This window comes from Musa acuminata, chromosome BXJ3-8 (assembly GCF_036884655.1).
Source record: "Musa acuminata AAA Group cultivar baxijiao chromosome BXJ3-8, Cavendish_Baxijiao_AAA, whole genome shotgun sequence".
NCBI classification, from domain to species: Eukaryota; Viridiplantae; Streptophyta; class Magnoliopsida; order Zingiberales; family Musaceae; genus Musa; species Musa acuminata.
This window is the reverse complement of record NC_088356.1, coordinates 22,904,071-23,048,249: the sequence shown is the minus strand read 5'-3', so window position 1 is coordinate 23,048,249 and position 144,179 is coordinate 22,904,071. Positions and strand designations below refer to the sequence as shown.

The 144,179-nt window shown below is 39.9% G+C and overlaps 2 protein-coding genes across 2 annotated transcripts; both read left to right on the top strand.

Annotated features, from left to right (window-relative positions):
- Nucleotides 1-59,803: 59,803 nt before the first annotated feature.
- On the top strand, nucleotides 59,804-103,646 carry LOC103994882 (glycosyltransferase BC10-like). Its single transcript, XM_009415334.3, has 2 exons — nucleotides 59,804-60,431; nucleotides 102,496-103,646. Exons 1-2 carry the CDS (start codon nucleotides 59,892-59,894, stop codon nucleotides 103,162-103,164), a joined length of 1,209 nt encoding a protein of 402 aa, XP_009413609.2. The 5' UTR covers nucleotides 59,804-59,891; the 3' UTR covers nucleotides 103,165-103,646.
- Nucleotides 103,647-103,928: 282 nt separating this feature from the next.
- On the top strand, nucleotides 103,929-106,495 carry LOC103994877 (probable leucine-rich repeat receptor-like protein kinase At1g68400). Its single transcript, XM_009415329.3, has 2 exons — nucleotides 103,929-105,515; nucleotides 105,622-106,495. Exons 1-2 carry the CDS (start codon nucleotides 104,114-104,116, stop codon nucleotides 106,269-106,271), a joined length of 2,052 nt encoding a protein of 683 aa, XP_009413604.1. The 5' UTR covers nucleotides 103,929-104,113; the 3' UTR covers nucleotides 106,272-106,495.
- Nucleotides 106,496-144,179: the final 37,684 nt, after the last annotated feature.

Here is a 144,179-nt window from a genome sequence, read left to right as displayed (position 1 = left end):
ATACCAGTATGGATTGTTATATAACAAATAATCACTTTTTGTATAATAGATCAGCCCATCTTTTATTTTGAAAGTATTGGACATGATTTATCTCCTTGTCTAATGTATCCCAAGATGATTTGCCCGAATTATCTCCAAAACGTGACTTTACTTTTGATTTGATCTTTGGGACAATCCCAATATCTAAGCCTCTCTACAGAATGACATCATTTGAGTACGTGGAATTAGAAAAGCAACTACAAAGATTATTAAATGAGGATTTTATTTGGCTTAATATTTTATCATGGGGTGCTCCGGTGTTAGTTAAAAATATGGATGGAACATTGAGACCTTACATTAATTTTAGACAATTGGATCAGATGACCATCAAAAAACGAGTATACTCTAAAGTGACGACTTGTTTGATTAACTGCAAGGTGCACAGGTATTTTCAAAGATTGATTGAAGGTCGGGTTACCATCTATTGAGGATCAAGGAGGAGAATATTTCAATCACTCTTGGATAATTGTGTAATTGTATTGTATTGATGAAACTATTTGAGAGCAGGAGGAGGAAATAAAGAAATCATAATCATCATCTTTTCATCGATTGAGCTATGACCAAATTAGAGGACTAAATTTTCTTTTAAGGGGGGAGAGTGTAATATCCCTCATTTTTAAAAATTATTAATAAAGATTTATTTATAAATTAGAGGACCTATATGTAAATATAAAAATTTCAAGGACTAAACTGTTAAGTTGCAAAAAGAAAAAAAAATAAAGAAAATCAAAAATTTCGATTTTATCCCATCGCCTCCCACGCTGGAACAGAGAGAGGAGCTGTGGGGCGTGGGAAGAAGAAGAAGAGTAGTTGAGGGAGAAGAGAAGAAAAGAAGAAGAAGAGGGAAAAGAAGAGAGGAGGAAGAAGAGGGAGAAAAGAAGAAAAGAAGAAGAAGAAGAAGAGAGGGAAGATGGAGAGGAGAGAGAGAGGCAGCTGCAGCAGCTAGGGCTGCAACACCTCTGTTTCCCGCATGTGGAAACAGAGGAGAGGATGTGTGGGGCGTTGGGGAGGAGAAGGTAAGAAGAAGAAGAAGAAGAAGAAGAAGAAGAAGAGAGGAGGATAGCTGCGGCAAGGCTGCAGCGAGGAGGTTTGTGGCGTTGGGGAGGAAAAGGGAAGAGGAGAAGAAGAGAAGGAGAAGAAGAGGAAAATGAGAGGGAAGACGGAGAGGAGTGAGAGGTGGCAGCAGCTAGGGCTGCAGCACCTCTGTTTCCTGCAGGTGGAAACAGAGGAAAGGTTTGGGGTGTCAGGCAGGAGAAGTGGAGAAGAGGAAGAGAAGAAGAAGAGGAAGCAGGAGAAGAGGTTGTGATACCTTTGTTTCCTGCAGAGGAAACAGAGGAGAGGGTGTGTGTGACGCCGGGGAGGAGAAGGGAAGAAGAAAGGAAGGAGAAGGAAGAGGAGAAGGGAAAGAAGCAGGGAAAGAGGAAGAGGAAGGAAGAAGGGAAGGAGAGGAAGAAGAGAAGGGGAAGAAGGGGCGGCTGCGGCGATGGCAACTGCAGCTGGAAGAGAAGAAGGGGAGGATGAAGAGTCTGCGGTTGTGGTGGCTATGGCCATGGCTGCGATTGCGGCTACGGCTGCGACGTTGGCTGCGGTAGCTGCGGTAGCGGTGGTGGCTGCAGTAGCTGCTTTTGGGAAATAGAAAGAAAGGAAAGGGGAAAAAAAAGAAGGGGCTGCGGTCGGGATTGCGGCCGCGGCGGCAGCGACTGCGTATGCAGCAGTTGTGTCTACGAAAGAAGGGGAGGAAGAAGACAGTGCAGGGGAAGGGGCTGCGGTTGTGACAATAGCTGTGGTCGTGGCTGCGACTGTGGCAGCGGCAACGGCGGTGGCTATGGTAGCTGCATTTGGGAAAGAAAAAGAAGGAATGAGAGTAAGAGAGAGCAGGTGACTGTGCCTTGATGTTCGACACGTGGTGTAGTTGCGAAGAAAGAAAGAAAACGAGTGCACAAAACAAACAGGGAGGGGATGAAGGAAAAGTAGAAAAAGGATTCGAGCGTACACCTTCTTCGAATCTTTGGATCAAAACCTTCAAAAGGTAAGTTTCCCGATCGTTTCTCCTGTAATTGTTCTAATTTTTCTTATTGCAAGTATTATGATCTTCCTCATGCAAGTGTTCTTATCTTTCCTATTGCATTTCCTTTTTGCAAGTGTTCTAACCCTTTCTATTGCAAGCTTTCTAATCTTTTCTCTTGCAAGTGTTCCGATCCTTCCTATTGCAAGCTTTCTAATCTTTCCTAATGCAAGTGTCCTGATCTTTCCTTATTATAATTTTATCTCTACATTTGCTTTGAATATGAGGAACTTTGAATTGTTCTAGCCTTGTATTTGATATATCTCCTATTTAGACGTAACGATTCGAATCTATGCAACTTTTGAGATTCTGACCTTTCTACTCTATTAGGGTTATAACTTCCTGTATTGACCTCTGATTTGGACAAAACTTATTTGATCAGAATATAGACTCATAAACCTTTCTTTTGATAGCTTATTTTAAGAATTCAGAGTAAGTTTGCTTGCCCATACTTCTGTTTCAAATGAGCCTACAGATTCTGCAAAACAAGGATCGTAATTTTTGACCTTTTGATACTGAACTGCTTATAAGTCCCTCTTGCAAATGTTGATTTATTCAAAGCTTATTTCATTGGAAACTAGACTCATAGATCTTTCTTTGATACCTGGATTGAAAGATTTAGAGTCCAAAAGCCTGCCCAGTTTTCTATTGAAACCGACCCTATGAATTCTGTAAAATTGAGATTTGTTCTTTGATCTTGGGTTACTAAATCTATTGTAACTCTTTGTTAGAAATTTTGATTCATACGAGACTTGTTTTATCTGAAAATAGATGGAAATATCTTTCCACAATAGCTTTCTTGAGTATATTGGAGCACAATTGATGGTTTGAATCATTTGTTCAATGTGCCTCTTGAATTCTGTCAGAAATCAAGCTTTGGTCGATTTTGCATATTCTGGGTTCATTCCTTTGGAAGTTGATATCCTTTAGCTTTCTTATTCAATTGAGCTTTATATTACTACTTTGAATTCTTATATGCTCTTCTCCTTAAAATTATTTGCATTCTTGAAAACTATTGTGTAACGTTTATGCTATATCGTATTGATTCATATAGGCATATGTATATCCCATTGTTCCGCATTTGCTTTCGATATGTGCCTATTCCAGTTTCATTCCTTTGGACATTGAATTCATCTAACCTTCTTATTTGAATTGAGTTATATGTGATTGCTTGGAATCCTTGAATGCTCTTGCTTTCATTTCCTTTCAAATCTGAATACAATTGTGAAAGATTATTGCTTACTTCTTATTGACTCGTAAAGGCACATGTACGTTTTGTTGTTCCGCGTGTGCTTCTAATATATGCTATTTATTGTTCATACTACCCTTTTATACTCTGGTGTTTGTGGGATTTGTGAACCTTTGCTAGAAACGGTAAAGGGAGTTATGCATAGAGCCTGCGATGCTCTACCGGCCCCCTCTGACTTCACCTAGATGTGGGTGGATAGAGCTCAAAGATGTGGGAGACCTCCCAAACGTGGGAGACTTCTGTCTGGTGGTCATTCAGAAATGGATGAATCACATTCTGTCTGTGGTCCCACTACACCTTTTGTATATTTGATATGATATCCAGAACTTTGGTTATGTGTTTTTGTACATGCTTTGGATAAGAATGATATGAATGTAACGTCAAATACGACGTTTGAGCTTCTATTTGGTATTTGTTATTAATATGTTCTGAAATGTTTCATTTGTTATTGATATGCTCTGAGACATTTCATACCCCAGTGATATGCTCCGAAATGTTTCATCTATTATTGTTACGCTTCGAGATGTTTCATGTCATTGATATGCTCCGGAACATTTCATACGCCATTGATATGCTCCGAAATGCTTCATCTGCTACTGTCTCAAATTATTGTTCACAATACCCTTTTGTACTCTAGTGTTTGTGGGATTATTTGGACCTTTGCTAGAAATGGTAAAGGGTATGTGCTTAGAGCCTGCGATGCTATAGATTATGTTTGGTGGTTATTCAGAAATGGATGGACCATATTATGTTTGGAATCTCACTTCACCTTCTATCTGTTTCATCTGTTATTGTTACGCTTCGAAATGTTCCATATGTCATTGATATACTCCAGAACATTTCATACGCTATTGATATGCTTCAATTACTCGGTGCTCCATTTGCTATGACCTGATATGTTCTGAAATGTCCTATTTGCCATTGATATGCTCCGGAACATCTCGTACGCTATTGATATGCTCCAATTACTCTGTGCTCCATTTGTTATGAACCAAATATATTTTGAATGACATGACACATATGATTTTGTATCTAATGAGATGGTATCCTTGAGAATTCTTGTATTCTGCCTTACATTATGATATCTTACTTGTTTGAAACTGTTCCTTTTGTTCTGAATATGCTTTGTCACTTGTTGAGCTGTTTTTAGCTCACTCCATTGTTATATAAATCTTTCAGGTCAAGTTGTCACTCTTTCAGATGTTTTGAATTGGGCTGAGGCAGTGGAGAGCTATTCAGAATTATGGGCAAATCTTGTTGGTTATTATGTTATTGTTGTATAAGCATATTTTGTATGTAATGAAATATTGTCGATGAATCGAAATGGATATACTGTGTAAAAGTGTTAGAAGATCTCTCTTATTTGGAATTTCGGAATGTTAAGTCTAGTTTATGATGATATGAACTTGTGCTGAATAGTTGGAGTTCTGATTGTATAATTTATTTAGCTTGTGGATTTATAAATGTTGTTCATGTTTGTCAAGTTGGCTTGGCTTGCCATAAATGTGAATTATCGAGTGATGTGATATATGATTATAAATTACACAGGTTTTATAGATGTGAATTTGATAGAATGTTTTTCAGTGTCCTTAAATGTTAGTTTGGATCCTGGATTGGTTTGTGATGAGAATTTTAATAATATCATGGATTTTTTGAGGGGCGTGATACTACCGATCTTCCTTTAATAGGCGAAGATCAACCTCCTTCTTAGACCCCTCTTCTCCTTTTACTGGGTTTAGGAGACAACCCTTACAAGCACACACACTCCTCTCTAAACAAAATTCTAAAGTTAGATCTAGAGGAGGGATTTCTCATATAATTTCTACAGCGTTTTCTCACTTTAAAACTCTCTATGCTTGTGTTTTTTAACCAGGGATGAGAGGGGTATTTATAGACTTTAAGTTGATTCAAACTTAGAGCGTAAAAAGGTCTCATCCCAGGTTTCCTAGGTATTGGCGGTGCCACTGCCATTCCTAGGTGGTACTACCACCATAAGATCTGCTATTGGGTGGTAACCATCGCCGAACAGGGGCGTGTTAGGATCGAGAGCACTAAGAGGGGGGGGTGAATTAGTGCAGCGGATATCTTTTAGCGATTAAAAACAAAAGCTGCGTTCGTTCGATAAAAATCAGTTTTGAAGCAAAAGCCGACTCAAAGATAACTTATGACTAAGTGCAGTTTACGTCTAAACGTAGTTTACGTCTAAACACAATTTACGTTTAAATGCAGTTTGCGTCTAAACGCAGTTTTACGTCTAAACGCAAATTTACGTCTAAACGCAGATTTACGTCTAAACGCAGATTTACGTCCAAACTCAGTTTACGTCTAAAACGCAGTTTTACGTTTAAACGTAGTTTACGTCTAAACGCAGTTTTACGTCTAAAACACAGATTTACGTCTAAACGCAGATTTACGTCTAAACGCAGATTTACGTCTAAATGCAGTTTGCGTCTAAGTGCAGTTTGCGTCTAAACACAGTTTGCGTCTAAGCGCAGTTTACGTCTAAACGCAGTTTGCGTCTAAACGCAGTTTGCGTCTAAGCGCAGTTTACGTCTAAACGCAGTTTGCGTCTAAACGCAGTTTGCGTCTAAACGCAGATGACAGTTTGCAGTTCTAAATGAAATCAAGACGTAAACGTAAACTGCACAGAACCTTGTTCGTAAAAGCGCAGAAGACAGTTTGCAGTTGTAAATGAAATCAAGACGTGAACGTAAACTGCACAGAACCTTGTCCGTAAAAAAAGCGTAGAAGATAGTTTGCAGTTGTAAGTGAAATCAAGACGTAAACGTAAACTGCACAGAACTCATTCGTAAAAGCGCAGAGAGACAGTTTGCAGTTTGTAGATGGAATCAAGACGTAAACGTAAACTGCACAGAATTCGTTCGTAAAAGCGCAGAGAGCAGTTTGCAGTTTGTAAATGGAATTAAGACGTGAACGTAAACTGCACAGAACTCGTTCGTAAAAGCGCAGAGAGCAGTAGCTATGTAGGAGGTTTGCAGTAATGATAAAGTGCTCAAAATAAACGCAAACCAGAGATTTAGAGTGGTTCGGTCAGTCTTGACCTACTCCACTTTTGGCTTCCTCCACCGATGAGGTTACCGACGTCAACTAGAGGCCTTCCTTCAATAGGCGAAGGCCAACTACCCTCTTACAGATTCACTCCTTTTGACGGGCTTAGGAGACAACCCTTACAAATGTTTTCTCTCCTCACTTTACAACTCAAACTTGAAGAACAGAAGGAGGAGGAAAACTAGCAGTTTTGAGCTCTAAGAACCACTGAAAAGATCAAGATTTCGGCTTGAGTTCTTTCTATCTCAGTGCTGAATGGGTGGGGTATTTATAGGCCCCAACCCAATTCAAATTTGGAGCTCAAAACGATCAAATCCCGAAATTCCGGGATCAGGCGGTTGCACCTCCTGACTGGAGAGGTTGCACCGCCTGGCAGAGCTCGAAGACCGAGCTCAGGCGGTGCCACCTCTCTGCCAGGGAGGTTGCACCGCCCAGTCTTGCTCGAAGACTGAGCTCAGGCGGTGCCACCTCTCTGTCAGGGAGGTTGCACCGCCCAGTCTTGCTCGAAGACTGAGCTCAGGCGGTGCCACCTCCCGGCTGGAGAGGTTGCACCGCCCAGTCTCGCTGGGAGGCTTAGCCCAGGCAGTGCCACCTCCTGGCCTAGGCGGTTGCACCTCCTGGCACTATTCCAGATCACTGGTTGGGCTCCAAACTTGGCCCAAACCAGTCCGAATTCGGGCCCAATTGGCCCAAGATTAAGTTAATGGGATCACCTCCCATTTTCCAACTTAATCAACGTGCTAACTACGATTAGATCTAAGACAATTTCTGCAGCTTTGCTTCGGTGCGTCAATCGCTTCTTCCGGCGAGTTTCCGGCGAACTTCCGTCGATCATCCGATGAACCCTCGGTGATGCTCCTGCGGACTTCCGGCAAACTCCTGGACTTTGCGACGATCCACTTGGCAAGTTCCGACGAGCTTCGCTTGGCAAGCTTCTGGACTTCTCGGATCTGTTCTCGCAGAACCTCCGACGACCGTCCGAACTTCCGTCGAACTCTCGAACTCCCACTGTGATCATGAACTTGACTCCGGCGCAACTCCTGCTGCTTGTCTAACTTTCATCGTAGTTAATCCTGCACACTTAAAACAAAAACTTCGATCGAGACAATTAATCCTAAGCAATTAACCAAGTTGTCTGGCATGTCATTGGTCCCTCGACGCTTCGTCCGATTCTTCGGCGCATCATCCTTTCCTGCAGCCTATTGCCCAATCGGCCTGTTGGCTCCGCAACTCCGATATCCTTGGCACAATACCCGCTCTTCTTGGCCCGATGCCCGAGTCCACGACCCGAAGCCTTCTGTCGATACGTCGACCGATCCACCGGCCCGACGTCCAATCTTCTGACATGTTCCTCCGGCACAACATGATGTTCCTGCTTTAATTGTCTCATCTTGATCAAAGCATCCTGCGTCACTCAAAATGCATATTAAATCATAAACATATATTAAGTAGTTTCATCATCAAAATACGAGATTCAACAATCTCCCCCTTTTTGATGATGACAACTACTTGATGACGGAGTTAACCTTAACTCCCGGAGTTTAAACAAACTCCCCCTATCAATATGCCATATTGATAGAACCTTGAATTCGAACTGAATTCAAGTCATTGCAATATTCATCATGAATACTTGCAACACGTCAACATGAACATATGCATAAACTTATGCATCACATGTCATGTCATCAACATACTTTCATCAACATACTTCTCCCCCTTTGTCATCAACAAAAAGGAGAAGTATCACAATCAAGTGTTTGTGATATTGGTTTAACTTATTGCATGAAAAACATATTATCAAGTTTTATCATCATGCAGTTTTGAAGCCAAAAAATTTAGCAAATGTTACATCATGCTTAGAATATTCAGGCTATCAAGTTTCAGATATGCAAGTTCTACAGTATGCAAGATATCACTTTTAGATCATGCAAGCTAGCAATTTAGAGATGTTCAAGAAAGCAACTCTTGCTTCTTGAGATATGCAAATTTGTCAAGTTTTGCTAGATGTGCAAGTTAGCATTTTTGCCTCTTGAGATAGGCAAGATAGCACATTTGCTTCTTTTGAGATAGCAACTTTTCGCTTCTCTTTAGACTACAAGCTAGCAATTTTTTTACGATATACAAGTTAGCAAAAACTTCGAAAGCAAATGCAAGATAACTTTCTTGTGTAGGCTCATGATTATTGCTTCCTATTGTAATGTGCAGGTTGCAAATCTTGCTTCTTGAGATATTCAAGATGGTGATGTTCAAGAAGACAACTTTTGCTTCTTGAAATAAGCAAGTTAGCAATCTTTGCTACTTAAGATAGGCAAGCTAGCAATCAAGTTTTTGCATCTTCTTGACTTGTGCAAGCTAGCTATCTGCCCCTTTGTCATTGTCAAAAAGAAAGGAAGAATACAGTTTTGTAGTTCTTTTTCCTTTTACAACGATTTCAAAATCATGACAAAGGATGAATAATCAAGTTATGAATGTCAAGACAATTTTTCATCATGAATATTTTATCATTGCATTATCATAAGTTGAAGTATTATATGCATAATATCATATCATCATTCATAATTACATTAATGTTTCAATATAGCAATTTCTTCTCAAAATGTGTAACTTAGCACTCATAGCATTTTAAATCATGATTTACATCATATGCAACACATCACATCATAATTAGAAAGCACAGGTATTGCATGCATAATTGCACATCATAAATATTTCATATCATGATGGTATCAATTTTGTCAAATTATATCCTACCATGCATGATCAATAACTCCTCATTTGTATTTCATGTATTATTTCATTTCATCTCATAAGGAATATCAAGAAAAGTTATTGGATGAGGAGATAAATATTTTATGAATACACGGAATTGTATAAAAATCATATCATAAGTGTTTCGTGTATTCATATTATCACATGAAGCATATTATCATTTTTGAGATTCATAACATGAATAACGTTATTACTATTTCATCAAAATCAATTTCGAGATTCACACAATATCATGAAATCATTAATCTCGATAAGATGGGAAAAGCATTTTCTTTTTAAGTGATTCTTTTAACGCATCATAAAAAAAAAAAACTCATTCATAATTCAAGTGATTTACAAGATATCATAAATGAATTTATCACTTGTATTTCATCAAAATCGAGAACTCTAGAGATAGAAAATGATTGAAGCATTTAACATGATTGATGCATGATTCATATTTAAAGTGTATCTTATGTCGTAAATACGAATCAAGCATTTGTCAAATCTGAAATCATCCTCAAAATTACATTCAATAAATTCATGTATGACAAGCATAGATTTATTGAAAAATCAATAAGATAGAGGATTACATTTCAAGTGTTCATCAATTGTAGCATTTCATCATATAGTAAGATATCAATGCGTAAAACTGTGAAGCAAGATTTTGTTTGATATCTTGATACAGGGCATGATGTACACATTTCGAATATTTTGGCAAGTGTAGCATTGCATCACATGGTAAGATATCAGCTCGTATGATGCAAATTTTTGTTTGATATCTTGATACAGGGCATATAGCAATGATAGCAATCATATATTTCTTGGTGATGCAAGCATGGGATAATCATAGCATAGTGTTTATAGCATCAATTCATATATTTCTCCCCTTTTTTAAGTGTTTCATCTTAAGTGATCGATTTCATGTTAGCATGCCTTTTCATTTATGTCAAATGAAAACATGCATCAACGTTTAGGATCGTAAAATGAATTTCATCATAAAACCATCAATCACAAAAATCATCATGTATATCTCATGCATGAAATTATCAATTGAAATATTTAATTTCATCATTATGCATTTCTTCAAATCAAACATGATCTTTAATCAAAATCGAGAAATAACAATGAAAATCAACGTAATGCACATTATTACTTCTTAACCATGATTTCATATTTTCAATCAAGATCATTTTATTTGTTTTTCATAAAATATGCAATATTATCATTTTCGAAATTACTTAGTATGATCATAATAATTTTTGAACATGTAATTTTTAAGAAAATTAATTCTAAACTAAAAGAGAAAAATATATCATGAAAGCATCAAGTAATTTCAAAATAAATTAGGGGGATTTCGATTACCTCATCATTGTGGGCTGTTAAGGCGTAGTTTGCCGCCTTGCTTTTGTTGACTTTCTCTTCTTCGAAGGAGCTCGATTCATCCCAATTTTTGTTCTTCTTGCGTTTAAAGCAAGTAGTTTGATTCTTTTTGCTTTTTAATTTTCGTTTCATTTGTAGTTTAAGTTCACCATCACTTGAGCTTATGCTCGAGTGGTCTTCAAATGTTCTATGTCCCAAATCCTTCCTGTTCTTTGGAAGGTTGTTTTGTTCATCATTGTCCTTATCACTTGAGTCATCGCTCAAGTGGCATTCATTTGTCCAGAGTTCCAAATCCTTCCTGTTCTTTGGAAGGTAGTTCTCAAGTTCTTCACGTGCATTGCACGTCATTTCATATGTGATCAATGAACCAATTAGTTCTTCAAGTGGAAATTGGTTCAAGTTTTTCGATTCTTGAATAGCAGTTACTTTAGAATCCCAAGTTTTAGAAAGTGAGCGCAAAACTTTGTTAACGAATTCAAAATCCGAAAAGCTTTTACCAAGTGATTTTAAACCATTGACGACATCCGTAAAACGGGTGTACATGTCAACAACGGTTTCGCTTGGTTTCATATGAAAAAGCTCGAAATCATGCAGTAAAATATTAACTTTCGAGTCTTTGACTCTACTAGTTCCCTCGTGTGTGATTTCAAGAGCACGCCAAATATCGAAAGCCATTTCGCACAAAGAAACCCGATTGAACTCATTTTTGTCCAAAGCGCAAAATAAGGCATTCATAGCCTTTGCGTTTAAAGAAAAATACTTCTTCTCTAAATCCAACCAATCGTTCATCGGTTTAGAGGGAAGTTGAAAACCGTTTTCAACGATATTCCATAAATCCAGATTTAGAAAAATCAAGAAAACTCTCATTCGAGTTTTCCAATAAGTATAGTCCAATCCGTTAAAGAACGGTGGACGAAAGATCGAAAAGCCCTCTTGAAGAGCCATTTCTCTCGGGTGTAAATCCGAAATGAGAAATACCCCGCTCTGATACCAATTGTTAGGATCGAGAGCACTAAGAGGGGGGGGTGAATTAGTGCAGCGGATATCTTTTAGCGATTAAAAACAAAAGCTGCGTTCGTTCGATAAAAATCAGTTTTGAAGCAAAAGCCGACTCAAAGATAACTTATGACTAAGTGCAGTTTACGTCTAAACGTAGTTTACGTCTAAACACAATTTACGTTTAAATGCAGTTTGCGTCTAAACGCAATTTTACGTCTAAACGCAGATTTACGTCTAAACGCAGATTTACGTCCAAACTCAGTTTACGTCTAAAACGCAGTTTTACGTTTAAACGTAGTTTACGTCTAAACGCAGTTTTACGTCTAAAACACAGATTTACGTCTAAACGCAGATTTACGTCTAAACGCAGATTTACGTCTAAACGCAGTTTGCGTCTAAGCGCAGTTTGCGTCTAAACACAGTTTGCGTCTAAGCGCAGTTTACGTCTAAACGCAGTTTACGTCTAAACGCAGTTTGCGTCTAAACGCAGTTTGCGTCTAAGCGCAGTTTACGTCTAAACGCAGTTTGCGTCTAAACGCAGTTTGCGTCTAAATGCAGATGACAGTTTGCAGTTCTAAATGAAATCAAGACGTAAACGTAAACTGCACAGAACCTTGTTCGTAAAAGCGCAGAAGACAGTTTGCAGTTGTAAATGAAATCAAGACGTGAACGTAAACTGCACAGAACCTTGTCCGTAAAAAAAGCGCAGAAGATAGTTTGCAGTTGTAAGTGAAATCAAGACGTAAACGTAAACTGCACAGAACTCATTCGTAAAAGCGCAGAGAGACAGTTTGCAGTTTGTAGATGGAATCAAGACGTAAACGTAAACTGCACAGAATTCGTTCGTAAAAGCGCAGAGAGCAGTTTGCAGTTTGTAAATGGAATTAAGACGTGAACGTAAACTGCACAGAACTCGTTCGTAAAAGCGCAGAGAGCAGTAGCTATGTAGGAGGTTTGCAGTAATGATAAAGTGCTCAAAATAAACGCAAACTAGAGATTTAGAGTGGTTCGGTCAGTCTTGACCTACTCCACTTTTGGCTTCCTCCACCGATGAGGTTACCGACGTCAACTAGAGGCCTTCCTTCAATAGGCGAAGGCCAACTACCCTCTTACAGATTCACTCCTTTTGACGGGCTTAGGAGACAACCCTTACAAATGTTTTCTCTCCTCACTTTACAACTCAAACTTGAAGAACAGAAGGAGGAGGAAAACTAGCAGTTTTGAGCTCTAAGAACCACTGAAAAGATCAAGATTTCGGCTTGAGTTCTTTCTGTCTCAGTGCTGAATGGGTGGGGTATTTATAGGCCCCAACCCAATTCAAATTTGGAGCTCAAAACGATCAAATCCCGGAATTCCGGGATCAGGCGGTTGCACCTCCTGACTGGAGAGGTTGCACCGCCTGGCAGAGCTCAAAGACCGAGCTCAGGCGGTGCCACCTCTCTGCCAGGGAGGTTGCACCGCCCAGTCTTGCTCGAAGACTGAGCTCAGGCGGTGCCACCTCTCTGTCAGGGAGGTTGCACCGCCCAGTCTTGCTCGAAGACTGAGCTCAGGCGGTGCCACCTCCCGGCTGGAGAGGTTACACCGCCTAGTCTCGCTGGGAGGCTTAGCCCAGGCGGTGCCACCTCCTGGCCTAGGCGGTTGCACCTCCTGGCACTATTCCAGATCACTGGTTGGGCTCTAAACTTGGCCTAAACCAGTCCGAATTCGGGCCCAATTGGCCCAAGATTAAGTTAATGCGATCACCTCCCATTTTCCAACTTAATCAACGTGCTAACTACGATTAGATCTAAGACAATTTCTGCAGCTTTGCTTCGGTGCGTCAATCGCTTCTTCCGGCGAGTTTCCGGCGAACTTCCGTCGATCATCCGATGAACCCTCGGTGATGCTCCTGCGGACTTCCGGCAAACTCCTGGACTTTGCGACGATCCACTTGGCAAGTTCCGATGAGCTTCGCTTGGCAAGCTTCTGGACTTCTCGGATCTGTTCTCGCAGAACCTCCGACGACCGTCTGAACTTCCGTCGAACTCTCGAACTCCCACTGTGATCATGAACTTGACTCCGGCGCAACTCCTGCTGCTTGTCTAACTTTCATCGTAGTTAATCCTGCACACTTAAAACAAAAACTTCGATCGAGACAATTAATCCTAAGCAATTAACCAAGTTGTCCGGCATGTCATTGGTCCCTCGACGCTTCGTCCGATTCTTCGGCGCATCGTCCTTTCCTGCAGCCTATTGCCCAATCGGCCTGTTGGCTCCGCAACTCCGATATCCTTGGCACAATACCCGCTCTTCTTGCCCCGATGCCCGAGTCCACGACCCGAAGCCTTCTGTCGATACGTCGACCGATCCACCGGCCCGACGTCCAATCTTCTGACATGTTCCTCCGGCACAACATGATGTTCCTGCTTTAATTGTCTCATCTTGATCAAAGCATCCTGCGTTACTCAAAACGCATATTAAATCATAAACATATATTAAGTAGTTTCATCATCAAAATACGAGATTCAACAGGGCGGTACCACCGTTGGCAGCATTGCTGCCGGCGGTACCACTGCCCATCTTGGGTGGTACCACTGCCTAGATTTCCTGGGGTGATGTTCCCTAGGCGATGCCACCGCCGGCCAAGGTTTCAGCACCTTGGTTGGGCCTTGAATCCAGCCCAAACCAACCCAACTTTGAGCCCAGTTGGCCCTTAACAGAGTTAATGTGATTACCTCCCAATTACAACTCTAATTATGTGTTAACTATGATTCCTAAGACAATCTAAGCAAGATAAGTCTGGTTTCTTCCAGCGATCTTCCGATGAACTTCCGACGATCTCTTGGCAATGTTCCGGTGGACTCCCGGCAAGCTCCTAACTTCACGAGGATCTTCTTGGTGAGTTCTGACGAGCTTCTTTAGCAAGCTCCAGGACTTCTCAGCCAATTCCGATAGAACTTCTGACGAATATCTGGATTTTCGACGAACTCTCAAACTCCCAACGAAATCACGTTCTTGACTCCGGGACTTCATTTTATTTTATGCCTTGCTATCGTAGTTAATCCTGTGCACATAAAAATACACTTTGATCTAGACAATTATTACTAAGCATGAATCATGTCGTCTGACTTGTCATTGGTATATCAACGCTTCATTCGATTCTTTGGTGCATCATCCTCTCTTGCAGCCTATTGCCCAATCGGTCAATTGACCTCCGCAACTCCGATATCCTTGGTGCAATATATGCTCTTCTTGGCCCGATGCCCAAATCTACTACCCGAAGCCTTCTGTTGATATATCGACTGATCATTCGGCCCGACATCCAATCTTCTAACATGTTTCTCCGACTCAACATGATTCTTCCTATTTTAATTGTCTCTCCCTGATCAAAGCACCCTGCGTCACTCAAAACATAGATTAAATCATAAACACTATCAATTGGTTTCATCATCAAAATTCGAGATTCAACAGTAAGTACTTTAATAAATATAAATGATAAGTTTGTGTTAAATGGTAGAGTTGAAAAACAAAAAAGCAGTACAGAAGTTGAATTGGATGGTCAATTTATCTCACACATTCTAACCCTAGGGAGCAACACTTTAGAGTAACAAGGAGAGTTCCTAGAAATATTAAAGGAACCCTCAATTATGATATATATTGTGTGCTGAATCTCAGATTTTGATGATAAAATTAATTGGTAAATTATTTGATCAAATCTATATGTTGAGAAAAGTGTACAGGATTAACTATAATAGCAATCAAGGCATAAAGCAAAATAAAGTACTAGAGTCAAGATCGAGATTTCTTTGGGAGTTTGAGAGTTCGTCGGAAGTCTGGACGTTTGTCGAAAGTTCTGTTGGAATTGACCGAGAAGTCCAGGAGCTTGCCAAAGAAGCTTGTCGGAACTCGCCAAGAAGATCATTATGAAGTCTAGGAGCTTGCCAAGAGCTAGCCGGAACATTGCCGAGAGATCATCAGAAGTTTACCGAAAGATCGCCGGAAGAAACCTAGACTAATCAGACTTGATTTGCTTAGTGTATACCTTAAGAATCGTAATTAGCACGTAATTAGGGTTAGATTTGAGAGGTAATCCCACTAACTCTGTTAGGGGCCAATTGGGCCCATAATTGGACTAGTTTGGGTTGGACTTAAGACCCAACCAGGTTGCTGGACCCTGTCTAGCAATGGCACCGCCAGACTAGGGTAGTGGAACTGCCTAGGGAATAGTCTCCCAGGTGGTCTGGGCAATGGTACCGCTAGTACCCCGAAAACCGAGGATATGACACTTTTTAGCTCCAATTTCTGAAGTAATTGGGGCCTATAAATACCCCACCCTTTTCTACATGAAGAGGCATGAAAGTGTGAACAATATCTTGAAGTCTTAGGGTATTAAAAGTGTTGTAAAAGTTCTAAGAGTCCTCTTCCTCCCTTTATAAATCTTATGATCATTCAAGAGAGGTGTGAGCCTTGCAAGAGTTGTCTCCTAAACCCATGAAAAGGAGAAAGTGCTGTAAAGAGGGTGGATGGTCTTCACCCATTGAAGGAAGACCATTAGTGGATGCAGGTGGCCCCAACAAGGAGGAATCAAGAGTGGATGTACGTCACGATGACTGAACCACTATAAATCCGATGTGCTCATTTCCATTATGCTTTTTTACTACTATTACTTTCTAAGTTAATTGCTAGTTCATTTACTCTAAAGTCAATCAAGAGGGTCATTCTATTACATGTCCTCCCATATTCAGTGGGACGAATTATACGTATTAGAAAACTAGGATGAAGATCTTCTTAATTTCTATAGACTTTGAGTTATGGAATATCGTTGAAAATAGATTTCAAAAGTCTTCTCTTCCAATAAATAAATGGAATGACTTAGAGAAGAAGACTTTCTCTTTGAACGCTAAAGATATGAATGTCTTATTTTGTGCTTTGGATAAAAATGAATTCAATTGAGTTTCTATTTGCGAAATGACTTATAACATTTGGCATACACTTGAAATCACACACGAAGGTATAAGTAGGGTTAAGAAGTCAAAAATCAATCTTTTAGTTTATAGTTATGAATTGTTCCACATGAAACCAAGTGAGACCATTGGAGACATGTGCACTCGGTTTACGGATGTCATCAATAGTCTAAAAGCCCTTGGTAAAAGTTTTTCTAATGTTAAACTTGTTAATAAGATACTAAGATCTTTTTCAAAGAGTTGGGATCCTAAAGTAACCGCAATTCAAGAAGCAAAAGATTTCAATAAATTTCCACTCGAAGAACTTATCGGGTCCTTGATAACCTACGAAATGACTTGCAACGCACATGAAGAACATGAGAATAACCTTCCAAAGAACATGAAGGATTTGACATTTAGAACTCAAGAAGATCACTTGAGAGAAAACTCAAGTGATGATGGTGTTAGGATCGGAGCGGCACTAAGAGGGGGGGGTGAATTAGTGCAGCGGTGAAGTGCGATAAACTTTTCACGATTTAAACACTTTTCGAAAACTTCGTACGATAAAAGCAACGTTTTCGTTTAAAAACGTTTCAATTGTGTTTTAACTTGAAGAGATAAGTAAGACGGAGACAAAGCAGTATAGCATTAAAGTGCAAATGGTTTGCAGTAATATAAATGACAATAAGTAAATGCAAACCAGAGATTACGCCGATTTTACAGTGGTTCGGTCAAATGACCTACATCCACTTGCGAAGCCCCTCTTCGATGAGGCTCCCACCTTCCACTAGCAAATCTCTTGAAAGGGAAGGGTAAATACCCCTCTTACAACTTTTACAAGCGGTTCACTCTCTTACAGATTTTCAACAAGAAAGAAGGAGGTGAACACTAGCAAATTGAAAACAAGACTAGCAAAGACTCTTCTAAGACTTTTCTCTCAATCACTTGCTGCTCAAAAAGTTGTGTTCTCAGCTGAGACTTGAGGGGTATTTATAGGCCTCTAGAGGATTCAAATTTGGGCTCCAAAAATTTGAATTCTCTTATGTTCCCGATGTTGGCGGTGCCACCACCCAGCCAAGAGGTGCCACCGCCCAATGCTCGGGTGCTGGGCGGTGCAACCGCCCAACCCAGGAGGTGTCACCGCCCAGCTCTCGGGTGCTGGGCGGTGCCACCACTCAGCCTAGGCGGTGCCACCGCCTAGGCCAATTCAGCTCACTGGTTGGGCTCCAAACTTGGCCCAAACCAGTCAGAACTCGGGCCCAATTGGCCCCTACTTGGATTATAAGATTAACACCTAATCCTAACCCTAATTAACATGCTAACTACAAATTTAAAGACATTTTCTAAGCTATTACAAAGTCCGTAAGTCAAGACTTTTTCCGGCGAGCTTCCGGCGAACTTCCGACGGTTTTCCGATAAACTCTCGGAAACCATTCTACGGACTCCCGGCAAGCTCCTAGACTTCACGATTTGATCTTGACGAGTTCCAACGAGCTTCTTCGGCAAGCTCCGATCTTTCTCGGCGAGCTCCGTGAACTTCCAACGAACCTTCCGGCGAGCTTCCGAAAAACCCTTCGGCAAGCTCCCTACTCATTCTCGGCTAGTTCCGGCAGCATTCCCGACGAACCTTCGGACTTTCGTCGAACTCTTGAACTCGCAATGAATCCTTCGTGCTTGACTCCGACACTTTGTTTTACTTTATGTCTTCGTCGTTATCGTAGTTAATCCTGCACACACAAGCTAAAACTCTACTCTGATCTAGACAATTATTACAACGTGAATTGACATTCTGTTGCCCGACACGTCATTGGTTGGCGCTTCGTTCGATTCTTTGGTGCATCGTCCTCTCTTGCAGCTTGTTGCCCAATCGGCGGTTGACCTCCGCAACCCCGATATCCTTGGCTTAATTTCGCTCTCCTTGGCCCGATGCCCGACGTCCGAAGCCTTCTGTCGTCCAATATCTTGATGTGATCTCCTCCGGCGCAACGTCAATTCCTCCTGTGTTAACTGTCTAATCCTGATCGAGTAGACCTGCATCACTCAAAATGCAGTTAAACATAAACATAATTATCAATTGGTTTCATCATCAAAATATGAGATTCAACAATCTCCCCCTTTTTGATGATGACAACCAATTGATGACGGAGTTAAACTTGACTCCCGGAGTTTAAACAAGCTTCCCCTATCAATATGCCATATTGATAGAACCTTGAATTCAAACTGAATTCAAGTCATTGCAATATTCATCATTAATACTTGCAACACGTCATTATGAACTCATGCATAGACTTATGCATATCATGTCATCAACTTACTTCTCCCCCTTTGTCATCAACAAAAAGGAGAAGTACAACTATTCTTTGTGTTTGTAATATAAGTTCAACTCATTGCATGAGAAACATAATATTAAGTTTTATTATCATGCAGTTTTGAAGCTAGAAAATTTAGCAAGTAATGCATCATGCTTAGGACATTCAAGCTATCAAGTTTTAGATATGCAAGTTTTACAGCATACAAGATAGCACTTTTGGTAATGTTCAAGATAGTAAGTTCTACATCATGCAAGCTAGCAATATTGAGATGTTCAAGAAAGCAACTCTTGCTTCTTGAAATATGCAAATTTGTCAAGTTTTACTAGATGTGCAAGTTAGCATTTTTGCCTCTTAAGATAGGCAAGATAGCACTTTTGCAATTTTTGTTTCTTAAGATAGGCAAGCTTGTGATGTTCAAAATAACAAGCTCTTTCCTCTAGAAGTGTCATTTTTGCTTTCTTTGCAAAGTGTAAGCTAGCAAAATGTTTGAAAAAGTGATCAAGTTTTGCAACATACAAGCTAGCAAAAATGCCAAACTAGCAAGAGATAATATTTTACATGAGGCAAGCAAATAATTTGGTAAATGTTACATTTGCATCTTCTCTTTTGAGAAGTGCAATTTTTGCTTTCATCTTGAATTGTGCAAGCTAGTTAGTTTGCCTCTTTTCATGATGTCCACGCTAGAAATTCTTGCTCCCCCTTTGTCATTGTCAAAAAGAAGGGAAGACCCTTATATCAATTTTCATATTATGACAAAGGTAAGTATCATTCTTATTTGTGCATCATTATATATTCAAATTAAAACATACACAATTTCAATAACCTTATTTTTCATGTACGATACCGAAAAATAAATCAATCATCATTAATAAGCATATCATACACGATACTCAAACATTAAAATTTTTAAGCATTTATCAACATGTTGATCATGATACCAAACATTCATCATTTAAAGCATTCATGATACACATCATATGCAATAAATACATCATGTACATCATTATCATAAGTATTGTATACATCATTTTAACTTTATGAATATTTCATCATTGCATGCATTATACCAAAACATTTCAAGCCATGCAAGCCATAAATACAAAGAAATCATGTCATGAAGGATAAAATCATTTGAATACCAAAAGACATGATTCATATAGTAAATATCTTCTTTAAATAAAATATCAAGAAAAATCATAGGAGTACAGAGAAGAGATCTTGTTTTAAAAGAAAAATCAAGTAATAACTCCAAGAACTCACAAGGAAAAATCATGATTCATTTAGAAAATCTCCTCTCAAGAGAATATCAAGTAAAATCGTAGAAGATCGATTAATGAGAAATTTTGATTTATAATAAAATCTCATGTATCGAATGTCAAAAAATCAAAATGATGATTTATATAAAAAATATCACAAGTTATATTCAAGAGAAAAATCATCATTCATTTTCAACTTATTCAATTTGTCACATCAATATTTCTTAGATATGCATGATACCAAAACAATATTTTAAATCTTTAACATATAACATGCATAAATTGAAAGGAGAAGGGAAGAATTCAAACGTACAAAGATTTCAACCATCTCATAAACAAATGTAAGACCAAGTCATGAATCCAAAATTCCATGAATCAAAATGATCATCAAAGGTAATCTCATGTTATTCCAAGAAATCAATATCATGATTTTGATAAAACTCATTTCAAATTTAAATCATCAAAATCATCAAAATATCAACATTACTTTCAAGAGATTCAAAATGGTATACATAGATTTATCATGATAAACATCAAGATCAATAGGATAGAGAAAAATAATTTTTCAAGGAAAAAATATTTTCCTCTTTTTAGTTGTTTCAATTCATATGATTTTATTTCACTTATACCAAATAAAAACATGTATAATGTTTAAAACCGAAAGTGTAAGATTTATTACAACAAAGATTAATAAGGCACTTTCATTATGCTAAAAATCAATAATCCATAAATCACAAGATTCATATGCATAATTTCGAAATTTATTAAGCATGATCATTATGCATGACACTAAAACATGGTTTCAAAATGTTTAATATTTTCATTACATCATTATGCAATGGTTTCATTGAACATAATTTTGAATGATTCTTATAGATAACTAAAACTTCTTTAGTTTTAATTTATGTGATTGACTTTATATTAGCATGCTCAAGTTTTGTTCTTATGTCAAAAACATATATCATGTTTGAAAACCAAAGACAATGTTTAAAAAAAAATCATCAAGCCTTCGATATAAAAATCATGCATCATCATTGAAGGTTAATATGGAAATCATCAAAATACACATTCTTGCTTCTCAAGCACATATATATGATTATTTAAATCTAACATGTTATTCTATTAACATAAAACATACAATTTTCAAGAAAAATAATTATTCAAAAGAAAAGAGAAAATGCATCATGGAAAACATCAAGTAATTTCAAAATAATTCAAGAGAGTTGAGTTACTTACCTTGTAGTCGAAGCCCGTCAAAGCCCAATTCGCCGTTTCACCTTTGGAAGTTCTTGATTCATCCTTGGTTGCCTTCCTCTTCTTTGGCCTCTTCCTCCGTTCAAGTTCATTGTTTATTTTAGATTTTTGTTTAATAAACTTATTAAGATTTAGTGTTCGAAATTCAAGTTCATCATTGTCCTCATCACTTGAGTCATTGCTCAAGTGGTATCAATTTGTCCGGAGTTCCAAATCCTTCCTATTCTTTGGAAGGTGATTTTGTTCATCATGTGCATTGTGCACCATTTCATATGTCATCAACAAACCAATTAGTTCTTCAAGTGGAAAAATATTTAAATATTTTGTTTCTTGTATTGCGGTTATTTTAGAATCCCACCTTTTTGGAAGGGATCTTAAGATCTTGCTTACGAGATCAAAATTCGAAAAAGATTTACCAAGAACTCTTAGATTATTGACGACATCTGTGAAACGGGTGTACATGTCGCCTATAGTCTCGCTTGGTTGCATTTAAAAAAGCTCAAAATCATGCAATAAAATGTTAACTTTCGAGTCTTTGACTCTACTAGTTCCCTCGTGCGTGATTTCAAGTGTTCGCCAAATATCAAAAGCCGTTTCGCACGTAGAAATCCGATTGAACTCATTTTTGTCTAAAGCACAAAATAAGGCATTCATAGCCTTTGCGTTTAAAGAAAAATACTTCTTCTCCAAATCCGACCATTCGTTCATCGGTTTAGAGGGAAGTTGAAAACCATTTTTAACGATATTCCATAAATCCAAATTCATAGAAATCAAGAAAACTCTCATTCGAGTTTTCCAATAAGTGTAGTCCAATCCGTTAAACAATGGTGGACGAAAAACCGATAAGCCATCTTGAAAGCCATAAAGAGTCATTTCTCTCAGGTGTAAATCCGAAATGAGAAATACCGGGCTCTGATACCAATTGTTAGGATCGGAGCGGCACTAAGAGGGGGGGGTGAATTAGTGCAACGGTGAAGTGCGATAAACTTTTCACGATTTAAACACTTTTCGGAAACTTCGTACGATAAAAGCAACATTTTCGTTTAAAAACGTTTCGATTGCATTTTAACTTAAAGAGATAAGTAAGACGGAGACAAAGCAGTATAGCATTAAAGTGCAAATGGTTTGTAGTAATATAAATGACAATAAGTAAATGCAAACCAGAGATTATGCTGATTTTACAGTGGTTCGGTCAAATGACCTACATCCACTTGCGAAGCCCCTCTTCGATGAGGCTCCCACCTTCCACTAGCAAATCTCTTGAAAGGGAAGGGTCAATACCCCTCTTACAACTTTTACAAGCGGTTCACTCTCTTACAGATTTTCAGCAAGAAAGAAGGAGGTGAACACTAGCAAATTGAAAACAAGACTAGCAAAGACTCTTCTAAGACTTTTCTCTCAATCACTTGCTGCTCAAAAAGTTGTGTTCTCAGCTGAGACTTGAGGGGTATTTATAGGCCTCAAGAGGATTCAAATTTGGGCTCTAAAAATTTGAATTCTCTTATGTTCCCGATGTTGGCGGTGCCACCGCCCAACCAAGCGGTGCCACCGCCCAGCCTAGGCGGTGCCACCGCCTAGGCCAATTCAGCTCACTGGTTGGGCTCCAAACTTGGCCCAAACCAGTCCGAACTCGGGCCCAATTGGCCCCTACTTGGATTATAAGATTAACACCTAATCCTAACCCTAATTAACATGCTAACTACAAATTTAAAAATATTTTCTAAGCTATTACAAAGTCCGTAAGTCAAGACTTTTTCCGGCGAGCTTCTAGTGAACTTCCGACGGTTTTCCGATAAACTCTCGGAAACCATTCTGCGGACTCCCGGCAAGCTCCTAGACTTCACGATTTGATCTTGACGAGTTCCAACGAGCTTCTTCGGCAAGCTCCGATCTTTCTCGGCGAGCTCCGCGAACTTCCAACGAACCTTCCGGCGAGCTTCCGAAAAACCCTTCGGCAAGCTCCCTACTCATTCTCGGCTAGTTCCGGCAGCATTCCCGACGAACCTTCGGACTTCCGTCGAACTCTTGAACTCGCAATGAATCCTTCGTGCTTGACTCCGACACTTTGTTTTGCTTTATGTCTTCGTCGTTATCGTAGTTAATCCTGCACACACAAGCTAAAACTCTACTCTGATCTAGACAAGTATTACAACGCGAATTGACATTCTGTTGCCCGACACGTCATTGGTTGGCGCTTCGTCCGATTCTTCGGTGCATCGTCCTCTCTTGCAGCTTGTTGCCCAACGGCGGTTGACCTCCGCAACCCCGATATCCCTGGCGTAATTTCGCTCTCCTTGGCCCGATGCCCGACGTCCGAAGCCTTCTGCCGTCCAATATCTTGATGTGATCTCCTCCGGCGCAACGTCAATTCCTCCTGCGTTAACTGTCTAATCCTGATCGAGTAGACCTGCATCACTCAAAATGCAGTTAAACATAAACATAATTATCAATTTGTTTCATCATCAAAATACGAGATTCAACAGATGGGTAATGAAGATGACTTAGCGCTTCTAACAAGAAATTTTAAAACATTCATAAGAAGAAACAAAACTAAAAACAAAAATGAACTCAAAAAGGACCAAATCATTTGTTACGATTGCAAGAAGCTGGGGCATTTTAAAAGTCAATGTCCCCAAGTGAAGAAGAAGCAACCAAAGAAGAAGAAATAGCATAAAGCAACTTGGGATGACTCAAGTGCATCCGAAGATGGGGAGCTAACCAACAAAGAGCAAGTTGCTAACTAAGCATTGATTGCATATGGCGACGAGGTAAGTAACTCGAAGCACATTTATCTTTTGATGAATTATTAAGTGCTTTCATGATTTATTTGATGAATGTAAATTAGTTAGTAAAAAGTATAAACTATTGAAAAAAGAGTATGCTTCTCTTGTTAGTGATTTTGATAGATTAAAAATTGAGCATGATGATAGTTTAGCTCCTTGCACAAAATGTAATGAATTAGAAACGCTTAAAAATAAGAATTTGCAACTACATGAAACTTTAGGAAAATTTAAAATAGGTACCAAATCCTTAAATATGATCATTGCAAGTAAGAATCATGTTCATAGAAGAGATGGAATCGGTTTTGTAAGTAACACTCATAAAAATCCAACCATGTTTGTTAAAGGACTAACTTTACATATTTCACCCCAAAACAAATGTAATTTTTGTTACAAATTTAGACATGTTACTTATAAATGTCCATTTAAGAGATATAGTTTATACAAATTGATTTAAGTTTCTAAATGAACCGTAAATAACTCCATGCAAAATAATAAGTTAAGTGGATCGATTTTTGAGGCACCCAAAGTCAAATGGGTACCTAAAAATCACCCTTTTTTTTGTGGAAATGTTTACCATCACAAACTAGGAGCAAAAGATGGTACCTTGATAGTGGATGCTTAAGGCATATGACTAGAGATCCATCTCAATTCTCTAAGCTTACTAGCCTAGATGAAGGGTATGTTATATTCGGAGACAACAACAAGGGAAAATCATTGGTAAAGGAACCATAGGCAACAAATCCAACTTTTTGATTAAAGATGTGTTATTGGTTGATAGCTTAAAGCATAATCTTTTGAGCATTAGTCAATTATGTAATAAAGGATATGTCATTGGATTTGAATCTATTGCTTGCATTATTGAACAACTACACAAAAACACCTCTGTGATTGCCCTAAAACAAAATAATATATATACTATTGATATTGATAATCTTTATAATGAAATATGTTTTTTGGTTTTGAATGACAATGCTTGGCTTTGGCATAGGAGATTAGGTAATGCTAGCATGAAACTAATCTCTCAAATCTCATCCAAAGAACTAGTAAGAGGTATTTCTAATATTAAGTTAGTTAAAGATAATGTGTGTGATGCATGTTAACTAGAAAAACAAATAAAAGGTAGTTTCAAACTAAATAATCAAATACGCACCTTTAGACAATTGCAATTGATCTATATGGATTTATTTGGACGAATTGATATATCAAGCCTAAGAGGTAGCAAATACGCCTTTGTAATCGAGGATGATTATAGTAGATACACTTGGATATACTTCTTAGCACACAAAATTGATTGGTTTAGGTATTTTTCTAAGTTTTGTAAACTTGTTCAAAATAAAAAAGGCTCCGAGAAATTTTTGTAAATATGTTCAAAGTGATTGCTTTAGGAATTTCAAAACCATGATTTTCAAATTTTTTGTGAATCTAATGATCACAATCATAATTTCTCTACTCCAAGAAAACCTCAACAAAATATTTTTGGGCCGAAGCTGTTAATACGATATGCTATATCATGAATAGGATTCTAGTAAGACCATTACTTTCGAAAACTCCTTATGAATTGTGGAATGACAAAAAAACTAATGTTTCATACTTTAAAGTTTTCGGTTGAAAATATTTTATCTTGAATGAAAAAGATGCCTTAGGAAAGTTTGATATAAAATCTGATGAAAGCATTTTTCTTGGTTACTCTTCTATTTCAAAAGGCTTTCATGTTTTAAATAAAAGAACATTGGTTATAGAAGAGTCTATTTATGTTATCTTTAATGAAGTATCCGAATTTAAGAAAAATGAGTTTGATGATGATCTTAATTTTGATGCTTTGAATTTAATTGAACTTTCTCCTCCAACTAGTAACTTGGATACATCTTCTTCTGAAACATTCTTACCTAAGGAATGGAAATATGTAGATGCTCATCCTAAGAAGCTAATCATAAGAAACACATCAAAAGGGGTTCAAACTCATTCTTCTCTTAAAAATTTTTATGCCAACGTTGCTTTTCTATCTCAAATTGTACCAAAATGCATTGATGAAGCCTTGAAAGATAATTCATGGGTTATCGCAATGCAAAAAGAGTTGAACCAATTTGAGAGAAACGAGGTGTGGAAGCTTGTTCCGAGGCCAAATGACCATTTAGTTATTGGTACTAAATAGGTCTTTAGAAACAAGCAAGATGAATTTGGTATCATGGTTAGAAACAAGGCTAGATTAGTAGCCAAAGGTTTCAACCAAGAAGAAGGTATCGATTATGAAGAAACCTTCGCTCCTATGGCAAGATTAGAAGCCATAAGGATGCTCCTTGCCTATGCTAGTAGTAATAATTTTAAGTTATTTCAAATAGATGTTAAAAATACTTTCTTAAATGGTTTTATTTATGAAGAAGTGTATGTTGAACAACCACCCGGACTTGAGAACTCTATTTTTCCTAATCATGTGTTTAAGTTAACTAAAGCTCTTTATGGATTAAAATAAGCCCTGAGAGCTTGGTATGAGAGACTTAGCTCATTTCTTATCCAAAATAATTTCTCTAAAGACAATGTTGATACTACATTGTTTATTAAAAATTTTAAAAATGACTTTCTTGTTATTCAAATTTATGTTGATGATATTATTTTTGGTTCAACAAATGAATCCTTATGCGAATCGTTTGCTAAGGGTATGAGTCAAGGGTTTGAGATGAGTTTAATGGGTGAACTAACTTTCTTTTTAGGCTTACAAATCAAACAACTTAGTGATTGTATTTTTCTTAGTCAAACCAAATATGCTTTAAAATTGCTAAAATGGTTTAATATAGATGGTTCAAAAGCTATCAATACTCCTATAAGTACCTCCACTAAGTTAGACATGGACGAAAGTGGAGAAATCTTTGATCAAGAAACTTATAGTGGTATAATAGGTAGTTTACTATACCTCACCGTTGTTAGGAATGAGTCAGCACTAAGAGGGGGGGGGGGGGGGGGGTGAATTAGTGCAATAGATAAAAACGACGTTGGTTCAAAAACTTCATACGATAAAAGCTCATATTGGAAATGTATAACTTTAAAAGCATACAGAAGCGTAGTGAAAACAAGAATTCAGTTTGTAATAAAGGTAAATAGTAAGAAGTAAATGCAAACCAGATTTTTATAGTGGTTCGATCGTCATGACCTACATGTACTCTGTCGATTCCTCTTCCGTCGAGGCCACCGGCATCCACTTACGATCTTCTTTCAACGGGCGAAGATTAACTACCCTTTTACACCTCTCTTCTCCTTTTCACAGGTTTAGGAGACAACCTTTTACAAGCACTTACTCCTCTCTAAATAGAATTCTAAACTTAGAACTAGAGGAGAGATTGCTATAGCATTTTCCCACTTTTAAGCTCTCTGTGCTTGTGTGTGTTAACCAACGATGAGAGGGATATTTATAGGCCTCAAGTGGATTCAAACTTGGAGCCTAAAAGTATCTTATCTCCGGTTTTCGGGGTACTGGTGGTACCACCACCTATGCTGGGCAGTACCATTGGCATTGACACTAGGCGATACTACCACCTAGTCTAGCAGTACTACCACCTGACACCCTATCACTAGGCGATACCACCACCAACAGTCTCTCAGAGACTATGTTTGGGCAGTACCATCGCCCAGACTAGCGAAACCACTACCTGACACAATCTCGGAGATTGTGTCACCGATGGTTCCACTTGTTTGGGTCACTATTTGGGCATTTCACTTGGCCCAACACAACCCAAACTTGGGTCTAGTTGGCCCATAATTGAGTTGGCCTAATTACATTCTAAATTGACTCAATTAGACTCTAAACTAACTCGATATAGACATAATCGATTACAAGCAAGTCCTATATTGTCTGACATGTCATTGGTTCTTCCGGTGCTTTATCTGAATCTTCGGCACATCATCCTCTCTTGCGGCTTATTGCCCAATCGGCTAGTTGACATCTGCAACTTCAATTTCCTTAGCATAATTTTCGCTCTTCTTGGCCTGATGCCCGAACCCATGGCCCGAAGCCTTCTGCCGACACATCGACTAATCTTCTGGCCCAACGTCCAATCTTCTGACATGTTTGCTTTGACCCAACATTTGATTCCTCCTACTTTAATCGATTTGCCTTTTCCAATCGAAGCTAGTCCTGCGCCACTCAAACACACATTAGATGACAAACACATCAATTGATTTCATTATCAAAATTTAAGATTCAATAATCTCTCCCTTTTTAATGATGACAACTAATTGATGACAGAGTTAACCTTAACTCCCCCTATCAATATGTCATATTGATAGAACCTTGAATTCAAGTCAAAGCAATATTTCATCATGAATATTTGCAACACATTATATGCATATCATTGCATTGCATACATCATTATAATAAGTTTTGCATACATCATTATAATAAGTTTTGCATGCATCATCATAAATATTTCAAATCATCATGGTATCAAAATATCAAAGTATATTAAATCCTACTATGTATGATTCTCATATCATCATATCTTCTCCCCCTTTATTATCAACAAAAAGGAGAAGTGCAACTATCAAGTTTTAGAGATATGCAAGTTTTACAACATACAAGCTAGCAACATTTTGAGTTATGCAAGTTTATAAATTTTGCTTCTTGAATAGGCAAGATAGCACTTTTGTTTCTCTTAAGATTGCAAGCTAGCAATTCTTGGTGATGTTTCAAGATAGCAAGTTTTTTCTTCTCTTTTGAGAAGTGCAAGCTAGCAATTTTACTTCCTAGTAAGTTTTTCTCCTTACAATTTATAAGCTAGCAAATTTAGCAAGTATTACATTATATTAGAACATGCAAGCTAGCAAATTTTACTTTTCTTTGCGATGTGCAAACTAGCATGATTTGCTTCTTCTTGAATTGTGTAAGCTAGCAAATTTTTCTTCCCCTTTATCATTGTCAAAAAGAAGGGAAGAATAGCACGTTGTAATTTTTTTCTCTTTAAATCAATTTTCAAATCATGACAAAGATAAAGTATCAATTTTATTTCAATATATTTGTACATCATTATAGTTTCAAATTAAAACATGCATAATTTCAAAACATTATATTTGCATCCTTACTTCATGCATGATACAAATAAATCAATCATCACTATGGGTATGTATATCATACATGATACTCAAGCATTCATGATACATCATTTTGGGCATAACATTCATGATGCTAAGACATTAAAATTTTTAAGCATTTATCACTTCATGCATTAAATCAACAATTTGATCATGATTACGAACATTCACCATTTATTTTCTCATGCATGATACTAAAGTATTTGTTAGAACCCTTGCAGATTCTAAACTTCGGGTTGATCTTTTTAGGGGATCGACCTCCTTGGAACTCTATAGGGGTTCCTCTCTCCAAGTTGCTGCTCAAAGGCTGCAGAAAAGATTCATCTATTGCTTATGAAAAGAGAAGGAATACATGACTATTTATAGGGCTTCTAAACCCTAACTCCTAATAGGACTCCTACTTAAGACTCTTACTTCTAACCAACTCCTAATAGGACTCCTACTCAAGACTCTTATTCCCTTACAACTCCTAATTCTTCTATAAGAAAAAACCTCCTACATGAATGCCCCTCTCAATTAGGACTCTCCTAGCTAGAGTCCTAACAGAATGTCCCTCTCAATTAGGACTCTCCTAGCTAGAGTCCTAACAATTTTACATGAATGTCCCTCTCAATTAGGACTCTTCAAGCTAGAGTCCTAACAGTCCCGCCTTCTTCAAATCAGCCTTGTCCTCGAGGCTGATGATTCATGAATTCTGGGAATTTGATCTTCAAGTCGTCATAGTTCTCCCAAGTGGCATATTCTATTGGTAGGTTCGCCCACTGTATTAACACTTCTTTAGTGGGTCGTCGTCGTCGAGTCACGATCCGTCGATCAATAATGGCACTTGGCTGGGTTTGGAGTTCTCTTTGGGTAGTCATATTTGGTGGGTGGCTTTGGGCTGTCTCCAAGCACCTATTTAAAACTTTCGTCTGGTTGTTGGTTTGTGGGTGATATGTCGTACTCCTTTTCAATTTTGTACCCTGCATATGGAATAACTTTGTCCAAAATCTGCCCTTGAAGATGCAAGTAGAATTTGTCACAAGCATAATGCGTCCCTTATAACATAATTCTTTTGAGTCCCGATTGTAATGAGCCATGGAGCTTGGTGCTTCCTCTAATTTTTTTTTATCTTACTGGTCTCCAAATCTTCCTGCCATTCTATCTTAATATCCTCAAGGAAGTCGTTGGTTGGAAGTAAAACAACCGAAAATTCAGCTTGCTCAGGTAGCTGCGAAAGCACATCTGCAACAACATTCTCTTTCCACCTTTTGTAAGTTATTTCATAATCAAATCCAAGAAGATTTGTTACCCATTTTTGTTGCTCGGGGGAAGATATATTCTGCTCTAAGAGATATTTTAGGCTTTTATGGTTGGTCTTGATTTGAAAGTATCGCTTGATCAAGTACGATATCCACCTCGTTGCTGCGTGCACAATGGCGAGCATCTCCTTATCATATGTTAACATGTTTTGATAGGGGGGAGACAATGTCTTACTAATGTATGTGAGTGGTCGACCATCTTGCATTAGAACGTCTCCCATTCTGTCTCCAAATGCATCGGCCTTAATGATGAAGGGTCGGTTGAAATCTGGTAGCGCTAGCACCAACGTCGTCGTTATGGATGCCTTAAGTTTGTCGAAGGTAGTGGAGGCTCTGTCCGACCATTGGAAGACATCTTTTTCTAGTAAGGAAGTAAGTGGTGCACTGATCTTTCCATAGTTTTTCACGAACTTACGGTAGTAGCTTGTTAAACCCAAAAAACCATGTAGCAATTTTATGTTCCTCGGGGTAGGCCAGTTTTGCATTGCTTCAATTTTGAAGGGGTCCACCATCACACCTTCCTCTGATATGATATGCCCAAGATATTTCACCTTTTGTTGAAGAAAGTAAAAATTCATAGTGGCCGTTGTGTGTTCGAAAGGCGGATTTCGGTATGACTTCTTCATACACTCGTATTTGATAATACCCGGATCGAAGGTCTGGCTTTGTGAAGATTTGTGCTCCCTTTCATCTAGCAATTCATCTGCTATTGGAATAAGGTATTTGTTCTTGATGGTTATGCCATTGAGAGCTCGGTAATCAACACATATTCGCCATGTTCCGTCCTTCTTGTGTACAAGTAGCACCGGTGAAAAGTAGAGGTTGCAACTTGGCTGAATAACTCCTATTTCAAGCATCTCTTTTAAAATCCTTTCTATTTCATCATTCTGGAGATGTGGATACCGATATGGCTGAGTATTTGCTGGAGATTTGACTGGAAAAATCATTATACAATGATCATGCCGACGAGTAAGAGGTAGGTTGTGCGGCTCATCAAATATATCTGAAAATTCAGCAAGCAAAGGAAATAGGTTTGGATCTTCAAATTCTATTGGCTCTCCTTTAATTTGCTGCTCAAGTTGTATCAAAAAGCCCCTGCATGCTTTATGCAAAACCTTCTCCATTTGTTGTGTGCAAATCATCGTTACGTCGCCCTCACGTTTCCCATGCAGTATCACCTGTTTCTCCTTACTGTAAAATTTTATAAATAGTTGCATAAAATTTCAAGAAATATCACCTAATGTCATCAACCATTTAATTCTGAGTATGGCCTCATGATCATCAAGAGGGAGGAGGAAGAAATCTGCAATTATCCCTTGGTCCTGCAGCAATAGTTTCACCTACGGGCACCTATGATCACACTTCAAAATCCGTCCGTTGGCAACCTTAACGACAAACCTGCTACAATTCTCAATAGGTAAGTTCATATGGACAGCAACCTTACTGTTTAGGAAGTTATTAGTGCTGCCCGTGTCGATGAGAATAGTGATCGGTTGTTGTTTAAGAAGGCCTCCAACTTTTATCATTTGCGGGTTTGAGTAGCTGGCTAGTGTATGTACCGTAACTTCGGTCGGTTGTGGCTCTTCTTCTGCATCTTCTTCTTCATATTCAAGGCTCTTTTCTGGATGTTCAATGACCTCTTCTTCTATTGGTTCAATCATAAGAAGTCTCCCTTTACTACAGCGATGCTCACGGCTCCACGGCTCATCACAATGCCAACATAACCCCTTCGCATATCGCTCCCGAAGCTCTTCTCTTGTTAACCTCTTTAGTGTAGGGACTTGGTCGATAGTAGGGGGGGCTAAGGGCTTCAATATTACTGGTTGAGGAGCGACCCTAATCCTCCGAGCTTCATGATTCAATTGCTCCTCTTGATGTCGTGCGAAGGAGATGGCTGCCATAAGCGTATACGGTTGTCGCGCTTTAACTTCTCCTCGGATCTCCGGCTTCAAGCCCTCAATGAAGGTCCTCAATAGCTATTTTTGAGACCAATCATGAGTTTGATTAGATAACCTTTCAAACCTGGTTTGATACTCCTGAATGGTAGATGTTTGTCGGATCTTTGCTAGTTGTCCGTCAATATTCTCATAATCGATTGGTTTGAAGCGGATCAGCAGTCCTTTTTTGAATTGTCACCATGAAAGGACTCCATAAGTATGTTCAAACTAGTCAAACCACTGTATAGCATCCCCTTCAAGATGTATAGCTGCAATTTTCACCATAGATGCATCCGCGGTTTTATAGTACCGAAAATATCGCTCCGCGTGCGAGATCCAACCAATCGGGTCTCCTTCTTCCCATCTAGGGAAATCCACTCTCATGCATGGATAGTTGGGGTTGGTCATAGAGCTTCCCCTCTCTTGGAAGTCATATCTTTGGGCTTGGTGTGATTGGGCAAAGCTCTCTCCTTGATGTGATTTCTTCGGGCTTAGTGGTCGGCCCAATCTGAGTTCGGTAAAGAGCGTCCGAATCTTATCCTCCATTCGCACCTCCAAGGCTTCGAATTTAGCATTGATTGCCTCCTTAGATGCCATAGAATATGCCTCAAAATCTATGATGTTAAGATCTCTCTTTTGTTGTTAAGTTAAAGGCATGTATAGGTTGAGAGAAGTGATGGTCGAAAGGGTTGGTGGATCGGTGGATGTAGGCTACGATTTAGGCTTGTTTTGTGGCTGTTTTGGGTGCAGTTTGAGGGTGTGGTTTAGTAGAGTTTTAGGGCTGTGGATGATAGTTTTGGATATGTGGTAGATGGCAGCAAAGGTTTGATAGAAATCAGTGGAAGTTGCAGCAAGTACGTGCTGTCTTGTAAGAGTAGAATTGTCGCCGAAGAAACAATGGTTTCTCGATATAATTTCTACCAAAAACTTGAGAGAATTAACGAGAGAATTGATAGCAAAATCACATTTTATATGACAGCAAGGATGTCTAATTTAATCAAGAGAATTTCGGCAGTATAACAGCAAGGAAATTGGTGCAAGTTGCGATAGCAGAATTCTCGTCAAAAAATTTCAGCGGCTTACGACGCAAATTTGCAGCAACACAAAATCGTTTTTAGAGATGAATTTCTCAATAGATCAATCTTAGATGGAAGCCAAGATGATCTATGAAGTGTATAAGAAATTTCATTCAAAAAAGATTGCAAATAGATGGGTTAAGGCAACAATATGCCGCTGAAATTTTCTGTAGAACAGATTTTTAAGTATAGCAGATTGGACGTAAAAGATCAGTGGTTTATATTGAGAATTTTTTGATGAAACCAAAGGGAAATCCACTGTTATAAAGTGTCAAAGCTATCATAAAAATTTTGTAAAGATTTGGATAGAAACAATATAGTATCAAGATCAAAGAAACAATGCTATGCGGCTGAAATTTTACAGTGCAGATTTTCAAGGATAACAGATTAGACGTAAAAGATCAATGGTTTATATTGAGAATTTTTAAAAAAAATCAAAGGTAAATCTGCTGTTAGGAAATGTCAAAGATGTCATAAAAATTTCATAGAAATTTGGATAGAAAAAGCACAATAGCAAGATCAAAAAGATGGTGCTATGCGGTTGGAATTCTGCAATATATCTTTCGTCGTAGAGATGAAAACTTTGTGACGAAAGGTTTATGCAGCAATATAGGAACAGTTTTTTTTTTTTTGATTTTTGAATAAGGATAACTAAATTGCAGCAGCAGTAAGGTAGGAAACCAGAACCTGTTGCAATTCACGGGGACATCAAAGGATGATCTACGGTGGTGGAGATGACGGTGGAATTTGGCGACGATCTTTTAAGCAATTGTAGGAATTGCTTTGGATGGTTGTGGATGGTTGATGGATGGCTATGGAAGGGCAACGAGACGCCAAGAACGCTGCTCTGATACCAGGTGTTAGAACCCTTGCAGATTTCTAAACTTAGGGTTGATCTCTTTAGGGGATCGGCCTCCTTGGAACTCTATAGGGGTTCCTCCCTCCAAGTTGCTGCTCAAAGAGTGCAGAAAAGATTCATCTATTGCTTATGAAAAGAGAAAGAATACATGGCTATTTATAGGGCTTCTAAACCCTAACTCCTAATAGGACTCCTACTTAAAACTCTTACTTCTAACCAACTCCTAATATGACTCTTACTCAAGACTCCTATTCCCTTACAACTCCTAATTCTTCTATAAGAAAAAACCTCCTACATGAATGCCCCTCTCAATTAGGACTCTCCTAGCTAGAGTCCTAATAGTTTTACATGAATGTCCCTCTCAATTAGGACTCTCCAAGCTAGAGTTCTAACAGTATTTTCTCCTTAGTAAATCATAAAAAGAAACATAGGAGAAAAAGATTTCAATTCATACATAAGAAATCTTATGATTCGTATAAAAAATCTCCTCTTTAGTAAATGGTAAGAAGAAATCATCAAAGATAGAAAATATTTTGATTCTCATAAAAGATAACTCAAGTAGAGAAATCAAAAGAAAGTTCATGATTCGGTTGAAAATTTTTCATTCAAATTCAAATCATCAAAATCACTTTTCAAAAAATTCAATGAAGGTGACGTAAATAGATTCACACGAGAACTTGGTTCATGCATAATGTCTCAAAAAGATTTATGTAACAAAAATATTGTCGATTCATTTATAGTATCAAGTGACCTAATCATGATTCGTGTGACAAAGAGATTGTCAATTCGTGCATTCAAACCATTATTACTTCAACTCATTATGGATAGTTTCGAAATGTAAAATCATCAAATATGATATAAGCATTTATTTTCAAAATGTATTCCCTTTTAGTTGTTTCAATTTCAGTGATTTGATTTTATATAAGCATGTCCTTGTCCTTTTTTTTCTTGCCAAATCAAAACATATATCTGTTGAATCTCGGATTTTGATGATAAAGTTAATTGTCATTTGGTTATCTAATATATATGTTGAGATAAGTGTGCAAGATTAACTACGATGGCAGTAACACATGTAGCAGGTGTTGCACTAGAATCAAAACCAAGATCACGTTGGGGGTTCGAGAGTTCGACGGAAGTCTGGACGGTCATCAGAGGTTCTACGGGAACAAATCCGAGAAGTCTAGGAGCTTGCCAAAGAAGCTTGTCGTAACTCGCCAAGAGGATCGTCGCAAGTCTAGGAGTTTGCCAGAAGTCCACCGGAGCATCGCCGAGGGTTCGTCGGATGTTCGCCGGAAGTTCGCCGGAAGCTCGTCAGAAGAAGTGATTGACGCACCAGAACACGAGTTGTAGTATTAATGTCTTAAATGTCATAGTTAAAATGAATATTAAGTTAGGAATGGGAGGTGATCCCATTAACTTAATCATTGGCCAATTAGGCCCTTGACAGACCCAAATTGGGCCGAATGTATCAGCCCATTCGGACCCAGATTTTCTAGCCGGCGGTGGCACCGCCTAGAAGCTCAGTCTCTAAGCGAAGTTAGGCTGTGGTACTACCCCTGTCAGGCGGTGGTACCGCCCCTGTCAAGTGGTGGTACCACCTGAGCTCGATCTCTGAGCAGTGTCAGGTGGTAGTACCACCCAGTTCTGGCGGTGGTACTACTAGGACCCCAAAAATCCGGGAGATGATAATTTTGAGCTCCAAATTCAAACCAGTTGGGGCCTATATAAACCCCACCCTTTTCTGCATGAAAGGGAACCGAAAGCTTGTATTTATTATGAAATTTTAGAGCTTAAAAGTGTTGTAAAATGCTAGAAGTTCTTCTCCCTCTTTTCTTCTAAGTTTTGATCATTCAAGAGAGGAGTGGAAATCTGTAAGGGTTGTCTCCTAAGCCCATCAAAAGGAGTAAAGCTGTAAAAGGGTGGTTGTTCTTCGCCTATTGAAGGAAGGCCTCTAGTAGACATTGGTGACCTCATCGGAGGAGGAAGCCAAAAGTAGATGTAGGTCAAGATTGACCGAACCACACTAAATCTCGGTTTGCATTTACATTCTGCTCCTTATCTTAATTGCAAACTGCCTCCGTTGCTTTACGTCAACTATACTTCCGTTTACTCTTAAGTTGAAGAACTTTCTGAAATAGTTTTTATCGAAAATGATTTCATCGTACGAACGTTGTTTTAATCGACGAAAGTTTTCCGCTGCACTAATTCATCCCCCCCCCCCCCCCCTCTTAGTGGTTTTGATCTCAATGTTGAATCTCGGATTTTGATGATGAAATCAATTGATGAGTTAGTTGATCTAATCCATATTATTGAGTTAAGTGTGCAGGATTAACTACGATAGCTTGAAGACATAAAGCAAGTCTACTAGAGTCAAGTTCGATGGGTGTTCGAGAGTCCGAAGATTTGTTGGAGATGCTGCCGGAATCAACCGAGAGGAAATCGGGGACTTGTCAAAGTTTTCAGAAGTCTGTCGAAGAGATCGTCGGAGGTTCACGGAGATCACCGAGAAGGCTCGGCTATCGCTAAACTCAGCACAAGATCGGGAGCCCGTTGGGAGTCAACCGAAAGAAATCCGAGGGTGTATCGGAAGTCCACCGGAAGATCACCAGAAAGCTCATCGGAAGGAAACTCGACGTTGTTGGTTATAAAGATCTGCTTAGGACTATGTCTTAACTTCATAGTTTGCATGTAATTAGGGTTAGGATTAAGAAATAATCTTATATCCTGGTTAGGGGCCAAATGGGCCCGAATATGACTTGGTTTGGGCCAGATCTGAAGCCCAACCAATGATCTGTAAGGTCGGGCGGTGGAACCGCCGGACTGGGCGGTGGCACCGCCCAAAACCCGAAGGATCGAGCGATGGTACCGTCAGACTGGGCGATGGCATCGTCCAGCACCCGAGAGGTTTGATAGTGGCACCATCGGACTAGGCGATGGTACCGCCATTACACTGTTAGTGTCAGACACTGATAGGCGGTGGCACCGCCAACATCGGGAACCCAAAAGTAATTCAAATTTGGAGCCCAAATTTGAATCCTCTTGGGGCCTATAAATTAGTGTGTTCCTTGAATGTGGAGTATTTATTTTTTTGAAATTGTTATTTACATAGCAGCAAGCTTTCAGTTTTCATCTTCTCACTTTACTCGATCTACTTTCTCCAAGTCATTAACAAATTGAAATCTCTATGCATTTATGAAATCGTTTTCAAATTTACAAGTTTTAATCCACTGCACTAATTCACCCCCCCCCCTCTTAGTGTCGCTCTGATCCTAACAATTGGTATCAGATCAAGGCTCACTCTCATATTTGATTTAATACCCAAGAGAGATGGCTTACTCCGGCATGTTTAATGGGTCGGGTTACACGTATTAGAAGACTCGTATGAGGATCTTCCTTATTTTCATAGATTTTGAGCTTTGGAATATTGTTGAAAATAGATTTCAAAAATCTTCTCTTCCGATGAGCGAATGGGATGAATCGGAGAAGAAGGTTTTTGCTTTAAACGCAAAGGCTATGAATGCCTTGTTTTGTGCACTTGACAAAAATAAATTTAATCGTGTTTCGATTTACGATTCGGCTTTTGATATTTGGAGAACTCTTGAGGTCACTCATAAAGGCACTAGCCGAGTGAAAGAGTCCAAAATCAACATTCTTGTGCATTCTTATGAACTTTTCCAAATGAAACCATCGGAGACATATACACCCGTTTCACGGATGTCATCAATGGACTCAAAGCTCTTAGTAAAGGTTTTTCTAACTTTGAACTAGTAACTAAAATTTTAAGATCCCTTCCAAAGAGTTGGGATCCAAAAGTTACGGCCATTCAAGAGGCCAATGACCTTAAAATATTTCCTCTCGAAGAACTTATTGGGTCTCTTATGACCTACGAAATGACGTGTCATGCTCATGAAGAGCTCGAGAACCCCCTTCCAAAGAACAGGAAGGATATGACACTTAGAACACAAGAAGACCACTTGAAAGGAACATCAAGTGATGAGGACAGTGACGATGACATTGTACTTTTAACTCAAAATTTTAAAAAATTTATAAAAAAGAATAAATTTAAAAATGACATCAAAAACAAACTTGAACATAAAAAGGACCAAGTAATATACTACGAATGCAAGAAGCTGGAGCACTTCAAAAATGAATGCCCCAAGCCAAGAAGAAGCAACCGAAGAAGAAGAAAGCTTTGAAAGTGACTTGGGAAGACTCAAGTGATTCCGAGAATGAAGAAGCTAGCAACAAAGAGGAGGCAAACTTTGCGCTAATGGCTTTAGGAGGAGAGGTATATGATTTAATTAATGAAGATTTATCTTTCGATGAACTTTCTATCGCTTTTCACGAATTATTTGATGAGTGTAGAACTATTAGTAAGAAGTTCAATCTATTAAAGAAAGAGCATGCCTTACTACAAAATAAGCTTGATAATCGTCAAACTCCTCCATGCTCTAAGTGTGAACACTTAGAAGTAATAAAAAATAAGAATTTGCTACTTAAAGAGACCTTAAACAAGTTTAAGGTCGGTAGCAAAGGCTTGGACATGATCCTTGCAAACAAGGGTCACATTGTAAATAGAAGTGAAATTGGTTTTGTGAGAAGATCTCACCAAAATCTTACCACAATCATTAAAGGACCCACATTACATGTTTCACCTCATTTGAAATACAACTTCTGTTGTAAATCCGGACATATTGTTTACAAATGTCCATTTAAGAAAATTAGTCCACATAAGTTGGTATGGGTTCCTAAAGGAACTATAAATAATTCAATGATGAATAACAAAATTAGTAGATCAATTTTTGAGGCACCCAAAATCAAATGGGTACCTAAAACCATCCTCTTTTGTAGACAAACACACAAGCTAGGAGCAAGAGATGATATCTTGATAATGGATGCTCAAGGCACATGACCGGAGTTTCATCTCATTTCTCTATGCTCACTAGCAAAGAAGAAGGGTATGTCACCTTCGGAGACAACAATAAAGGTAAAATCATTGGCAAGGGAGCCATAGGTAACAAATCAAGTTTTTCAATTGATGATGTGTTGCTAGTTGATGGATTGAAACATAATCTCTTAAGCATTAGTCAATTATGCGATAAAGGTTACATCGTTAGATTTGAATCTAATGTGTGCATTATTGAAAAACCAAATAATAACAAATCAATGATTGCCTTAAAATAAAACAATGTCTACACCATCAACCTTGATGAACTTAATAATGAAATATGCTTTTCTGTTTTAAATAATGATGCTTGGATTTGGCATAAAAGATTAGGTCATGCAAGTATGAAACTAATATCTAAGATTTCATCAGAGAGTTAGTACGAGGGATTCCCAATATGAAGTTTGTTAAGGTTAAAGTGTATGATGCTTATCCACTAGGAAAATAAATAAAAACTAGTTTCAAACCAAAAAATCAAATTAGCACCACTAGACCATTGCAATTGATCAATTTAGACTTAATTGGACCAATTGACACAACGAGTCTAGGAGGAAGCAAATATGCCTTCGTAATTATAGATGACTATAGTAGATACACTTGGACCTATTTCTTGGCTCACAAAAGTGATTGTTTCAAATGTTTCTCTAAATTTTGTAAACTTACTCAAAATAAAAAAGGCTTCATGATTTCATCAATTCAGAGTGATCACGATGGCGAATTTCAAAACTGTGACTTCTAAAGTTTTTATGAATTAAATGGATATAATCACAACTTTTCTACTCCGAGAAATCCTCAACAAAATGGGATAGTTGAAAGAAAAAATAGAAATTTACAAGAAATTACAAGAACCATGTTAAATGAACATAGTCTACATAAGTATTTTTGGGCCGAAGCCGTTAATACGGCTTGCTATATCATGAATAGGGTTCTAATAAGACCATCTCTATCAAAAACTCCCTATGAATTATAGAATAACAAAAAACCATATGTTTCTTATTTTAAAGTTTTCGGTTGCAAATGCTTTATTTTGAATAAAAAGTATGCCTTAGAAAAATTTGATGCTAAATCCGATGAAGGCATCTTTCTTGGTTACTCTTCTGTTTCTAAGGCTTTTCGTGTTTTTAATAAAAGAACCTTAGTTATAGAAGAGTCTATTCATGTAATTTTTAATAAAATTTCTGAGTTAAAGAAAAATAATTTTGATGATGATCTTGGTTTTGATAATTTGAATTTAAATGAACCCCCTCCTCAAAATAGCAACTTGGATATATCTTCTTTCGAAATTTCCTTACCCAAGGAATGGAAGTATGTAGATGCTCATCCAAAGGAGCTAATTATAGGAGATACATCATAAAGGGTTCAAACTCGTTCTTCCTTCAAGAATTTTTGTGCTAATGTCACCTTCTTTCTCAAATTGAACCTGAATGCATTGATGAAGCCTTGAAAGATAATTCATGGGTTATTGCAATACAAGAGAAATTGAACCAATTTGAGAGGAATGAGATATGGAAGCTTGTTCCCAGAAGTAGTGACCATTTAGTCATAGGTACTAAATGGGTCTTTAGAAACAAGCAAGATGAATGTGGTATCGTGGTTAGAAACAAGGCTAGACTATTGGCCAAAGGTTTCAACTAAGAAGAAGGTATCGACTACGAAGAGACCTTCCCTCCTGTGACTATATTAGAAGCCATTAGGATGCTCCTTGCTTATACTAGTAGTAATGATTTTAAACTATTTCAAATGGATACCAAAATTGCTTTCTTGAATGGTGTTATTTCCGAAGAAGTGTATGTTGAACAACCTCCCGGATTTGAAAATTGTCTTCTTCCTAATCATATATTTAGATTGATTAAGACTCTCTATGGCTTAAAACAAGCTCCTAGAGCTTAGTATGAAAGGCTTAGTTCCTTTCTTATTTTAAATAATTTTACAAAAGGCAAGGTTGATACTATATTGTTTATTAAACATTTTGAAAATAATTTTCTTATTGTTCAAATTTATGTTGACGATATTATTTTTTGTTCTTTGGATGAATCACTATGTGAATCATTTGCCAAATGTATGAGTCATGAATTTGAAATGAGCCTAATGGGAGAATTAACCTTCTTTTTAGGATTACAAATTAAACAACTTAGTAATGGTATATTTCTTAATCAATCTAAATATACATTAGAATTGTTAAAATGATTTAACATGGATGGTTCAAAAGCGATAAACACTCCTATGAGTACTTCCACTAAATTAGATATGGATGAAAATGGTGAAAACTTTGATCAAAAAACGTATAGGGGAATGATAGGAAGTCTACTTTACCTCACCACGACTAGATCGGATATCATGTTTAGTGTAGGACTTTGCACTAGGTTTTAATCTAATCCTAAATTATCTCATCTTAAAAGTGTTAAAAGAATTTTTAGATATCTTAAAGGAACTCCCAATTTAGGATTATGATATCCGAAATCTGATAAATTCGATTTAATAGCTTATGCAGAAGCCGATTTTGGCGGATGTAGGATAGATAGAAAAATCACATTTGGAACATGCCAATTTTTAGGACATGCACTTGTTTCTTAGACTTCCAAGAAATAAAATTCGGTTGCACTATCTACGGCGGAAGCCGAATACATAGCGGCAAGTGCATGAGCTTGATTGTATATATTTTTCGAAAATTCTTCATCCTCTTTTCGATTTTTATGGATTTGACTTCTTTCTTCTTATTGTAAACCTCTATGCTACCTTGACATGCATTTGACATTATCCTAGTATATGATGTTGGATGTTTCTTTCCAAAATTTTGTCAACATTTTGATGGCTCCTTCATGTTATTTTGGATGATTTGATGTCTTCCTTGAATGATCAATATTAATGCCAAGTTGAAGCTTTGTCAATTTTGCCATCTCCTTTTCAAATATTTTTTCTTATGAGATAATTTTATGAATGGCTTCAATGATCATGAGTTTTATGCTTAAAACCTCATCTCCTTTTTGTTGATGACAAAGGGGCAGAAGAATGTGCAAAAGATTGATGACTTATACAAAATATGAATTGCAAAAGCTTGTGTAATGCAAATGTCTTATATGCATTGCAAATGTGATAGCATGACTTATATGAATTGCAAAAGCTTGTGCAATGCAAATGTCTTATATACATCACAAATGTGATAGCATGACTTATATGAATTACAAAAGCTAATATGTTGTGTAATGCAAATGTCTTATATGCATCGCAAAAATGTCTTATATGCATCGCAAAACTTTTTGAGAATATCACAATATGAAAGTTTTTAGATTGGTTGTCGTTTCATCTCATGATCATATGAAATCATGCCTTACATTTATATCATGAGATTTATGTTGAAAGTTCATATATCTTGTCAAAATGATAATTGTATAGCATGACTTATATGAATTATAAAAGCTAATATGTTGTGTAATGCAAATGTCTTATATGCATCACAAAACTTTTTGAGAATATCACAATACGAAAGTTTTTAGATCGGTTGTCGTTTCATCTCATGATCATATGAAATCATGTCTTACATTTATATCATGAGATTTATGTTGAAAGTTCATATCTCTTGTCAAAATGATAATTGTCTTTTATCATTTGACTTGAAAATAATTTTCATAACTTGAAATTATGAGAAATACGAAGTTTCATATTTGCTCATGCTTATAGAAAATAACGATTAGTTCAATGGATAGAACTTATCGATTTAGGCTTAAATTGAAAGAAATTGAATTCAAGAGTTTTTATCTTCTCATTATATGGCATGTAGATAGGGGGAGTTATGTTTAACTCTGTCATCAATTGATTGTTATCATTAAAAAGGGGGAGATTATTGAATCTCGGATTTTGATGATGAAATCAATTGATAGGTTAATTGATCTAATCCATATTATTGAGTTAAGTGTGCAGGATTAACTACGATAGCTTGAAGACATAAAGCAAGTCTACCAGAGTCAAGTTCGATGGGTGTTCAAGAGTCCGAAGATTCGTCGGAGATGCTGCCGGAACCAACCGAGAGGAAATCAGGGACTTGTCGGAGTTTTCGGAAGTCCGCCGAAGAGATCGTCGAAGGTTCACAGAGATCACCGAGAAGTCTCGGCTACTCGCTGAACTCACCATAAGATCGGGAGCCCACTGGGAGTCCACCGGAAGAAATCCGAGGGTGTATTGGAAGTCCACCGGAAGATCGCCGGAAAGCTCGCCGGAAGGAAACTTGACGTTGCCGGTTATAAAGATCTGCTTAGGACTATGTCTTAACTTCATAGTTTGCATGTAATTAGGGTTAGGATTAAGAAATAATTCTATATCCTGGTTAGGCCAAATGGGACCGAATATGACTTGGTTTGGGCCAGATCTGAAGCCCAACCAATGATCTGTAAGGTCGGGTGGTGGAACCACCGGACTAGGTGGTGGCACCACCCAGAACTCGAAGGATCGAGCGATGGTACCACGGGACTGGGCGGTGGCACCGCCCAGCACCCGAGAGGTCCGGCAGTGGCACTGTCGGACTGGGCGGTGGCACCGCCAATACACTGTTAGTGTCAGACACTGATAGCAGCATCGGGAACCCAAAAGTAATTCAAATTTGGAGCCCAAATTTGAATCCTCTTGGGGCCTATAAATACCCCTCAATTCTCAGTAAAGAAAACAACCTTTGAGAAGTTAGAAATCGAGAAAAAGCCTTAGCAAAGTATTTAGCAAGTCTTGTTTTCAATAGCTTAAGTGTTCACCTCCCTCTTTCTCTTTGAAAAATCTGTAAGAGTATGAACCACTTGTAAAAGGTTGTAAGAGGGGTATTTGTCCTTCTCCTTCAAAGTGATTTGCTAGTGAAAGTTGGGAGCTGCTAGTCATAGGTGCCCAGCAAGCCAATCACGTGAGTGATGGCACGTGTGACTTGATACAGAATCTTTTTGTTTATTATATTTTGGCGTATATCACTTTATAACTATTGCATAAATGCATATATATATATATATATATATATATTGTGATGTCCTTGGATTTGTGTAATGGGAATCGGATCGTGATGAGACCACGATAATGAGATCGATCCACCTTTAAACAAATATCATAAATAATCCCGGTCATAGGTTACTCGAGAAGGACATCGTGATAACCGGACAGACTGGTGTGCTGTATACCCGTCCATATGATGGATGCAGTTGGTCTCATAGCTGCTCGTGTAGGGACACTAGGGATACAGTACAAGTGCTCATTGGAAAATGAGTTCACTGATTGATCCGCTTACGGAATGCTGGATGGTTGATGATGCCTTATTGTCAGACAGCGATTCCGTAGTCCTAGTGGTGTATCTGGTCCTTAGACTTGAGACACCAAGGATGTCCTGTATGAGTGCTCCAATCTTTGATACCAGACTTATAGGTTTGGCTGTCCCAAATCTAGTACAGCTAGTCATTGGGAGTGGTAGTCGACCATACGAGGGCTATTGAGTGTTGATAGAGGATCATCCACTCTCGGCGTCATGAGAGAAATATCCCATGTGTTCTTGCTTAGATAAATCCCTGGCTAGGGTCATTCGGGTTGAGAGAGAAAGAGTTCTCCGGGAGAATCCGATTAGAGCGAGACTCGAGTAGAAACTGTATGGGTCTGACAACACCATGCTCGATATACGGTCTTTGGGATATTAGATGGATGAGGGACTATAGGTACATGGTAACTGAGGACAGACAGGTCCAATGGATTGGATTCCCCTGTATCGTTTGGGGACTACGGCTTAGTGGCCTAGTACGTCCGTAGTCGATGAGTCAAGTGAATTATTACAGAGATAATAATTCACTGAGTTAGAAGGAGTTCTGACGGGTATGACTCACGGCCAGCTCGATATTAGGCCTAGAGGGTCACACACATATGGTAGGCATTGCGATGAGTAGAGGTTCAGATATGAGATATCCGACGGAGCCCTTGTCTTATTGGATGCAGATCCAATACCCACTAGGGGAGGACCCATTAGGGTTTGATAGGGGACCTCTATAAATAGGAGGGATTCAGAGTCTCATAGGCTAGAGCCTTTGCTTGCCTTTCCTATTTCTCCTCTCCCTCTCCACCTCAGAGCAGGCCTGGAGTTTTGAGGAGCGTCGTCGTAACCCTACTGTGTGGATCACCGCTAGAGAGAAGGACGCTTGACCTCCTTCACCCTCTCCTAAGGATCTGCAAGGAAACAGGGATATACGATCTCCCTAGGTAACACAATCTACTCTATACGCAGTTTTAAGTTTCACGGATTTTGCGCACCAATCTTCGCACGACGACAAACATCTCTTTGGGAATCGGGGATTTTATTTTCTTGTTCTTCCGCTGCGCATATGATGTCGCCTCCAAGATTTCCCAACAGTGGTATCAGAGTCAGGTTGTTCGTGCGAATGATTGGTTTTGAACTGCGTGTGTTGTGCTTAGGAAGAATTTTGACGTCAAAATCGTTGATGCAAAAATAAGGAAGGGCAGCAACAGTTGCTGCCCTCGATCTGCGTACGTGCAGCGCAGCAGAAGGCGGGCAGCACAAGGGCTGCGTCTGCAGCAGCCGGCCAGCGGCCTGCTTGCAGCAGGCTTGCGTCCGGCGGGGCTGGCAGCCCACGGGCAGAGGCACCTGCGGCCGCTTCTCCCGCGGGGTGAGGCGCTGTAGGGCATTGGCGCTTGCCACCGCTGCTCCCGCGGGCGAAACCCCCCCTCACAGGGGCAGCCGCCCGGCGGGACAGCACCGCCTGCGGGCGTTGCCCCACCGGCAGAACCGCCCGCGGGGGTGCCCACCTGCAGCGGCAGCGCCGCCAGCGGGCGTGCCGCCTGCAGGCGAGGGCAGCGCCCTCGCCCCGCCGCACAGGCCGCCGCTAGCAGGGTGGTGTCGGCAGCAGTAGTAAGAGGGAATTAGGGTTTTGGGTAAAAAGATAGTTTTACCCCTGTGAATTTGAGAAATTCCAATTTCTGTCTTTTATCTAAATTACGAAAATACCCTTAGGAATTGAGAAATTCCCTACATGTCCCTGATTTCAGAAAATATTAATTAATTAAAAGGTTTAGTTGATTATTATTTTTAGTATTATCTAGTAGTCCTACATGATGATGATTATTTATACCTGTGATGTATGATGTGTGGACGGATGATCATGGACCGTGTGATGTGTGTACTTGTGATTATTATTATTGAGGTCTGCGTGCCTCCATTATATTTCTCGTTTATTGTCGGGCCTGCGTGCCTATGATTAAGTTGTAATCACATGAGGAGGCACAGCGGGAGCGTGGATGCGATAGCGGGACCCACGAGACGGACGATCGTGATGCATGAAGATGCATCAAGATGTCGACGGAACTAACGAGGACGAGATGGACGATCACAGGGCATGGAGATGCACCGTTGCACACATAGATCTTGATGTGAGTGATTAGGCCTATTGGCTCGGGCCTAATCATATTAGGTTATGGTCCATGATCATCTGGTGTGATTGCTTATACACATACTAGATATGTATATATATTTACATGCGATGTATATTATAGGCTAATCATAGGAGATCATCCTAAGGAGCTAATCATAGGAGACACATCTAAGGGGGTTCAAACACGTTCTTCTCTCAAAAATTTTTGTGCCAACGTCGTTTTTCTCTCCCAAATTGAACCTAAATGTATTGACGAAGCCATGGAAGATGATTTATGGATTATCGTAATGCAAGATGAGTTAAATTAATTTGAGAGAAATGAGGCGTGGAAGCTTGTTCCTAGTCCAAATGACTATTTAGTTATTAGTACTAAATGGGTCTTTAGAAACAAGCAAGATAAATCTAGTATCATGGTTAGAAACAAGGCTAGATTAGTGGCCAAAGGTTTCAACCAAGAAGAATGTATCAATTAGGAAGAAACCTTCGTTCCTGTGGCTCGATTAGAAGCCATAAGGATGCTCCTTACCTATGCTAGTAGTAATAATTTTAAGTTATTTCAAATGGATGTTAAAAGTGCTTTTCTTAATGGATTTATTTTCGAAGAAGTTTATGTTAAACAACCTCCTAGATTTGAGATAATAATGTTTATCAAAAATTTTAAAAATAATTTTCTCATTATTCAGATTTATGTTGATGATATTATCTTCGGTTCTACGAACGAATCTCTTTGTGAATTTTTTGTTAAAACTATGAGCCTTGAATTTGAAATGAGTTTGAAGGGAAAATTAACCTTCTTTTTAGGCTTACAAATTAAACAACTAAGCAATGACATCTTTATTAGTCAAACTAAATACGCTTTAAATTTGCTAAAAAGATTTAATATGGATAGCTCAAAAGCTATCAACACTCCTATGAGCACCTCCACTAAGTTAGAAATAGATGAGAGTGGAGAAAGCTTTGATCAAAAAACTTATAGGGGTATGATAGGAAGTTTACTTTACCTCACTGCAACTAGACCAGATATCATGTTCAGTATAGGAATTTGTGCTAGGTTTCAATCGAATCCTAAGATATCTCATCTCAAAGCTGTTAAAAGAATACTTAGATATCTTAAAGGTACCATAAATCTAGGATTATGGTATCCAAAATCCAAGAATTTTGAGCTAATTGCTTATGCTGATGCAGATTTTACTAGGTGTAGACTAGATAGAAAAAGCACATCAGGAACATGTCAATTTTTGGGACATGCACTTGTTTCTTAGTTATCCAAGAAACAAAACTCGGTTGCACTATCTACAACCGAAGCGGAGTATATTGCAGCTAGTGTATGCTATGCACAAGTTGTATGGATGAAAAACACTTTAGATGATTATAAGATTCATTTTAAAAATATTCCTATAAAATGTTATAACACAAGTACAATATGTTTAACAAAGAATTTCATTCAACACTCAAGAACAAAACATATTGATATTAGACATCACTTTATACTAGATCATGTCACTAATCATGATATAATTCTAAAGTTCATTAATACTAAACATCAATTAGCTGATATTTTTATAAAACCTTTAAGTAAAAAATAATTTGATTTTATCAGAAGAGAATTAGATATGTTAACTTATCCGAATGCATGAATTTGTTAAACTTCATTTTGGGACTTTCTTGATCCTAACAATGCATGATTTTGTATTTCTCTTCCAGATTAAATGTATTTCTTGAATGGAGCTTTCATGAGCCTATGTCATATCAAGCTTTCATGAGCTTTCATGATTTTTGACATATGGAATTGATTAACAAATGCATCTCTCATAGATTTACTTTGTGAAAAATAATTTTTAATCGAGAAATGAATTTGATGAAATGAATTCCTTCTTGATGAAGGAAGACTTTTTTTAATGAACACTTGCAAAAATTTAATTTCACATGTATATCTTGATTTTTGTAAAAATGAAGTATGATTTAATCTCTTATCATTTTTAACTTCATTTAAAGTTAGTTCACAATGGCTTTTCTCCTTCATGCAAAACGTTAATGACAAATAAGGAAGAAGTAATGAAAGCTATCTCCTCAGTAGACTTTTAAATGATACTATGTCATGATTGCTTGAAAAATAATTTGTATAAATGGTATCTTATCACTTATTATTGAAAAAATGACATGAATCTTTTTATGACATGTATCTTTACCACATTTATTGTTGAATCGCTCTCCTTTTTGTTGATGATAAAGAGGGAGAAATATAAGGTAAATTGATGATAGAATGAATTGCTATACATATTTGATGATAGAATGAATTGCTATACACTTGAAATATTTGCATTAATGATAAGATATCTAGAGCATCCATTATAATTTTATAATGTTGATATCTTGCCATATGATGAATTACTATGATCGTCATATTTGCATCATGTTAAGATATCTAGAGCTTATATCGTAATCTTACAAATTAATATCTTGCCATGTGATGAATTGCTACGATTGCTATCTTTCACATATGAAATATAAGACTTGAAAATGGATGTCAAGCCTTGACATCATTTTCAGAAAGATACATCATGATAGGAATCATGATGGGGGTATTGATAAGTTTAAATGAACTTAACTTATCAATATGTCTCTTGAATTCAAAGGCTTTGAATTCAAGAATGACTTATCTTATGTATAGCATATAGATAGGGGGAGTTAAGGTTAACTCCGTCATCATCAAAAAGGAGGAGATTGTTGAATCTCGGATTTTGATGATGAAGTCAATTATCATTTGGTTATCTAATCCATATGTTGAGATAAGTGTGCAGGATTAACTACGATGGCAGTAAGACATGCAGCAAGTGTTAAGCCAGAGTCAAGACCAAGATCATGTTGGGAGTTCGAGAGTTCATCGGAAGTCTGGACAGTCGTCGGAGGTTCTGGGGGAATAATATGAGAAGTCCAGGAGCTTGCCAAAGAATCTCATCGGAACTCACCAAGAGGATCGTCGCAAGTCCAGGAGTTTGCTGGGAGTCCGTTGGAGCATCGCCGAGGGTTCATCGGATGTTCGTCGGAAGTTCACCGGAAGCTTGCTGGAAGAAGCGACTGACGCATCGGAACACGATCTGCAGTATTGATATCTTAATTGTCATAGTTAGCATGTAGATTAAGTTAGGATTGGGAGGTGATCCCATTAACTTAATCGGGGGGCCAACTTGGCCCTTGGCAAACCCAAATTAGGCCGAATGGATCAGCCCATTCGGACCTAGAATTCTTGGCCGACGGTGGCATCGCCAGGGTTGATGGTAGCACCACCCAAGGAGACTCAATCTCCCAGGAGTTCTGGGCAGTAGTACCGCCCCTATCAAGCGGTGGCACTGCTTGAACTTGGTCTCCAAGCGATGTCAAGTGGTAGTACCACCAAGACTGAGCAATAGTACCACTCAATGACAGATGACAGGTGGTAGTACCACCCAGTTATGGCGGTGGTACCGCCAGGACCCCGAAAATTTGGGAATGGACACTTTTGAGCTCCGAATTCAAACTGATTGGGGCCTATATAAACCCCACCCTTTCTTCATGAAAGGGCAACCGAAAGCTTGATTTTATTCTGAGTATTTGAGAGCTTAAAAGTGTTGTAAAATGCTATAATTCTTCTTCCTCTTTCTTTCTAAGTGTTAATCATTCAAGAGAGGAGTGAAAACTTATAAGGGTTGTCTCCTAAGCTTGTCAAAAGGAGAAAAGCTGTAAAAGGATGGTTGGCCTTTGCATATTGAAGGAAGGCCTCTAGTGGACATCAATGACCTCATCGGAGGAGGAAGCCAAAAGTGGATATAGGTCAAGATTGACCGAACCACTCTAAATCTCGGTTTGCATTTATTTTCTACTCTTTATCTTAACTACAAACTACCTTTATTACTTTACATCAACTACACTTCTGCTTGCTCTCAACTTAAAAGATCTTTCCGAAATGGTTTTCATCGAAATTAGATTTCATCGTACGAAAGTCGTTTTAACCGACAAAAGTTTTCCACTGCACTAATTCACCCCACCCACTCTTAGTGCTTTTGATCCTAACATATTTTTGTGATTTATGGCATATTAATCTTTATCATAATGAAAGTTACTTTTTTGGTTTTAAACGATGATACATATTTTTGATTTAACATAAAAATACAAAGGCATGCTTGCATGAAATTAATCATAAAATTTGGAACTAAAAGAACTTAAGTTATTTTTAATCTTATAGGAATCTATCTACATTGCCTTCATTGAATTTTCTGAAAAGTGATTTTGATGATGATTTTGGATCTATTTTCATATGACTCATTTTACTAATGAGATGATATATCCAACTAAATCATTTATCATATTTATGAATTGTGATATATTCAACATGAAACATCCTTCTTGATGCACGTATGATTCTCTTTTAAGAGAATATTTATCAAATCATGATAAGTTGAGATTTTCTTTATATGAACCAGGACTTTTAATTATTCTCCTATGATTCTACTTGCTATATATTTAAAATGAGCTTTTCTATATAAATCATGAGATTTTGTATGATGAATCTAAATATTCTACCATTTTATTCTCCTATGATTCTTTTTGTCATTTACTAAAGAGGAGAATTATCTATATGAATCATGGTTTTTCTTGATTTCTTAAATCAAAACTTGATATTTTCTTATGTGAATCAAGATCCCTCACTTTTTATTCTTGAATGATTTCTTACATTTTATTAAAGAATATTTATCAAAATGAATTATGTCTTTTGGTATTCACATGATCTCATCTTTTATGATATGATTTTTCTTTGTATAATTTCTTGTATTCATGAAGTATATCTCATCACCAAATTTTTCTTGATATCTTCCATGTGATGACTTGAATATTTACACGTTTGTGCTATTCCCCTCTTCTTGTCGATGATAAAGGGGAAGAAAATAAATGATGAATGTTTGGTATCATGATCAAAATGTTGATTTAATACATGAAGTAATAAATGTTTAAAAATTTTAATCATGAATGTTATACCCAAAATAATGTATCATGAATGCTTGAGTATCATGTATGATATGCCCATAGTAATGATTTATTTTTAGTATCATGCATAAAGCAAGGATGAAATGTAATGGTTTGAAATTATGCATGTTATATATTGAAATTTTGAAACCATGTTTTCGTATCATGCATACCCAAGTAATATTGATTTGAAAATTTATTGATTTAGTATCATGCCCAACGTGATAATGATGATGGCTTGGCATTTCTTGCAAGAAATCTTTATGGGTTAAGATTTATTTTTTATCCAAATCATGATCTTGATTTCTCAATATTTGATACATGAGTTTTTCTATAAATCAAGATCTTATTTTTGAACTCCCATATTTCTTTTTGTTATTTGCTAAAAGGGAGATTTGTCAAAATAAATCATGTCCTTTAGTATTTGTGACTTAATCCTTTATAATCTTTGATATTATATCTTTCATGACATGATTTCCTGGTATTTATGGCTTGTATGCCTTATAATGATTGAAATATTTTGCACTACTGTATGCTTCCCTTTCCTTGTGATAATGACAAAAGGGGAGAAAAACTTGCTAGCTTACGTATCATAAAGAAAAATAAAATTGTTGCTAGTGTGCACATCTCAAAAGAGAACCAAACTTTGCTAGCTTACACAATTCAAGAAAAAGTAAAATTGCTAGCTTGTATGTTCGAAAATAATATAAAACTTGCTAAATTTGCTAGCTTAAACATTACAAAGGAAGAAAAAATTGCTAGCTTGCATATCTCAAAAGAGAAGCAAAAAGTGTAATCTTGTCTATCTTTAAATTTGTCTATCTCAAAAAGCAAAGAATTGCTAAACTTGCACATCTCTAAAACTTGTTAACTTACATGTTCTAACTTGTTATCTTACTAGCTTGCATATCTAAAAATTTGCTAGTTGCACTTCTCCTTTTTGTTGATGACAAAGAGGGAGAAGGTATAATGATAATCATGCATATTATGCCTAAAATGATAATTTAAAATTATAAATGATGATCATGCATGTAATGATGATTTTGAAAATATACATTATGTTTTAGAATGATGCATGTAATACTCATGATTTTATTATGATGATGTATATGATGTATTGCATATGATGTGATTAAAATAGTTTCAACTTGGACTAAAAGGTCATCATTTATTTGAATAATGCCTTATTTCAATATGGCATATTGATAGGGAGAGTTTAGTTTAAACTTCGTCATCAATTGGTTGTCATCATCAAAAAATGGGAGATTATTGAATCTCGGATTTTGATGATGAAATCAATTGATGAGTTTGTGATCTAAGCTACTTTTTGAGTAATGCAAGACTAGCTTCGATCAAAGAGAGTTAAATTGATTAAAGTAGGAGGATTCGGACATTGGGCTAGAGTAAACATGTCAAAAGATTGGACGTCGGGCCGGATGATCGATGATGTGTTGGCAGAAGGCTCGTGCCATGAATTCGGGCATCGGACTAAAGGATCGGACATTACACCAAGGAGCAGAAGATGTGGGAGTCAACATATCGATTGGGCAATACGTCAAAGGAGAGGACAATACATCGAATGATTGGATGAGTGCCAGATGAACCAATGACATGCCGGACAAAGGATTCATGCTTTCTAATCATTTTTCTAAGATCGAAGTAGTTTAGGGGGCTAATTGAGTTAACTTTTGGTGTAATCATGCTAACTCAATTATGGGCCAATTGGGCCTTAATTGGGACTGATTTTGGCTCATTGAAAGGCTCATTCAGTGACCCAAAAGTTGGGTTAGGTGGTGGCACCGCTAGAACAAGTGGTGGAACCACCAGAATAGGTGGTGAAACCGCCTGTGAGTTGGAAAATCGAAAAACCTGATCTCCAAGGCTATCAGGAGGTGGTATCACTAGACTGAGTGGTGGTAGCGCCTAGTGATAGTGTGTCAGGCGGTGGTACCACTAGATTGGTCAATGGTACCGCTCATACCCGGAAGACCCAAAAATTTAAATTTTTTGAACCATTTTTGAAACTATTTGGGACCTATAAATACTCCACTTAGGCAATAAGAAATGAGCAAGAATTCTTGAGGAAAATATTGAGTAAACTCAGCCAAAACTTTGAGTTCCCTCCTCCTAGTGCTTAGAGTTAGTTCTAAGAGAGGTGTGTGAGGGAATAATTGTAAAAGAGTGACTTATAAGGGTTATCTCCTAAACCTATGAAAAGGAGAAAGTGCTGTAAAGAGGTGATTAGTCTTTGCCTATTGAAGGAAGACCTTTAGTGGATACCGATGACCTCAATGGAGGAGGAATTGAAAGCGGATATAAGTCACTATGACCAAACCATTATAAATTCTAGTGTATTGTTTCTTTACTGCTTATTATCTTTACTATATTTTACTTTACTTCATTGCAAACTATCCAATCCCCTTTTCTCTATTCACTTGCAAACTTATACGAGTCAAACAAATAGTTTTCGTCGAAATCGATTTTTATCGTACGAAGATTTTCAAACCAACGTAATTTTTTCGTAGCACTAATTCACACAACACCCCCCCCCCCCCCCCCCCCCCCCCCCCCCCTCTTGATCCTAACACTACCCTTTTATACCCCTCTTCTTCTTTTCATAGGTTTAGGAGACAACCTTTTATAAGCACTCACTCCTCCCTAAACTTAATTCTAAACTTAGAACTAAAGGAGGGCATCTCTCAAGTGATTTCTATAACGTTTTCCCACTTTTAAGTTCTTTATGCTTGTGTATTTAACCAGGGATGAGAGAGATATTTATAGGCCTCAAGTGGATTCAAACTTGGAGACTAAAAGTGTCTCATCCTCGATTTTCAGGGTACTGGCGCCTACAGCACTGATAATGGGTGGTACCACCGCCTAGTCTGGTAGTACTATCGCCTAACACCCTACCACTAGGTGGTACCACCGCCTAATAGTCTCTCGAAGACTGTGTTTTGGCGGTACCATCGCTTGACACAATCTCGGAGATTGTGCCACCAATGATTCCACCTGTTTGGGTCATTGTTTGGGCCTTTCACTTGGCGCAACACAGCCCAAACTTGGGCCCAATTAGCCCCTAATTGAGTTGGCCTAATTACATTCTAAATTGACTCAATTAGACTCTAAATTAACTCGATATAAACATAATCGATTACAAGCGAGTCTTATATTGTCCGACATATTATTGGTTCTTCTAGCGCTTCATCCAAATCTTCGGCGCATCATCCTCTTTTGTGGCTTATTGCCCAATCGGCCAGTTGACCTCTGCAAATCCGATTTCCTTGGCGTAATTTCTACTCTTCTTAGCCTGATGCATGAACCCATAGCTCGAAGCCTTCTACCGACACGACGACCGATCCTCCGACCCGACGTCTAATCTTCTGACATGTTTGCTCCAACCCAATGTCTGATTCCTCTTGCTTTAATCGATTTACCTTTTCTGATCGAAGCTAGTCCTACGTCACTTAAATGCACATTAGATGACAAATACATCAATTGATTTCATCATCAAAATACGAGATTCAACAATCGTAACTAGGCCAGACATCATGTTTAGTGTAGGACTTCGTACTAGATTTCAATCTAATCCTAAGCTATCTCATCTTAAAGTAGTTAAAAGAATTCTTAGATATCTAAAAGGAATCCCTAATTTAGGATTATGGTATCCAAAATCTGAAAACTTTGAATTAATTGCTTATGTTGATACGGATTTTGCTGGATGTAGAGAAGATAGAAAAAGCACATCTGAAACATGTCAATTCTTAGGTCATGCACTTGTTTCTTGGTCTTCCAAGAAACAAAACTCGGTTGCATTATCTACAACCGAAGCAGAGTATATGGTAGCTGGTGCATATTATACACAAGTTGTATGAATGAAAAATATATTAGAAGATTATAAGATTCACCTTAAGAATATTTCCATAAAATATAATAACACAAGTGCAATATGTTTAACAAAAAATCCTATTCAATACTCTAGAACTAAACATATTGATATTAGGCATTATTTCAAAAGAGATCATGTTAATAACCATGGCATATCTTTAAATTTTATTAATACGAAACATCAATTAGTCGATATCTTTACAAAACCTTTAAATAAAGAATAATTTGATTTTATGAGAAGAGAGTTAGGGATGTTAAATTATTCGAATTTATGAGTTTGTTATATATCTTTTCTGGAATTTCTCAATTTTTTAAAGCTTTAATGAAATCTGAAATATCAATTTACTTGGTATCAAATTTAATTTTATACCCTTGCTCCATCACTTAATGATTTTTGATACACTTAGTCCCTTCACTCATGGAATTTATTGATAAATACATCTTTCATGGATTTTATTCTTGTGAATTTTTAATGAGAAATAAATTTGATTTATGAAGTTTTATTCATGGATTTTTTATCCTTCATATGATGCTCCTTTCCCTTGAATTCTTCCTTACTCTTCTCATGAAAAAAGAATTTTATGAATTTTTAATATGTGATGATCACTTGCAAGAATTGGGATTTAATTTTGTATGGATATTTTGATCCTTTTCACGAATCCCTTCTCCTTGTTGAACTAAAAGCTTGATTCAATGGAACTCATTTATTTTCATTTGACTTGGTTCAAATCCTTTCATGAATTTGGTTCTTGATGAATTCCTTCCTTACCCTTTTTCCTCTTCTTCTTATTTTTATAATAAAGGAAGAAAGAAACTTACACATCTCAAGAAGAACCAAAAAAACTTTTGCATCCAAAGTAAAAATGTTAGCTTATCCAAAAATAGTTATCATGCAAAGTTTCTGGTTGACTTCTCATTTTTGCTAACTTGGATAAATTGGTGTTGAACTTACTTGAATAATTTTTTTTTTAACACTTGCCTTGTTGAATGATTTATTTTTTGTTGATGACAGAGGAGGAGAAATGTGGCAAATTGATGACAATGTGAAAAATGAATTATATCGTAAATGCGTCAATGTATTACGAATGCTTGATATATGACTAGTTTTGTCAAATACATGAAAAATATCAAAATATATGATTGATTTCTATTGTAATATGGCATGGATACTTGAAATTATTTATTCTTAAAATTATGCTTGATTTCATGATAAATATCTATCATTATGATGAGGTATCGAATTTATCATGCTATTTACAATTGATATCATGCCTCGGAATGATGAATTGTCATCTTTTATCGTAAATTATAATCTTGCTAAATTTCATATTCATATCATACTTAAAAATGATGATTATCTATCATCATTGGTCTTAAAAATGGATGTGATACCTTGACATCATTTTTATTGATAAATATGTGATATCGTATTTTGAATTGGTAAATCATGATAAGTATCATGATGTGCATATTGATAATTTTAAATGAATATAACTTATCGGTGTGATGCTTGAATTCAAAAGCCTTGAATTTAAGAATGTCTTTTCTCAAGTATGGAATATAGATAGGAGGAGTTAAGGTTAACTCCGTCATCAATTGATTGTTATCATCAAAAAGGGGGAGATTGTTGAATCTCGTATTTTGATAATGAAATCAATTAGTAAATTATTTGATCAAATCTATATATTGAGAAAAGTGTGTAGGATTAACTACGATAGCAATCAAAGCATAAAGTAAAATAAAGTGCCAAAGTCAAAATTGAGATTTCTTTGGGAGTTCGAGAGTTAGTCGGAAGTCCGGACGTTCATCGGAAGTTCTACCGGAATTGACTAAGAAGTCCAAGGGCTTGCCAAAGAAGCTCATCGGAACTCACCAAGAAGATCATCGTGAAGTCCAGGAGCTTGCCGTGAGTCCGCTGGAACATTACCGAGAGATCTTTGGAAGTTCGTCGGAAGATCGCCAGAAGCTCATAGGAAAAAACCTAGACTAACCGGACTTGATTTGCTTAGTGTATGCCTTAAGAATCATAGTTAGCACATAATTAGGATTAGATTTGAGAGGTAATCCCACTAACTTTGTTAAAGTCCAACTGGGCCTGTAATTGGACTGGTTTGGGCTGGACTCAAGGCCCAACTAGGTTGCTAGACCCTGTCTGGCGATGGCACCACCAAATTGGGGTGGTGGAACCGCCTAAACTAGGTGGTGGTATCGTCAGTAGTTAATGCTCTCGAACGGTGATATTGTCCTATTAAGCAATGGTACTGCCAAAGCTCGATCTCCGAGCTCTATCAAGCAGTGGTACTGCCCAAACTAAGCGGTAGTACCGCCTAGAGTCAGTCTACAAGCGGTGGTACAGCCCAATAATGGCCATGGTATCGTCAATATCCCGAAAACCAGGGATGCGATACTTTTTTGCTTCAATTTCTAAAGTCATTGGAGCCTATAAATACCCCACCCTTTTCTGCATGAAAAGACATGAAAATGTGAATAATATCTTAAAGTCTTAGGGTGTTAAAAGGGTTGTAAAAGTGCTAAGAGTCCTCCTCCTCCCTTTCTAAGTCTTGTGATCATTCAAGAGAGGTGTGAGCCTTGTAAAGGTTGTCTCCTAAACTCATGAAAAGGAGAAAGTGCTATAAAGAGGGTAGTTGGTCTTCGCCCATTGAAGAAAGACTATTAGTGGACGCTGGTGGCCTCAACGAAGAGGAATCGGGAGTGGATGTAGATCATGACGACTGAACTACTATAAATCCGATGTGCTCATTTTCATTCTGTGTTTTTACTGCTATTACTTTCTATGTTAATTGCTAGTTCATTTACTCTGAAGTCAAGCACTTTCCGAGATTGGTTTTCAACGAACGAATATATTACAAAATCGATGATTTTGTTCGCTGCATTAATTTACCCCCCTTCTTAGTGCCGTTCTTGATCCTAGCATTATGAGCTAAGTGAAATATTTTACAATATATTCTTATACTAATAGTAATTAAGATGATTGTACAAAAATACTTCAGAATTTAAGCTCAATTTTAACTCAAAAGTGATTTCATAGATAACAAAAAAAAGAGAAGAATGTATTGCTTTCTCAAATTTTGAGATGAAATACATAGCAGCCATAAGCTGTGTCATGTCAAATAATTTAATTTTGAGGAATTCTAATATATTTCTAAGGAAAAATAATGTAGATCAACTAAAATATATCGTGACAATAAGTTTACTATTATAATGACAAAAATCATATCTTTGGCCGCACAAAATATATTAAAGTTTGATATTATTTCATGCGTAAATTGATAGATAAAGAAGAATTTCAAATGGATTATTCCGACATTGAAGACCAATGTGTTGACATGTTTACTATTGCTTTGATGAAAGAAAAATTTTATTTTTTTAATAATAATTTAATATTATAATTATTTTAAATTTAGAAGGTATAAAAAAACTAATTCAAAATTTATTGATTTCTCGAAACAGTTGTAAGATGTTTGTTTATGCAGCGAGGCTGTTTTATACTTTTATAATTTTTAAAAACTTATAATTGTCAAACTGTAGATCGAAGTACTCGAACTCTACTTTAATATATTCTAACCACCGTCTTCTTCTCGTTTGTTATTGAAGTTATGCAGAAATCCCCAGATTACACGTCGCTTAGAATCCACTCAATATAATTAATTAATTACCTTCTGTAGATACAGACGTCTCTTTCCACCTCGTCGTAGGTCAAATATTCTTCCAATCGATGTCTTGTATGAGATCGAAAAGACTTGTGGACCAATTCCGTCGTGTATCTTAGAACTAACATTCAAGGATGACACATGCATACCAAATGAACGTCGATAAAAACTCAATGGATGCATGCATGGTCAAATAAGAACTGCTCTTGATTACTGACTAGTATTTCTTGAATAGCAGTTTAGTCTCATCAACTAAACATCGATTGCACAGAAGAGCAAGATCAAGATCATTATGCTAATTAATTCCTCGTTAATTGTGCCAATAACTCTTTCTTTTAGACGGCAGTCCCAATGGCTTATTTCTTCATTCCACATTCCATGTGCCGACGGACAGGTCGTTGATGCCGGTCCAAGGAATCTTCGTACACGGTAGACAACCGAAGACTTCATCCCTTTGGTGCTCCTGCACTATTCCATGTGACCTTCATGATGTCTAGTTGATGACCTCTCTCTATTTCAGCAAAACATACAGACTTCATAGAATCCACAAACCCCACATTGCACCCTCCCCAGTATCGTATTTAGACTTTTACTGCAGAGAGAGCGACTTCTATCCCTTAATTTCTATTGCTCTTCAGATGCAATAGAAACCAAGGCGGAAATGAACAAGCACCAAGAACAGCTCCTGCCATCTTCCATGTTACTCTTCCCTCCTCGTTCCAAACATCTCAGCCTTCTCTTAGCTTTGCTTCTCTTTGGCTTTGGCTTTGCTGTCGGTATCTTTTCGAGCTTCTACCTCCAGACGACTCCGTTTTCTCTTTCGATGGCACAACTTCTCCTGCAACCTTCAGCTCCATCTCAATCAGCGGTATCAGCATCCTCGCCACCTCGAAGCGTTTCTGCTAAGCCACGCATCGGGCTGAAGGAATTCGTTGAGCCAGATGTGATCCTGCATGACATGACCGACGAGGAGTTGCTATGGAGGGCATCCATGATTCCAAAGATCCAAAAGCGCCCATTTAGTCGTCCACCGAAGGTGGCGTTCCTGTTTCTTACCAAGGGTCATCTCCCCCTTGCTCCTCTGTGGGAGAAGTTCTTCGAGGGGAATGAAGGGTTCTACTCCATCTACGTGCACGCGAGTCCACTTAATGGGTCAGCACCCAAGGGATCGGTCTTCCATGGGAGAAGAGTTCCCAGTAAGGTCAGTCGCTTGTTAACATCGTTTTAATTTATAAGTATGATCAAGCCCTTCTTTCTGCTTCTGTTGTTGTTGATGAAGATCAAACCTTTTAGTCATTCTGACGTATCTTAGTCTGTTATATGCATACAGTGTAGTGAATTCTTAGAGCCAATTAATAACAAGATTCATAGAGTTAAATAAATTTGGGACTCGATCTTTGCTCAGGTGATGTGCAGCAGAGGATTCGAGGTTAGAGATAAATGAATGGGACCGACCGGGTAGGCAAGACTTTTCCAGGAACTTGGCCATATCCTTCACCCTAAACTCTGGACCAGTTATTTCTAAGCCCACCACACCAGTGGTAGTTGTCAGCATTTGGTTGCCTTGGGTGCAAGGACATTGTGCTAACTTGATTGGATCAAGGATATTTAAACTCATGATATTAAGAAAATTTCTTAATATTAGAAGAATTTTTTTTTGGAAAATTAGAAGAAACTTTTATTACATTAAACCACTACGAGATGCTTTAGACATGGAATCGAAACTGAGACCCATTACATTAACCACTAGAATGTCTAAAATTATTCTAAACAATGAGTCTATGCGCTCATGGTTTTCTAACATCTTAACCTCTATAGTCATACCTCTATTCTTTCTGGCTTCCTTCAGATTCAGAATCTGGGTTATCAAGTCTGTTTCTTGCGCAGATATGTTTGTGCTATAGCTGAGTCAATTATTTGACCGTCATTATGGTCTGTTGCTTCTGTCATCTTCTCCATCCTAATCACAAATTTACGGTACAGGTGCAGGATGCATCTGCTCACTAATAATAATACACAAAGTTGGGTAAATGCATGAAGTAAATTTAGGTGAATGCAATTATGTCTTAGGCACCACCCTATTTACCTGATTTAATCTTTTGACCGTAATCTTTGAAGGGATAGGTGGTGAGATGGAGTTTAAACTAATGACAAGAGTGTGGATAAGGAAAATATCTATCTTCACTATTACTTAAACTCCATACAATGCAAGTGTTTAACTTAAATTTATTTCACTATAGCTTAAACTCCATACAATTAATTATCTATTTCATTCTATATTCGCAAATACAATGCTTCTAACAATTCTCAAACGATCAAATCTCTTCCGTGAGTTCCATACTTATTATGGTTTAGTATTGCCCATTTGCTTTGTTAGAAACCTAAAATTCTTTAGAAAATTTCTTTCCTAGAACGTACATAAAACCATATTAAGAATTGTTCTATTCTTTCTTTTAGAAAATTCATTTTGTTTTGGTTTATAATTGATGCATGATTCAATGATTTTTTTTAGAAAATTTTAAATTCATATGATATATATTCATCACTTCTGGATGTTCTTAAAACATTTGATTTTACAAGCATCGATAGGACCATAAACATTTAAGTTGTTGTGCTGCTCTTTTTGTTCCTTTTAATTTACAATGTTTTATTTTATTTTATTATGCTTCTCCAATAGTTTTAATGTCTCATAATTGAAGTGACCATATTTAAGATGTTATAATACAGAATTATCCTTAACAGGAACTTCAAAATAATTTGACTGATCAATGCATAATTATAGAGGCAACATGTTCGATTCTTAGTCATTTTCACATGTAAAATTAGTTTTCTATTTTTTTCATGAATTGAAAGTGTCATATCTTTCATTTTTACCTCATTTTAAAGCAATTGATTCAAAATCAAAAGCATAATAACCATATGAAATAAGCATAATTTGACTGTTCAATGCATAATTATGGGGGAAACATGTTCAAATCTTAGTCATTTTCACATGTAAACTTAGTTTTCTATTTTTTCATGAATTGAAAGTGTCACATCTTTCATTTTTTACCTCATTTTAGAGCAATTGATTCAAAACCATATGAAATATACAGTTTCTTAGCATTATTAAGTTCAAAAAAATCAAAATAATTTTTGAGAAATAACCTAGAAAGACTCGAGTATACCATATTGTAATATTTCAAAATTTTCTTATAAAACTTGTAAATGAATCATTTTTACCTTGTTATTGCTATTCAGTGCCTTTGGAAGTATTTGCAAAGCCTTTTTATGTTTTAACTGAAACAATAATTCTGAACATTGCATCGTTGGATCCTTGATAAATTGTGAACAGAGTGTTCTCTCTTTCTTCCTTTGATTCTTTTAGTTATTCTCTTGCTTCTCTACTTCTAGACATTCATGTATCTGAAGAAACTAGAAGAAGCTTCATTTAAATGCTATATATATTATAATAACTCTTTTGTTAATTTAGGGAGTTGTAAACGGATGATGGTTTTTTTTTAATGGTAAACAGAAGATGTTCAGGGATGCCATAGTTTAAGATAACTCTTATACCATTTTTTAAGGGATAATTAGAGAGATGGGGTTATAAAACTAAAATTAAAGTGTGGACAAAAGATCTTTATTTAACTCAAATATTTTCACTACAACTCAAACTCCATACAAATTAGTTTATTATCTCAATCAATTTATCTTTTATTATCTTATTTCCTATTATCATTTCTCCTGTGGCACAATACATGCCTTTATACAAGGCATCTCATATCTCAATAATAAAAATTTCAATTTGAGTCTATCTATTGTGAGACCTCATTTTCCTTTAAATTTAATGTAGGTGTTTATGGTGTCTTGGAAATAAGATAAGTTCAATTTTTTTGACCAACTTTCAAGCTTTGAAGTATTCCTAAACCTCATCCGGCAAATACAAATGCTAATAGATATAATGCAATATATTTCTTCATTTTTGTCCCAATTAACCCAACAAGCAATGACACCACCTCAGTCGTAATCAGCAACTCAATCAATATCGACACTAGCACCTATAAGGGTTCCCCCACCTGATGTAATATTAATATCTCAAGAGTGCCCGAAGCCCATCAAGCCATCGGTTAAGCAAGCACCTTTTTTCCCAATTGAGGAATTTAATGGACTACCACACCACCATTCTATTCTAAGTAAATCCCAAACCTTGTTAGTAGATTTGATAAATGATTCCTTAAGGATCTAACTAACACAAATGGACTAACGTTGGAAGAAATGCAATGAGAATTTCAATAATCCAAAAAGGAGCTAATCTCGACTAATTTTTGTCTCTTATCATTGGAGGTCTTTGATGGTAATACCAACCCATTGGAGCACATTGCTATTTTTCGTACCTAAATGTCATTATATGGTACTTTGAATATCCTAATGTGTCATGCCTTCCCAACTATATTAAGTAACCCGACATGAGAATGGTACACTAGTCTGAAGTTTCTCTCTATTAGTTCTTTCATTCAGCTCGCTAAGGAATTTGTGCTTCACTTCCTCAAGAATATATGCTCGAAGTCATCAATGGTAATGCTTCTCGAGCTTAGGCAAAGGGAGGAGGAGACGCTCTCGAACTTCATCATTCGATTCACCAATTAGATCCATAGCATGCAAGATGTACACCCGTCACTTGTCATACAAACATTCATGATGGGACTCAAGTTCTCTTGTCTTTTCTAGTTATTAACAAAGAGGCCACCGGTGACGGTACCTGAAGTACTCCAACGAGCTAATCAATATATCATGGCTGAGGTAATGGTCTCGAGTAAATGTGAAGAGATATGCAAAAGACTAAGATAGGATCACCTACAATCCTCATCGACTCCAAGGTCACCATGGTAAAGAAGAAGTGACTGACCTAAATTGTCTCACTCGGAGCCTAAGTCAACCCCCTTGAATATGACTAGAACTGAAATCTTTTTGTACATTACAGAGAAGGGACTCTTAAAAGACCCATACTGATGAAGACTCTATTGGAAAAGAGAGATAGATCCAAGTAATGTCACTTCCACCAAGATTACAACCATGACACAAAAAATTATCATAACTTAAAAGAATAGATTGAATAACTCATTTGTCGGAGACTCCTTAGGTGGTTCATCCGAAGGTATCAAGAACTTTCACCTTGAACTTAGGGGTTAGTGAAAAGATAGATTAATGTCATCATTGGTGGACCCGCCTCAGGAGGAGACAACTTCTCGGGTCGTAAAGCTTACACCCAACCTATAATTTAAAAAATACCCACAGATGGGAGACGACCTAGAAATAATCTTTAAGGAGGAAGAGATGAAGTACTTCGACCCAAACCATGATGATGACTTGATTGTCTCCATGAGGATGATCAATGTTCAAGTGAAGAGGATCATGATTGATATAGGTAGCTCTATTGATATCCTCTACTTTGACACTTTTCAAAAGCTTGAGATCTCAACTAATGACCTCACTCCTATGGCTCCTTTGTTGATGGGGTTCACTAGCAACTCAATATCCTCTCTAGGGATTGTGAATCTATATGTCATGTTTGGAGATGAGCTGTGCTCCAAAATGGTGATGACCATATTCCTAGTGGTCGATATCCTCTCAACAACAATGTAATCATAGGCCAACCCATGTTGAATATGTTGAGAGCCATGGTATCGACCTACCATATGGTGACAAAATTCCCAACAAAGGTTGTCATTAGAGAGCTGAGAAGCAACACGAGGGAGTCACGCTAGTGCTACCTTACGGTGGTCTCCCTACCGAATAAAGCATGATCTAAGGCACCTCGAAGTCTCTCTAAATCCCTCCTACACCCGAGCACCCTTGAACAAAGCTTGCCCCGATCATGTTGTTAAAGTCGGGGTGATACTTCATAAGGAGAAACGAATGCAACTTATCAATTTCCTTAAGAAGAATACTAAAGCATTCACATGGTTGCTAAAAGATATGCCAGGAATCAACCTAGATGTAGCCCAGCACTACCTAAACATTTTTCCTAAGGCACGACTAGTGAAACAAAAGCTTCACAAGTTTGCTCTTGAACGCCAATAAACAATCAACAAGGAGGTAGACAAGATGTTAGAAGCACGGTTCCTTAGTGGCTCACTAATATTGTACTCGTTAAAAGTCTAATAGAAGTTAGATAATGTGTATTGATTATACTAACATCAATAAAGCATACCCGAAGGACAGCTACCCTCTTTCTTATATTGATTAGTTGGTTGAAACTACCTCGGGTCATATGCTCCTCACCTTTATTGATGCATTCTCAGAATATAACTAAATAAGGATGACACCAGATAATCGAGAATACACTTCCTTTATCACCTATCGAGGTATATATTGTTACCGAATCATGTTATTCATGTTAAAAAATATAAGAGCAACATACCATAGAATGGTGAACAAGATATTTAAGCACCAAATCAGAAAGAATACCTAACTATATATAGATGACATGATAGTCAAAAGCAAAATGGCTAACTCACATTGAACATATTTAGCCAAGATATTTTGAGTTCTAAAATAGTTCGACATGGACCTCGATCCAGCCAAGTATGCTTTCAAAACCAACTTAAGGAAATTCCTCAGATTCATTATTCATTGAAGTGGAATAGCAAACCCCAAGAAAATTCGAGCTATACTAGAAATGCAACCATATCGACCGATAAGGGAGTTCAACAATTAACATGACGAATAGCAATGCTCAACCAATTCTTATCTCAATCATGTGATAAATGCCTAAATTTCTGTTGGGTCCAGCCCATATGTGGGCTTGGACAATTGGGCTATTGAGCCCAAATCAGTAAATCAAAGAAATCAAGAGAGATAGGGTTTGGTGAGGTGTGCGTGTACAGAAAAAGCGTGCAGCGTGCAGTGGCATGCAGAGAAAAGAGGAGAGAGAAATAGAGAGAGAAAGTAAGGTTTCTGAGTTTTCTATTTGACGATCGGTGGCCAAACGTTGTCAGTTTTGGCCTAAATTTTATGTGGAGAATCCTTGCATCAAACTCTACAATCCTAACAGTGTTGATCTGCAGTTTACCCTCTCTAAGGTACTTTCCTGTGATATCCACTTTGTGAGACCTAGAATTCTCTTATGAGGAGATACATCCTACATGATGAAGATATGCTATTGTTGAGCCAAGATCTATGTTCTTGATGTTATTCTTGTTAGGATCGAGAGCACTAAGAGGGGGGGGGGTGAATTAGTGCAGCGGAAAACTTTCTACGATTAAAATCGAAAGCTGCGTTCAAACGATAAAAACAACTTCTGTATGAAAGTTGATACTAAGCAAGGTTAAAGTCAATCTATGCAGGCAGTTTGCAGCTATAATGAAAACCAGAATATCGATACAAACTGAAATCCGACGTTTGTACGAAGAAACTGATTTACGTCTAAATGCTGATTCGTAAATCACTTGATTAGATAAGACGCAATTTAAGCAGGAGTATAAAGGCAGTGTGCAGTTATGGTAAAGCTCAAAACGTAAACGCAATCTGTAATATGATGATCATACGAAAAAGCAGATTTACGTCTAAACGCAGATTTACATCTGAACCTTGAAACTCGTTCGTAAAATCGCAGAGGGCAGTAAGCTATTGAGAAGTTTGCAGTGAAGGTAAAATGCTCAAAGGAAATGCAAACCGGGATTTAGAGTGGTTCGGTCAATCTTGACCTACTCCACTTTTAGCTTCCTCCACCGACGAGGTCATCGACGTCAACTAGAGGTCTTCCTTCAATAGGCGAAGGCCAACCACCCTCTTACAGATTCACTCTTTTTGACGGGCTTAGGAGACAACCCTTACAGAAGTTTTCTCTCCTCTCTTTACAACTCAAACTTTGAAGAACAGAAAGAGGAAAACTAGCAGTTTTGAGCTCTAAGAACCACATAAAGACAGCAAGATTTCGAGTGTGTGTTCTGTGCTTTCAGTGCTGAATGGGTGGGGTATTTATAGGCCCCAACCCAGTTCAAATTTGGAGCTCAAATCTGTCAATTCCCGGAATTCGGGGATCAGGCGGTTGCACCTCCTGACTGGGGCGGTTGCACCGCCTGGCAGAGCTCGAAGACTGAGCCTCTAGGCGGTGCCACCTCTGTCAAGGGCGGTTGCACCTCTCTGCTAGAGCTCGAAGACCGAGCTCAGGCGGTTGCACCTCCTGACTGGGGCGGTTGCACCGCTTGGCAGAGCTCGAAACTTGAGCTCAGGCGGTGCCACCTCTTGTTAGGAGAGGTTGCACCGCCCAGTCTCGCTCGGAGACTGAGCCCAAGCGGTTGTACCTCCTGGCTGGGGCGGTTGCACCGCCCAGTCTCCCTGGGAGACTTAGCCCAGGCGGTGCTACCTCCTGGCCTAGGCGGTTGCACCTCTTGGCACTATTTCAGATCATTGGTTGGGCTCCAAACTTGGCCCAAACCAGTCCGAATTCAGGCCCAATTGGCCCCTAACAGGGTTATAAGATTAACACCTAATCCTAACCCTAATTAACGTGCTAACTACGTTAAAGACATTTCTTAAGCTATTACAAAGTTCACAAGTCAAGACTTCTTCCGGCGAGCTTCCGGTGAACTTCCGGCGGTCTTCCGATAAACTCTCGGAAACCATTCTGCGGACTCCCGGCAAGCTCCTAGACTTCACGATTTGATCTTGGCGAGTTCCGACGAGCTTCTTTGGCAAGCTTCTAGACTTCTCGGATTTGTTCCCGCAAAACCTCCGACGACCGTCCGAACTTCCATTGAACTCTCGAACTCCCAACGTGATCATAGTCTTGACTCCAACGCAACTCCAGCTACATGTCTTACTTTCATCGTAGTTAATCCTGCACACTCAAAATAAAAACTTTGATCGAGACAATTAATCCTAAGCAATTAACCAAGTTGTCCGGCATGTCATTGGTCCCTCGACGCTTCGTCCGATTCTTTGGCGCATCGTCCTTTCCTACAGCCTATTGCCCAATCGGCCAGTTGACTCCGCAACTCCGATATCCTTGGCACAATACCCGCTCTTCTTGGCCCGAAGCCCGAGTCCACGGCCCGAAGCCTTTTGTCGATACGTCGACCGATCCACCGGCCCGACGTCCGATCTTCTGACATGTTCCTCCGGCACAACATGATTTTCCTGCTTTAATTGTCTCATCCTGATCGAGGCATCCTGCGTCACTCAAAATGCAGATTAAATCATAAACATATATCAAGTAGTTTCATCATCAAAATACGAGATTCAACAATTCTGATCCTCTAGTTATTCTAGAGAAGACCTACTGTAAACCTGTTATCATTATTATTGATAGTGGAAGTTTGAGGTGGACTACGGTCTCGTGGTTTTTCCCATATTGGGTTTTCCACGTTAAAAAGATTTGGTCTCACTATGTGATTGATTTTTGCTCTATTGTTTATGCTGTGCTGGTTGATATTTTCATTTGGATATCAAGTTGGTATTTTGATGAGGAACCTATTTTGATACATAAAGAGAGAAAGAATTATTACTTTCTCTCTCTATTTCTCTCTCCTCTTTTCTCTGCACGCCACTGCACGCTGCATGTTTTTTCTGTACACGCACACCTCACCAAACCCTATCTCTCTTGATTTCTTTGATTTACTTATTTGGGCTCAATAGGCCCAATTGTCCAAGCCCATATATGGGCTGTACCAAGCCCGCTCATTGCCTACATGCTTCAAGCTTCTCCTTAGGCAAAGACTTTGTTAACATATCTGAATCATTCTCATTGGTATGCACTTTTTCCAATTGTAATTCTTTCATCTCAAGCACATCACGAATCCAGTGATATCTCACATCAATATGCTTGGATCTAGAATGGTATGTTGAATTCTTGGAGAGGTGAATGACGCTCTGACTATCACAGTAAACAGTATATACTTCCTGTTTCAAGCCCAATTCCTGTAGAAACTTTTTCATCCATAAAGCTTCCTTACAAGCTTCAGTAACTGCTATGTATTCTGCTTCTGTGGTTGATAGAGCAACACACTTCTGTAACATAGACTGCCAAGAGATTGCTCCTCCTACAAATGTCATCAAGAATCCCGAAGTGGACTTCCTGGAATCAGTATCACCTGCCATGTCTGCATCTGTGTAGCCTTCTAACACAGGTTCATCACTGCCAAAACATAAACACAACCTGGAAGTACCTTTTAGATATCTTAATATCCATTTCATTGCTGCCCAATATTCCTTTCCAGGATTAGAGAGAAATCGGCTGACAACTCTAACTGTATGAGCTATATCTGGCCTAGTACAAATCATAGCATACATCAAACTACCTACTGCAGATGAGTAAGGCACTCTGGACATTTCTTCTTTTTCTTTCTCACTTGTAGGACATTGTTTCGAACTCAGCTTGAAATGACCTGTAAGTGGAGAACAAACTGCTTTGGCTTTACTCATGTTGAATCTTTCAAGAACCTTTTCAATGTAAGTCTCCTGAGATAGCCAAATCTTCCTTTTCTTCCTATCACGAAGAATCTTCATGCCAAGTATTTGTTTCACCGATCCCAAGTCTTTCATGGCAAAAGACTTACTTAGCTTTCTTTTAAGCTTTCCGATTTTTCCAACATCATGGCCAACAATCAACATATCATCAACATATAGTAGTAAAATAATAAAATCATCATCTGAAAATTTCTTCATAAACACACAATGATCAGATGTGGTTCTATCATACTCTTGGCTCATCATAAAGGAATCAAACTTCTTGTACCACTGTCTAGGTGCCTATTTGAGTCCATATAAGCTTTTCATAAGCTTACATACCAGATTTTCTTTTCTCTTGACTTTGAAACCTTCTGGTTGCTCCATGTAAATTTCTTCTTCTAAGTCACCATGAAGAAATGATGTTTTCACATCAAGTTGTTCAACTTCTAAATTCAAGCGGGCAGCCAAACCAAGAACAACTCGAATAGAGGACATTTTCACAACTGGAGAAAATATTTCTTCAAAGTCAATACCTTTCTTCTGACTGAATCCTTTCACAACTAGTCGTGCCTTGTATCTCTGTTGTGAGCTATTATTTTCAGTCTTCAATTTATAAACCCACTTATTCTTGAGAGCTTTCTTCTCTTTAGGCAATCTTACCAAGTCATAAGTGTGGTTCTCAAGCAGGGATCTCATCTCTTCTTGCATGGCTTTAACCCACTCATTCTTATTCTCATGTAGAATAGCTTCTTGGTAAGTTTCTGGCTCTCCCTCGTCAGTAAGCATAACATACTCATGTGGAGGATATCTGGTAGAGGGTTGTCGCTCTCTAGTGGATCTTCTCAATGGAATCTCAACTGGTGGTGGAGGTGCTTGTTCAGTTGGTTCAGCATCATCAACTGCAGGTGTATCATCACTGGTATTCTCACCATAATCTTCTTGTTCATCTCCCCCATGATCATCATGAACTATAGGTGAAGGAATTGGACCCAAACTCCAAGGAATATAAACAGAGGTTTCTGGCTTCTCAATATTATCACCATCATTAAACAATTGGTCTTCAGGAAACACAACATCTCTACTTCTAATAATCTTCTAGTTCACTGGATCCCATAATCTGTACCCAAACTCTTCATGACCATATCCCAAGAAGATACATGCTTTTGCCTTATTATCAAGCTTGGACCTCTCATCTTTGGGAATATGAACAAATTCTTTACACCCAAAGACTCTCAAATGATTATAAGATATATCTTTTCCTCTTCATACTCTCTCTGGAACATCACCTTGCAGAGGAACTGATGGAGAAAGATTTATCAGGTCAATTGTAGTTCTCATAGCCTCCCCCCAAAATGACTTTGGTAACTTGGCGTGGGAAAGCATACACCTAATCCTTTCTTCAATGGTTCTGTTCATCCTTTCTGCCACACCGTTCTGTTGAGGAGTTTTAGGAACTGTTTTCTCAAGCCTGATACCATGAAACCTGCAATAATTCTCAAAAGGACCCTTGTACTCACCACCATTATCTGATCGAATACACTTTAGTTTTCTGCCGGTTTCTCTTTCAACACTGACATGAAACTCCTTGAAAGCATTGAGTACCTGGTCTTTAGATTTCAAAGCAAAAGCCCACACTTTTCTAGAATGGTCATAAATAAAAGTAACAAAATAAAGAGCACCTCCAAGAGTTCTAGTTTGCATAGTACAAACATCAGTATGAACTAAATCAATAACATCTGATCTTCTAGATGATGGATATGTCTGAAATGCAACTCTATGTGTTTTTCCAGCTAAGCAATGATCACAAGATTTAAGAGATGTACCTTGCAACTCTGGTAAGAACTGCTTTCTAGCAAGAGTTTGAAGTCCCTTCTCGCTGATATGTCCAAGCCTCTTATGTCAAAGATCTATACTTTCACCTTTTCGAATTGCATTAATCTCTCCTTTGTGTAGCTTAGCTTCCATGACATAAAAAGAGTTAATCTTCTTTCCTTTTGCCACAATCAGAGAACCTTTAGTGAGTTTCCATTTACTTTCACCAAAATAGTGTGCAAAGCCCTCATCATCAAGTCTACATATAGATATCAAGTTAAGTCGAATATCTGGAACATGCCTTACATCTTTGAGTATCAATTTGCTCCAAATACTGGTCTCTAAGCAAATATCTCAAATACCCACAATCTTAGATGTATCACTGTTTCCCATTCTGACATTACCAAAATCACCAGTAGTGTAAGATATAAAGAAATCACCATGAGAAGTAACATGAAATGAAGCACCAGAGTCAATTACCCAATTACTGTCCTGAGCTACAAGGCTAACACAACCTTCATCACAAACAATAGTGATATTACCTTCAGTAGTAATTGTATTGATCTCTTTCTCATTTTTCTTCATTTCATTCTGTTCTCGCTTCCAAAATCTACACTCTTTCTTCATGTGACCTGGCCTATTATAGTGAAAACATTTGATATCTCTTCTAGACTTAGATCTTCCTCTATAACCATGTGGATTTCTGCTATGACTTCTTCCACGCCTTTCTTGTTTTTCAGTAACAAATGCCCCAGAAGAAGATTCACCCTGTTCTTTCCTTCTAGCATCTTCATTTAGCAAACTGTCTTTAACCATATCTATGGTTAGAGTCCCCTCTAGCGTGGAGTTACAAATAGTCACCACATACGTTTCCCAACTTTCTGGTAAAGAGCTGAGAAGTAATAATCCCTGCATCTCATCATCTATATTCATTTTCATAGCAACCAACTTGTTTGCAAGACTCTAAAATAGGCTTATGTGCTCAACAATGTTACCACCATCTTTATACTTCAAATTTACAAGCCTTCTGAGGAGAGAAATTCTATTTCCCACTGTCTTTTTCGCAAAGAGGTTTTCTAACCTTTGTCAAACAACATCAGCTCTGGTTTCATCTGAAATATGCTCATGCAAGTTTATATCCATCCATCTTCTATAGGCAATAGCTTTTCTATGTTGAACTTCTCATTCTTCATCGTTCATATAAATCTTTACAATATAGCAAATCTTCCATCAGACGCCTCCAAGTAGAATAATTTGATGAGTTCAATTTAAACATTCCATCTGACTCCATTTCAATCACACAAGAAAAACTAGCACCAACCAACCTATTGCTCTGATACCATTTGTTGGGAAGAAACCTGTTAAAGCGGAATATTCTTTTCCCTCTTTGTGTATCAAAATAGGTTCCTCATCAAAATACCAACTTAATATCCAAATGTAAATATCAACCAGCACAGCTAAACAATAGAGCAAAAAATCAATCACACAGTGAGACCAAATCTTTTTAACGTGAAAAACCCAATGTGGGAAAAACCACGAGACCGTAGTCCACCTCAAACTTCCACTATCAATAATAATGATAACAGGTTTACAGTAGGTCTTCTCTAGAATAACTAGAGGATCAGAATAACATCAAGAACATAGATCTTGGCTCAACAATAGCATATCTTCATCATGTAGGATGGATCTCCTCAAAAGAGAATTCTAGGTCTCACAGAGTGGATATCGTAGGAAAGTACCTTAGAGAGGGTAAACTGTAGATCAACACCGTTAGGATTGTAGAGTTTGCTGCAAGGATTCTCCATATAAAATTTGGGCCAAAACTGATAACGTTTGACCACCGATCGTCAAACAGAAAACTCAGAAACCTTATTTTCTCTCTCTATTTCTCTCTCCTCATTTCTCTGCACGCTGCACGCTTTTTCTGTACACGCACACCTCACCAAACCCTATCTCTCTTGATTTCTTTGATTTACTGATTTGGGCTCAATAGCCCAATTGTCCAAGCCCACATATGGGCTGGACCCAACAATTCTCCCCCTCCAGCTCATATGGTGGGTTGTACCAAGCCCGCTCTTCGCCTAAGGAGAAGAAGCATGTAGGCGAAGAGCGGGCTTGGTACAGCCCACCATATGAGCTGGAGGGGGAGAATTGTTGGGTCCAGCCCATATGTGGGCTTGGACAATTGGGCTATTGAGCCCAAATCAGTAAATCAAAGAAATCAAGAGAGATAAGGTTTGGTGAGGTGTGCGTGTACAGAAAAAGCATGCAGCGTGCAGTGGCGTGCAGAGGAGAGAGAAATAGAGAGAGAAAGTAAGGTTTCTGAGTTTTCTGTTTGACGATCGGTGGTCAAACGTTATCAGTTTTGGCCCAAATTTTATGTGGAGAATCCTTGCAGCAAACTCTACAATCCTAACGGTGTTGATCTACAGTTTACCCTCTCTAAGGTACTTTCCTACGATATCTACTCTGTGAGACCTAGAATTCTCTTTTGAGGAGATTCATCCTACATGATGAAGATATGCTATTATTGAGCCAAGATCTATGTTCTTGATGTTATTCTGATCCTCTAGTTATTTTAGAGAAGACCTACTGTAAACCTGTTATCATTATTATTGATAGTGGAAGTTTGAGGTGGACTATAGTTCCGTGGTTTTTCCCACATTGGGTTTTCCACGTTAAAAAGATTTGGTCTCACTGTGTGATTGATTTTTGCTCTATTGTTTATGCTGTGCTGGTTGATATTTTCATTTGGATATCAAGTTGGTATTTTGATGAGGAACCTATTTTGATACACAAAGAGGGAAAGAATTATTCTGCTTTAACAGGTTTCTTCCCAACAATTTATTTCTAGTATCGAAGAAACTAAAAGGCTTCCTATGGATCGAGGAGTGTCAGAAGGCTTTCGGTAAGCTGAAGTACCATCTCGCCCAATTACCGCAACTCTCTTCCCCTACCTTCCTAACACCGACTCAACTATCAACTTGGTATTGGTTTAGGATGACTTAGGAGCTCAGAAGTCTATCTATTATATTAGTCATATTCTAAGTATGCCTAAGGAACGATACCCCCTATTGAGAGGCTTGCATTTGCACTGATACTGGCAACAAGGAAGCTTTGCCCCTAGTTTCAATTATGCGTCGTATAGGTGATCACCAACCAACCATTAAAATAGGTCCTTTCATGGTTTGATGTCTAAGGACGACTACTAAGATGGTTAGTAGAGCTAGGTGAGTTTGACATTCGATATATACCGAGGACTGCCATAAAAGGCCTATGTGTTGGTCGACTTTATCTTAGAGTTAACTTGCTCACCGGAGGCTAACAATCACACCCCCTTAATGTGGACATTGTTTGTAGATGGCTTCGCTACCTCGAAAAGAGGTGGCATCAGACTCGTCTTAAAGGGCCCGAACAAATAAGTGTACAAATGAGCCCTCTGGTTTGAATTCAAGATCTCCAACAATGATGCAGAATATAAAGCACTCCTCTTAGGGCTTCGACTTGCCCAAGAGTTTCAAGTCTAAGACTTGATAGTGCTCAGCGACTCACAACTAGTCATGAGCTAAATAGAAGGGAGCTTTGAGGCCCGAGATATGACCATGGCAAAATACCTCATCAAGGTACAAAAATTGGCACTTAGTTTCTCTTGACTCAATGCATTATGGATCTCCCATGAAAACAATGCCTAGGCTGACACACTTACTAAGCTGGCATCTACTTAGGCTCTGAAGGAAGGCTGGTCTTTGGTCGAGACATTACTGACCCGAACCATTAAGAAGTACAACATATCCATGATTGGGGAGGAGTCAAGCTGGATGGTTAAGATCCTATGTTATAAAAGAGATGAGACACTCCCAATTGACCCCGTAGTAGCCCGAAGAGTTAAGCATCATCAAGCTTGTTATTATATAATTAACGACCACTTATATCATAGATGCTTTAGCTAATCACTCCTCAAATGCTTAACACCCCAAGAAGCTGAAAGGGTGCTCACCAAGGTGCCTGAATGTATCTGTGAGAAGCATATTTGTGGATGAACCCTCACTTTCAAAGTGCTTCGATAAAGGTTCTACTAGTTGACATTTCATAAGAATGTAATAACTTATACCCAAAGATACTATAGATGCTAAAAGTTTGCCTAGTTACTATAGGAAAATATAGGGTGACATCACATGCACAACGGAAGAACAAAAATAAAAATATCAAATTTTCATAAAAACCCACAAAATCGAAATTGTGCGTATTAGAAAGTCGTGTTACTTAGGGGGATCGTATATTCCTGAATTCTTATATATCTATGGGAGAGGATGAAGGAGGTCAATTATCCTCCTCTCTATTAGTGATCCACATAGTAGGGGCTATAAAAATGCTCCTCAAATTACTATTCAAATCTCTTCATAGCGCATACCACGCAATCAAGAAGGGGTCAGCCCTTCTTGCTATCCACATGCCCCAAATAGGGACTATATATAGGTTGAGGAGGAGAGGGAGAGAGGAGAATAGGAGGTGGCAGCCAAAAGGGGTCTTGTCTATGGCTCTTTGGTTCCCTCTTATTTATAGAGGTCCCTTATCAACTTAACCCTAATAAATCCTACCCTATTGGGTACTGGATCTTTATCCAACTATCCAAACCTCTTAGATTAGTTGATCTCTACACAATAATCTCTCATTGGCTCTTATTAGATATCATCTATAGGATCCAATAATTTAGGGGCTTATTGGATATCCAATAAGATAAGGGCTTCAACGGATATCTCATATCCGAATCTATACTCGTCGCAACACCTACCATATGTATGTGACCCTCTATACCCAATATTAAGCTGGCTATAAGCCATATCTATCAGAACTCCTTCTGGCTCAGTGAATTAATATCTCCATATTAATTCACTCGACTCATCGACTACGGGCGTACTAGGCCACTATGCCTTAGTCCCTAGATGATATAAGGGAATCTAATCCATTAGACCTATCTATCCTTAATTACTATATATCTATAATCCATCATCCATCTAATATCCCAAAGATCATATACCAGATATGGTATTATTAGGCCCATACGGTTTCTACTCAAGTCTCTCTCTAATTGAATTCTCTTGGAGAACTCTTTCTCTCTCAATCCGAATGACTCTAGCTAGAGATTTACCTAAGTAAGAACACATGGGATATTCCTCTCATGACATCGAGAGAGGATGATCCTCTATTGATACTCAATAACCCTTGTAAGGTTGACTGTCACTCCCGATGACCAGTTGTGCTAGATCTAAAACTTCCAGGTCTATAAGTTCTGCATCAAAGAGTGAAGTACTCATACAGGACATCCTTGGTGTCTCAAGTCTGAGGACCAGATACACCATTGGGATGACGAAATCATTATTTGATAATGAAGGATCATCAACTATCCAACATTCCGTGAGCGGATCAATCAATGAACTCATTCTCTAATGAGCACATGCACGATATCCGTAGTATCCCCACATGAGCAACTATGCGACTAGCTACCTCTATTATATGGACGGGTATACAATAAGTCTATAAGTTCGGAATCAGAGAGTGGAATACTCATATAGGACATCCTTGATGTCATAAGTCTGAGGACCAGATATACTATTGGGATGACGGAATCACTGTCTGATAATGAGATATCATCAACCATCCAACATTCCGTAAGCGGATCAATCAGTGAACTCATTCTCCAATGAGCACATGCGCGATATCCCTAGTGTCCCCACATGAGTAACTATTAGACCAACTGCCTTAATTATATGGACAAGTATATAGTATACCAATCTATTCGGTCATCTTGATATCCCTCTCGAGTGACCTATGATTGAGATTATTTAAGGTATGTATTTAAAGGCGAATCAGTCTCATTATCATAATCTCATCACGATCCAATTCTCATTGTATAAATCTATGGATATCACAATACATGCAATATATAATATAAAGTGAGAAAAATATAAAATAAATAATAAGCAAGAAAAGTGCATGTCATGTCACATATCTCATCACTCACATGATTGGCTTGTAGGGCACCACACCTATGACTAGTAGTTACAACATCAACCAACAATCTCTCTAAGCTATATCGATTGCGGATGACCCTTTGCCTAGTAGAGGATAGATCTCCTTGGACCATTTCCATTAGCCTCAGACCAATAGAGTAGACTATTTCATAAAGTTGGTATAGGTCGAACCACTACTATCGATCATCAAGAATTAAGTCGAGAGATTCATATGGAAAAGTATCATCACCCACTTTGGAATGCTAAGGGTCTTTATCATTGACAATAGGACACACAATTCAATAATACAAAGTTTGAGGAGTTCTATCAGGGAGTTAACTAAGGTTTAGCTCGGTGGCTCCTCCTCAAACCAATGGTCTTACTGAGGTCACTAATTGAGTCATTCTCGAGGGGCTAAAGAAATAACTTACGAGGGCTAAGGGTACTTGGGTGGACAAGCTATTGAGCATCATATGGGCCTTCCTAATGACACCTAAGATTGAGTTGGGAGAATCACCAATCAACTTAGTCTTTGGCACTGAAGCTATCTTGCCACTTGAGATGGTCTCTCTGTGACCTCGAATCAAGAACCTTAATAAAAAAACTTTCGAAGAAGGACTTCGAGTCGAACTTGACCTAATCAATAAAATCAAAGTCGAGGCACATCTACATATATTGAGATATAAAAAGGCAGTGGCCAAGCTATATAACCAAAGTATTTACCCTTGAGTAGTTGAATTAGGAGACCAAGTGCTCCATAAAGCTATAGTCAACGACCCGATCGGCTCTCAAGGAAAGCTAGCACCAAGCTGCGAAGGGCCGTATCAAATTATCGAGGTCATCTGAGATGAAATATATCATCTTGGGATAAGAGATGGTGTGATGCTGCTGAGAATATGACACATTATGAACTTAAAAAAGTTTTATCTCTAAGACTTATCTTAGGATTGTTAGGACCGAAATCGGTACTAAGAGAGGGGGTGAATTAGTACTTATGTAAAAACGTCAAGTATTTAGAAAAATTATTTCGATAAAATCATATAAAAAATGCATTTGAACTTAGATAAAGTGTAAAGTGGAGTGAGCAGCCAAATCAGTAAGCAATATAAAGGAAAAAGGCAAAGAAGAGAGGCACACCAATTTTATAATGGTTCGATCATCGTAACCTATGTCCACTCTTGATTCCTCCTCTGTCGAGGCCATCGGCGTTTACTAATAGTCTTTCTTTAATAGGCGAAGACTAACTACCCTCTTATAACTCTTTTTCCTTTTCACAAGTTTAGGAGACAACCTTTACAAGCCTTACACCTCTCTTAGAATGATCACAAAACTAAAGAAGGAGGAGGACACTTAATACTTTTAACACTTTTACAACTCAAAATCTTAAGACTTTTGTTCATACTTTCATACTCTTTCATGCAGGAAAGAGTAGGGTATTTATAGGCCCTAAATAGCTTCAAAAATAGAGCCAAAAATTGCCTCATCCCAAGTTTCTAGGGTATTGGTTATACTATTGCCAGTACTGGGTTGTACCACCTCCTACAAACTGACATTGGGCGGTACCATCGCCCAATCTATGTCGTACCACCACCCAGTCTGGGTGGTACGACCACCTGACAAAGCCTTAGAGACTATGCTTTAGTGGTACCATCGCTTGATAGGGCGATACCACTATCTAGCAGCATTAACTACTAATGGTACCATCGCCCAGACTACCTAGGAAGTCGAGCCTCAGGCAGTGCCACCGCCAACCCTGGCAATGCCACAACCTAACGTGCCTCCAGGTCATTGAATGGGCCATCCATCCAGCCCAATTCAGCCCTAGTTTGGGCTCAGTTGGCCCCTATTTGAGTTAGTAGGATTTCTCCTAATACTAACTCAAATTGAAACCCTAACTATGATAATTAAGGCTAAACAATTACAATGCAAGCAATCATAGTTATCTGGCATGTTAATTGTTCATCTGAACTCCCGGCAAAACTTTTGTTGTACTCCCAGCGATCTTCCAATGAGCTTTCGGTGAGCTTTCGATGCATCGTCCGAACCTTCGGTATATCCCTCGATTCTTCCGGCCCGATGCCCGATCTTTGACTTTGGCCTAACATTCGATTCTTGTTTAATTGTTTTGCATTTTCACGATCGTAGTTAGTCCTGCATCACTTTTCTCAACACATGGATTAGATTATTAATTCATCAATTGATTTCATCATCAAAATCCGAGATTCAACAAGGATCAGGTCAGGGAAAACTATATCATAAGCAATGGACGTTGATTTACAAAGCCCAAGACACCAATTATTAAGTTGAGTGCATCTTCAAGATACCATCATTGTAAAATCGAGAAAAAAACTTCATTGCTTAAGAAAAATTATATTAGTTTGATAGGACCTCTACATTCAAAATGAGACCCTGACCCATTAAAATAAAGGATTAATGGAGCAGACATGCTCGAGATAAGAAACAAGTTGGGTAAGCTGACTCGGCAACCTTAAAATAAAAGACCAACATAATGAAGGATGATAGCTTAGGTGTCGAGATAAGGTGACGAATCGAGGCTATCATTAAAGGGCAACTCGGTCACCATCATGACATTTTGATCCATGGGGTAATTAGTGAATGGGTCCTCCTCGAGCTCCAACTTAGAATACCTTACCTTGAAACAGGCTAAGGTGATTTGATACTCGAATTGCTATGAGATGACCCCCGTCCTCTCTTGACCCTTTTTAAACCCGACCGATGCCTTGTAACTAGTGATTGCCTCCTCCTAATATTTTGGTATCATGCACTGCTTGGCCTCAAATGCATCCTTCAGTTCCCAAGCCTACTTATTGGTTATCGCAACCTACTCTCCAAGCTCCAAGTTATGCACCCTCATCGAATCCGGCTCCCGAGTGAGCTATAGTAGATCGTCCTCCATGGCTCAGTTATTGCTTTAGACTTCTTTCAATTACTTAGTGAGTTTGACAAGGTACAGCTTGATCTCCTCAAGTTGCCACTCCAGCTCGGTCCTCCGAGCCTCCACTTTAGTAATAGTAGTAGGAGCATCATCCTTCTTTAGCCCCTCGATCTCTTCCAAAAGATCATTAATTATGAGGCCCCACTAGTGGATAACCGAGCTAACATTATGTACACAGTCAATGAGGGCCATTATGTAGTGTGATAGTGTTGTAAATACAAAAAAAGTAGATGAGTGAAGTGAATTTGAAGGAGTTAGCCATGATCTAACTATAAGAAAATCTAGGAGTGACATCACATATGCAGTGGAAGAATAGAAAATAAAAATCTCTAAATTCTCATAAATTGTGTTCGTCGTCATGCGAAGATTGGTGCTCAAAATCTACAAAATCAAAAACTACATATATGAAATATTATGTTTTACTAAAGGAGATCGTATATCCCTAAATCCTTGTAAATCTATAAGAGAGGATGAAGGAGGTCAAACATCCTCCTTTTAGTGGTAATCCACATAGCAAGGCTGTGATGACGCTCTTTAAATCTCTAGGTCTGCTATCTGAAGAGGAGAATGGGAGAGGAGAATAGGAGGTGGCAACCAAGAAACCTATAACCTATGAACCTTTGGTTCCCTCCTATTTATAGAGGCCCATTGTCAACTTAATCCTAATGGATCCTACCTTATTAGGTAGTGGATCTTCATTCAACTACCCAACCCTCTTAGATTAATGGATCTTTATTCAATAATCTCTAATTGGCTCCTATTAGATCTTATCCATATAATCCAATTATTTAGGGGCTTATTGGATATCCAATAAGATAGAGGTTTGGCGGATATCTCATATCCGAACCTCTACTCATCGCAATGCATATCATATGTGTGTGACCCTCTAGGCCCAATATCGACTGGCCATGAGTCATACTTATCAGAACTCCTTCTAGCTCAGTGAATTATTATCTCCATAATAATTCACTCGACTCATCGACTGCGAATGTACTAGGTCACTACATTGCAGTCCCTAGACGATACAAGGGAATCCAATCTATTGGACATGTTTATCCTTAGTTACCATGTATCTATAGTCTCTCATCCATCTAATACCCTAAAGACCATTTACTGGGCATGGTACATTCAAGCCCATACAATTTCTACTCGAGTCTCACTCTAATCGGATTCTCCCGGAGAACTCTTTCTCTCTCAATCTGAATGACCCTAGCCAGGGATTTGTTTGAGCAAGAACACATGGGATATTCTTCTCATGACACCGAGAGTAGATGATCCTCTATTGACACTCAATAGTCCTCGTAAGATTGACTATCACTCTCGATGACCAATTGTGCTAGATTTGGAACTTCCAAACCTATAAGTCCGGTATCAAAAAGTGGAGTACTCATACAAGACATCTTTAGTGTCTCAAATCTAAGGACTAGATACACCACTAGGACAATGAAATCGATATCTGACAATGAGGTATTATCAATCTTCCAGTATTCCATAAGCGAATTAATCAGTGAACTCATTCTCTAATGAGCACCTGCATTGTATCCCTAGTATCCCCACATGAGCAAATATAAGATCAGTCGCCTCTATCATATAGACGGGTATACAGCACACTAGTCTATCTAGTTATCTCGATGTCTCTCTCGAGTAACCTATGGTCGAGATTATTTAGGGTTTATGTTTAAAAGCGAATCGGTCTCATTATCATGATCTCATCATGATCCGATTCTCATTGCATAAATCTATGAACATCAGAATATAGTCTATCTAGTTATCTCGATGTCTCTCTCGAGTAACCTATGGTCAGGATTATTTAGGGTTTATGTTTAAAGGCGAATCGGTCTCATTATCATGATCTCATCATGATCCGATTCTCATTGCATAAATCCATGAACATCAGAATATATACAACAGGCGATATAAAGTGAAAAAAAATACCATATATATAATAAGCAAAAAGAGTGTTATCATGTCATTTGTGTCATCACTTACGTGATTGGCTTGTAGGGCACCTATGACTAGCACTAAAGACTTCGATGCTAAGGAGGTAGGAGGCTCCTTATCAAGAACTGGCTTCTCAGGTTTCATGCCTCTTCGAGGGTAAGGCACTTTTATCATAATAATCTACTAATTCTTTCTTGGCTTATCGATGCTAGTGTGGTGGCAAAACAAAGTCGAACCTAATGCCTCAAGCGATGGCTCGTGAATAGTGATTGAAGACGAAGAGGCCACCACCATGCCCGAAGAGGAGCCAAGTACCTTCCTCTTCAAAGAATGGAGATATAAAGGTCACAATCACAAGGCTATAGAAGATTTAAAAAAAGGATGAGGTGAAGTGATAGGAGATTTGGGTCGTATCCCAAGGAGCCGAGCTGAGACCTACATCGATCAACTAGTCCTCGTTCATCTTTTGGATGGCCTCGGAGGAAGAGAGCATATCCCTCAACTAAAGCACTTAATTATCTCCTTATCTGACAAGAAAGGGAAGGTGTTATTTGTGCAATGCACCAACTAGGTGAGATTAAACCCCTAAACTTAACCCAGACCTATGAAAAAGAAGCACTCCTTCCAACTCTTATGGTTGGAAGGGGCTCCACTAATTTTAAAGCTGCCCTAAACAACTATGTAGTAGTCACTTTTTCCCCTACATAGTCAAAAATAAGCTGCAAAAAGCTTGCAAGTCGGAGTAATGTCAACATGCCAAGAAACTATTAGGTAGCACCATGAGTTGGGCACCATATGAGAAGATAATATCTTTCACTATTGTAGACAAGAAACTATCACCAGATAGAGAGAAAGACAAAGTCCCACCTCTAGGGCATCATGGAACAAGCAACGAGGCCCCGATGCGGGATTGAACAAACGTTGACCGAGTCAAAGAACTTGCAAGTTGAACTCAGTAAGAATGGAATACTTAACTCGCAGGTGATCCAGAAGTGATGCACTCACCACTAAATCACAGTCATGCAAGCTTTTCATGGACTCTAAGTCTCGAAGAACTTTCGAGTTCACGCGAACTATCTCTTCTAATGAAAGGAAGGTCGAGATTTCCTCTATCCTTAGGCTGCCTAAAGTTGAAGCGTAAACCTCGGTCATCTTGTCATGGATAAAACTATAAATAAGATGTTTGATGTAATGCTCATGTATATCTGTCTTTCGGTTTTTCTCATGCTTTGCATAGCATGTAAAGGGTTGATAGTAAGCTTAGCAGCTCCATTTTCTTTAGTTTTGGTAATCATCTTAGGCTTACAAATAAAGGTTATATTATATAGGCACTTGTTAAGATTTTGGTCTATAGTGAATCATTTTGGACCTTTTATTGTGTAACTATTTAGAGCTTGTGAAGTCTGCCTGTAATTTGCATTGGCTATAAAGTGTTTGTTGAAATGATTGCTTATGGATCTCAAGTGAAATACTTTTTCTAACTCGTTTTCTCTTATATATGTCCTAAGGAACCATATGAGGTTTTTGGGAGGCTGACTTTTGTGGATAAACATGCAAGAATATCGCACGACTTAGGAAAAATCAACCAAGTGTGTGACAATCTGATAGCTAGTAGATTAAGAGGAACTTGTATAAGAATAGAGAGACATCGTAACCTAAGGAGATAGAGTAGAAGACCAATATGTTGTTGAATTGATGTTGAGACTACGAGAGACTCAATAACTAATTCACCCTACTAGGAACTAGAATGAAGCAAAGAAGATTTCTAAAGAGGCTCTAGAGGCTCAAATGGAAGAATGAGCCTCACCCATAAAGTGAAAGAGGATTTATAAGGAGGAAGCCAATCTCTCTCCTCCCACAATTGAGACAAGTGTCCCTTTGGGACACTTCCAAAGGGATGCTAGTGAATTAAGAATTCAAAAAGTGTTGTATAAAAGATTCAAAAAATACTGGATAAAATATTCAAAACATATCGAACGAAAGATTCTGAATATACTAGATGAAAGACTTAAAAATTATAGGAGACACAAAATAAAATGTGCACGAGGCATATGAGTCAAGAAAACTTAACTCACATAATAGAAATCTACTATGATGATGGTACAAGATAAAATGTGCTTAAGGTATGTGAGTTAGAAAAATCGAACTCACATAAAGAGAAATCTACCATGATGAAGGCACGTGTAAAAATATGCTTGAGACATGTGAATCGAGAAAACTCGATCGGCATAAAAAAAAATTTACCACAATAGATGCATAAGATAAAATATGCTCAGGGCATAAGAGTTAGGAAAACTCGATCCATGTAAAGAGAAATCTACTATGATGAAAGCACAAGATAAAATATGCTGAAGGCACATGAGTCGAGAAAACCCAACCTGCGTAAAGAGAAATTTATCATGATAGAGCATAAGATAAAATATGCCCGAGATGCATGTGTCAGAAAAACCCGACCTATGTAAAGAGAAATCCACCATGGTAGAGGCACAAGATAAGATATACCCGAGGTGTGTGAGTCGAAAAAACTCAACTCACATAAAGAGAAATCTATCATGATGAAGGCACATGATAAAAATATACTCGAGGCACATGAGTCATAAAAATCTGACCTATATAAAAGAAATCCACCACAATAGAGGCATAAGATAAAATGTACCTGAGATTTATGAGTTAGAAAAATCTGACCTATATAAAGAGAAATTCATCACGACAAAGGCGCAAGATAAAATGTGCCCAAGGCGCATAAGTTGAGAAAATCTAACCCACATAAAGAGAGATTAGCCATGATGGATATACAAAATAAAATGTGCCTGAGGCACATGAGTTTAGAAAACCTAACCTACATAAAGAGAAATCCACCATGATAGAGGTACAAGATAAAATATGCTTGAGGCGCATGGGTTGAGAAAACTCAACTTGCATAAAGAGAAATCCATCATGATAGAGGCATAAAATAAAATATGCCTGAGACATGTTAGTTAGGAAAACCTAACTAGTATGAGGAGAAATCCACTATGGGGGAGGCTTAAGGCAAAATATACTTGAGACATGTGAGTTAAGAAAACCCGACTCGCATAAAGAGAAATTTGTTATAGTATAAGCAAAAAGTAAAAATGTGTCTAAGGTGCATACGTCAAGAAGACCCAACCCGCAAGAAAAAAACCATAATGCTCACATGTCAAATGAATTAAACATTACACTTTGAGCCCTTTTCGAAAGAGCCCCGAAGCATGCCATCGGGGGTTGACAAAAGATTGGGGATACATTGTCGGCTAATCATTTGACATGTCACCATCACATGATGCCCAATGAGGAAGGAGAAGATGAAGCTTTCTTTTTATCATTTATAATTAGAAAGATAATCATAAGCTTTCTTCTCACCATTTATAATGAGAAAGGAAATTGTAAGCTTCCTTCTCACCATTTATGACATGAAAGACAATCACAAGTTTCCTTCGTGCTCTTTACAATCAGGTATAAAAGCTTACTTTAATACAAAGAAAGGGAGAATTCTTTTAACTATTCATGTTCGCACTTATATACCTTGGATTACTAACTTGAGTATCAAATGGAGTTGGTCGGGAAACCTCTCCCAATCTTAGTCTTCATTTTAGTGGACACCTAAGGAGTTCAATGTTTCTATTTGAAGACATCTCAAACAACCCTACGCAGGTCCAGACTATGCCAAGCTGACCAAAACCTCAATGATATTTTTCACTAACAAAATGATTAGGATTTGATGATGTATTATTATAAACTTGGACCTAAATATTTTGGGCTAATGATTTGAATTTAACAAAGTTAAATCTTATCGAATTATATAATGACATATTGCTCAAGTACAACTAAATTGTTGAACTTGTACAACATCTCACAACCTCTACACATAATTATGTTAGGATCAGAGCGGCACTAAGAGGGGGGGTGAATTAGTACAGCGGATTAAAACTTCAGTTTTGATAAATCTTTCGTACGATGAAAAGTAATATCAATGGAAATCGATTTTAGAAGCTTGATAACTTAGAAACGTATAGAGGCATAGTAACTAAGTAGAGAAGTTTGCAGTATGTAAATGGCAAGAGTAGGATGCAAACCAGATAACGCAGTAGTTTTTAAAGTGGTTCGGTCAAAATGACCTACATCCACTTGCGAAGCATTCTTCGAAGAGGCTTCCAACTTCCACTAGCAAATTTCTTGTAGGGGAAAGACTAATACCCCTCTTACAACCTTTACAAGTGGTTCACACTCTTACAATTCTTTTCAACAAGATGGGAGGAGGTGAACACTTAAGCAATCTGAAAAACAAGGCTTGCAAAGACTATTCTAAGGCTCTTAACTCAAACTATTGCTTTTCAAAAGGTTGCAATCTCAGCTGAGATTTGAGGGGTATTTATAGGCCTCAAGAGGATTCAAATTTGGGCTCCAAAATTTGAATTCTCTTTGGGTTCCCGATGCTGGCGGTGCCACCGCCTATCAGTGTCAGACACTGACAGTGGACTGGCGGTGCCACTGCCCAGCCAAGCAGTGCCACTACCCAGCTCTCGGGTGCTGGGCGGTGCCACCGCCTGGCTCTCGGGTGCTAGGCGGTGCCACCGCCTACACTATTTCAGCTCACTGGTTGGGCTCCAAAATTGGCCCAAACCAGTCCGAACTAGAGCCCAATTGGCCCCTACTTGGTTTATAGGATTAACACCTAATCCTAACCCTAAGTAACGTGCTAATTATGAATTTAAAAATATTTTCTAAGCTATTACAAAGTCCGTAAGTCAAGACTTCTTCCGGCGAACTTCCGACGGTTTTCCGATAAACTCTCGGAAACCATTTTGCGGACTCCCGGCAAGCTCCTAGACTTCACGATTTGATCTTGACGAGTTCCAACGAGCTTCTTCGGCAAGCTCCGATCTTTCTCGGTGAGCTCCGCAAACTTCCAACGAACCTTCCGGTGAGCTTCCGAAAAACCCTTCGGCAAGCTCCCTACTCATTCTCGGCTAGTTCCGGCAGCATTCCCGACGAACCTTCGGACTTCCGTCGAACTCTCGAACTTGCAATGAATCCTTCGTGCTTGACTCCGACACTTTGTTTTGCTTTATGTCTTCATCGTTATCGTAGTTAATCCTACACACACAAGCTAAAACTCTACTCCGATCTAGACAATTATTACAACGCGAATTGACATTCTGTTGCCTGACACGTCATTGGTTGGCGCTTCGTCCGATTCTCCGGTGCATCGTCCTCTCTTGCGGCTTATTGCCCAATCGACGGTTGACCTCCGTAACTCCGATATCCTTGGTGCAATTTCGCTCTCCTTGGCCCGATGCCCGACGTCCGAAGCCTTCTACCGTCCAATATCTTGATGTGATCTCCTCCGGCGCAACGTCAATTCCTCCTGCGTTAACTGTCTAATCCTGATCGAGTAGACCTGCATCACTCAAAATACAGTTTAAATTATAAACACATATCAAGTGGTTTCATCATCAAAATACGAGATTCAACAAATTGAACTTAGAGGCAATGAACCCATATGTAATTGAATATCTAATTTCTCTTTTATCTTTCTTTTTTTGCTTACACAATTTGGAAACATTCGACCGCTTTACGTTGAGAATATTAAAATTAAATTTAATTTAATTGAAGATGATTCTACTTGATTACCTTAGATGAAAAATGATTTTAGATATCTTGAAAAGTACCTAGATCCCTTAGAAAGATGAAGAATATTTTAGATATTTTAGAAGAATGTTAGATCCTCTTAGAAGATATTATAATCCCTTAAAAATTGATATGTGTAAGAAGTTATCAAGATATCTTAGAAAGGATATCATCTAGAAAATTGAGGAAATCCTTAGTTTTTATATTTTATAAATCTAGTCTTGTACTCTCATCTCTTATATATAGATGAGAGAATGTCATTCTGAGTGTATGTTTGAACATTTTGAACCCAATGAAGTTAACATTTTGTCTTTTTCTTCAACTATTCTTTGTTCATAACTCCATCACATTTTTAACATTGTGGTATCATAGTAATATTTGTTAGGATCGAGAGCACTAAGAGGGGGGGGGTGAATTAGTGCAGCGGATATTTTTCAGCGATTAAAAAACGAAAGCTGCGTTCGTTCGATAAAGACTATTTTGATGCAAAAGCCGATTCTAAGATTACTTATGATTAAGTGCAGTTTACGTTTAAACACAGTTAGCGTCTAAACGTAGTTTGCGTCTAAATGCAGATTGCGTCTAAACTCAGATTGCGTCTAAGCGCAGTTTGCGTCTTAGCGCAGATTGCGTCTAAGCGCAGATTGCGTCTAAACGCAGATTGCGTCTAAGCGCAGATTGCGTCTAAACACAGTTTGCGTCTAGGAGCAGTTTAAGCAGAAGTATAAAGACAATGTGCTGCTGTTGTACAGCTCAAAAAGTAATCTGCAAAAAAACAGATTTACGTCTAAACGCAGATTTACGTCTAGACGCAGATTTACGTCTAAACGCAGATTTACGTCTTAAACGCAGATTTACGTCTGAACTTTGAAACTCGTTTGTATACTCGCAGAAGGCAGTATGCAGTTGAAATCAAGACGTAAACGTGAACTGAGATCTGATGATTGTGCGAGGAAAGCCGATTTACGTCTAAATGCAGTTTTACGTCTAAATGTTGAAACTCGTTCGTAAAATTGTAGAGGACAGTTTGCAGTTAATAGGATCAAAATGTAAGTGTAAACTGCAAAGAAACTCGTTCGTAAAAGCACGGAAGACAGTTCTGCAGAATCAAACGTAAACGTAAACTGTAATGTACGAAAATACGAATTTACGTCTGAATGCAGATTCGGAAGAACAGCACTTAGAACTTGTTCGTGAAAGCGCAGAGAGCAGTAGTAATGAAGGAGGTTTGCAGTAATGATAAAGTGCTCAAAAATAAACACAAACCAGAGATTTAGAGTGGTTCGATCAGCCTTGACCTACTCCACTTTTGGCTTCCTCCACCGACGAGGTCGCCGACGTCAACTAGGGGCCTTCCTTCAATAGGCGAAGGCCAAACTGCCCTTTTACAGTTTCTCTCCTTTTGACAGGCTCAGGAGACAACCTTTACAGACCTTTCTCTCCTCACTTTACAACTGAAAACTTGAAGAACAGAAGGAGGAGACTTAAAGGCTTTACAACACTTTTGAGCTCTTAGAATCACAGAAAAGATCAAGATTTCGGTGTAGGTCTGTATCTTTTCAGTGCTGAATGGGTTGGGAATTTATAGGCCCCAACCCAATTCAAATTTGGAGCTCAAAACAATCAAATCCCGGAATTCTGGGATCAGGCGGTTGCACCTCTTGACTGGAGAGGTTGCACCGCCTGGTAGAGCTCGAAGACCGAGCTCAGGCGGTGCTACCTCTCTGCCAGGGAGGTTGCACCGCCCAGTCTTGCTCGAAGACTGAGCTCAGGCGGTGCCACCTCTCTGTCAGGGAGGTTGCACCGCCCAGTCTAGCTCGAAGACTGAGCTCAGGCGGTGCCACCTCCCGGCTGGGGAGGTTGCACCGCCCAGTCTCGCTGGAAGGCCTAGCCCAGGCGGTGCCACCTCCTGGCCTGGGCGGTTGCACCTCCTGGTGCAATCAGGGTCCGAATGGTTCATTCCATTCGGCCCAATTTCAGTCTTTCAGGGGCCCAATTGCCCCAAGATTAAGCCAATGGGATCACCTCCCATTTTCCAACTTAATCAACGTGCTAACTACGATTAAATCTAAGACAACTTCTGCAGCTTTGCTTCGGTGCGTCAATCGCTCCTTCCGGCGAGTTTCCGGCGAACTTCCGTCGATCATCCGATGAACCCTTGGCGATGCTCCTGCGGACTTCCGGCAAACTCCTGGACTTTACGATGATCCACTTGGCAAGTTCCGACGAGCTTCGCTTGGCAAGCTTCAGGACTTCTCGGATCTGTTCTCGCAGAATCTCCGATGACCGTCCGAACTTCCGTCGAACTCTCGAACTCCCAACGTGATCATGAACTTGACTCCGGCGCAACTCCTGCTGCTTGTCTATCTTTCATCGTAGTTAATCCTGCACACTTATCTCAACACATAGATTAGACAACAAATGACAATTGACTTCATCATCAAAATCCGAGATTCAACAATCTCCCCGTTTTTGATGATGACAATCAATTGATAATGGAGTTATCCTTAACTCCCCCTGTCTATATGCCATCGTTGAGATAAGTCAACCTTGAATTCAAGACTTAAGAATTCAAGTGACGTATTGATAAGTTAGATCAGTTAAACTTATCAATACTCCCATCATGATACTCATCATGATGTATCTCTTCAAAGATGATGTCAGGGCTTGACATACATCATCAAGTTTGTATGATTGTGTTTGTAACTATTCATCATGTAGTTTGAACATTATCATTTAAAGCTGTGAAACTTATTACATGATGCACACATTTGAAATATTCTAGCAAGGTTTGCATTTTCTTCACATGATAAGATATCAACTCAGGGCATAATGCAAACTTTAGCACATGTTCATATATCTCTTGGTGATGCAAGGATGGCATAATCATAGCAGTGTTTATAGCATCATTCATAGTATTTCTAATCATGGCAGTGTTTATCAATTCATATATATCTCCCCCTTTGTCATCAACAAAAAGCATAGTAATCATGATACCAGAAAATAATAATAGCAAGCTTATAATGGAATTTTATATAGATTGCTTTAAATACTTCTTCCCCTTTGTGTTATAATCCATTGTCTATGTAAAGATTTTGCAGGATGGAATTCATACACATGAATCACTTCATCAAATCTATTTCAGAAACTCATTTTTTATGAAAGTGTACGAGAAAATCTGTTTCATAAATAAGATGCATTCGGACAAGATTTTGTTGCAGATTTTCACATATAATCATGGAAATCAAGTGATTTGATCATACAAAATAGTCCGAAAAAAAATGATTTTAACAAATTTATCTGTTCGGACACATCAACATTCCTAATTCTCTTCTAATGAAATCAAATTATTCTTCACTTAGAGGTTTTGTAAAAATGTCAGCTAGTTGATGTTTAGTATCAATGAACTCTATGGTTACGTCATGATTGGTGACATGATCTCGTATAAAGTGATGTCTAATATCAATATGTTTTGTTCTTGAGTGTTGTATAGGATTCTTGGTTAAGCATATTGCACTTGTGTTATCACATTTAATTGGAATATTTTTGAGATGAACTTTATAATCTTCTAAGGTATTTTTCATCCATACAACTTGTGCACAGCATGCACTTGCTGCAATATATTCAGCTTCGGTTGTTGATAGTGCAACCGAATTTTGTTTCTTTGATGACCAGGAAACAAGGGCATGTCCTAAAAATTGACATGATCCTGATGTGCTTTTTCTATCTAATCTACAGCCAGCAAAATCAGCATCAGCATAAGCAATTAACTCAAAATTCTCTGATTTTGGGTACCATAATCCTAGATTTGTGGTACCATTAAGATATCTAAATATTCTTTTAACTGCTTTGAGATGAGATATCTTAGGGTTTGATTGAAATCTAGCACAAAGTCCTACACTGAACATGATGTCTGGTCTGGTTGCAGTGAGGTAAAGTAAACTTCCTATCATACCCCTATAAGTCTTTTGATCAAAGCTTTCTCCACTTTCATCAATTTCTAACTTAGTGGAGGTGCTCATAGGAGTGTTACTAGCCTTTGAGTTGTTCATGTTAAACCTTTTTAATAAATTCATGGCATATTTAGTTTGACTAATAAAGATGCCATTGCTTAGTTGTTTGATCTGTAAACCTAAGAAGAATGTTAATTCTCCCATTAAGCTCATTTCGAATTCAAGACTCATAGTTTTAGCAAAAGATTCACAAAGAGATTCATTTGTAGAGCCAAAGATGATATCATCAACATAAATCTGAACAATGAGAAAATTATTTTCAAAATTCTTGATAAACAATGTAGTATCAACCTTGCCTTTTATGAAATTATTTTCAATGAGAAAAGAACTAAGTCTCTCATACCAAGCCCTTGGGGCTTGTTTTAAACCATAGAGAGCTTTAGTTAATCTAAACACATGATTAGGGAGGCTATTATTTTCAAATCCAGGAGGTTGTTCAACATAAACTTCTTCGGAAATAAAACCATTTAGAAAAGCGCTTTTAACATCCATTTGAAATAACTTAAAATTATTACAACTAGCATAGGCAAGGAGCATCCTTATGGCTTCCAATCGAGCCACAGGTGCGAAGGTTTCTTCGTAATCGATACCTTCTTCTTGGTTGAAACCTTTGGCCACTAATCTAGCCTTGTTTCTAACCACGATACCATTTTCATCTTGCTTGTTTCTAAAGACCCATTTAGTACCAATAACTAAATGGTCATTTGGCCTAGGAACAAGCGTCCACACCTCATTTCTCTCAAATTGATTTAATTCATCTTGCATTGCGATAATCCATGAATCATCTTTCATGGCTTCATCAACACATTTGGGTTCAATTTGGGAGAGAAAGGCGGCGTTGGCACAAAAGTTTTTAAAAGAAGATCGTGTTTGAACCCCCTTTGATGTGTCTCCTAGGATCAGCTCCTTAGGATGAGCATCTACATACTTCCAATCCTTGGGTAAGGATGTTTCGGAAGTGGATGCATCCAAGTTGCTAGTTGGAGACGGGGTTTCGTTTAAATTCAAGGAATCAAAATTAACATCATCATCAAGATCATTTTTCTTAATTTCTGAAATCTCATTGAAAACAACATGGATGGATTCTTCAATAATTAAGGTTCTTTTATTGAAAATGCGAAAAGCTTTAGAAACCGAAGAATAACCAAGAAAGATTCCTTCATCAGATTTAGCATCGAATTTTCCTAAGTTATCCTTTTCATTCAAGATAAAACACTTACACCCAAAGACTTTAAAATATGAGACATTGGGTTTTTTTGTTATTCCATAACTCATAAGGAGTTTTGGTGAGTAAGGGTCTTACTAGGACTCTATTTAAAATATAGCATGCAGTGTTTACAGCTTCGGCCCAAAAATATTTGGGTAGGCTATGTTCATTCAACATGGTTCTTGCCATTTCTTGTAAATTTCGATTTTTTCTTTCTACTACCCCATTTTGTTGAGGATTTCTTGGAGTAGAGAAATTATGGTTGTATCCGTTGAGTTCACAGAATTCTTGGAAATCATGGTTTTGAAATTCTCCACCATGATCACTTCTAATTGACGAAATCATAGATCCCTTCTCATTTTGAACAAGTTTACAAAACTTGGTAAAATATCTAAAGCATTCATTTTTCTGTTTTAAGAAGTAGGTCCATGTATATCTGCTATAGTCATCAACAATGACAAAGGCGTATTTGCTACCTCCTAGACTCGATGTAGAGATTGGTCCGAACAAGTCCATATGGATCAATTGTAAGGGCCTAGAGGTGCTTATTTGATTCTTAGCTTTGAAGCTACCCTTAATTTGCTTACCTAATTGGCAAGCATCACATACATTATCTTTGATGAACTTGATATGAGGAATTCCTCTTACAAGTTCTCTAGATGATACTTGAGTGATTAGTTTCATGCTAGCATGACCTAATCTTCTATGCCATAGCCAGGCATCCTCATTCATAACGGCAAAACATATTTCATCACATAAGTCATTGATGTCAATAGTGTATACGTTATTTTGTTTTAATACAATCATAGATATATTTTTGTGTGATTTTTCAATGATGCAAGCATTAGATTCAAATCTTATAATATATCCTTTATCACATAATTGACTAATGCTCAAGAGGTTATGTTTTAAACCATCAACTAGTAAAACATCTTCAATAGAGAAGTTGGATTTGTTACCTATGGTTCCTTTGCCAATGATTTTACCCTTGTTGTTGTCTCCGAAGGTGACATATCCTTCGTCTATGCTAGTGAGCTTAGAGAATTGAGATGGATCTCCGGTCATATGCCTTGAGCATCCACTATCAAGGTACCATCTCTTGCTCCTAGCTTGCGATGGTTTAGTTTTCTACAAGAAAGGATGATGTTTAGGTACCCATTTGCTTTTGGGTGTCTCATAAATAGATCTACATTTCTTATCATGTTGCATAGAATTTGTCATGGTTCCTTTAGGAACCCAGATTAGTTTGTTTGGACTTATTTTCTTGAATGGACAACAATGTGTCTTGTGTCCAGATTTGCAACAAAAGTTGCACTTAGTTTGGTGTTGAACATGTAAGATGGAGCCTTTAATGAAGGTGGTTGGATTTTGGTGAGGACTTCTCACAAATCCAATTCCGCTCCTTTTTGGAATGTGACCCTTGTTTGCAAGGATCATGTTTAATGACTTGCTACCAACCTCGAATTTCTTCAAGGTGTCCTTGAGTAGTAGGTTTTCTTTTTGCAAAGTTTCTAAATCATGACATTTGATACATGAATTTAGACTATCATGATGTTCGACTTTTAACTTATCAAACTCACAAGTAAGACTATCATGCATCTTTTTCAGCAATTTATATTTTCTACTTATACTCTTGCATTCGTCAAATAAGTCATTGAAAGCATTTAATAATTCATCGAAAGATAAATCAGCATCTATTGAATTTGTTACCTCATCTTCGATGGCCATTAAGGCGTAATGAGCAACTTGCTCGGTGTTGGACTCCTCTTCCTCAGATGCGCTCGAATCATCCCATGTTGCTTGGAGCGCCTTCTTTTTTGTTGTTCTTTTCTTGACTTGGGGACAATCACTCTTGTAGTGTCCCGCCTTTTTGCATTCATAGCAGATTACTTGGTCCTTTTTGGGTTCAAGTTTATTTTTTGCATCATTCTTAAACTTGTTTCTTTTAAAGAACTTTTTAAACTTTCTTGTTAGAAGTGCCAAGTCATCATCACAGTCCTCATCACTTGAGTTTTCTCTCAAGTGGCATTCTGAAGTTTTGAGTGTCATATCCTTCCTGTTCTTTGGAAGGATGTCTTCTTGCTCTTCATGAGCTTTACAAGTCATTTCGTAGGTCATTAATGACCCGATTAGTTCTTCAAGAGGAAAATTTCGCAGATCTTTTGCCTCTTGAATAGCAGTGACTTTAGGATCCCAACTCTTAGGAAGGGATCTTAGTATTTTGTTAACAAGCTCAAAATCCGAAAAGCTCTTTCCGAGTCCTTTTAGACCGTTGACGACATCCGTGAAACGGGTAAACATGTCGCCAATGGTTTCACTCGGTTTCATGCGGAAAAGTTCAAAAGAATGTAACAACAAATTGATTTTTGACTCTTTTACTCTACTTGTGCCCTCATGGGTCACTTCGAGTGTATGCCAAATATCAAATGCAGTTTCACAAGTTGAAACACGGTTAAACTCGTTTTTATCAAGTGCACAAAATAAGACATTCATAGCCTTTGCATTAAGAGCGAAAGCCTTCTTCTCCAAATCATTCCAATCGATCATTGGAAGAGAAGACTTGAAAAACCATTCTCGACAAGATTCCAAATATCAATGTCCATAGAAATAAGAAAGATTCTTATTCGGGTCTTCCAATAGGTGTAGTCCGTCCCATTAAACATGGGTGGACGTGTAATGGAATGGCCCTCTTGGTTTCCGGCGTAAGCCATCTCTCTTGGGTTTTAATCCTTTTGAGAGTTAACCGGGCTCTGATACCAATTATTAGGATCGAGAGCACTAAGAGGGGGGGGGTGAATTAGTGCAGCGGATATTTTTCAGCGATTAAAAAATGAAAGCTGCGTTCGTTCGATAAAGACTATTTTGATGCAAAAGCCGATTCTAAGATTACTTATGATTAAGTGCAGTTTACGTTTAAACACAGTTAGCGTCTAAACGCAGTTTGCGTCTAAATGCAGATTGCGTCTAAACTCAGATTGCGTCTAAGCGCAGTTTGCGTCTTAGCGCAGATTGCGTCTAAACGCAGATTGCGTCTAAGCGCAGATTGCGTCTAAACACAGTTTGCGTCTAGGAGCAGTTTAAGCAGAAGTATAAAGACAATGTGCTGCTGTTGTACAGCTCAAAAAGTAATCTGCAAAAAAACAGATTTACGTCTAAATGCAGATTTACGTCTAGACGCAGATTTACGTCTAAACGCATATTTACGTCTTAAACGTAGATTTACGTTTGAACTTTGAAACTCGTTTGTATACTCGCAGAAGGCAGTATGCAGTTGAAATCAAGACGTAAACGTGAACTGAGATCTGATGATTGTGCGAGGAAAGCCGATTTACGTCTAAATGCAGTTTTACGTCTAAATGTTGAAACTCGTTCGTAAAATTGTAGAGGACAGTTTGCAGTTAATAGGATCAAAATGTAAGTGTAAACTGTAAAGAAACTCGTTCGTAAAAGCACGGAAGACAGTTCTGCAGAATCAAACGTAAACGTAAACTGTAATGTACGAAAATACGAATTTACGTCTGAATGCAGATTCGGAAGAACAGCACTTAGAACTTGTTCGTGAAAGCGTAGAGAGCAGTAGTAATGAAGGAGGTTTGCAGTAATGATAAAGTGCTCAAAAATAAACGCAAACCAGAGATTTAGAGTGGTTCGGTCAGCCTTGACCTACTCCACTTTTGGCTTCCTCCACCGACGAGGTCGCCGACGTCAACTAGGGGCCTTCCTTCAATAGGCGAAGGCCAAACTGCCCTTTTACAGTTTCTCTCCTTTTGACAGGCTCAGGAGACAACCTTTACAGGCCTTTCTCTCCTCACTTTACAACTGAAAACTTGAAGAACAGAAGGAGGAGACTTAAAGGCTTTACAACACTTTTGAGCTCTTAGAATCACAGAAAAGATCAAGATTTCGGTGTAGGTCTGTATCTTTTCAGTGCTGAATGGGTTGGGAATTTATAGGCCCCAACCCAATTCAAATTTGGAGCTCAAAACAATCAAATCCCGGAATTCTGGGATCAGGCGGTTGCACCTCTTGACTGGAGAGGTTGCACCGCCTGGCAGAGCTCGAAGACCGAGCTCAGGCGGTGCTACCTCTCTGCCAGGGAGGTTGCACCGCCCAGTCTTGCTCGAAGACTGAGCTCAGGCGGTGCCACCTCTCTGTCAGGGAGGTTGCACCGCCCAGTCTAGCTCGAAGACTGAGCTCAGGCGGTGCCACCTCCCGGCTGGGGAGGTTGCACCACCCAGTCTCGCTGGAAGGCCTAGCCCAGGCGGTGCCACCTCCTGGCCTGGGCGGTTGCACCTCCTGGTGCAATCAGGGTCCGAATGGTTCATTCCATTCGGCCCAATTTCAGTCTTTCAGGGGCCCAATTGCCCCAAGATTAAGCCAATGGGATCACCTCCCATTTTCCAACTTAATCAACATGCTAACTACGATTAAATCTAAGACAACTTCTGCAGCTTTGCTTCGGTGCGTCAATCGCTCCTTCCGGCGAGTTTCCGGCGAACTTCCGTCGATCATCCGATGAACCCTCGGTGATGCTCCTGCGGACTTCTGGCAAACTCCTGGACTTTGCGATGATCCACTTGGCAAGTTCCGACGAGCTTCGCTTGGCAAGCTTCAGGACTTCTCGGATCTGTTCTCGCAGAACCTCCGACGACCGTCCGAACTTCCGTCGAACTCTCGAACTCCCAATGTGATCATGAACTTGACTCCGGCGCAACTCCTGCTGCTTGTCTATCTTTCATCGTAGTTAATCCTGCACACTTATCTCAACACATAGATTAGACAACAAATGACAATTGACTTCATCATCAAAATCCGAGATTCAACAATATTATCTAAGACGACAATCAACATATCATCCCCTATATCTCATCTAATCAATAATTATAAAAATTAGAGCATCCAAATGAAGGCCATGCTTGAATCACAAGATGTGTGGAAGAGAATAGAGAAGGGGTAGAATGAGCCCCAAGATGAAGCTATACTCGTAACGGACCAAAAGGACTCCTTGAGAGATATGAAAAAGAGAGAAGAAAACTCTCTTCTTAATCTATCAATGACTTGATGAAGGAGGAAAGGTCGCCATCATCACCAACTCCAAGCAAGCATGGGAGATCCTTCAAAATTCCTATAAAGAAATGGAGAAGGCGAAGAAGGTATGATTTCAAACTATGAGTGAGTTTGAAGCATTGAAGATGGAGTCTATCTCAGAGTATTTCACAAAAGTATTAGTCATTATCAACTAACTAAGAAGAAATAGGGAAATATTATAAGATAATCGAGTGGTGAAGAAAATCTTAAGATCCTTAGATATACAGTTTGACTATATTATGGTGGCAATTGAAGAATCAAAGAATCCTGAAGCCATGACCATTGATAAACTTATAAGCTCATTACAAGCTCATAAATAAAGAATATAAAAGAAGAAGCAAGAACAAATGAAGCAAGCTCTTCAAAACAAGTTTTCTCTCAAAGACAAGAATTAAGAAGCTAAAGGAGAAAGAATCTAGAGAGGTCATGGTCATGGCTATAACAGAGGCATTGGATAAACATAACACAATAATGATGACAAACAATACCTCAAGAAAGGAGGAGGAAGAGATAGCTCTTCAAGAGGAAGAATGTATAACAAATCTAAAGTTCATTATGATACTTGCAACAAAATTGGTTATTATTTATTAGAATGTTGGTATAATGATTCTAACCAGGTTAATGAGAAAGCTAACTATATGAAAAAGGATGAAAAAAGGATACTTCCATATTATTGTTAGTACAAAAAGCGGAAGACTTTCACAATGAAAACCTTTGGTATTTGGATAGTAGAGCAAGCAATCACAAATCTGAACACAAATATATGTTCATGGAGATAAATGAAGAAGTTAACTGACAAATTCTTTTTGGAGACTTATTAGAAGTAGAAGTGAAGAGGAAAGATAGAATCCTTATGCCAGCTAAAAATAAAAATTATTAATTTATTTCTAACATTTATTATGTGCTCAATATAAAGATAAATATTTTAAGTTTGAGATAACTTTTAGAAAAAGGATATAATGTGCATATGGAAAAAAAAACTCTCACACTAAGAAATCAAAGTATGAAGATTTACTCTCTAATTGACTAAAAATAAATTAATCTTATTGAACATAAAGCATGTTAATGAGAAATGCTTGAATGCTAGCTTGAAAGATAGCTTTTAGATATGACACTTGAAGTTTTGACATCTCAACTTTGGTGCACACAATTTATTATCAAACAAAAGGATCGTAGAAGGACTATTACATGCAACTCTCTAAGTCAATTTTATAATGTATGTATTCTTGATAAGCAATCAAAGAAGAGCTTTCCATATAAGTTGACCTGTCATGCAAAGAGACCTCTTGAGCTAATCTATACTGATCTATATGGACCAATATCTCTAACATCTTATGGTGAGCATCGTTATTTTCTAACATTAATTGGTGATTTTAGTAGAAAAATATGGGTTTATTTCCTAAAGGAGAAATCAGATTGAATCATTTAAGAAGCTCAAAGCATAAGTAGAGAACTAAAGTGGTTTATTTCCTAAAGATAAGACCACGGAGGAGAATTCACATCACAAAGGAGTTTAAAAGCTTTTGTGAAACAAGTGGCATTCAAAGACTATTGATAGCACTTTATTTTCCTTAACAAATGGTATGATGGAGAGGAAGAATCAAACTATTCTCGATATGGTTAGAAGCATGCTAGCAAGAATATGCTAAAAGAGTGCTAGCAAGAAGATACCAAAAGAGTTTTAAGGTAAAGTCTTTGAATGTGTGGTCTACCTCAATAGATATCAAACAATTAGTATGGAAGACATGACACCACAAAAGGCTTGCAGTAGTAAAAATCTTAACACCTCTCACTTAAGAATTTTTGGATATATTGCTTATGCTCATGTTTAAGATCAAAGAAGAACAAAATTGTATAACAAAAGTTTCAAATATAATTTCACTGGCTATAATACCCGATCTAAGGCTTATAAGTTATTTGATTCAAAAGAACACAAAGTGCATATGAGTAGAGATGTAGAGTTTCATAAAGATGGAGTATAAAATTAGAGCATAAATATAGAGGAGGTGTAAGATGAAGACCAAGACAAAGTAAATATGAGATATCATAACTTTACATAAGCAAAAATGATATAATACTCAAAGAGAAATTAAAAGATATAAAATGATATAAACAAAATGATAATATAGAGGAGGAGTCAGATGGGTTTTCAAAGTGGCAAAATGATATAAGCAAAAATGATATAATACTCAAAGAGAAATTAAAAGATATAAAACAAGATTAGTGGCAAAATAATATGAGCAAAAAATGAGTATAAACTATGATAAGATATTTGCTCCTATTTCTTGAAAGAAAATTATTAGATTAATTATCTTTTTAGTCGCTCAAAATAAATGATAAATTTATCAATTAGATGTCTATATTTTTAAATGGTTTTCTTGAAAATAAGTTTATATTAAACAACCAATGAAATATATTGAGGAAAGATAATTTTATATTGCTTCAAACAAGTTCCAAGGGTTTGCAATGCTAGAATTGATGTTTACTTTAAAGCTAATGGTTTCACGTAATATCCGTATGAATACTCCTTATACATTAAATAAAGTAAATGATGGAAGTATGCTACATATTTGTTTGTATATAGATGATCTAATCTTTACCAAGAATAATCCTCATATATTCTAAGACTTCAAGCAAGCTATCATAAAGAAGTTTGATATAAGTGATATGGGATTGATGTCCTATTTTCTTAGCATAGAAATGAAACCAAACAAAGATCATATCTTTATTTCACAAGAGGTATATCCAAGATAAGTTCTCAAAGCATTCAAGATGGACAATTACAATCCAATTAGCACACCGATAAATTATGGTATGAAGCTATTAAAGAATTATGATGGAAAAGCAATAGATGCAATTCTTTATAAGAGCTTGGTTAAAAGCTTAAGATATTTGATATGTATAAGATTAGATACTCTATATGGCGCTCAATTGATGAACCAATTCATGAAGGAGCCTAAATCAACCCATTAGAAGGCTACTAAAAGGATTTTGCATTATATTAAATGCACTCTCTCTAATGGTTTAATCTATTCAACTTCTAACAATTTTAAACTTCTTAAATATTCTGATAGTAATTGAGGAGAAGATATTAATGATAGAAGGAGAATATATGGATTTATATTTTATATGGGAGATACTATAATCATTTAGATATCCAAAAAGCAACCAATTATGACACTCCGTGAAGTTGAATATATTACGACATCTTTATATTGTGTCATGCTATAGAATTAAGAAGCTTACTAAAGATGATACATATCAAACAAAAAATAACACAAATTTACATAGATAAACAAATCAGCACTAGCAAAGAACCTAATGCATCATAAAAGGCGGTAACATATTAACTTGAAATTTTACTTCATTCAGGAGCATACGAAGGTAAATAAAGTTGAACTCATTCATATCAAGACTTAAGACTTAGTCGATATGTTCACTAAATCATTTACGGTTAATCTATTTACCAAGTTCAAGTTATTTCCATGTATGATGGATGGAAGGAATATTAAATTTAAGAGGGAGTGTTGAAATTAAGTTTAATTTAATCAAAGATTGACCTACTTGGATGAAGAAAGATGTGGGGCATCTTGAAAAGTGGAAAGATCCTTTGTAAGGATAAAGAATATCTTTGATATTTTGAAAGAAGCAAAATCTTTTTGGAAAATTTTATAATCTCTCATAAGTTAATGTCTAGAAAATTATCCAGATATTATCTATAAAATTGAGAGAATCTTTAGTTTTTATCTTTTGTAAATATAGTTTTGTACTCTCCTCTTCTATAAATATATGAGAGGATATTATTGTAAATATAAGCTTGAATATTTGAATCCAACAAAATTAGTATTTTTGTCATCTTCCTTAAATTTTTTTTCTTTCATAACTCCACCCCATTTGATTAGGAGAGAATTTGCATCCAACCTCAGGAAAACAATCTAAACAGTGAACAATATAGGTGGAAATTTTTTGATCAAATGAATCAATAAAGGTGGAAATACAGGTTGGTGTACACGATTTTATTCAAGAATGAAGATTTTAGAGAACAAGAGATGACATAATTAAGGTAGATACACTGTTTTCATATCAGAATATATGCTGAATATACTTGCTATTAATTGTGCCATTTAGCTTGTTCGTTTGATTGGCTAACGCAGGCCGTACAATGGGGAGGGATGAACATGATGGAAGCTGAGCGTCGTCTCTTAGCCAATGCACTGCTTGACGTCTCAAACCAGCGTTTCGTTCTTCTTTCTGAAGCCTGCATTCCTCTCTTCAACTTCCCCACCATTTACTCCTACCTAATCAACTCCACCAAGATCTACGTTCAGGCATATGATTTACCAGGTCCTACCGGCCGCGGTAGGTACATGAAGAAGATGAAACCACTGCTGAAGCTGGAGCAATGGCGCAAGGGATCCCAGTGGTTCGAGGTGGACCGCAGCCTAGCCATCGAGGTTATCTCCGATGACGAGTACTTCCCACTCTTCCAGAGACACTGTACATCCTCATGCTTTGCTGATGAACACTACTTGGCAACTCACGTGAGTGTGAGATTTCCGGGGAGGACTGCAAACAGGAGCTTGACATGGGTTGACTGGTCGAAGGGTGGGCCACACCCAGCTAGATTTTTGAGAAGGGATGTCACGGTCGAATTATTGGAGAGGATGAGGAATGGGAGTTCCTGCAGGTACAATGGCCGGAGCACGAGGATTTGCTTCTTATTCGCCAGGAAGTTCTTGCCAAATTCTTTGGTTCGGTTGATGAGATTTGCTCCAAAACTCATGGATTTCAAGCAGAGATATGAAGGAAGAAGAAGGGGTTGATCCATTAAATGCCCAGAAGAATGTTATTGTGCAAGTAGGTGATTCTTTCGGTACTGGATAATGTTAAAAAAAAAGGATATTGATTAAATGATGACACGAAGATGCATTACCGTTCCATTTAGATCTCGACGACGTAAATAAGTGGGGGGTGTACGTAATTGGACCAGATTGGATTCTGTGGAGACACCATGGCGCTCGTGGCATGCGTACATAGTCGTCGCTTGGGGTCACGGGCGTCATAATCGCAGAGATGGATGGATCGTCACATTATGGGATGCTTATTGTTGGTGGAAAGCATACGGAGTTCACCTACGATGACAGCTTCGGCTTTCCAACAGGCCACTCCTCGAATCTGTTTTGTCGGTATCTGATCTCTCCTCTCACGAGCACTCATTCTAAGAATCTTACTGTTGTTACTCGCGAGTAGACAGACTACTCTTTTATGTGCAGTGCAGTCTATTTACGTTCAGCAAAAGAAACAATTTGATGGCCCCTCACTGTTGTTCTTCAACTCAATGGCCTTTGAGGTGCACAAAGACCCTAAAGTTTGCAACGAAGACAAGTGTTTTTTACTGAACGTATCGGCCTTTGAGGAACAAATCTATCTACCCATTTCTTCGTTATCCACAATTCTTTGACCACAATGACAGCTAAAGGGCGAAATAAATAAACATGACCGAGGCAACGGCTTCACCTCTGCAGGCTGTGCCTCTGCTAAGACTGTAACACAGCTCCCGAAGTGTCCGTAGGTCCCTTTTCCCTCGCCTTATTCAATCGAAGAAAGGAAAGAAAAGAAAGCAAAGGAAAAAAAAAAGCTGAAGGAGACACTCCAAACCCTCAGCACAAAAAGAAGCATTGCTTGTGCTGGTACCAAAACCTCCCTTTGTCTTCTCTCCCAGCTCTTGGTGTCTGTGTCTCTCCTTCCCCATCCTCATCTAAGAAGTAGGAAATGGGGGGTAATAAGATGTTTTCTTCCCCACATTCAGCTCAAGCTACTCTGATGCTGCTGCTCTTCCTTGTGCTCGTCAACTTCTCTTCTATGGCGGTGTCTTCTTCTTCTTTGGGCACTTTGGAAGGGGACTTGAGTGCTTTGCAGGAGTTCAAGGCCGCTTGTGACTCGGGCGGGAGACTGGCGAGTTGGAACCGGTCTGACCCGTCGCCGTGCGCGTCCTGGCACGGCGTCACCTGTGCTGGGGGTCGTGTCACCCGGTTGGTCCTCGAAGGCCTCGAATTGGCAGGCCCGGCCTGCCTCCCGGCTGTGATGCGGCTCGACCAGCTCCGGGTTCTCAGCCTCAAGTCGAACCGCCTCTCCGGGCCGATCCCCGACCTCTCTCCGTTCTCCACGTTGAAGCTCCTCTTCCTCGCCCACAACGAACTCTCCGGCCCGATACCGCCGTCCGTCGCCTCGCTCTCCCGCCTCTACCGTCTCGACTTCGGCTCGAACAACCTCACTGGCCCGGTACCAGCTTCGCTGAACCGTCTGTCCCGCCTGCTCACGCTCCGGCTCGATTCAAACCGGCTGTCCGGCGCAATCTCCGGACTCGTCCTCCCTCGCCTCCAAGACCTCAACCTGTCGTCGAACCTACTCTCCGGCGCTGTGCCGCCCTCGCTCGCCGCCTTCCCGGCAGCCGCATTCACCGGGAACCCGGCCCTTTGCGGCGGGCCTCTCCCCACCTGCCGCGACGTCGTCAGCGACCCCAGCCGCCCCTCGGCCAGTGCAGCAGCCCCCGTTTCTCCAGCCGCCGTGGTAGTGGCCTCTTCCCCGTCTGCCAGGCCCGAGATTGCCCCTCCCCACCATGCTGCCGCTGGTGACGGCCGCGGGGGAATGAACAGGGTGGCGGTGGTGGCCATCGTCGTCGGCGACTTCGCCGTGCTCGTCCTCGTCTCCGGCCTCCTCTTCTGCTATTTCTGGCGCAAGTTCGCCGGGAGGAGCCCGTCCCGCCTGCACGAGGGGGAAAAGATAGTCTATTCCTCCAGCCCCTACGCCGTACAGGGAAACGAGGCGGGCTCCGCTGCCGGAAGCGGATTCGAAAGGGGCAAGATGATCTTCTTCGAAGAAACGAAGCGGTTCGAACTGGAGGACCTCCTCCGGGCCTCGGCAGAGATGTTGGGAAAGGGTGGCTATGGGACGGCTTACAGGGCCGTGCTCGACGACAGCACCGTCGTCGCTGTCAAGCGCCTCCGCGAAGTGCACGTCGCGGGCAAGCGCGAGTTCGAGAACCAGATGGAAACCCTGGGGCGATTGCGGCACCCCAATCTCGTCCCCCTCAAAGCCTACTACTACGCCCGCGACGAGAAACTTCTCGTCTACGATTACATGCCCAACGGCAGCCTCTTCTTCCTCCTCCACGGTCTGTAACTTCACCCTATGGGATCGGTGTCACCTCTCCGAGTGCTATGTTCTCTTAAAAGTCTCTTATTTTCTTTGATAAACCGTTCAAAATTCAATCTTCTTAGGGAATCGAGGACCCGGGAGGACGCCGCTAGATTGGACGACGAGGATGCGAATGGCAGTTGGTGCAGCGAGGGGCTTGGCGTTCATCCACCAGGCGAGCCGTTCGCCGAAGCTGACGCACGGTAACATCAAGTCCACCAACATCCTCCTCGACAAGGATGGCAACGCGCGGCTCGCCGACGCCGGGCTGGCCCTTCTGGGCCCCGGGGCCGCGGCCGTCGGTAGGGCCGGGGGCTACCGTGCACCCGAGGCGCCGAGCGACGGGCGGCGGCCGTGGGCGTCGCAGCGGGCGGACGTGTACGCGTTCGGGGTAGTGCTGCTAGAGCTGCTGACGGGAAAACCGGCTGCGGACGGCGGGGCGTCGGCGGTTGACCTCCCGCGGTGGGTGCAGTCGGTGGTGCGGGAGGAGTGGACGGCGGAGGTGTTCGACCTCGAGCTGATGAGGTACAAGGGGATCGAGGAGGAGATAGTGACGATGCTCCAGATCGCAATGAGCTGCACCGCTGTCGTACCGGACCAGCGGCCCACGATGAGCAACGTGGTGAAGATGATCGAGAACATCCACGGCGGCGGCGCAGGCGGAGACCTCTCGCCTTCTCACGACTCTTTCGACTCGGTTTCGGACTCGCCCTCTGGTTCTGACGTCGCGTAATAGCCGTCGGATCGAACCATCGCTGCGGTCTCATTTCCTTTGGGTTTCTGTACATGTAAAAAAGAAGGCTTAGGTTCCAAGCTCTCTAACTAGCATTGTTATTGACATTCCCTTTGACGCTGCGTAGAACTTGATCAAAATCCATGTGATTTCATAGACGACGCAGTTAAACAACATTGGATGCTGAGGAAGCCGTGGGAAGACGGGGGATCATTTGGGATTCAGTTGTTTTGTCTCATAGTTTGGAGTGAGTGGTCTCCATCGTCAAAGCAAAGCAGAGAAAAGACGAAAGAGAGATGCCATTGGAGAGCGTGTGTGGCAGTGCAGGCGTAGTTTATCTGGTAGCGAGTCTGGCCAGGCATGCTAGATTTTCTTACCAGTTGCCATTAAAATAAGCTATCTGTGTGGGTTATGTAACTGAGAGAGAGCCTAAAGTTGTGGGGTTGGTGGATTTCCAGGGCAAATGGTACCGGTAACAGAAGAGCTATTGTGCCGGACAGATGGAACAGTGGCCGGTGATTCAATAATGGTTGTCCATACATTGACTTCCGGTCTCTTTTTCATCCTCTTATAAATTGGATTTTACCTTATTGTTATTTGGGTTACTCCTTTGTAGATTATTAAGATTAAAATTATAGCTGAAAATATTTGTCTTCTGTTAGGGGGCTTTTTGCATCACTACAACCAATGACATCAGTAGCAGATAAAACTTTTTTCTAAAAATCTGATTCAGCAGTTAAAAGAAAATTCTCTCTGCTAATATATATAAATAGTAATTAAGTATATATATACTATCTGAAGCATATCTTGACTCCTTACCAAGCCCTACCACCTTCTTCATAGAGTTAAGACCTGTTGTTCCACTGAACCGATGCCGAGAACCCTCTTTCCTCGACGCACCTCCAGTGATATTGATATGAAGCGACGATGATTGTCCTATTAGCGTCGCTTTCTTCTCTGTGGAGATTGCGGGATTTCCTCAGTGAACAACATATATCTTCTCCCATTGCCACTTTATATTGGTGCCTTAGCGCTGCCCTCACCGACACTGCTCTCTTTCCTCACTACTGCTTCCTCTAGCGGCATAATAGATATGGTCAGTTCGATGACGTTGATCTGTTGCCTCCAACGATACTGACATGATCTATCTAATAGAGTTCCATGTTGTGCCTCTTCTCAATTCTTCATCGAGTAGATTTCCCCTGTTTCAAATTGCTGCAAGCCAATGATCTGCTTTGATGAAGGTCAAGAACATGGCGTGCGATGACTTCTCCCTATCAACCGATGGACTTCAACTATCTTCTCATAGGTCGCTTGTCGCCAGCCTCCTACTACTCCTTCAATGGCCTCCTCTCGTGGGCCGACCTATTGCTATTGTTGTCGCCCTCCTATTATGAATGTCATCCATCGGTCGTAGACTGGCCTCGAGTTTGTAGGTTGAGCTGTCACAGAGAAATTCTAAATAGGATGTTTGATGTAATGCTTATGTATGTCCGTATCTTTTGGTTTGTTCATACTTTGCACGGCATATAGAAGGATGGCCGAAGGCTTAATAGCCTCATTTGAGTTGGGTTTGGTGGCTGTTTTAGGCTTGTAAATAAAGGTTATGTCATGTGGATACTTGTGAGAGATATTCGATCTGTAGTGGACCATTTTGACCCTTTATTGTGCAACCGTTCAGAGTTTGTAAAATCTGTTTGTAATTTGTATTAGCTATGAAGTATTTTCTGAAATGTTTGCTTGTGGATCTTGAGTGAGGCGCTTTCTCTAACCTGTTTTCTCTTTTGTAGGTCTTAAGGGACCATGGGAGGTTTCGGGGAGGTTGACCTTTGCGAACGGACACGCAAGGGTGTTGCATGACTTAGGCAAAACCAGCTAAGTCCGTGACATATGGTATCAAAGCGGGACAAGAACTCATAGAAACACTTGACATGCAAACGTATGGAACCTAGCGGGGCTGTGTTGAGGGCAACTAACACGCACGACTGTTTGGAGGAAAACAAGCATAGAGATGTAGGGAAAATGAGTCACTCAAAGGAGCGGACATATGAGATTGACATTCAGAGGAATGGCCAACTCTTCGTGCAAAATGCACCACGAGAATAAGCAAGCTTGGAAGAATGCATAGCGCACAAAGGTTGGGATGGCTGAGTTCGAGCTACGGCTCGACGTTGACAACCATACTTGATGGTGCTCAAAGCAAGCGAGGCGCTTGGTAATGGATGAGACCATGCAAGGTGGAATGGGTTGCTTAGCGACCGAAAGAGTTATACAAAGCTCACAAAGGTGAGGGGAATTGCTAACTCAAAGAATTCGGTACTCATGCAAGGGCTTGTATGCAGACGATGGAATGTTCCTGGCCATCCCAAGGTGATTGAAACTCCGCACTATGGAGCATTATAACTTTCTCTTCGACATAAGAATGATACATCTAGAGAAGGCTGAAGTGTGCAGTGAGTTCAACATATTGTTAGGCCTTGAGTGGTGCAGCGGAGGCTGTATTGATGTGGAGTCGCAATCTAGCAAGTGCGTTTACAAGAGGCAAAACGATGCATAGTTTGTTCAGCAAGTCGGAGTAGTCCAAGGGGATGGTGGTCTCTGAAACTTTCAGAGGGAAGGAAACAAAGAGAGATGTTGCTCCAATGGGATAGATATCCAGGAAGGATAAGTCCCGGCTCTCTAGAGGGAGAATCAGGTGTAAAAGACCACACATGTTGAGGAGGAGTATCTTAAAAACATCAACTCTACGAAGCTTAATGGACCGAGTGAGCGGTGAGGAGTTGTCACATGATCTCATTTGAGAGAATGCATTGGTGGATGCAGTGCAAGATCAAGTGGGAGAGCAATCCAAAATAATACAAAGGTAGGCACACTTGGAGTCGATATGGAGATCAGACTCAATGGAGGGCTAACTCGTTGAATGGTGGGCGCGAGAGCTACCATCAACTCAATGCAAAATGAGGAGCCGAGCAACTTGGGTGTAACTTGGCAAAGTACCCAAGCCACATGAAGGGAGCCAACATAGAAGATAGAACATGGAGCAGAGGTGCAAAGTTTTCCTTGGACAGAGGTCAAGAACATGAACTCTTGCAGAGGCAAGAGCAGGATCATATCGTTCTATGGGTCCTTCATTCTGATGGAGTAGACTCATCTTGCATGGTGCCAAAGACAAAGGGAGCTTCTGGGCACATGCACCTTATCTCGGAGAAGTATTTGATGGAATAACTAAGGAGACTCAACTTGCGGAGGCAAATTTAGGTTCAGAAGGCCTTGGCACGGGGCAAGAGGATGCAAAGGCGAGTACTCTTGAAGAATATGACATAGTGTTGCTATTCAAGTTGCTATGAAGGAAGCGGTACGCAGCGGAGATTATGTTGGTAGGGGTAGAGGCCCAAGATCCGGACAATGGTACACTAATTTTATTGAAGTCGGTAGACTTTGAGAGTTACTAGGTGATGGACTGTCCTAGAGCGGTGCTTTGTCCAAGTGTGACCTGAGAACGAGGGATGAAGGATGATTGCCAAAGGAGCAAACACAATTGAAGGTGGAAGAGGCCTTGTGATATGTTGGCAGAGGCCACACATGGAGGGAGCACAAACTGAGTTCATCCCACAAGAGTCAGAATGCAATAAAGATGTCACCAAGAGGCGATATGGTGTAGCGGATCATGGTGAAATAGTTCATGGCAATGCGATACACACAAATATAGCCCCGTGAGGGACTATATCATACGGAGGTATGATCGAGAGCTATTGGGAGCTCCACTTCGGTGAACAATACAATGGAAAGAAGGGCTATGGATTCAAGGAGTGAAGGCTATGGTACCGCAGAGGCGGGTCTTCTATGCATGCATCGAATTTTGCATCAGATGAAAGCCTTGGTCATCAGTATATGGGGACTGTGTACCACCGAGGGAAAAGTTTGAATGCAAGTACCAATGAATTCTATTAGAGGGACTTGATCATGTAGAGGTATGATCGAAGCAATTGGAGAGTTGGACTGCTCTAGAGCCTATATTTGCTTAAGTGACCTAGTAAGTCAGAGGAAAAGGTCAAGTAAGCGAATGTTGTGACCAAGAAAACTAAGGAGAATAGAATCAGTGCAAACTCTACAACATAATGGCAGAGGCAATGCATGAGAGTTGCAGTATGTCTTTCCATCGACCAAGACGAACTGCTTGGATAATACAAAGGTGTTGAAGCAGGGGGTCGAAAGGGGCGAGGAAGCGACGACGAGTCTAGAGGGACTTAGCTACAAAATACAAAGCATCAGTTAAAATAGAGGTGGACTCAAAGGAGTGCCACAGAGGTAGATCTATTGATCGTGAAGAAAAGAGATGTAGATGTGAGCCGATGGATAATAGGGTTATGGGCATGGTAGCGCGATGATACCGTAGAGGCGGGACTTCCGTGAAGCCATCGATCCCGAATCTCATGGAGGGAGAGCACTTGGTCATAAAAGGGGCTAAGGAGGTGGAGCATGCAGAGGTAAACTCCAAGTATCGAGACAAGACTGAAGGGCAGAGGCCAAGGAACTTTGTAAGACTGGTGTCAACGAGCTTCTCATCAAGATAGCCGAAAGTGAAGGACTTCGGGTCGTGCAAGAGTGCACGACTAAGTGACGAAACAGGTAGTATGCGGTGCTGTACCTTTGCTACTAAGTGGAGTAGGTAGCAGGGTTGATGGAGAAGACGATACAATCCCAAAGGCGACCAAAACTATTAGAGACTTACTCCAAGTTTGGATAAAAACTTCCGGCATTTCAGAAGTTTGATAGCATTGAGAAGGTGAATCATAGTAGCTAACTCAATGTAAGGAGTGCAAACACTTCGAGTTCTTCAGAAGTGTGAGTAAAGAGCAGGCGAAAGTCAGTAACCAGCTCGATACATGGAGTACAACCCTCAAGGAGGCGGGCAAAGTCAAGTAACCATTGCCTTCTCAACTTTTAAGAGAATGGGCAAAATTGAATATCCCAATTCTTTTATCTATCCAGCAGAGGAGCTCTGCATAGGTACAAAGACCTTTTGAAGATAATGGAAGACAATAGTTATCAAATCCTCACCAATGGTGATCAGTGCTACTGAGAGTAGATTATCCGCTTCATTTCCCAATAGAATGTCAATCGAAAATGGAAGTGATGCAAATCTACTTGGAAATGACAACTAAGTGAAAGAAGAGTCGATGGACAAATTTTATGGAGGAAGGACTCAAAACTTCAGAAGTTTGTGAGGCAATGCTTGTTAAAGCTCCAACAAGCCTCCACCTAGTCTAAGCAGCATGAGGCATTTGAGAGATTGGCGCATAGTAAGGATGATCTTTTCCTTCATCTGAAGGCTCCATAGGAACCAACAGGGATCAACACAACTCAGCCAACCTCATGCTAGAGTCAGAGTCATTGGTGAGTTGAAGCGGCATGGTGGATCAAAAGTTGAACTACTCAACAAAAGTAGCGGAGAGCAGTTGAGAGCCAAGAGACGCATTGTAGCTGGAGCAGAAGATTGAAGACTAAGCAAAAGTGAGGAGTTGTAGTGTCGACAAAGGCTTCAACGAGAACGTCGAAGGAATAAATTGGGGAGAATGTTACAAACAAAATTCTAAATAGGATATTTGATGTAATGCTTATGTATGTTTGTGTCTTTTGGTTTGTTCATGCTTTGCACAATATGTAAGGGACGATCGAAGGCTTTATAACCCCATTTTAGTTGGGTTTGGTGGCTGTTTTAAGCTTGTAAATGAAGGTCATGTCATGTGGACATTTGTGAGAGATATTCAGTCTGTAGTGGACCATTTTGACCCTTTGTTGTGCAACCATTCAGAGATTATAAATTTTGTTTATAATTTACATTGGCTATGAAGTATTTTCTGAAATGTTTGCTTGTAGATCCCGAGTAAAGCACTTTCTCTAACCCATTTTCTCTTTTGTAAATCCTAAGGGACTATGGGAGGTTTTGGGGAGGCTGAACTTTACGGATGGACACGCAAGGGTGCCGCACGATTTAGACAAAACTAGTTAAGTCCGTGACAGAGCACCCATTATCTTCTCTCTTATCATTGGAGCTTCACCAACTCTTATGACCCTCGACCCCTTCCTTCTGCTTGGCTTGTTCTCTCGACCAACCTGGTGATCACCTATACTCTGCTCTTCACCGTGAGGATAACACTACTGCTCTCCAAGAGACCATCCTCGCTAAGTGGTCGCAACCCTTGGTTCACTGGTGGTCTTTCTCAGCGTAGAGAGCTACTATAGATCATTGCAAACAACTTCTTCTTAGGAGGAGACCTGATCATTGCAAAAAGTGCCAAACTACTGTAGATCTCTCCAGCACTAAAAATAGTGCTACAGCTCTCTCCAACATTGCTACAACTCTCTCCAGGACTATAAACACTGCTGCAGCTCTCTCTAGCACGACAACTAGTGTTGTAGCTCTCTCCAGCATTGCTGCAGCTCTCTCCAACATTGTTGCAGCTCTCTCCAACACTATAAACCTGCATACACTGCTGCAGCTCTCTCTAGCATTATTGCAGCTCTCTACAGCACTGCAAATACTGCTGCAACTCTCTCTAGCACTGCAAACAGTGCTGCGGCCCTCTAACAGATATGTAGAGCTATAGCAACTTTGCCTTGCCCACTACAGCAACCGTACCTCTAGAAGAAACATTGCTCCTCCTCGTACCTCTCTTCCACCTCCCTTCTATAACTGACGACTCCTAACTTACTCCCTCATATATGTATCCTTAAATGTCTTCATTGTCTACCTCTGATATCCCAGTTATTATTCTTATAGAGAACCATAACACTTCTCAACCTACAGGCCTTATCACCATCAATGCTACAACATTCATTCTCTTCAAATTATCCAAAGGCGGCAACTATACATCTTGGCATGCATAACTTTCTAATCTCCTATTTAGATATGATCTACTAGGCTATGTTGATAGCTCTCTCCATTATCCACCTGCAAAGGTCAACATCCGAAGAGAACCAAGTCCAATACCAAATCTGTTGGGAAATCTTGGGGGGCGACATCACATGCGTAGCGGAAGAACAAGAAAACAAAATCCCCGATTCCCAAAGAGATATTCGTCATCGTGCGAAGATTGGTGTGCAAAATCAGCGAAACTTAAAACTGCGTATAGAGTAGATTATGTTACTTAGGGAGATCGTATATCCCTGTTTCCTTGCAGATCCTTAGGAGAGGGTGAAGGAGGTCAAGCGTCCTCCTCTCTAGCGGTGATCCACACAGTAGGACTGCGACGACGCTCCTCAAAACTCCAGGCCTACTTTGAGGTGGAGAGGGGAGGAGAATAGGAGAGACAAGGAAAGGCTAGAGCCTATGAGGCTCTGAATCCCTCCTATTTATAGAGGTCCCATGTCAAACCCTAATGGATCCTCCTCTAGTGGGTATTGGATCTGCATCCAATAACCCAAGCCTTTTAGATTAGTGGATCTCTATCCATTAATCTCTCATGGGCTCTTATTGGATCTTGTCCATGGGATCCAATAATTCAAGGGCTTATTGGATATCCAATAAGACAAGGGGTCCATCGGATATCTCATTTCTGAACCTCTACTTATCGCAATGCCTATCATATGTGTGTGCCCCTCTAGGCCCAATATCGAACTGGCTGTGAGTCATACCTATTAAAACTCCTTCTAACTCAGTGAATTATTATCTCTATAATAATTCACTTGGCTCATCGACTACGGACGTACTAGGCCACTACGCTATAGTCCCCAGACGATACAAGGGAATCAAATCCATTGGACCTGTCTGTCCTCAGTTACCGTGTACCTATAGTCCCTCATCCATCTAATATCCCAGAGACCGTATATCGAGCATGGTGCTGTCAGACCCATATGGTTTCTACTCGAGTCTCGCTCTAATCGGATTCTCCCAGAGAACTCTTTCTCTCTCAACCTGAATGACCTTGGCTAGGGATTTGTCTGAGCAAGAACACATGAGATATTCCTCTCATGACGCCGAGAGTGGATGATCCTCTATCGACACTCAATAGCCCTCGTAAGGTCGACTACTACTCCCAATGACCAACTGTACTAGATCCGGGACAACCAAACCTATAAGTCTGGTATCAAAGAGTGGAGCACTCATACAGGACATCCTTGGTGTCTCAAGTCTAAGGACCAGATATTCCGCTAGGACTACGGAATCATTTTCTGACAATAAGGCATCATCAACCATCCAGCATTCCGTAAGCGGATCAATCAGTGAACTCATTCTCCAATGAGCACTTGTACTGTATCGCTAGTGTCCCTACATGAGCAGCTATGAGACCAACTGCATCCATCATATGGACGGGTATACAACACACTAGTCTGTCCGGTTATCATGATCTCCCTCTTAAGTAACCTATGACCGGGATTATTTAGGATATGTGTTTAAAGGTGAATCGATCTCATTTTCGTGATCTTATCACGATCTGATTCCCATTGAACAAATCCATGGATATCACAATATATATATGCATATATGCAATGGTTATAAAGTGATATATGCTAAAATATAATAAGCAAAAAGATTCTGTATCAAGTCACACGTGTCATCACTCACGTGATTGGCTTGCTGGGCACCTATGACTAGTAATCTCTCACTTGACCTAAATCCAATCACCTATGTGTCTGATCCCCATCAGACCCCTATGATGCTCAAAGACAATCTGAGATAATGACTTTGTCAATGGATCTACAATGTTATCTTTGGATGGAACTCTTTCCATTACTACATCTCCTCGGGTTACGATCTCTTTGATAAGCTGGAACCTCCTCAGAACACTTTTGATGAGACCCGGGTTCCCTTATTTGAGTAATCGCCCCATAGTTGTCGCAATATAAGGAAGTCGGCTTCTCGCTACCCGGCACGACTCCCAAATCTGTGATGAACTTCTTCACCTAGACTCCCTCCTTTGTTGCATCTGATGCAGCAATGCACTCCACCTTTGTGGTCGAGTCAGCAGTAGTATCTTGCTTGGAACTCTTCCAGCACACTACTCCTCCTTTCAAGGTGTACATATACCTTGAATTCTACTTGCTATCATCGACATCAGACTGAAAACTTGAGTCTGTGTAGTCTTCAACCTTAAGGCTATTACCTCCATATACTAGTAAAAGATTCTTAGTCCTTCTCAAGTACTTAAGGATACACTTTACTGCTTCCCAGTGCTCCAAGCCTGGATCCGCCTGATACCTGCTCGTGACACTCAGAGCATACGTTATATCATGCCTAATACATAACATGACATACATGATAGACCCTATTGCTAAGGCATAAGGTATCATATCCATGTTTGCCCTTTCTTCTGGAGTCTTTGAGGATATACTCGTAGAAAGCGATATCCCATGTCTCATCGGTATGAGGCCTCTCTTGGAATTTTCCATGCCAAACCTTTTGACAATGGTTTCTATGTACCTGGACTGGGACAAGCCAAGCATCCTCTTGGATCTATCTCTATAGATTCTAATCCCCAAGATATAGAATGCTTCCCCTAAGTCCTTCATGGAGAAGTGTCTAGATAACCAAGCCTTTACTATGGATAACATTCCTACGTCATTCCCAATGATCAAGATGTCATCCAGATATAACACCAAAAAGGTGATAGCGCTCCCACTTACCTTCCTGTATACACAAGGCTCATCTTCGTTTTTAACGAAGTCATAAGATCTGACTGCCTCATCAAATCTTATGTTCCAACTTCGGGAAGCTTGCTTTAGTCTATAAATGGATCTAAGCAACCTACACACCTTATCTGGGCAGTTCTTGGACACGAATCCCTTAGGTTGCATCATATACACCTCCTCGTCGAGGTTCCCATTGAGGAATGTGGTTTTCACATCCATTTGTCAGATCTCATAATCATAGTGTGCTGCAATAGCCAATAGAATTCTGATGGATTTCAGCATTGCTACGGGTGAGAAGGTTTCGTCGTAGTCAACACCTTGCCTTTGACGATACCCCTTAACCACTAGCCTTGCTTTATAGGTCTCTACCTTTCCATCTACTCCGATCTTTTTCTTAAAGATCCACTTACAACCGATGGGTACAATACCTTCGGGCATATCAACTAGATTCCAAACCTTGTTGGAGTACATAGAATCCATCTCAGAATTTATGGCTTCTTGCCACTTTTCGGAGTCTATACTCATAATAGCCTCCTCGTAGGTCTGAGGATCAATATCCTTAACATCCTCTCCTCTAATATGTCCCACATATCTCTCAAGAGGATGAGATACTCTATCAAACCTACGTAAAGTTTAAACTTGTATATTAGGTACCTGAACAGACTCGGGCTGTAGAGTAGTGCTTGTGCTTGGTTCTCCAACCTCGCTCAACTCTATCATTCTCCCACTATCTCCGCCAAGAATGTGTTCCTTCTCAAGGAACACTGCTCTCTTAGCTACAAAGACCTTTTGGTCCTCGAGATAATAGAAGTAATACCCACAAGTTTTCTTGGGGTATCCCACAAATTTGCATTGCTCTGTCCTTGATTTTAACTTATCGGGGTTGTGTCTTTTAACGTGGGCAAGGCAGCCCCAATTCTTAACAACCTTAAGATCAAGCTTCTTCCCTTTCCATATCTCATATGGTGTAGACACTACCGATTTAGTTGGAACTCTATTCAGAAGGTAAGCTGCGATTTCTAGGGCATATCCCCAGAATGACATGGGTAGGTCAGCAAAACTCATCATGGATCGTACCATGTCTAATAGCATACGATTTCTCCTTTTAGAGACACCATTGAGTTGAGGTGTATAAGGAGGTGTCCATTGGGATAATATCTTATGGTCCTTGAGGAACTTAGTAAACTCAGTACTTAAGTACTCACCTCCTCGCTCTGATTGAAGAGTTTTGATACTCTTTCCAGTCTGGTTCTCCACCTCATTCTTATACTCTCTGAATTTCTCAAAGGCCTCGGACTTGTACTTTATTAAGAACACATATCCATACCTTGAGAAATCATCAATAAAGGTAATGAAGTAGGAGTAACCACCAATGGCATGAGTTGACATGGGTCCACATACATCACTATGTATAAGTTCCAACAGCTCAGTGGCTCTCTCTCCAGTTCCACTAAATGGAGAGTTGGTCAGTTTTCTACGAAGGCAAGGCTCACAAGTTATATATGACACATAGTCGAATGGATCTAGATATCCATCATTTAGCAACTTTTGAATCATTCTTTCATGGATGTGACCTAGCCTATAATGCCACAGGTATGCACTGTTCATCTCATCTCGTTTCCTCTTGGACACATTTGCATTCATGATATGTGGAGTAGTGTCTAACATAAATAAACCATTATGCAATGTTCCTTTCGTGATGATCTTATCATATAATAATATCGAACAACCATTGTTCTAAAAAATTAATTTATATCCATTAACTATCAAACATGAAATGGAGATAATATTTTTGATAATAGAAGGAACAAAATAACATGCATCTAATGCAATAAAAGCTCTACCAGGCAGATGTAGGGCAACCTCGCCAATAGCTACTATAGCAACTTATGCTCCATTACCCATCTTGAGGTTCATCTCGCCTCTCTCTAGTCTCCTAGGCCTTGTCAGAACCTACAACGAATTGCATATATGATAAGCACTACCGGTATCCAATACCCATGTGTTATCATAAGAGTCTGACAAATGGAGACTGATCATGAATGTACCTAAAGCTTCATCAAGCTTTTGTTTCGCCCTTTCTACAAGGTACTCTTTGCAGTTCCTCTTCTAGTGCCCATCTTTGCCACAGCGGAAGCACTGGCCTTTGTCCTTTGCTAGGTCTTTCTTAGCAACATTTGCTTTACCTGGTCTGCCCTTGCCCTTTCCCTTCTTAAGGGACCTTTCTGCTTTCCTTTTCTTTCTGGTCTCACCAGTGTAGAGAACTGGCTTCTCTTTCTTAATAGTACTCTCTGCCTCCCTCAACATATTGAGGAGCTCTGGGAGAGTCACCTCAAGCTTGTTCATATTAAAATTCATTATGAACTGTGAAAAGGAATCTGGTAGGGATTGAAGCACAATGTCCACACACAAGTTATCCTCTAGGACCATTCCTAGACCTGTGAGTTTCTCTATCCACTCAATCATCTTTAGGACATGGTTCTGAACCGGTGTCCCCTCAGTTATCCTAACGTGGAAGAGGCTCTTGGATATCTCATATCGCTGAGTCCTTTCCTGTTCCTCAAACAGTTTACGGACATGTAGGAGAATAGATCTGACATCCATCTTTTCATGTTATCTCTGTAACTCAGGAGTCATAGAGCTCAACATATAGCACTGAGCAAGAGTGGAGTCATTAATGTACTTCACGTAGCGAGCGATCTCATCCTCGCTTGCCCCTTCTTCGGGCGTAGGCATCGTTGTATCAAGGACGTACACGATTTTCTCCGCCGTGAGAACAACTCTTAAGTTACAGAGCCAATCTGTATAATTTGGACTAATGAGGCAGTTGACATCAAGTATGCCACGTAAGGGATTTGAAAGCGACATTTTCTGAAAACAAAGATGCAGCAGAAATGAATAACAGACAGATTTTGCAAGAAATAAACTATCAAGATATGGACTTCTATCTTGATATGCTCCCACTATTTTACTAACGAGTCACGCGACACCCTCAGCACGTGAAAAAGAAGTCTCCAACAGACTTCTAGCGGGGATCAGAATCTAATCAGCGTCTTAGTGTAACCTCGAGGGACTCGACCAATCACACTAAGCCTAAAAGGTAGGCAACTCTTGCCGATCACAACTCCTTGTGATTCCCGTCCTGTTCGGCCTCCGAATCACCATAGTCTCGAGGGACTCGACCAACCATGATGCTCGGTTAAGTCAATACCTTCGTTACAAGATGAGCCTGATTTGATGATATACCCTCGAGGGACTCGACCAAGCATACCATGTCCTCAGGTCACCGGTGACATCTCTATGTCATAAGCAAGATAGCGAATCGTGATATAGGTGAGTCTCGAGGGACTCGACCAACTCAACCTACATCGGGAATCGGTTCCTACTTATAATGATGGAAGGCCACGTGGGTCAATCTAATTGCCTCACGTTTACCGACTTAATATTATCGAGAGAGATGTTTCTATGATTTGGTCTCCTAATATGACATGTCACACATATACATATTTAATATATATCTACATCGCATGCAAATATATATACATATCTAGTATGTGTATAAGCAATCACAGCAGATGATCATGGACCACAACCTAATGTGATTAGGCCTGAGCCAGTATGCCTAATCACTCACATCAAGATCTATGTGTGCAACGTGTGATCGTCCATCTTGTCCTCGTCGGTTCCGTCGACATCTTGATGCATCTTCATGCATCGCTATCGTCCGTCTCGTGGGTCCCGCTATCGCATCCACGCTCCTGCTACGCCTCCTCATGTGATTACAACTTAATCATAGGCACGCAGACCCGATAATAATAATCACAAGTACACACATCACACGGTCCATGATCATCCGTCCAGACATCATACATCACATATATAAATAATCATCATCATGTAGGACTAGATAATGATAAAAATAATAATCAACTAAACCTTTTAATTAATTAGTATTTTATGAAATCAGGGATATATAGGGAATTTTTGAATTCATAGGGGTATTTTCATAATTTTGATAAAAGGATAGAATTTGAATTTTTGAAATTCACAAGGGTAAAACTATATTTTTGCCCAAAAAAAAAACCCTAATGCCCTACTCCCCTACTGCCGCCGCCACCCTGCTAGTGGTGGCCTGTGCGGCGGGGCGAGGGCGTGCCCTTGCCTGCAGGCGGCACGCCCGCTAGGGGCGTTGCCCCTGCAGGTGGGCGCCCCTACGAGCGGTTCTGCCGGTGGGGCAACGCCCGCAGGCGGTGCTGTCCCCCCGGGTGGCCGCCCCTGCAGGGGGGTTTCGCCCGCGGGAGCAACGGCGCCTACGGCGCCTCACCCCGCGGGAGAAGCGACCGCAGGCGCCTCTACCCGCGGGCTGCCAGCCCCGTCGGTCGCAAGCCTACTGCAAGCAGGCCGCCGGTCGGCTGCTATAGACGCAGCCCCTGTGCTGCCTACTTGTGACTGCGTTGCATGCACGTAGATCGAGGGCAGCAATTGTTGCTGCCCTTCCTTGTTTTTGCGTCAACGATTTTGACGTCAAAATTTTTCCTAACCACAACACACGCAGTTCAAAACCAATATATTGCACGAACAACCTAGCTCTGATACTACTGTTGGGAAATCTTGGGGGGCGACATCACATGCGCATCGGAAGAACAAGAAAACAAAATCCTCGATTCCCAAAGAGATGTTCGTCGTCGTGCGAAGATTGGTGCGCAAAATCAGCGAAACTTAAAACTGCGTATAGAGCATATTGTGTTACCTAGGGAGATCGTATATCCCTGTTTCCTTGCAGATCCTTAGGATAGGGTGAAGGAGGTTAAGCGTCTTCCTCTCTAGCGGTGATCCACACAGCAGGGCTGCGACGACGCTCCTCAAAACTCCAGGCCTGCTCTGAGGTGGAGAGGGGGAGGAGAATAGGAGAGGCAAGCAAAGGCTCTAGCCTATGAGGCTCTAAATCCCTCATATTTATAGAGGTCCCCTGTCAAACCCTAATGGATCCTCCCCTAGTGGGTATTGGATCTATATCCAATAACCCAAGCCTTTTAGATTAGTGGATCTCTATCCATTAATCTCTCATGGGCTCTTATTGGATCTCGTCCATGGGATCCAATAATTCAAGGGCTTATTGGATATCCAATAAGACAAGGGGTCCGTCGGATATTTCATATCCGAACCTCTACTCATCGCAATGCCTACCTTATGTGTGTGACCCTCTAGGCCCAATATCGAGCTGGCCGTGAGTCATACCTGTCAGAACTCCTTCTAACTCAGTGAATTATTATCTCTATAATAATTCACTTGACTCATTGACTACGGACGTACTAGGACACTACGCCATAGTCCCTAGACGATACAAGGGAATTCAATCCATTGGACCTGTCTGTCTTCAGTTACCGTGTACCTATAGTCCCTCATCCATCTAATATCCAGAGACCATATATCGAGCATGGTGCTGTCAGACCCATACGGTTTCTACTCGAGTCTCGCTCTAATCAGATTCTCCTGGAGAACTCTTTCTCTCTCAACCCGAATGACCCTAGCCAGGGATTTGTTTGAGCAAGAACACATGGGATATTCCTCTCATGACGCCGAGAGTGGATGATCCTCTATCGATACTCAATAGCCCTCGTAAGGTCGACTACCACTCCCAATGACCAACTGTACTAGATCTAGGATAGCCAAACCTATAAGTCTGGTATCAAATAGTTGAGTTCTCATATAGGACATCCTTGGTGTCTCAAGTTTAAGGACCAGATATGCAATGGTTATAAAGTGATATATGCCAAAATATAATAAGCAAAAAGATTATGTATCAAGTCACACGTGTCATTACTCACGTGATTAGCTTACTGGGCACCTATGACTAGCAAAATCCAACCCACAAACTATGGTTACATCAAGATCATCTCATCCTCCAAACTATTCATGCCTCAATCGCTGGGTTCGTTGCCCTACTGATATCTTTATGTGTGACTATTGTAGAAGCATGGTACAAGTTCCAAACCACATTGGCAAGTTGCTCTCGAACTCGCATACTTGGACTTCTATCTAATCTGATGAAAACGACATAAGAGGGAATTACTATTACTGATTATTTACAAAATATCAAAGTTATCATCGATGACTTGGTTTTGATAAGTCATTCCCTTAGTGATGAAGAAATCTTAATCCATATCCTTAATGGCCTAGGAAGCAAGTACAAAGAACTAGTAGTAGTAATTCGGATACGTGACTCACCAATATCATTTGAAGAACTCTATGACAAGTTAACTGACTATGAGACATATTTGAAGTGCGATGACAGGTTGCCCAGACCAACTATCACAGCTCAGGTTAGTCAAAAATTCAAGAGAAAGAGCAACCAATATAATAAGCATGTCAACAAAGGTTTGGCTACGCTGCCTCCTGAACCTATAGGTCCCAAACGAAATCTCCCTCATCCACATCATCAACACTTTAATTATCACTATCAAGGTGGCAACTTCCCCAATCATCAACCCTGGCATCCTGACCTCACTAGCCAATAAAGAGGCATCTGCTAGTTGTGTGACAAAGTCGGAGACTCCGCGAAAGTCTGTCAGTCTCAACCCAGACTCCTTGCTCCATCACAATGGTCTCAAACAAATCTCATGACTACTTCGACTACTAGCCAACCTAATTGGATTGTAGACTCTAGCGCCTCTCATCACATTATATCTAATCTTCAGAACTTGTCCATCCACAATAACTATGACAAAAATGAAGATATCATCATCGGTGACAGTAAAAGAATTCATATTACTCATACTAGTTCTACAATACTTAAGTCACTTACCACAACTTGTACACTCGATATTGTTTTGTATGCACCTCACATTAAATGAAATCTCATTTTCATTTCTAAATTCTGTAAACAAAATAATGCCTCAATTTAATTCTTTCCTAACTTTTTTTTTTGTTAAGGATTTGAGCATAGGAGCATCTTTAGTCCAGTTGATGTGTGGCCATCAGCTTTGCAATGATAACATTTATAAGTAGCCATCAGCTTTATAAATTACCCAACCTACTGTTCACTTTTAAGTTGTAGCTCCAGTTGATGTGTGACATCATCGTCTTAGTCACTCCTCATCCTTTATCTAGCAAAAATTACTTTCTCGTTATTCTCTTCCTACTTTTAAAACTAGTAGCACTATCACTCATTATAATACTTGTCTTATCAATAAAAGTCATAGACTACCTTTTGGAACATCCTTTATATCTTATTCTAAACTATTTAAAATTATTTATATAGATATTTGGGGCCCTGCCCCAACCCCTTCTTTTGATAAGTTCAGATTTTATGTCATTTTTATAGACTATTTCACTAAGTACACATGATTCTATCATCTCCACCATAAATATGATGTTTCAACAATCTTTCTCAACTTTAGAAAGTTGGTCGATAATTTTTTTCAATCTTTTATTAGAATAGTTTACTCTAATGGCAGAGGCGAATATCAAGCCCTCATATCTTGCCTCTCAACTTGTGGTATACAACACCTCAAGTCACCTCCACATACTCCCTAATTAGTTGGCTCTACCGAACGCAAACATCGACATATAGTTGAAATTGATCTCTCATTTCTACATCTAAGCATCCATGCCTTCAACCTTTTGGTCAATAGCTTTTCAAATCGTAGTCTATCTCATTAATATATGCTCACTCTAATCCTACAATACTAGTCACTATTTAAAAAACTATTATTCCACAAGCTTCGAAACCTTCAGAAACTCAAAGTCTTTGGCTATTTACGTTATCCATGGCTACATCCTTATACCTCACATAAGTTGACACCACGATCTAAACTTTGTACTGTTATATGATACTCTCTTAAATATAACGCTTCCCGATGCTATGAACTCCAAACTTAAAAAAATCTTTATATTATGTTATGTTATTTTTGTGGAGTCTATCTTTTCTTTTCAAAACCATCATACCGTGCAGGCCACTCTAACAAACATATATCACTGGAGTATCCCTCCAATCTCGTCACACGAACCTCCCATGACACTATTCAATCCTTACCCTCAGGATCCGCACACCACTATTACTCTAGTTCAATGGCTTCTCACTCCCTCTATTATTTCTCCACTCCCTTCCTTCTAAATTTTTCCTACTGCTGAAGCAATACCCTCAATAACACCGCCACTGGCTTTACCTTATCCTAGACTTAGTGACATTGAAGTGTCGTAGGCTGACCTGACCCATGTCAATAACTGACCACTAGATATACCAACAATAACCTACCACTTTCATAGCCCTTAGATATCCAATGACAACACGCCCCAAAAGTAATATTTTCAAATCATGTCAAGTTCTTGACCTATATGCTATAACAACCTCCTCCCCTAAGACCAGTGAACCAACTACAATTACTCAAGCTTAAAAATATCCTCACTGGCATAAAATCATGTGTTAAGAATATGATGTTCTCCTCCATAACTCTACATGGATCATAGTATCCTTTCATCACACGCAAAATGTCACCGGGTGCAAATGGGTCTTTCAAATTAAGCAAAACCCAAATTGATCCGTTGCTAGATATAAAGTACGTCTAGTCGCCAAAGGGTTTCATCAACAACCTGGTGTCAATTTCACAGAGATATTCAATCTCATTATTATACTCACAACAATCTGACTTATCCTGAGTTTGACCATCTTAAAAGGTTAGCACCTACGATAACTAGATGTTAACAATGTCTTTATACAAGGGCCTCTGACTGAAGATGTCTTTATATAACAATCTCCTTATTTCGTTCATCCTCAGTATCCGAGACATGTTTGTAAACTACAAAAAGTTATTTATAGACTTCATTAAGCTCTAAGAGTTTGGTATATTGAACTTGGCTCATTTTTTACATCAATTGGCTTCATTAATTCTAAGTATGATACCTCGTTATTCCTACGATAACAAAATGGAGGCACAATATATCTTTTGGTGTATATGGATGATATTATTGTCACGAGCAATGATCCCTTAGAGACTCAGGCATTCCTAAAGTAATTGGCCGATCGATTCTCCCTCAAAGATCTAGGAACCTTGAGTTACTTTCTAGGAGTGAAAGCAACATTTACATCTTCAGGTCTATTCCTATCAGAAAGAAAGTATATTTAAGAATTATTATCAAAGACAAATATGCAGGATGCAAAAGAGATTACAACTACCCTCTCTACTAGTGAATCACTTAAATTATGTGACAAAAGCCCTGCTACGGATTCTACTCAATATCGATAAGTACTTGACTCTATATAATACTTGGCTCTCACCTGTCCAGACATCTCAATAAATTATCACAATTCATGTATCGGTCATCTACTACGCATTGGTCTGTGGTTAAACGAATTTTATGGTATCTTAAAGGGACCCTCAATCATGACATTTTTCTTCATAAAAATGCTATACTCCATCTCGATGCTTTTGTTGATGCTGATTGGGTAGGAAACTTTGATGATATAACATCCATGTCAAGGTATATTATCTTCCTTGGAGCTAATCCAATCAGTTGGAGTTCTAAAAAATAAAAGATAGTCGCATTGTCTACAACTGAAGCTGAATACCGTGTCATCACCACCACCGCTGCTGAACTCAATTAGGTTACAAATCTACTTAAAGAACTCAACGTCAACTCTATCAATACTCCTACAATATATTGTGATAAAGTTGGAGCTATCTACTTATGTGCCAATTCAACGTTCTACTCTCATATGAAACATATTGCCATCAACTTTTACTTCTGCGAGATCAAGTTGTCAAACATCAACTACATGTTTCTCACGTGCATACGGTTGATAAACTAGTAGATTCACTTACAAAACCTCTCGCTCATAAACTATTTTTATTGTATTGGTCTAAGATCGACATCCTTGATAGAAGCTTAATCTTGCGGGAAAATGATAGCAGATAAGATTTCTTTAACTGTATGAGAAAATCTCATTGACTAATTGAGAAAAATTCTCTCTGCTAACATGTATAAATAGTCATTAAATTTACTATCTCAAGAATATTTTGTAATTACATTTCATATTATATCAAACATACCAATAAATATTTTCAAGACATCATTTTAAGAATCTTGAGAGCAAAAGAATATTTTCAAGACATCATTTTAAGAAGAATCAGATTAGGTCATATGATGAATGCCAAAAGAGGAACATTTGCTGATGAACATCATTATCACGTATTCGCAATTTGAGAAAATCAAGTGAAAGAAACATTATGTATTACCAACGAAAGAGGATCAAGTGGAAAGAACAATTGGCATTGTTAGGTATGGCATCGAGAACAGAACAAAGCTTCCAGCAACAAGAAGCCAAAAGGCTCCATTCATCCGGGCAGTGGCATCACTGTTGCCAATGGGCACTTTACAGAGGCTCTCAGCTTTTGCCATAATGGAGGTCACAGTAGATGAGCAATCCCATGATGGTTGCAATCGGGGGGACCGTGGCTGCCGAGGCTCAGTGATGAAGACCTCTGTCGCCTCTGATCCTCTGAGATGTTATCCTCCATTAATTTCAACTTATGAATGGCTCACTCTCAACGACTAAATTTTTTTATTCTAAAATCCACCGATGTGTTGCATCCCAAATATCACTCAAGCACTCACATGTATATTATATTAATTGTTACTTTGTCTTATGTTTCTTATTTCCGTTTCTATATGGAAAATGCTTTGGAGTTGGCCAAAGTTATTTTATATAGATGAGTCTTTCATGTTGTTTTTTTAAAAAATCTAACTTATAATTTCTTGTATTTACAAAAATAAATTTATATAGATTCATCTGTCTCACAACAGTGTTTGGATTAAGAAAGATTATATTGAGTGGTGATGGGCAAAGTTGACATAATTGAGATAATTTGATTCAAAAGCCAAGCTTAAAATAATATACTTGGAGGAGTGGAATAATTTTTTTCTGTCTCATATATTTTACTAATAAATATTTAGTTATTCAACTGACTAAGAAACCAAATAACAAAAACATCACAAGTAGTTAATACAGGACAAACAATCTTCATTTAATCCTACTAAAACTAAAATAAAATGCTAAGGATAAAAAAGAAGTTATATTTTTTATCTGCACACCTTCTCATCATAAAAAATCTTTTGGGCCACTATAATAAAGGTCAGTTATTGTTTATTCAAAATTTTAATCTTCATCTTAGAACTACTAAATATATAGAGCGTCAAAAAATCTTGTCGAGTATCTCATTTCATCTTAATTTTCTTATAAGTAACCTCTCGAGTTTGCGTTAGAGCCTCTCATTCACTCACGTCAAATTTTTTGTATATATAAATCCTTATTGAATCAGATTGATATCTATCAATATATATCAACCTCGGTTTAGATTAGTAAAGTAATGCATTAAAACTTTAAAATATAACATGTTAGATGTACTTAGAAACGATAATCGTTCAAATTGAACGAGAGAAGAATCGAAAACTTATATAGTTAACTAGATTGGAAAACAAATACGTTGAGGAGCGTTTTAACTTAACAAGTGGAAGTAGATGTATCGGTATACGTGAAACATTCCTTTTGGGGTGCTTGTTCGTGTAGGGAAGCTTCTTTACCAACACACTAATGATTTGCATTTATTGGTGAATGTTGGGCTCACAGCTCACATTCAGTTTAAGGTGGACTCACAGCTCACTCCTTTTAATCTAATCTTAATTTATATTAGAGAGGAGTATGATGACTATAAAAAGAGGTAGAAAAAGATAGCAATTATGTAGTTTTTGACAGCCACGGGATTAAAAAAAAAAAGAAAAACAAGATAGAAAAGGAAGAAAAAGGAAGTGAAGAAGACAAGGACAACACAAAGCGACTATTCTAAATCATCTAGTAGTGTTTTAATCTCAGGTTAGATCAGATCTATAGTAGATTTTTACTTTGATTACTTGGGGAGAATTATGGAGGATTTAGATATTGTGCACAGTGACGTGATCCTTGTATCACAGTTATTCTCTTGTGATTGTTGCTAGGGTTTTGGGCAAGAGATTGAGATTTGTATATTCATTATTATTATAGTGGAGTATCTCTAGTTTGTCTTGTGATTTTTATCCGAATTTTTCATATATATCTTAGTATTTTATTTGATTGTGATTCTATTTAATTTCATTGTATATTATAATCTACTAATATTTATTCATATAAAAAATTTATTTTTTTTTATATCTCAATTGGTTAGGATCGGATGACAACCGATATAGTACGAGCTTGCATTTCAATTAAGACACAGTTGACAATCGACACGAGGACCGGTGTCTCCTTGATTACTCACTTCATCCGACCGATCTTTTCAATGAACCAGCCCAAAAGAAACGGATCGTTCCGTTCCGGCTTGGTTTTGTAAGTCTGGTGAAAGACTACAAAAGGCTTTAAATCCAAAAGGCTCAACTAATGAGGGCTGTATTTTATCCACGTAGGGAACTCTGATCGGAGGAGACGACGGATCCCCGTGGGACCCAAGCACGACCCTTTGCCACGGGTAGGAATCCATGTCATAATGGGCCAATAGGAGGCTCATAATAAATTGAAACCACAGTAGCTGTGTAAATATATCACAGTAGAACACAATGCTAATGGACCGCTGAGACCAGAAGACAGGTGAAGTGCTCGAGGCTCCATCAAGAAGAGTTTATGATACCAACAGGTAAGTGTGTGATGATTCCGTAGAGCTATCCTGATCATGGCGAATAAAGTATGAATGGCGTTCGAGGAATAAAGAAAATTGATCTAACTAATTGACTACCTTCTCACATTTCTTATTCTTCTGCAGGTTCACTGACTTCAGACGATAGCATCCAAGCTTGCACATATCAGTCTGCTCCGCTCCAGATAAGTACTGCAGATAATAACAAGTATTTTATTTCCGAAAACTGCATCAATAATCAACACAATCTATTTGATCATAAACTTGAGATGCGGGAACAGTCTACCCTTATCATTTATTTAAATAAATTTAATTAGTTGAGGGTTATTTTGTATATGTCATAAGTTGTCACATGACAACATCCATCATAATTTTAATATACTTTTCTAGTTTACTCAAATAAATAAATAAAGTCAAAATCAAAATCAAAATAAATTGTGATTAAATATTAAAAATTCTAATGAAAGATTTTATGAAGATTAATCTGTACCAGAAGGGCTCATGATTGATTAAGCTTATGAATCATATTGTCTTGATAAAAAAAAATATCTTCCTTGAAGGAAAGATTAAATCATATATTTGATTTGATATACTTATGAATTTTTTTTTATTTTTTATTTATTTTTATATAATTAAGTCCATAAAAGCGGTTACAAACATTGTAATGCGTCAACTATAAATACATCAATGAATTGAGTTATGTTTCTATCTTATGTGTGAATAGTGCGAGATCACAAAAAATGATTCGAAAGTCCATAAGCAAGTCTATAAAAGGGGTTACAAACATTGTAATGCGTTAACTAATAATACATCAATGAATTGAGTTATGTTTCTATCTTATGTGTGAGTAGTAGTACAAGACCTTGATCATGAGTCTTTTCTTTCAACTAGAGAGTATCCCTTTTATTTATTTATTATCTTCCTCTTCATTGTTTATATCTATTCCTCCTTGTTACTCTTATATGAGATTCATATTAGAGCTTCTCGTTTAGCCAAGATTTTCCATCGTTAAGATGTATCCATCCAATATGTTTATATTATATTATTTTGATTTTTTTGATCGTAGGATCATATGATTGTAGATATAATGATCGATAAAAGTTGAATGCAAATACGAGATAGAATGAGCCCGAGTATAAAGGAGTATAAATTTTTTTTAAATTTTGCATTTACAAATGGTTGGAAATACAATAATATTACATTTAAGACTAGTGAGGAGGTTGATACTGATCTAGCAGTGAATAGGATAATCACCCATTACACTAAATGGTCACATCATGAGGATGAACTAAGTGACAAAAGTAATTCAGATAATAATTCAATGTATGATATTCTTCGATGGATCGTCCTCTCTTGTAGTCTATTGCTCAATCGGTCAATTAACTCCGCAACTCTGATATCCTTGGTGCAATATATGCTCTTCTTTGCCTGATGCCCGAATCCACGACCCGAAGCCTTCTGTCGATACGTCGACCGATCCACCGGCCCGATGTCCAATCTTCTGACATGTTTTCCCCTAGTATAACATGATTCTTCCTGCTTTAATTGTCTCATCCTAATCGAAGCATCCTGTGTCACTCAAAATATATATTAAAACATAAAGACATATCAATTGGTTTCATTATTAAAATATGAGATTTAACACCAAGGATATCAGAGTTGCGGAGGTCAACTAGCCGATTGGGCAATAGGCCACAAGAGAGGACGATGCGCCGAAGAATAGGACGAAGCATCGATGAACCAATGACATGCCGGACGACATGATTCATGCTTAGTAATAATTGTCTAAATCAAAGTGTATTTTTATGTGTGCAGGATTAACTACGATAGCAAGACATAAAGCAAAATGAAGTCCTAGAGTCAAGAACGCGATTTCGTTGGGAGTTCGAGAGTTCATCGAAAGTTCGGACATTCATCGGAAGTCCTTCCGGAATTGATCGAGAAGTCCTGGAGCTTGCCAAAGAAGCTCATTAGAACTCGCCAAGAAGATCATTGTAAAGTTTAGGAGCTTGTCGGGAGTCAGCTGGAACATTGCCGAGAGATCGTCGGAAGTTCGGTACCACCGCCCAAAATTCCTAGGGTGTTGTTCTCGAGGCGATGCCACCGTCGACCAGGCTTTCAGCATCCTAGTTGGGCCTTGAATCGAGCTCAAACTAGCCCAACTTAGGGCCCAATTGGCCCTTAACAAAGTTGATGGGATTACCTCTAAATCCCAACTCCAATTATATGCTAAATACGATTCCTAAGACATATTCTAAGTAAAATAATTCTAGTTTCCTCCGGTGAGCTTCGAGGAGGATTCTCACAAGAGATTACAACAATATTTTTCCCTTTTTAAATTCTCTGTGCTTATGTAAGTTAACTAGGGATGAGAGAGGCATTTATAGGCTTCAAGTTGATTCAAACTTGGAGCCTAAAAAAGTCTCATCTTGGGTTTCCCGGGTACGGGCAGTACCACCGCTTGTGCTGGGCGGTACCACCGCCAGTGTCAGTCTGACACTGACACTGCACTGGATGGTACCACCGCTTGACAGGGGCTATGCCACCGCCTAGCACCCTGGGCGGTACCACTGCCCAGTCTAAGTGTTAGAATAGTTTGAGAGAGGAGTGAGTGCTTGTAAAGGTTGTCTCCTAAACCTATGAAAAGGAGAAGAGGGGTGTAAGAAGGAGGTTGATCTTTGCCTATTAAAGGAAGATTGATAGTGGATGATGATGGCCTCGATGAAAGAGGAATCGATAGAGTAGATGTAGGTCATGACGACCGAACCACTATAAAAATTCGGTTTGTCTTTACTTTGGGCAATTTACTTTTATAAGCAAACTGCCTCTCCTCCTTACTGTACTTTTACTACGCCTACATTCGCATACTCTTTCAAGTTTTCGAAATCGATTTTAGTATACGAAATAAAGAAATTTCAAAACCAACATTTTTACCGCTGCACTAATTCACCACCCCCCCTAGTGTTGATTCGTTCCTAACAGTTAGTATTAGAGCCTCATAATTTCTTATTTAGTTTAACATCCAAGAGAAATGACTCTTTTCAGTTTTCAAGAGGGTCACTCTATCATTCGTCCTCCCTTGTTCAACGGTACGAACTACACATATTGAAAAACTCGAATGAAAGTTTTTTTGCTTTCGTTGAATCTCGATTTATGGAATATTATCAAAAATGAATTTCAAAGGTCGTCTCTTCCAATAAACCATTAGAATGATTTGGAGAAAAATACTTTTTCTTTAAATGTGAAAGCTACGAATGCTTTGTTTTGTACTTTAGATAAAATTGAGTTTAATCAGATTTCTACTTGCGAAACGGCTTTCGATATAAGACACACACTCGAAATCACACACGAAGGCACAAATAGAGTAAAAGATTCGAAGATCAATCTTTTAATGTATGATTTTAAACTTTTTCATATGAAACCAAGCAAAACCATTGGAGATATATACACCCATTTTACGGATGTCATCAATGGTTTAAAAGCACTTGGTAAAAGTTTTTCGGATTTTGAACTTGTAAACAAAATTTTACGTTCTCTTAATACGAGTTGGGATCCAAAAATAACCGCAATACAAGAGGTAAAAGATATTAATAATTTTTCATTTGAAGAACTAATTGGGTCTTTAATGACCTACAAAATGATCAATACGACACAAAACGAACTTGAGAACAGCCTTCCAAAGAACACGAAGGATTTCGAACTTAGAACAATCGAAGACCACTCGAGCATAAGCTCAAGTGATGGTGAACTTGAACTCCTCGCTATGAAATTTAAAAAGTTCATGAAACAAAAATTAAAGAACAAAAAGAACGCAACTACTTGTTATGAACGCAAGAAGAAGGAAGCGCTTTGGGATGAATCGAGCTCCTCCGAAGATGAAGAATAAATCAACAAAGGCGAGGTGGCAAACTATGCCTCAACAGCTTTCGATGATTAGGTAACCAAAATTTCTTTAATTTATTTCAAAATTACATGATGCTTTCCATAAATTATTTTTCTTGAAAATTACATGTTTAATAATATAATGAAAATATAAAAATTAGGAATCATGCTTATCCTTCTAGTAATGATCATAAAAATTACATGTTTTAAGATAAAAAAATAAAATATTAGATTTAAAAGTAATGATAATCCTATATATGCTTTTCAAGAAGAAATAATGTGTATCTTGATGATTTCATGATTTTGATTGAAGATGATTTATGTCTAATGAATTCATGCTTAATGAAATAATCTAATGATGATTTGAAATCATGCTTAATGAGTTTATCCTTCTAAATTATGTATGATGATTCTTGTGATTTATGAATTATCGATTTTTACCATGATGAAGGTGGCTTTTTCGGTTTTAAAAATGATGCATGTTTTGATTTGACATAAATGAAAAAGACATGCTTATATGAAATAATCATGCTTAATGATTTTATATTTAATTATGCATGATGATTTGAACTAATGATTATTTTTGGGTGATTTATGGTGATATCCATGATGATATTTGCTCTTTCGATTTTAAACTATGATGTATGGTTTTCATATGAAAAACTTGAGCATACTTATATGAAATCAATCACTTAAAATGAAACACATAAAAAAGAAAATATATTATCATTGGAATTAACATAATGAATCTATTTATGTTATGAATTTTGTGAACCATGAAATTAATTTGATGATTTAAATTTGAATATTTTTTTTTATCCAAATCATGATCTTGATTCCTTGATATTTATAAATTAAGATTTATTATGAATCAAGATTTTTTAGTAATCATTCTCCTACGATTCTACTTGATATTTTCTTAAAAGGAGATTTTTTTTAAATGAATCATGATTTTTCTTGTGAGTTATTGGATTTATTACTTGAGATTTGTTTTTAATCTCCTACAATTTTTTATTTTATTTTATTTAAGAAGAGATTTAATATATGAATAATGTCTTTTGGTATTTACATGATCTTATCTCTCATGATATGATTTATTTTTATATAACTCCTTGTATTCATCACCTAATTAATTTTTCTTGATGAGATGAAATGAATGTGTTGAAATAAAAATATGTATGAAGTATAAATGAGAAGTTATGATCATGCATGATATGATGTAATGTAATTTGATATTTAGATACTATCATGATTTAAAATGCTATGATTTGTTGCTAAAATGATGTATTATGAATGCTTGAGTATCTTATATGATATGATGATTGATATATTATTAGTATCATACATAAAGTAAGGATGAAATATAATATTTTGAAATTGTGTATGTTTTAATTTGAAACTATTATGATGCACAAACATATTGAAAAAAGATAGATACTTAAACTTTGTCGAAAATTCATGTAAAGGGAAAAGGAATTACAACATTGTATTCTTTCCTTCTTTTTAACAATGATAAAGGACGAGAAATATTGCTAGCTCAAACATTGCAAAGGAAGCAAAACTTTGCTAGCTTACAAATTGCATAGAGAAAGAAGTGTTAACTTGCACATCTAGCAAAATTTGCTAACTTGCATATTCTAAAATGATGCATTGCTATCTTGCTAGCTTGCTATCTTGCATTCCTTTTCAAAAACTTGTTAACCTCTATACTTCAAAGAGAAGTAACACTTGCCAAATTGCTAACTTTCATGTTGTAAAATGATGTAAAATTTTGTTAACTTGAGTTTTGCAAAGGAAGCAAAAAATAACACTTCTCAAAAGAGAAGAAAAATGCTATCTTGAACATTACCAAAGATTGCTAGCTTGCATAATGATAAAACTGGAAATTATGTTTATTATGCAATGACTTGAACTTGTATATCTTAAACACTTGATAGTTATACTTCTCCTTTTTGTTGATGATAAATGGGGAGAAGTATGATGATGTTATGCATAAGTTTATGATAACATGTTACTTGGATTTTTGAATCCAAGCGTTCTATCAATATGACATATTGATAGGGAGAATTTATTTAAACTCCGGGAGTTAAGATTAATTCTGTCATCACACCAGATGATCATGGACTACAGCCTAATGTAATTAGACCCGAGCCAGTAGGCCTAATCACTCACATCAAGATCTATATGTGCAGCGGTGCATCTCCATGCCCTATGATCATCCATCTCATCCTCGTTAGTTCCGTCAGCATCTCCATGCATCGTAATCGTCCATCTCGTGAGTCCCGCTATCGCATCCACACTCCCGCTGCGCCTTCTCGTGTGATTACAACTTAATCATAGGCATGCAGGCCCGATAATAAATGAGAAATATAATGGAGGCTCGCATGCCCCAATAATAATAATCACAAGTACACACATCACACGGTCCATGATCATCCGTCCACACATCATACATCACATGTATAAATCATCATCATGTAGGACTACTAGGTAATAATAAAATAATAATCAATTAAACCTTTTAACTAATTAATATTTTCTGAAATCAAGGACATACAAGGAATTTTCTAAATTTTGAGGGGTAATTTCATAATTTAAACAAAAGACAGAACTAGAATTTCTGAAATTCTAAGGGGCAAAACTATCTTTTGCCCAAAAACACTAACCCCTCTCCCTTGCGGTTGCCATCGCCGCCGCCACCCTATCGGCGACGGCTTGTGCAGTAGGGGGCATAGTTGTGCCGCCCCTGCCTATGGGTGGGTGCCCTTGTGGGTGCCTTGCTTGCCCTTGTGGGGCGGTCGCAAGCTTGCAGGCGTAGCGCCTACGATGCCACTGTAGGTGGCGATTATATGTACGTAAATCGAGGGCAACAACTATTGCTGCCCTTTCTCTTGCTTTTGCGTCAATGATCATAATGCCAAAAACTTCTCCAAAACATAATACATGTAGTTCAAAACTAATCTATCACATGAACAACCTAGCTCTGATACTACTGTTAGTAAATCCTATGGGCGACAACACATGCACAACGGAAGAACAAAAACTAAAATCCCCTATTCCCAAAGAAATGTTCATTATTGTGCGAAGATTGATGCGCAAAAATCCGTGAAACAAACTTCGTATAAAATAAATTGTGTTACTTAGGGAGATCGTATATCCCTGATTCCTTGTAGATCTCTAGAAGAGAGTGAAGGAGGTCAACCGTCCTCCTCTCTAGTGGTGATCCACAAAGCAAGGCTGCGACGACGCTCCTTAAAACTCCAGACCTACTCTGAGGTGGAGAGGGGGAGGAGAATAGGAGAGGCAAGCAAAGGCTCTATCTTTTGAACCACTGAATCCCTCATATTTATAGAGGTCTCCTGTCAAACCCTAATGGATCCTCCCCTATTGGGTATTGGATCTGCATCCAACTACCCAAGCCTATTAGATTAGTGGATCTCTATCCAATAATCTCTTATGGGCTCTTATTGGATCTCATCCATAGGATCCAATAATTCAGGGGCTTATTGGATATTCAATAAGATAGGGGCTCTAACGGATATCTCATATTTGTACCTCTACTCATCGCAGTACCTACCATATGTGTGTGACCCTCTAAGCCCAATATCAAGCTGGTCATGAGTCATACCTGTTAGAACTCCCTCTGGCTCAGTGAATTATTATCTCCATAATAATTCACTCGACTCATCGACTATGGACGTACTAGGCCACTATGTCGTAGTCCCCAGACGATATAGGGGAATCCAATCTATTGGACATGTCTGTCCTTAGTTACCGTGTACCTATAGTCCCTCATCCATCTAATATTCTAGAAATCGTATACCGGGTATGATGCTGTCAGACCCATACGGTTTCTACTCGAGTCTCGCTCTAATCGGATTCTCTTGAAAAACTCTTTTTTTCTCAATCCGAATGACCCTGGCTAGGGATTTGTCTGAGTAAGAACACATGAGATATTCCTCTCGTGACGCCGAGAGTGGATGATCCTCTATTGATACTCAATAGCCCTCGTAAGGTCGATTGTCACTCCCAATGATCGGTTGTACTAGATCTGGGACATCTAAACCTATAAGTCTAGTATCAAAGAATGGAGTACTCATACAGGACATCCTTGGTGTCTCAAGTTTAATAACCAGATATACCACTGGGACTACGAAATCATTGTCTGTAAATAAGGCATCATCAACCATCCAACATTCAGCAAGCAGATCAATCAGTGAACTCATTCTCCAATAAGCACATGTACTGTATCCCTAGTGTCCCCACACAAGCAACTATGAGACCAGCTGCATCCATCATATGGACGAATATACAGCACACAAGTCTGTCCGGTTATCTCGATGTCCCTCTCAAATAACCTATGACCGGGATTATTTAGGATCTGTGTTTAAAGGCGAATCGGTCTCATTATCGTAATCTCATCACGATCTGATTTACATTGCACAGATCCAAGGACATCACAATATATACATGCATATATGCAATAGTCAATATAAAGTGATAAATGTTAAAATTGAATAAGCAAAAAGATTATATGTTAAGTCACACGTGCCATCATGTTGAATCTCGTATTTTGATGATGAAACCAATTGATAATTATGTTTATATTTTAATCTGCATTTTGAGTGATGTAGGATGCTTCGTTCAGGATGAGATAATTAAAGTAGGAAAAATCATATTGGGCCGGAGGAACATGTCAGAAGATTGGACGTCGGGCCGGTGGATCGGTCGGCGTATCGACAGAAGGCTTCAGGCCGTGGATTCGAGCATCAGGCCAAGAAGAGCGAGTATTGTACCAAGGATATCGAAGTTGCGGAGTCAACTAACTGATTGGGTAATAGGCCGCAGGAGAGGATAATGCGCCGAAGAATCGGACGAAGCGTCGAGGGACCAATGACATGCCGAACAACTTGATTAATGCTTAGTATTAATTGTCTAAATTGAAGTTTGTTTTACATGTGCAGGATTAACTACGATGGAAGTAAGACATGCAGCAGGAGTTGCGCCGAAGTCAAGACCACGATCACGTTAGGGGTTCGAGAGTTCGACGGAAGTCCGGACGATCGTCGAAGGTTCTGCGGGAACAAATCCGAGAAGTCCAGGAGCTTGCCAAAGAAGCTCATCGGAACTCGCCAAGCGGATCGTCGCAAGTCCAGGAGTTTGCCGGAAGTCCGCAGGAGCATTGCCGAGGGTTCGTCGGATGTTCGTCGGAAGTTCACCGGAAGCTCGCCGGAAGAAGCGATTGACGCACCGGAGCAAGTTGCAATATTAATGTCTTAAATATCATAGTTAGCATGTAGATTAAGTTAGGAATGGGAGGTGATCCCATTAACTTAATCTGGGGGCAATTAGGCCAAATGGATCAGCCCATTCGGACCCAGAATTCCTAGCCGGCGGTGGCACCGCCCAGGAGACTTGGTCTCCTAGGAATTCTAGGCGGTGGTACCACCCCTATCATGTGGTGGTACTGCCAGAGCTCGGTCTCTGAGTGAAGTCAGGTGGTGGTACCACCCCTGTCAAGCGGTGGTACCACCTAAGCTCGGTCTCCGAGTGGTGTTAGGCAGTATTACCACCCAGTTATGGTGGTAGTACTGCCAGGACCCCGAAAAACTGGGAGATGACACTTTTTAGCTCCAAATTTAAACTGATTGGAGCCTATATAAACCTCACCCTTTCTGCATGAAAGGGTAACCGAAAGGCACCGAGAATCCAATCTTACTCTGTGATTTTTAGAGCTCAAAAGTGTTGTATAAGCTAAAAGTTCTCCTCCCTCTTTTCTTCTAAGTTTCGATCATTCAAGAGAGGAGTGAAAATTCTGTAAGGGTTATCTCCTAAGCCTGTCAAAAGGAATAAAACTGTAAAAGGGTGGTTGGCCTTCGCCTATTAAAGAAAGGCCTCTAGTGGACATCGATGACCTTGTCGGAGGAGGAAGCCGAAAGTGGATGTAGGTCATGTTTGACCGAACCACTCTAAAATATGGTTTGTATTTCCTTTGTGCTATTTATCTTAACTACAAACTACCTTCCTTACTTTACTTCAAATATATTTTCGTAAGCTTTCAAAGTTATTATCTACACGAAACAACTTTTACATCAGAATCGGATTTCAACTTTTACATCAGAATCGGATTTCAAATCGTCGAAAGTTTTCCGCTGCACTAATTCACCCCCCCCCCCCCCTCTTAGTGCTCTTGATTCTAACACATCACTCATGTGATTGGCTTGTTGGGCACCTATGACTAGTAGTTTGGTCACTATTTGGGCCTTTCACTTGGCCCAACATATCCCAAACTTGGGTCATTGAATGGGCCTTTCTCTTGGCCCAAAACAACACTATTTTGGGCCTTATTGGCCCCTAATTGAGTTGGTCTAATTACATTCTAAACTGATTCAATTAGATCTAAACTAACGTAATCTAGACATAATTGATTATAAGCGAATCCTATGTTGTCCAGCATGTCATTGGTTCTTCTAGCACTTCATCCGATCTTTCGGTGTATTGCCCAATTAGTATGTTGTCTTCTCGCAGCATCCGATCTTCTTAGCGCAATGTTTGATCTTCATGGCCCGATTCCCGAATTCGTGGCTCGAAGCCTTATGCTGATACGATGACCATTCCTCCGGCCCGATATCCAATCTTCTGACATGTTTGCTCCGGCCCAATGTCTGATTCCTCCTACTTTAATCAATTTATCTTTTCTGATTGATGTTAGCCCTACGTCACTTAAATGCACATTAGATCATAAATACTATCAATTGGTTTCATCATCAAAATTCAAGATTCAACAGGTTGTAGCGCTCCTACTTACCTTCCTGTACACGCAAGGCTCATCTTCGTTCTTAACGAAGTCATAAAATCTGATTGCCTCATCAAATCTTATGTTCCAACTTTGGGAAGCTTACTTTAGTCCATAAATGGACTTTAGCAACCTACACACCTTATATACACCTCAAGCTATATCATATATACATCTTCCTCGAGGTTGCCATTGAGGAATGTGATTTTCACGTCCATCTGCTTGATCTCATAATCATAGTGTGCTGCAATAGCCAATAGAATTTGGATGGATTTTAGCATGGCTACGGGTGAGAAGGTTTCGTCATAGTCAACACCTTATCTTGACAATACCCTTTAGCCACTAGCCTTGCTTTATAGGTCTCTACCTTTCCATCTACTCCAATCTTCTTCTTGAAGATCCACTTGTAATCGATGGGTACAATACCTTCGGGTGCTTCAACTAGGTTCCAAACTTTGTTAGAGTACATAGTGTTAGTTTGGCAAGTCCCATAGTCCCACATCGGGAAAATCAGACTTGTTGTCTCGTATTAGAACTGTTACGGTAAGTAACTTTTTAGCCGTGGCCTCGGGGCCGACGCGGCTTATTCCGGGTCCGGATGACGGGGACCTCCCTGGGGCGCTCCTCTCTTGCGGGTCCGGAAGGGAGCTTCGGCTTCGCACCTGCACAGAGGTCAGGCCGAGGCACTCGGCCCGACCCCTCCGACGATCAAGTTAGTATAGATGTGGAGGGGGTTTTAGATGAAGGAGGGTATATGTTCTCCCCCCTCTCTCTAATGGACAAGAGGGTATTTATAGGGAAGAATACTGCTTCCCGAGCTGCCCACTTGCAAGGGGCAGGCTGGCAGCGTTTGACAGCAGCAGTGGCGTGGTGTGAAGAATGAGCTTTGGCAGGATGTTTAATGTGCCTCGGTCGACGTTCTGGTCCGTTTGACCAGGTGCTGTCCGTTTGACCAGGTGACGTCATCCCGAGTCCAGAGCCATTTTTTACCATATCATATGCCCCCCCGAAGGAAGCCATGACTCGGCTTTTGTTGGAGGGGGTCCGAGGCGTGGCTTTTGTCTTTAAGTGGCGGTTCTCCCTGGTCCGTGACCGAGGTGTACGTCTCGAGCGGGCGGGCCGTGCCGAGGAGGTTGTCTCGGGTGACATGGTCCGAGGAGCACGACGCAGGCGGGTAGACCGCGCGGGTGTGGTCTCGGGGAACATGGGTCGAGGAGCACGACGCAGGCGGGTAGACCGCGCAGGTGTGATCTCAGGGAGCATGGGCCGAGGAGCACGACGCAGGCGGGTAGACCGCGCGCAGGTGTGATATCGGGGAGTATGGGCCGAGGAGCACGACGCAGGCGGGTAGACCGTGCAGGTGTGTCTCGGGCATCGAGGAGCGCGACGCAGGCGGGCTGGCTACGCTGGTGTTTCTCGGGAACATGGGGCCAAGGAGCACGACGCAGGCGGGCTGGCCGCGCAGGTGTGTCTCGGGAGGCATGGAGCCGAGGAGCCCGACGCAGGCGGACTGGCCGCGCAGGTGTGTCTCGGGAGGCATGGAGCCGAGGAGCACGACGCAGGCGGACTGGCCGCGCAGGTGTGTCTCGGTCGACATGGAGCCAAGGAGCACGACGCAGGCGGGCTGGCCGCGTAGGTGTGTCTCGGGAGGCATGGAGCCGAGAAGCACGACGCAGGCGGACTGGGTGGCGTAAAGCCAAAGAGCCGAGGAGCACGACGCAAGCGGGCAGGCCGCGCAGGCGTGGTCTTGGGTGGCGTAAAGCCGAAGAGCCGAGGAGCACGGTGCAGGCGGGCAGGCCGCACAGGCATGGTCTCGGGTGGCGTAAAGCCGGAGAGCCGAGGAGCACGACGCAGGCGGGCAGGCCGCGCAGGCGTGGTCTCGGGCGGCGTAAAGCCGGAGAGCCGAGGAGCACGACGCAGGCGGGCAGGCCGCGCAGGCGTGGTCTCGGGCGGCGTAAAGCCGGAGAGCCGAGGAGCACGACGCAGGCGGGCAGGCCGCGCGGGCGTGGTCTCGGGTGGCGTAAAGCTGGAGAGCCGAGGAGCACGACGCAGGCGGGCAGGCCGCGCAGGCGTGGTCTCGGGCGGCGTAAAGCCGGAGAGCCGAGGAGCACGACGCAGGCGGGCAGGCCGCGCGGGCGTTGTCTCGGACGGCGTAGAGTCGAGGGGGTGACCTCGAGCATTAAGCGTCCGAGGAGGCCTCGGGCACCATGCGACCGAGGTGGTGGCCTTTGGGCATTACGCGACCGAGGTGGTGGATATGGCCGAGGAGTTCGGTGCGGGCAGGCTGGCCGCGCAAGCGTGTGGGGGGTATGGAGCCGAGGGACACGACGCAGGCGGGCTGGCGACGCTGGTCTGTCTCGGGAACATGGAGCCAAGGAGCACGACGCAGGCGGCTGGCGGCGCAGGTGTGGTCTCGGGCATTACGCGACCGAGGAGCACGACGCAGGCGGGCAGACCGCGCAGGCGTGGTCGCGAGGGCCATGCAGCCGAGTAGCACGACGCAGGCGGGCAGGACGCGAGGACGTGGTCTCGGGCACCATGCGGCCGAGGTACACGACAGAGGCGGACAGGCCGCGCCGAGGTAGATCTCGGCAGTGCGTGGCCGAGGTGCTCGGTGTAGGCGGACAGATAGCGCATGGGGCCGATGGGCCGCGGCGTGCGGGTTGGCCGTGCGTGTGGGGCCGAGTGGCCAAGACGGCGAGGCTGCGTGCTGGCTGCGCACGAGGCCGAGTGGCCGAGGCAGCAGGCAACGCCTTAGCCGAGCAGCTGAGGCGGGCTGCAGCGTGTTGCTGCACACGTGGCCGAGTGGCCGAGGCAGCGTGTTGGCTGCGCACGAGGCCGAGTGGCCGAGGCAGCAGGCAACGCCTTAGCCGAGCAGCTGAGGCGGGCTGCAGCGTGTTGCTGCGCACGTGGCCGAGTGGCCGAGGCAGCGAGGCAGCGTGCTGCTTGCTGCGCATGAGGCCGAGGAGTCGAGGCAGCGAACTGCGTGCTGGCTGTGCATGAGGCCGAGTGGCCGAGGCAGCGAGGGAGCGTGCTGCTTGCTGCGCATGAGGTCGAGTGGCCAAGGCAGCGAGCTGCGTGTTAGCTGCGCATGAGGCCGAGTGGCCGAGGCAGCAAGGTTGCGTGCTGGCTGCGCACGAGGCCGAGTGGCCGAGGCAGCAGGCAACGCCTTAGCCGAGCAGCTGAGGCGGGCTGCAGCGTGTTGCTGCGCACGTGGCCGAGTGGCCGAGGCAGCGAGGCAGCGTGCTGCTTGCTGCGCATGAGGCCGAGTGGCCGAGGCAGCGTGTTGGCTGCGCATGAGGTCGAGGAGCCAAGGCAGCGAACTGCGTGCTGGCTGTGCATGAGGCCGAGTGGCCGAGGCAGCGAGGGAGCGTGCTGCTTGCTGCGCATGAGGCCGAGTAGCCAAGGCAGCGAGCTGCGTGTTAGCTGCGCATGAGGCTGAGTGGCCGAGGCAGCAGGCAACGCCTTAGCCGAGCAGCTGAGGCGGGCTGCAGCGTGTTGCTGCGCACGTGGCCAAGTGGCCGAGGCAGTGTGGTAGCGCATTGGCTGCGCATGAGGCCGAATGGCCGAGGCAGTGAGGCAGCGAGCTGCGTGTGAGGTCGAGGACAACTGCCGAGGTCCGAGGACCGAGGGCCGACTGCCGAGGTCCAAGGACTGAGGAGCCGAGAAGCCGAGGCAGCGAGGCAGCGTGCTGCTCGCTGCGCATGAGGCCGAGGAGACCGAGAAGCCGAGACGCCGAGGTCCGAGAAGCCGAAAAGCCGAGGTCCGAGGACCGGGAAGCCGAGTAGGTGGAGGTTAGCGAACCTGCGGAGGAGCTTCCACCGGGGCCCGTAGTTGGAGAACACGAAGTTCTAGCCGTCGAGGGTGACGTCCTTCCTGCTGATGGTGGAGGGGCGGTTGGCGAACTGGAGGTCGCGCGCCTTGAGGAAGGACCGAGCGGCGCCAGCCGTGGAGGCCACCACGACCCGCGCGGTGCCCATCTTAATGTGCATGCCGGGGTCGAAGCGCTTGGGGCGCGGGCGGGTCGGCCGCGCGCGTGGGACCGAGGGGTTGTTGCGCTCGGCACGGGCGGGCTGGCCGCGCGCGCGTGGAACCGAGCGGGCTGTTGCGCTCGGCGCGGGCAGGCTGGCCGCGCGCGTGGGACGCGGGTGGGTCGGCCGCGCGCGTGGGACCGAGCGGGCTGTTGCGCTCGGCGCGGGCAGGCTGGCCGCGCGCGTGGGACGCGGGCAGGTCGGCCGCGCGCGTGGGACGCGGGCGGGTCGGCCGCGCGCGTGGGACCGAGCGGGCTGTTGCGCTCGGCGCGGGCGGGCTGGCCGCGCGCGTGGGACGCGGGCGGGTCGGTCGCGCGCGTGGGACCGAGCGGGCTGGCCGCGCGCGTGGGACGCGGGCGGGTCGGCCGCTCGCGTGGGACCGAGCGGGCTGTTGCGCGCGTGGGACGCGGGCGGGTCGGCCGCGCGTGTGGGACCGAGCGGGCTGTTGCGCTCGGCGCGGGCAGGCTGGCCGCGCGCGTGGGACGCGGGCGGGTCGGCCGCTCGCGTGGGACCGAGCGGGCTGTTGCGCTCGGCGCGGGCGGGCTGGCCGCGCGCGTGGGACCGAGCGGGCGAGGCGCGGAGGTCCGAGGACCGATTGCCGAGGTCCGAGGACCGATTGCCGAGGTCCGACTGCCGAGGTTCGACTGCCGAGGTCCGACTGCCGAGGTCCGAGGACCGAGAAGCCGAGAAGCCGAGGTCCGAGCGGGCGAGGCGCGGAGGCGCGGAGGTCCGAGGACCGATTGCCGAGGTCCGACAGCCGAGGTCCGAGGACCGAGAAGACCGAGGTCCAAGGACCGAGAAGACCGAGACGCCGAGGTCCGAGGACCGAGAAGCCGAGGTCCGAGGACCGAGAAGCCGAGAAGCCGAGGTCCGAGGACCGAGAAGCCGAGACCAGCGCCAGAAG

Excerpts from the sequence above, each read along its gene's own strand:
- LOC103994882 (XM_009415334.3), top strand. The coding sequence starts at position 59,892 with ATGAACAAGCACCAAGAACAGCTCCTGCCATCTTCCATGTTACTCTTC. Across the intron at positions 60,432-102,495 it reads GGAGAAGAGTTCCCAGTAAG|GCCGTACAATGGGGAGGGAT; the intron begins GTCAGTCGCTTG and ends TGGCTAACGCAG.
- LOC103994877 (XM_009415329.3), top strand. The coding sequence starts at position 104,114 with ATGGGGGGTAATAAGATGTTTTCTTCCCCACATTCAGCTCAAGCTACT. Across the intron at positions 105,516-105,621 it reads CCTCTTCTTCCTCCTCCACG|GGAATCGAGGACCCGGGAGG; the intron begins GTCTGTAACTTC and ends CAATCTTCTTAG.